At 36.3% G+C, this 128,610-nt stretch overlaps 2 protein-coding genes across 2 annotated transcripts; both read left to right on the top strand.

The window, feature by feature from the left end:
- The first annotated feature begins 44,241 nt into the window (after positions 1 to 44,241).
- On the top strand, positions 44,242 to 71,470 carry LOC137406022 (uncharacterized). Its single transcript, XM_068092533.1, has 11 exons — positions 44,242 to 44,394; positions 45,495 to 45,792; positions 48,467 to 48,550; positions 51,055 to 51,307; positions 52,748 to 53,013; positions 54,230 to 54,388; positions 56,744 to 57,020; positions 58,144 to 58,398; positions 67,055 to 67,150; positions 68,069 to 68,939; positions 70,493 to 71,470. The coding sequence occupies exons 2-11, from the start codon at positions 45,525 to 45,527 to the stop codon at positions 71,435 to 71,437; spliced, it is 3,474 nt and encodes a 1,157-aa protein (XP_067948634.1). The 5' UTR covers positions 44,242 to 44,394; positions 45,495 to 45,524; the 3' UTR covers positions 71,438 to 71,470.
- An 18,666-nt stretch (positions 71,471 to 90,136) lies between these two features.
- Positions 90,137 to 124,169, top strand: LOC137405972 (SH2 domain-containing protein 3C-like). The gene is made up of 15 exons (XM_068092460.1): positions 90,137 to 90,254; positions 94,048 to 94,177; positions 97,326 to 97,478; positions 98,476 to 98,638; positions 103,272 to 103,378; positions 104,409 to 104,486; positions 105,866 to 106,012; positions 106,413 to 106,586; positions 108,533 to 108,628; positions 109,844 to 110,028; positions 112,464 to 112,618; positions 113,741 to 113,912; positions 116,825 to 116,917; positions 121,176 to 121,318; positions 122,191 to 124,169. The coding sequence occupies exons 1-15, from the start codon at positions 90,153 to 90,155 to the stop codon at positions 122,420 to 122,422; spliced, it is 2,130 nt and encodes a 709-aa protein (XP_067948561.1). The 5' UTR covers positions 90,137 to 90,152; the 3' UTR covers positions 122,423 to 124,169.
- The last annotated feature ends 4,441 nt before the right edge of the window (positions 124,170 to 128,610 follow it).

Here is a 128,610-nt window from a genome sequence, read left to right as displayed (position 1 = left end):
CTTCACCTTCCCGATAATCTCACTAATTAATAATACCACTCATATTCTATGAAAACGACATGGCTGTATAACTTGATCTAGATTGTCGACTTTAACTAACTTGACCATCCAAAAACATAGTAGTAATTCTTTTCAACTACTCCTTCATTTGTATAAATCTTAGTGGTTGCGGCTGTGAGAGATTAGTTTTTGCTTCCATTTTTAGAGTTCAAAGCTATATGAGTGACCGTGTATGTGGGTATAACAAATGGAGGGGTTTCAAATGAGTTGGCAAATTTTACTAGCCTGTGAATTCTTTGTTACTAATGTAGGAAAGCCAATGAGCAACAGTAGCTGATATCAGGAGAGTCTATCATTGATGTTTAAATCGCTGAGAACGATTGTAAATGGTATGATTGCCATGGTTACTGGTATTATTGTGACAATATCCCATGAAAATCGTTTTGCTAATCCTGTTGCTGATTTATTTGAAATGTGGTCATTCACTTTTACCAAGTAAATTTAGTGAGGTGACAGAGGTATGAAAGCCAGAGTTCAGTCTGATCGGCTCTATTGCACCAATCAGGAACTCCAACTATATAATCATTTGTGCTGTTCGTCAGACAACAAGTTACAAAACATATTTGAAAAGCTATTTTTTGGTAAAGTTACATAGTTTTAACACTTTTTTACAGCTGTAAATTACTTCAATATCTCAACTTAGCAAATAGTGCAAGAAGTAAACGTTTATGTACTGTGTCATTGTATAATTACATATTGCTCCTCTCACATAACACCTTCTCACAAAAGAGCTCTGAGCTCGCAAAAAGGGTTACTTCTTCACCAGCCATACAGTGCTTGTCTATTCTAAAAGATTTTTGCAGCCGTGTAAACAACATACACAGTTCTAGTGTACGCTAGCCTGACCAGAATTGAATGCAAGCAGCATCAATATACGCAATGAACCAAATTGTAGCTGTTTGTCATTATTCACGATGAGTAAGCGGCAGAGCAGATAAAGGTAATATCCCATAAACCTAAAGTAATACTAGGATTAGTGGCAGTAGTCATAAATCAAGTCAAGTATAAAGTCTATAAGCTAAAAAAATCTAACAGTCTCTACGCTTCCATTGCAGGATGTTCCATTGGTTAGACACTGGGTGAAAGATCAGATCATTTTTCACCTACAAACATGGATTTTGGTTGTTTTTGGTAAGTGATTAAATTGACATCACTGATTGTGTTTTCAGGATATGTTGTTAAAAGCTGCCCATCAGGAACAGATGAAAAGCTAGCAAGCCTTTGCAAACACAAAAGTGCTGATCTAGGAGCAGGTATGTAGTGAAAACAATAACTAAATAAAAGTCATTGAAAGTTATACATATGCTAGTAAACTCACAGCTTTAGCAACAATTAACAATATTGCTTTTTGATCTTTGGTGAATTCAAGAGGAGATAATTTAGCAGCCTGGAGCATAACCTGTCAAAAAAACAAGGCAATACGGAAATATTCAAGTTGCGAAAAAGAGCCAGTTCAGATGGAGTCATCACATCACAAACTTTAGCACTGTGGAACCTCCAGTTACTAAAGTCGCATCATAAACTTTCCCAGTAATGATGCGTATTTTGATGAGAACTTTGCTTAGACTTACAAAAATGTTTTTAGATGTGAAAGGTTTTCTATAATTTAACCTGGTTTTTGTTTGGCATCTAGGGTATTTAACACATTTCACTCAGCATTTGCTATTAGAAGACAGTAAACGAAAAGTGGATTTTGTATATCATATAATTTGGAATTGTCCTAACTTATTTGCATATGGAGTTGGACAGCTTTTGCTTTTGGCAATTCTAATTCTGTACTCTTATTGTAATGGCGGACAGATTTTCAGTTTACCCCAATGTAAATAAACCTTTCTACTTGCATTTTATAACTTATATTCTGACCAGCACAAAACCAGAACCACTGTGCAACACCCAGCTCTTGTGACCCCCGTTCTCCTCTAACCTCAGCTCTTGTGACCCCCGTTCTCCTCTAACCCCTGTTTTTCTCTGACCCCATTTTCCTCTAACCCCAGCTCTTTTGACCCCCGCTCTCCTCTAACCCCTGTTCTTCTCTGACCCCCATTCTCTTCTAACTCCAGCTCTTGCGACACCCGTTCTCCTCTAACCCCTGTTCTTCTCTGACCCCCGTTCTCCTCTAACCCCAGTTCTTGTTAACCCTGTTATCCTCTAACCCATGTTCTTCTCTGACCCTTGTTCTCTCACTTCCCAAAAGTAGACAAAGATATCGCTCATAGTTTTTGTTTCTTATTTCTACTCTTTCTTTGATGTGTACTTTTTCTAGTTATCATGAAATAACATACATTTATTTTTATTATGTATTAGTTACAGCTTTAACCATTTTATATATTTACAATTTATGCCAGCATCACAGCCAAGTTTTCATGAGACTTGAACAGATTAGGACACTTAAATGGTGAAACGGGTTCATACATATGAAATTTCCTGCCTACGAAACAGCTAGTGGGGCAAAATAGTTTGATTAGCAGTTTGATTATGACTGTATGAGGGACTACAGAATAAGGCAGCGTATTAGAATGTCAGCTCAAGCACCTACTAAGGTTAGCAAATAGATGTGAATTAACGCATCACCGTTGAGAACTTGCGAATAGTGTTCAGATTGTCAAGATAAGCCTATCATCAAGTCTGGCTTAAGCAAAACAGGTTATTAATAGAAGTACATCTAGGATAATACCTGTAGACTTAATCATTCGTAAAAAAGTTATTTCTCAGTTTTCATAACACCTTACAAGAACTTAACTACAACTAGTAAGGCCCTAAACCGCATGTGTAACCACAGGTACAACCAGGCCTTAAATGCTATCTCCTTTCTGTTACTTGCAAGCACCTAACTATGTAAATGAACAGATAATGCCACAAATTCTAAAAGAAACTATTACCCATGCTGGTGGTTTAGTTCCATACTTATATATATATTTCTCAAAGTATGTCATCTGTCATCCGTTTGTATTCCGGCTATAGATACTAAAATCTTGATACTAAAAATCTGCAATCTGATGGATTTGAACTCACAACAATGCATTGACAGGTTTTTAATCCAAACACTCTACCACTGAGCTAGAAACCCATATCACAGATACATATGACGTCTGTCATATTTTCATATGACTTTTTGGATTAGCAACAACTAGCCTGTCTCAATAAAAATTAGTAATTTTAGTTTTATTCAAAACCTAATTTAGGGGCATTTAGAAAGTCGTCATCCATATATTTGTAAACTACTAAACTTAATAGTTTGGTAGATGGTAGTTAAAGTACAAAATATTTACAAAATTAGCTAATATAAAATTTATTTAAAAAACTCTTCTTGTTCAAATAACAAACTGTTTAGGTCTAAAAATCACACAAAAAGTAAGCAAGTTAGTACACATATTAAAATAGAAAATAATGATCATACATTTGGTAACTGACCAAGGCTGGGCAGTACAAACAGTTTCTCAACCATTTCTTGACAAACTCGGAAATGCCTTTCATGAAAGAATTTATTTGGTTATTACTATTTGTGAGAAAATTTATAGATTTTGGTGCACACTAAAAAGCGCTACACTAATTATATTTATTCAATGTTGAGCAGATATTTTTTTACTGAGAATTATAACAATAGCAATGTTGTTAAGCATTGTTATCTATACCTTGTCACATAAAAAGCAATAAACAGAAATCAGCATCGTACAAAAGTATGCTTGGTGAAAAGGAATATCTAATGACAGTATTTTTCAAAATTATTCCCTACTTTTTAGTCAATGTGAGAATGTTTATCTATTTAAGTTATTTTTTGGTATCATAGTAGCCATCTTTAAATTAATAATCATGTAGAAAGCTTTGGGTTCAAACACTAGTTAACATTAATAGACATTTGCATCATTTCTCAACTTCTAGCAGATGCTTCTGCTAAATTTAGAGGTTTTGGTCAGCTTGATGGTAGTCTATTGATGCTAGTGCTACAGAACAATGACAGTTATTGGTTATTGGTAAAGTAAGCACTGCTTGTTTATACTTATTTTTATTTGCAGATTTGAGCATACTCAACTGGCCAGTGTCAGGAGCCTACACAGGAATAACATATAAAAATGTGTATTGTGCTATGTGCAATGGAGCACTTACGCTAATCACAGATAATGATCTTTCTGGGATATTTGACCCACAACTGGCCTTAGAGTTTTGGACTATAGAAATTTACTGTACCAACTCAACCATAGAGATGATAGAACAAAATTTGGACTACTTTGTAACTCCAGAAAGACTCGAGAACCTTCTAAAGGATGGGTTAGCTTTACATTTAATTTTTTGTGTTTTATTATCAAGTGTATAAGACATGAGCTTGTTGCTCTATTACATTTCTTTGAAGCCTTTTAAAGAACTATATTAATAGAGGTCATAACATTCTGAGGCGACAGTTAAAATGTTAGTAAATGATGCTTATTGCAAAGTGCCAAAGATAGGATTGTCATTATCAAATGAGCTTGCAATAGCTTATTAGAGATACCGAATTACCTTTTAACAAAAAGTTTTCAAACGAAGTGTTAAAGGTTGACTTGCAACAAATCTCACATTACAGTTATTTGGTATCAAAATATTCACTATGTCTTACTCTGTTGTGTTGTAGGTGCAAATTATGTGGAAATGTGATAAAGAGCTCTTGAAAACTTAAAAACGAACAGTTAATCACCACCATGACGAAACAGCCATAGATTAGAATCCTTTTCCTAAACGGCCCAAATGGGATGTAGCTGAACCAGATCTGGCTTCTGTTTACACTTTCATGCAACCGCATTCGTTGAAATATTTTCACAAATATACTTCATGCATTCAATAAAACCATGTCTATAATTGTCTGCACGCGCCTGTTTCATCATCATTTTAATGCTGTTATTTTGAGCACGGATATCTCAAAATCAACTGTAAAAATTTGTTTAATTTTTTAACCTCAACTCGAAGGAGTGCATATCATCAACTGATAAAAATGACGAGACTGTTGGTGACTTGTGATAGTCGAAACATGCTGCAGAAATCATACGCGCTGTTTGGCAGGAAGTATAGGTCACAGAAACAGATTACGACTAAATGATTAGACGAAGCTACAAAAAAACTGTAAACTAGCGAGCATCTATATTTGGTAAGGGCTCTTCGGTAAAACCCAAAGTGTTTGTCATTAACTAGTGCTACGAGAAGTTTCATATTGAGCCTTTTATTAGCTTTTCAATTCACGGGAGAACATCATATGTCAAAACAATAATCAAATCGTCTGACTACGTAAGAGAAATAAATTGATTCCAGTCTACGGTGGTTTCATGATGGCGATGATTAACTGTTCGTTTTTGAGCTTTTAAGAGCTTTTAATCATATTTCCCATATTTTGTACAAATAGCAGAGTAAAACATAGTGAATCTTTTGATCCCAAATAACTGTAATGTAAATTTTGTTGCAAGTCAACATTTAGGCTTTATTTTATCTCTATGTACATGTAAATATCACTAGTAATTATAATCACCCAGTTACAGAATGTTTAAAAAATATCTTCTTACTGCAAAGTATTTCTAAAAAATAGATGGTCTATTCCTTGTCTATGTCCTATAAGCCTTACATACAACTGTACATACGGATCTGCTTCTTTCCCTGTCACATTTATGTGGCTACACAAAGGCATTGTAAGATCTGAAAGCTGGCCATATTAAACCAGCCTTGATTTTTTTGATTGGCACAAAGCAAACGTGTATCCTAGTTGTACAAAATATATCAGACAAGAGTTTTTTACATCTTACTACACAATGAAGGAAATGCACACTGACAGAATTATCATTAAATATAGGTTCTGCTGGAAAAGAGCTCTTCCAACTAGTTTGGGAATTCACCATGAAGGCTGTGGAAATTATGTGGCTCACTGTCCTGTTGACTATCCTGAAGGAGACCTCAAGGAGTTGTGCGTTAGAGGACCTACCAATGAAGTCTGTCTAAATCAAACATTGTTTGACCGGTACCCTTGTCGATATGGATCATATAAGAATGTCTTCTGCAAAAAGTGCTGGGAAAACCAAAATCCAGCAGTATTGGAAATAGAAGTCTTTGATTCTGAAGGTAGGATAAAGTAAAATATCGGTTTGATTGCCATTTAGAGAACAAACCTGTGAAGAATATTTTACCACTTCAGCCTCTCTCTACTTTACATGTTTAACGAGAATATAAGCAACTTTTAACTGGCCGTTGTTACAGATCTATTCTCATTAAAATAATTCTGTAAACCTTGATCTTTGAGAATCAATAGACAGCTTTAACATAATTTTCTCAACACAGAGTTTTCCTTCTAACTGTGCATAGTTACTTTGCTGTTTATTTTGATAATGAATATGAAGACTGTAATCTTTTATTAATGCAACTGTTTTTTCATTGCGAACAACACACAATGTTTTCTCTTCAGATTTGATGAAGAAGTATTTTAAACCTAATACTTTTTGAAACTGCTGACATTTGTTTTCTAGTTGTTTTGTACTTTTCTGAGTAAAGCACTCAAGAAAATCAAATGTGATTCAAAACCTATACATGAATTAAACCTACAACGAAAATACAAACACAAATTTTAAGAAAAGATGTTTCACAGGGCACCAAAACTGTTAAGAATGCCGTATACACTTATTTGGGCATAAAATTCATCTTTCTCACTGTTGAAAAAATGACGGGCAAGTTCATTCTTTTTGGAGGTTTACTTGATTACCTTACCTGATAGTGCTTTGCATACCATCCAGTTCAAAACAGAAGCAACAGTACAAGTTCTTGTTAACTTCTGAGTAATTTTGTTGAGTGTTTTTCAACTTATCTGATTTTTGTATTATTATATACACAAAATATTAGAACTGCAACAAAATTTCATTAACAAAGTCAGACACTGTTAATAAGATACTTGTATTAGCAATTGGTGGATGCTGTAATATTCATGATGATATACAAAAGAGTAAAAACACAATCAATTAATGCATAAGAATATTACCTCTATGCTTCATTATTTACATTGCCTGCAGCTTATACAATTTCAACAAATTGCAAGATAATATGTTCTGCAGAAATATATTATATCATGTAGTACTGCTGCTGTATAGCAACCCTAAACTCATACAAAATGCATTTAAAAAGTTTTTCTTTAAATGGTAAGGTTGCTTACAAATAAAAATCGACAGAAAAATATAAGCAACTTGCAACATTCATTGAAATAGAAAAAACGATTGTGCATTTGTTAACTGACTAAAGCTGGGCACAAACGGTTGCGTGACTACCAGAAACAACACAGCCAGACGACACTAGAGATTCATAAACTAGAACCTACACCAAACATTATAAGTCTTAAAGACTACATTTAGCAGTAGGATGACTTTATGATCAGAATACAGGATCAATGGCCAAACAATGATTGACTAATGAACTAGTTAAAGCCATCAATTACCATCCTGTATTGACTTGCGTAACCATGTCTTTGCAGTTGTAAGAAATAGTATTTTTAATGTCTTTGCAGGCAAGATAGGGTGGCCTGCGAGACCAGCCCTTGCCTGCCCGTGGTAGTTTGGAGATTCTTGAGCTAGTGGATGCTGATGGAAAAACTTAAAGAGTTTTAAATTTTGTTTATAGTGTTTGCTTTTGTTAAAATGTGAAAGATAGTTGCTAGCATTGATCAGTGTTTTTTACACGGAGACCTTTTTTTGACAGGTTATCTGCTGATGAATGCTCGACCTATAGTACATATCCCTCTAAATGAAACGGAGTTTGATGATTCCAATTTCCGTATTCCACCTGCTTTTGAAAGAAATCTCACAGGAGTAGCCAACGATGAAATTTTGCAGTATTATCCCTTACTTTCAGACCAAAGTGAGAATGTTTGTCTAGTTGAGCACTTTTTGTTTGTGTTACCATAAAAGCCATCTTGGAAATAGTAGTAATAGTATTTTAAAGATGGCTTCGCAAAGCTTTTGATTGTATAATTATAGTCATTTTTTGAACAGGTATGTGTATACTAGCCGAATGGCTGGCATTGCATGGGTATCAAAAACAGCTTATAAACAGTGGCGGGTAATGCAATAGTCGCATGACATTTGCCATTAGCCTGGCACATTGCCAATGACTAAATTGAATAAGCTACTATCCATATTGCTAAACATACTAATAAGAGCCATGGGATCAAGCTTTAGCGATGTTGTGTAACACAGAGTGCTATGCATATTTTAACTTGGATAAAGGCTCTTACTGCCTAATGAAACTACTGCCTCTTGCGTAGCTTAATTGTATAGGTTTTCACCTGGTGAACCGGAAATTTCCAAATCAAATCTTCTGCGATATATCTATCTATAACTGGATAGAACAAACAAAAAACAAAAAAAAACTTTGAGATTTATGTATAGATGGAGTTTCAGATACAGTTATAAAGTGAATATATGTATACAGTAAACACATATACACAATAAATAAATACATATGTATACATATATATGTAAGTTGTACATATATGTATTGATTGTATATATTGTATATACTGTATATGTATCTACTGCATATATGTATGTATATTTATATTTCTCTACATATTTATGTATTCGCTAAAATAAAAATTTATTTTCTTTTTATATATACTTGCTGTTTATATGTATTTAATGTTTATATGTATTTACTATATACATGTATATACATAGATATATATGTGTTTACTTCTATATATATATATATATATATATATATATATATATATATATATATATTAACTAAAAGCAAGTGCAAAAGCATATAAAAAGAGAACTCTACACTAAAAACCTAAAAGATTATTAGTGGAGTATGAAATATTTGAAAAGTTATTGCGAAAAAAGTAAACTTTTAGTAATTGCGTTACAAATTTGTTTCGTACGAAGCACTCCTCAGACGCAATTGTACTAAAATTGCGTCTGTACTACAGACGCATTACTCCACAGACGCAATTGTACTACTTTTAGTACAATTGCGTCTGAGGAGTGCTTCGCACGAAACAAATTTGTAACGCAAATACTAAAAGTTTACTTTTTTCGCAATAATTTTTCAAATATATATATATATATTTCTCAAAGTATGTCGTATGTGCATATGTTGGTACGCATTCCGACTATAGGTCTTAAAATGGTGATATTAAAATCACACACCGCAACGGATTTGAAATCACGACAACTTTATGACAGCAGTCTAATACGGATGCTCTACCACTGAGCTAGAACGCCATAATAGTCAAAAAAGTTTTAATATAATGGATACACAATGCACGTTCTAATTATTTTTGCCTTCAACGTCGACGAGTTATGATGCTTCTGTTCAGAAATATTTTGGGACCTAAGTATATGCAACGCCATGCTTATTGGTCTTTTTTGTTTGAGCTAATTTGTTTGGCCACACGATAATTAATTTCGAACTTAAAATTTGGATAAATATAAACTGATTATACACGTTAATAAAATATATACGTTGCTACACTTGCCATGGCGAGTTATCTGTGTCTGTTATACAGTATATCCGGTATCTGTTAAAATAAAGACATCTCGCAATGATAAAACTAATTTTAAAAGTTTAAGGTTCACTAAAATACATACTAAAACTTTGTTCAAGTATGTCTTTAGTAAAATAAACTTATTCAAGTTAAATTTAGCGTTTATGTTATACATTTTTCTCGAAAGTAAAAACTCTCCATGTAGTACATTGTAATGCTGTATTATCTTGGGCATGCAGACCATAACCACTAAATTTACTGAAATCATTGTAGGTAACTATAGTAACTATAGTTACTATGGTTAAAATAGTATTTTGATACTATTTTTAACGATGATAATTAGTACCTATAGCCTACGATACTAGCCTAAATGTCTATTTTTGCATGTCAACGCTGAAACAAACTGAAATCATATATTTCCATATCAAATAATTTTGGATTGTAATCGTAGCAAAATAGACTATATTTTGCCATTAGTCGCTAATGATTTCACATTTACATTTAAACGCCTTAACATTTTTTATCTCCCTTTGAATCTATTTCAACAAAACACGTCTTAAAGATATGAAATTTTAAATTTAGAGTTGTTTTATTTATTTTCAATTTAGTTGTCCAGCTCAAAACCTTTTCTTTATGGTATGAAGTTTGAAAGTTACAGTGGTTTGACAAAGTTTGAAAGCTTTCACAGTTGTTTTTATTTTCTCTTAGTTTATTTCAACTACACATAACACTTCTCCCATGATATGCAGTTTAAAATTTAGAATGGCAAATGTTGTTATATGTTAAATACAAATCATTTTTCTGTCCGAAGACTTTTTTATTACCAGGCAACACCAGGTAGCACAGGTAGTATATATATATATATATATATATATATATATATATATATATATATATATATAAATTACTCAAAGTTGGTATGGGTGTTTTTCTAGCTATAGCTATTAAAATTTCAGAATTAAGAATCCGTATCACAGAAGATTTAATCTCGGACCTTCCCGTTCGCCACTCAAATCCCTTAATAATGAAGCTTTATGAGCTAAATGAATTCATTAAGTGATATACATTTATGTCATTATATGGGTGCAAATATGCTACCGCTCTCCGTTACAGCGCGATGTGATACCGCAACATTATGGAGAGCGGTAGCATAATTTTATGCATTCTTAATCTTGAGAGCGGGTAGTTAGATCTTATCAGTAAGCTTACTCAAAGTGGTCATTAATAATATGCCAGGATAATAGCAAGTCGCAGGCAACTACATTACCTCTCATTGTTTATAAGCTGATTTTAACTACCTGTGCAACGCCGAGCATTCTGTTAGTATATGTATATATGTATAAACTAGGTGTGCTACCAGGCGTTGCCTGAGAAAAAGAAAAGTCTTTGGATAGAAAATTGATTCGTATCTAACCTATAACAACATTTCCCATTCTAACTTTCAAACTGCATATCATGAGAAAGTGTTTTGTGTAGTTGAAATAAATTAAAAGAAAAGTAAAAACATCTGTAAAGGTTTTAAAACTTTGTCAAACAACCGTCACTTTCAAGCTGTTAGCCAGGCACATTGCCAATGGAAAATTCTAGTAAGCTGCTTAATGAGCTAGGCTTATAATGGTAGTAAGCCATGACTTTTCGTCTGCAATGTTGTCCAGCTACAGCTACTCTAATAATAGTTATAGCCAGAATGACAGACAGATATACGACATACGGACATACTTTGACAAATGTACTTGTATGTATAGAATATAATTGTCTATGTATATGTGTACATATTTATATGTATAGGTACATTGTTTATATGTACATGTACATATATGTACATATACATATATAAAGTGTATGTGCATATGTCCATATATAAGTACATACACCGATAGGGACATCTATATGTACGCTTGTACATGTACATATGGAATACATGTGTGCCCTCAACATTTTGAAAATACAAAATCTGGCCCAATCAAAGAATGTAAGAGTGAGAGATCATCTGGTTGTGTTTCATGTGCAGGTGAAGAAGAGCCTTTCTGGAACCTAGGAAGTATCTTGTGTAAGAGCAATCTCAGCAGAGTTTGTGGAGAGTTTATTGCGTATCCAGAGGAGGGAGAATGCACCCTGCCAGGTTGTGGCACAGGCAGGGTACAAGATCTGTACAACAATTGTACCAGCATAGACAGCTACATTTACGATACTGGTATTACCCTTAACAGAAGTTTCCTCTGGGCTGACTCTTTGTTAGCTAAAGTTTTGAGCACATGTGAAAGTGATGAGCCAATCAAGAACTGCAAGTAAGTTAAAATTATAAATTGATCATCTCATCGCCCATTTTAATCTGGCAACTTATCGTAGTCCTGATAGTTTTTATTTTTTGCTTGAGAGAAAGTGTAAAGAGAAGTTGTGTTGTGTGTTAGTAACCACTTTTGTTTCCGTCCCATAGTTGCATCATGAATAGTTTGTTAGTTATGTGTAAAAATGTGGTTTCAAAAAAAGATATAGCATCACATTCCTTACAAACAGTCATTTTGTATCCCAGAATTTACCTATGATAGATTCCAATATGCAACGTTAATACAGTTTTCAATATGAGGTATAATTAGATTTCCCATTACGCAATATAAATATAGTTTCCGATACGGAATATAAATATATTTTCTAATATGAGATACAAATATAACTTGAAGAGTGTGATATAAAATATCAGAGAATATTTGACTATGCCCAAATTAATTTTCAATACACAACTTTTCAAGTTTTCTCCAAAACGTTACAGCTTTTAAGTGAAACTGAGGGGCTAGTAAAAATAAAAGTTAATTGACAAAATAATAAAAACAATGAAAATATAATTTTAGTTTAAAGCTTTTTGGGTTTATTATAGGGTAAGCGTATTTCTATCCCTTTCAACTCCAAATGTTTGCATTTTGTTGCCTATATTGTTGTTCAAAACTAATCAATTTTGTACATAGTTTTTTATAGTGAATATTTAATTACCTGAAGTATATACCTTTAGTTGTTTTGTGTTGTACTTTGTTTCATACAAATTTTAATAGAATTTTTATGGAAGTTTTTGTTCTGAAATATGGCGTAGCAAAAACTCCCATAAATATGAGCAAATACCCATATTTGCTTATATTTGTATCTCTTCCCGTAAATATGAGCAACAAATACTTACTCATATTTACAAGAGCTGACCTTTAATAACTTAACTTTGTATGTAAAGGTTTGACTGTAGTAGAGCACGGGGTATACAATAGTGTATTTTAAAATTCGTATACATGTGGCCCTGTGTTTCCCAGTAGCAGTGAATTTTTGAAATATAAATTTGCCTACCAACTTATGTTACAATCTGAAATTTATTTAATTGCATTTTAAATTTGCTGACGTTAACCCTCATCAGTCTCGCCTTTTTTTGCGGCAACTTTAAGCATATCCTAAAGTTACCTTTGATGCTTGCTAGTCTACAAATGATTTTATAGAGCCATACAGTAGTATCACAAATGTAATCTTACATTTAGTTTATAAGTTTGGTGTCAAAGAAGCTGAGATTTGGAATACACATTATGGATCAGCTTTGATAATATTGTACATAAACAGAGCAAAACTGTACCTACTAACCGTACAGTGTTCATTTGCAGGTATCTTCTATAAACAAATATATCATTTAACTCCACTGTAGCTGCTCTATTTATTGACAGTTGTGACCAAAGGTGCCATTACTTTGGCGATTGCTGCTTTGACGCTCCACTACTCCCTGGTGGCCTTTCAATTGCTCCTTTTTCCCAATCGGAATGGAGTTGTTATAACATCTTCAATCTAGACTACAATGGTCAAGTCGTGATAGATTCATGTCCAGATAGTTTATCACAATTTAATACTCTTTGTACAAGTGGATCAAACCAAGAATGGGACTTGACAGGTTGGCTCGTGTCAGACCCATCTAATGGACTAACGTAAGTAGTTGTTACTACAAACTTTTCAAGAAAGTATGCAGATTAATTACTGCTGATTATTAACTCATAAAACCTGAAAGTGCTCTGTGTTACTTGATTACCACCTTTAATATGAGACAATTGAACAGGACTGGTTCACAATTTAGAAATATTGGTTCATTGTTCAACTTGTGTATGTTTTACATTGGATTTCAAGCAATTGTCAGTAAACAGATGTGTTGAGATACAAAATCTTGCAATGTAGTGAACAGAGTTTTGTATATTATAAAGGTAATTGAAATGCTAATAGTAAAAGTTGCTCTGCGCTTTATGTATTTTCAACAGACAGATATAAACATCAAACTAGCAAGATGCATACTTGTAGACTTTGTAGCTTGACTATTAATAAAACTAGTGGATTGGCTAGTAGTGCAACTGATAGTTAGGTTAGTAGCTGAGGAAGTAGTTTATATATATTCAGACTTGTACATATACATATTGTCTCAAGAGTTAGACTAGTTGTTGTATTAGTAACTGTACCAGTAGTTATACTAGCAGTCATCCTGTTAATAGATGAGCTACTAGTTCCTCTAGCCGTCACGCTAGTAGCTGCTAGTAGCATAGACCTACTAGCTATACTACTTAATATATTAAACCATAACTTTCCCATACAACGTTAATCGTGTTTTCCAGGTAAATCAGACACACTGATTCCGATTTTGTACTCAAAATAAGGATTGGTCAACTAACTTTCAAAGTCATGAAGGCTTTTTTAAAGCATTTCAATATCCGTCTTGAAAACACCACAATCGGCATAACAAGCTCCGCCTATAAATATGTGATGTAGCCTGGATTTTTAGGAATGGAAGATAGGGATGTTTAGTCCGATTTAGAATAATAGAGATGGGTGTCTTAAAACACATTATTATCTAAATTCAGCCTGTAATATAATCTCCGTCTTTTATGAAAGGTAGGTAATCTATTTAAAATTGCTTGCAACTTGTTCCAGGATGTTTAATAGGATGAACACCAAGAAAAAATGAGCTCGAAAAAGCGCGATTTTATCACAAGCTAGCGTTGTTATCACGCTTTTTAGCTCATTTTTAAATATGCAATGTTAAATAGCTTATCTACCTTTCAGAAAATACTGAGATTACTATGAAGGGTGAATTTAGATAATAATAGGTTTTAAGACACCCATCTCTATCATTCTACATCGGAATAAACATCCTTAACTTTCATTCCTAAAAAGTTACGTTACGTCACATATTTATGATCGGAGCTTGTTGTGCCGATCGTGTTGTTTTCGAGACCAATATTAAAATGTTGTAAAAAAACCTTCATTACTCTGAAAGTTAACAGACCAATCTTTATTTTGAGTACAAAATTTGAATCAGCGTGTCTGATTTACCTAGTAAATGCAATAAAAGTTTTATGTGACAGTTATGGTTTAATATATCAATTAATGTATAGTTAATAGTTATATGGTTAGTAGTCACGCCAGTATGGAGCTAGTAACTGAGTCAGTAATTAAGACATTGAATAAGCAAAGAGTAGGGCTAACACTATATTCAGTTGGGTACATCCTATTAAAATTTTACTGAAACTACATTTTAACATGTATATTTACCCAAAAAGAATTTTCCATAATATCTACATTTCATTCTATCATAAACTGTACAATATAATCGATATCAACGCAAAAATAAAATTAAAATGAATGTTTTATTGGTCGTTGAAATGGTGATGGCAATGCATTCGAGTGTATTATTCAGTTTTTATCATTGTTGTTTTCTGCATAAAAAAAGACTAATTTCAAAATGTTTGCAATTAATAGGTTTTTATGATTAAAATTAAATTGGGGTTTCTTCTATTCTAAATTACCAAAAGGGTTCAATTCGATCAAATTTGACGCCATTTTGTTCGCAAAATCTTTGTGAAAGTATTTGCAGTGAGACTACTATTCCCGTCACAGAAGCGCTTACTGCGGCTAGATTTGAATCAATAATACCCAGTAACACTCTCCCCAGTGAAGGGAAAACAATTCAACGCATTTCATCACACTACCACATTGATCTATTTTAAGTACTATTGCCAGTGACAGATTGTTCTTACGAAAATGATGAGGTAATTACTTTTTTTTTACTTATGGTTTGTGGTTACAAAAGCGTGTAATATATTTTTGTGTGTTTTAACTACATACATTAACTATTTTGACAATATCACATTTCCAACTTGTTTGCAAAAACAGACTGCTTTGCGTCCAGTTTATTATATGATTCAGCAAGATAAAAGAGACTATCGTTTATGCGACTTCTGAAATAATAACTGTATAGCAAGTAGTAAATTATGTCGGTTTTTTGTAATATAGAAGGCAGCCATAAAACAAGAAAATATTCAACATGCAGAGATTGTGGCTGAGTTAGTGCGACAAGTGTATGAAACCTGAATTGAAAAGCGATCGTGACCCAAATTCAAGTCTACTATAACAATTGCGGTTTTGAGTAGTACATCTCTAGTCTCGGAAAAATCGATAAAGTGCAACTTCAACTTTTTGGAAAGGTGGGAATTAATTGGCAGTGCCCAACTTTGAATTCATTCTAAGCAAAAAAATCAGTAAAAATCAAATGAAACAACTCTCGTTACAGCTTAAATATAATTCCCAAGCGCTTCATTCTCCAAACACTAGTTCAACACTTATTAACACCTGCGATACAGTGTCAAGCTTGCCATTGAATTTTATCGCAGTACTAATATAGGATAGGAAAATCGGTAAAATAGGAAATTTTAAAATTCTAACAGTTTTAATTAATTTAATTTAAAAAGTCTTAATTCAACTGTAATTATCATGCCAGCAGCATTAATTTAAAATTATTCAGGACTGCGTCTTTAACAAAAAATATTAACTGTGAAGGAATATATCGTACCACCTAAACTAGCTCCGCACCCAGACTCAGAAAAAAACAACACTTCATGTTTCAAGTTTAAAATAATTTATTTACATCGACTCAAAAATTGTACAAGACAAGCATTCACAAGAAAGTGCAAACTGAATCTGGGTTTCTAGAATCTGGGTTTCTAGACTGGGTTTTATACATGGCAGACTTCGCCTCTCTTGGCGGACTTGTGCCGAGCCAGTCAGAGCTGGGCCAAGTCAGTTTGGTCTGTCTCAGTAAGTGTAGGTCTCTGCCCATCACATTCTCCTTCCAACTGGCACCGAAATATCTTATTCTCAACCCAAGAGAGCCAACTGACGGCTGTCCTCCATTCTGTAAATGAAAGATCTAATCTTGAACTACATGTAGCTGACATTTCTTTGGTGTATCACTCCGTCGTAATTCTTCCTCAACACTGTGACATGTCAAATCTTTATTTCGATCTGGCTTTCTAGTGGTTCAGGCTATCATAGGATTGCGCCGGGGGCCGGTTCAGCCATAGGTGTCTCAAGCTGAGTTCTCTCCTAATTTATCAGCTTTTATGGAAATATCAGGCACTGGTCAATTTTCTTTCGCATTTTTTCTCGGCTGGCTTGTTTAGATGTGGTGGTGGTACTAATGGCTGGGAGATTATCTGTGTCAGTAAAAGTTCTAATGAGCTCTTATTTGGTTGGCTGATTAGAATCACTCATGTTAAGACCTCCTTTAGGCTGCAGGGCTGCCGGGGTCTGCCTTTTTTTCAGGCAAGCATAGTAGGGTTTTAGCCAAGCCTTTCTTTGTATAGAAGACTGTTCCTGCCTCTCTACCGAAGACATATGGTTGACCCGGGTTTTAAAGATTTGGTACGGTTGTAAGTAGTATATAGAGAGCAGATCTACACACAAAAGTGACGGATCCAGCGGGGGGATAGAAAAAGGGGGTTGTGAATTAAATTGGCTAGGGGTGTAGATTGAATCGTGTGGAGTTGAATGAGATGTTGGGGTTTGGGGGGAAATTGTGGTGTAGAGTAAGGGGTTGAATTCGAGGGGTTACGGATCCGCTCCTGGCGTAATTGGCGGATTATCTGTGGATGAGTCATCCGATTAGCGGGGGATGAGTCATCCGATTAAACGCGGATTATCGCGGGATTAGTCGGGGGAATCGTCGCGGATTAGTCGGGCGAATCGTCGCCGATTATCGGTGGAATAGTGGGGGTGAATATCTGGGACATCGAGGGCTGGATGGTTTTCCGGAGTGGATCTTGCGGATTATCGAGGAGAGCGAGAGATTACCTACCGGATGAGTGAGGGGGTTAATATCTGGGACACCGAGGGGTTGATTTTCCGGAGATTGTTATATATTTGAAACATGGAATATATATGAGAAAGTGTTTATGTGCAAAGTGGAGAATGTTATATATTTGAGAACATTGAATATATATGAGAAAGTGTTTATGTACAAAGTTATTTTTTTTGAAGATTTGATGTTTTTGTAATGTTGAAGCTCTTGAATGGTTAAGAATTTTAAGGATTTTTATTTTCGTTTTTTTTTTTATATATGTTGAATGAAAGATCAGTTTTATTACAAAATTATTCACTTTAAAAGATATATTTATATGTATTATTCATTATTTCCATCATCATTTCGTTTCAATAAAAATAAAATAGTTTATGTTTAACTTGAAATATATGAAATGTACAAGTAGATAAGTCACAATAAAGATAATATAGTATAAATGAAACACTGAATATATATAAGAAAATGTTCATGTACATTCTTTAAAACGAAGTGTACAAGTAGATAAGTCAGAATAAAGATAATATAGTATAAATGAAACATTGAATATATATAAGAAAATGTTCATGTACATTCTTTAAAACGAAGTTTGTATCGAGTTGTTCATCAATCACTCATCGTCATCGGAAATAAGTGAGATAGCAGGATCCTTTTTGCATTGTACCGAACTCTCGTAAAATCTGCTTGCTTCTTCATGTCCCATGACTACTACATCGTAGTATTCGCGAGTATTGTGAGATGTTACTAGCCCCTTGTATATAATGATACCCGGATAATTTTCTTTCAACGAAAGGGCACATCTCGAAGGCGTCGTTAAAGTTCCTTGAACTTCCTCTCCATCAACTTTGGTTGAAAATGCTACAGTTGGTACCACATCCACATTGCCTTCACCATCTTTGTATTCACTTGCTCCAACATTGTGATAGTGGAAAATAGATGGTGCTTTGAACTCCTTGAGATGATGAATCTCGAAATGTTGTATAAGTTTTTCAAGTCTCTTCGATCTCAGATTGGCTAGAGTACGTTTCATGTCCGAGGGAGTTGAGGTTCCTTCTGTTACTCTTCTTAAGTCATGGTAACTTCCCTGTCCATTACTCTTAGGTTTTAATCCAAGATATACCATAATACTTGGATAAGACAGCGATCCATCCAGAAATCGTTGTGGAGCAAATACAGCAGTAGATTTACTAATCCCATTTTCCACATAGTTGAAGTGAATGATACAGCACGCTCCATGGATCGAATGAGCTTCTTCCGTTTTTGTCACCTCCATAATCAATCCTATTGAAAGATCTGACATTCTCTGCAGTGATTTTGCTTCCATTAAAGTAGCCTTACTTAATGTTCTTAACTTGTCTGCCACATCTTTTACCCTTTGCTCCAAATTCGTTTCGATTTGGTTGGATTTCTTCTTCTTCGTAGGAGGAGTCGTGTTAGAAAGAGTTACAGGTGACATTTTCTTTTTCGACATCTTCACTGAACTATTCGATCCAGGTTTGATCACTCCAGATTGAGTATTATCCTCCATAGTTGTGTAGTGTGTTAATTCTCCGAGTTTGAATGAACAACTGATATCGTTTTAGTAAAATTCTGCTGGTTATATACAATTCTCCTCATCAAATGATTAATGAGTTTTGATAAATTTAGTTGCATCATCCATAATATCAGAAGACTTTTCGCGAAATTGAAAATCGCGATATTCAATTTCGCGAAAGTTGACTATATAATATATATAATGTGTAATTTCGCGAAATCCAATTTCGCGAAATTCACTTTCGCGAAATTCAATTTCGCGAAAGTTGACTATATAATATATATAATATGTAATTTCGCGAAATTCAATTTCGCGAAATTCAATTTCGCGAAAGTTGACTATATAATATATATAATGTGTAATTTCGCGAAATGGAATTTCGTGAAATTCACTTTCGCGAAATTCAATTTCGCGAAAGTTGATTATATAATATATATAATGTGTAATTTCGCGAAATGGAATTTCGTGAAATTCACTTTCGCGAAATTCAATTTCGCGAAAGTTGACTATATAATATATATAATGTGTAATTTCGCGAAATGGAATTTCGCGAAATTCACTTTCGCGAAATTCAATTTCGCGAAAGTTGACTATATAATATATATAATGTGTAATTTCGCGAAATCCAATTTCGCGAAATTCACTTTCGCGAAATCCAATTTCGCGAAAGTTGAGTGAGACAAGTTGGATTAGAAGTGATTTATAGCTTTTGTGCAGGTTCCACCTCCTTGAACTTGACTAGTATAAATACAGCCAAGTTTGATGGACTCACCATTATCGAGAGTTTTTTTCGAACTATTTCTATACCTAACTGGATTATATATCTCACAAAAGTTTGGATTAATTCTACAATTTGGATATCTACGTATAATCTTCTCTCAGAATTTTGGATTATCTCTGTTTCACTGGATTATATTTCTCCGAACTAACTGGATTATATTTCTCACAAAAGTTTGGATTAATTCTACAATTTGGATATCTACGTATAATCTTCTCTCAGAATTTTGGATTATCTCTGTTTCACTGGATTATATTTCTCCGAACTAACTGGATTATATTTCTCACAAAAGTTTGGATTAATTCTACAATTTGGATATCTATGTATAATCTTCTCTCAGAACTTTGGATTATCTCTGTTTCACTGGATTATATATCTCCGAAATTTGATTACATCGAGGAAATGTATCTGGCAACTCCCCATTCAGAAGGAGAGTGGAGCAAATCTGATGAGGTAAGTTGATTTACAATAATTGGTGGAAAAAATTTTTAATGAATGAATAAATGTAGAGAGAATAGTAAAATGAGTTTTTTAAATCTTGACAGTTGGAATTCTTCCTCAAAGATGTTCAAGCTTTCACGAGAGCATAATTTAATTTCTTCGGAAAATTCTACTCCTTCCACTTCAATTGATAATAGAGAAAGAAGCAGAAGTAGGGAAAGAAGTGCATCATCCGTTTCAGCTAATAAATATATCTGCTTAGAATGTTCGACTTCATTTAACAAAAAATCAATCCTCAAAAGACATGTCAAGCACATTCATCTCCAATCGAATGAAAGTTCAGAATCGTTTACATCATCAACTAATGATTCTTCGGAACAATATCGCAAATATGATGATGATGATAGCTCAATTATTATACAAGTTTCCGATCACCCTTTCATTTTTAAAAAAGTAAAGAATGATTCTCATCATTCTTCATTTCGTTCTGCTTCAACTCAAATTGGAAGAGGAGATCCTACTCGATCTAAGATAACAGTAACTCCTATTACTCGTAATCTTGCTGATGATGAAACCGATGAATCAGATGTATCAGAAGAAGAAAATACAAATGAAGTCGAAGAAAATAGTTATTTATCTGATCAACCTACAAATCAAATCGAAAGAAATGAAAATGAAGTGGACGCTGATGATGACAATTTAGTTGGTATTAATGATAGAGTCGAGCCCATCGTTCCTATCGAAAATGAAAGAGAACAAGATAATCAGGATATCATTCCTGTTAATGATGATGAGGAATGGGATGAGTTAATAAGAAGATATTGGAATGCTATGAAAACAAAAAGACGACGAGGAAGAGTTGTTGAAACGTTAAACGTAAATTTATGGAATGGAAATATTCCTCAAGCAGAACTTCCAACTCCAAACCATTCGGAAAGAATATGGAACGAGATGTTGACAACTTGGAATGGGTTACAAACAAGAGCTAAGTTAAATTGTAGTGTGGGATGCATTCTTGAACATAAAACTTCAGGAGAATTAAGATATTTTCATGCTTCATCGAATAATGCTACAATTTTCAAAAAAGCAAAACTGATTACAACAAGACAGGAACTACAGAATTTCTTTGAAGAATTGACAAGACAAGATCTTGCTGCTATAGCGATTCGAGAACGCCCGAATACAGCTTGGAAATTGAATGTAATTACCAATATTTCATTCTATTTCTATAAATTGATTGGAATGGGGCAAATAGGATTGGCTTCAGATCTTCCGACTCACATTCTTAACAATCGACATGTAATCACTATGCATAACATTCCTGGTAGCTGCACTCCTTACACAGACAATCTCTGTTTCTTCAGATGTTTAGCATTGAAGGTAATGTGTAAGTGTTCAAACCGATGTAGTTGCACCAGACAAAGACCAAAACAGCAACTTGTGAAGGTGCTATTTCAAAAGTACTCGAATCACATTTCTTCTTCCTCATCCTACAAAGTTCTGATGAATAATTTTCCTGGAATTGAGTTAGGAGACTTAATTTCTCTTGAGAAATGTTTTGACCTCCGTATAACCGTATTTTCTCTGAATGCTGATGAAACCTCAACAGTCATCTGGACATCGTCCCAAAAAGAGGGAAAGGAACTCTTCCTCGATTTGCAGAACTCTCATTTCAGTTTCATCAAGGATGTTAATGCTTATACTAAAGGGTTTAGTTGTCCTTCCTGTGAAGTGAGCTTTACAAAAAGAGGAAATTTCAATAGACATAAATGTAGTCAAGAAGTAGTAACAAACTTCATCTTCGAAGGAGGAAAGTTTAAGGCAACACCTACAATTTTCGAACAACTGAAACGAGAGATAGGAATATCCGTGGCTGAGGAAGATACTTATTATCCCTTTTTAATCACCTATGATATCGAGTGTTATCTTCCAAAATCCGACCTTCCACCAAATTCCAATTCGGTTACATTCACATCGAGACACGAATTGATGAGTATATCAGTTTGTTCAAATGTACCCGGATTTAAGGATCCAAAGTGTTTTGTAAGTGAGGGAGATACTGATTCTTGTATATCTTCTTTTGTTCAGTATATTTCCCAAATTGCTGATGAAGCCCGGGATATCCTTGAAAAAAAACTTTACTACATTAGACAGTTGATGAAGGCAAAAGCTGAAAAGCAAGGAAAAGTTGAAGAAAGATTTAAATCCTGCAAATTTTCCAATCCTCGAGTATACCATTCAAGAGAGGAATTTTGTCATTTATTTAATCGTTTCGACAAATTCATCTCATGTATTCCGATTCTAGGATTTAATTCACAAAACTACGACCTGAATGTGATGAAAGGACCTCTACTTCGATGTCTTCAAGACACAGAAGACGAAGATTTTGATTTTGTAGTGAAAAGAACAAACAAGATGAGCTGTATTCAATCAAGAAGATTCAAATTCTTGGATATTTCCAACTTCATTGCTCCAGGATTTTCCTATGCAAAGTATCTCAAAGCTTTCAAATGCTCTCAACAAAAAGGATTCTATCCTTATGAATATATGGATGATCTTGAGAAGTTGAAACAACCGTTTCTACCAGCTAAAGAATGCTTTTACAGTTCTTTGAGAGATGAACATATTTCGGATGCTGATTATGAAATCTGTTTAAACATTTGGAAACAAGAGAAGATGAAAACGTTAAAAGATTTTCTAGTATGGTACAACAATCTCGATGTAGTACCATTTGTTGAAGCTGTAGAAAAACAAAAAGAAGTTTACAGAACCATGGGAATCGATATGTTGAAAGATGCCATTTCACTTCCTGGATTGGCAGTAAAATGGATGTTGAAACTTTCAGATTCGCCTCCTCATCCTATGAGTTCTCATCATCAGACAATCTCATCACATCATTTCAAAGCTTGTCAACCTGTCTGTCTGATCAAGGAAAGTGATAAAGATATTTACTTTACTATCAAGGACAATATCGTAGGTGGACCTAGCATTGTTTTTCACAGACTTCATGAGTCGAAGAAAACACTGATTCGAGAAAGAAAGTTTGGAAAGGAATCCAAACTTTGTGAACTTATTCTAGGAGTTGATGCAAATGCATTATATTTGTGGAGTATGATGCAAGAAATGCCTACTGGAAACCCTAGAATAAGACGATTCGAAAATGGATTTGCATACACTCATTCTCAAAAAAATAGCATGGCTGCTCATGGATGGTTACAATTTTTGACTTGGAAGGACAATATTCAAATCTTACATGAAAACAACGATAAAGAATTTAGAATTGGACAACATAATCTTCCTGTTGATGGATATTGTGAAGAATCGAATACAGTGTTTCAATTTCATGGATGTTTCTGGCATGGACATAACTGTAACAAGACCAAAGGAATAAGTATACATCCATATAAGAATCGACCCATGAGTGAAGTTCTGGAGGAAACGATAAAGAAGGAAGAATATGTTAAAGAACTTGGATATCGTTTAGTAAGAATCTGGGAGTGTGAATGGAACAAGATGATTGAGGATAACACCGAGATTAAGAACTTTATTAGTATCTTCAACGAAGAGTTTTATCCTTCCAATTCCTTTGCCACCGAGGATGAGATTATTCAGCAGATTATAAAAGGGGAGATATATGGATTCATTGAATGCGATATATCTGTTCCTGAAAACTTATACGAAAAGTTTTCAGAAATGAGCCCCATTTTCAAGAATACATCTTTGAATAGAAATCATCTTAGTGAAAGTATGAAAGAATTTGCTGAAAAGGAAGGAATGCTACCTCAAGAACAACGAACTTTGGTGGGGAGTATGTTTGGAGAAAAAATTTTACTACTCACCACTTTAGCAAAATGGTATCTTAATCATGGATTGATTATAACCAAAATATATCAAGTCATAGAATACACCCCTAGAAGAGTTTTCCAGTCATTTGGAGAATCTGTCTCAAATGCTAGAAGAGCTGGTGACAAAGATCCTGACCAAGAGTTGATAGCCACAACCAATAAACTCATTGGAAATTCATCGTACGGGAAAACAATCACTGAGAAATTAAAACATCGAAATGTCAAGTATATTCAAGGAGATTATGAAGCATCCTTGAGAATACGATCACACAGATTTGAATCTTTGGAGGAAATCGTTGATAGCTTCTATGAGTTGACTCAACACAAGCCTTCGGTTAGTAGTATATATTTATTATCTTATTGATATAATTGAATCATAATGAAAAATTTACTTGAGCTAATATATGTAAAGGAATCTAATAGGACTGTATATATATTTATTCAGATGAAAATGGATATACCTGTACATATCGGATTCTCCATATTACAACTGGCTAAACTTCGGATGTTGGAGTTCTACTATGACTTCATGGATAGGTAAGTAATCTCATTTGTATCTTTTAGAAAAAATATGTATAATGGTAAACATTTGAATGATAATTTTTGAAATGGGAGTATTATAATACTAAGATAACAAGAATTAAGGATTGAAATTTTTTATTTTAGATACTTCGACAGAAAGGACTTCCAGTATGTGGCGATGGATACAGATAGTGCCTACATGGCTCTTTCAGCACCTATGGATAATATCGTTAGAAAAGAGATCGCTGATATATACTACAAAGAATATGGAAAATGGTTTCCTAGGATGTATTGCGATCGACACGCGGATGATTTCCAACTCTGTAAATCTGTTCCTACAAAGTTGTGGGAATTACAAAATTGTTGCAAAGAAGTATATCAATATGATATAAGGACTCCTGGTTTATTCAAAGTAGAATTTTCAGGTCATGGAATAGTAGCCTTAAATTCTAAGACTTACTTTTGCTGGAATGATGAAACTCATTCTACAAAGCATAGCAGTAAAGGATTAAGTAAAACTACGAATAGTTTTACAAAAGACACTTTTTTAAAAGTATTACATTCAAGATCTCCTAAGGAAGGGGTAAACAAAGGTTTTGTAAAAAAAGACAATAGAGTGTTCTCATACACTCAACTTAGAACTGGATTAACATATTTTTATTCAAAAAGAAGAGTATGTAACGATGGAGTGAGCACAGAATATATTTTAGCATAATTTTTAGAAGTGAATTTGTTGTTAAGTATATATGATAGTAGAGTTTTGCTCCTCGATGTATTATTACTATAAAATTTTATTTTCTTCATTGGCTCTTCTTTTCGTATATACAATATCAATAATATATAACTAAGCTCATATAAATTCAATATACTATCCAATGTAAAATCATTTCGAATGTAGACTTTCTCATAGTAACATGGCTCAAAACATTCTGATTAAAGATTTTGTTCCATTCGAGGTTGCAGAAATAATCCCAGATAACATCTTGGTTCATCTTGACAAAAATGAACAAATTCGTACACATCTTACCGAGGAATGTTTATACTACATTCTAGGAACAGCTGCTTTTAGAAAAGTTGTGTCATTGAAAAGATTAAAGTCCAACTGTGTCTGCAGTGCGTTGGAATGCAGGGAATGTTTGGAATCAACATTATGTGTAAAAGAAATATCGATAACACCCTCAGATTTGAAGATGACCTTTGAATGGGTTGATCTTGAAGCTACCATTCGAGAAGGTAAAATTGGAAAAGAGGTTGATTTAGAATGGATTAACAGATTTATCGTGACCGATTTTAAAACGATGGAAGAAACGATTTTTGAAACCGTGTTTTGGAATAGAATTCGGCACTACATGACTCATCCTACTCAACGTGATGAAACGAAACAACTGCTCTTCAGAAGACTCATTCATATAGCACAATTTCCATTAATCGGAGAAAGAGTGGAAGAGGAAATCGAGCATGAAATTGATGATGTAATTATAGATGAAAAATCTGTTGGATGAAAATAAAAAAAAAAAAAGATTCGGAATGATATTAAGTCTACTCTTCTAGATTTCTCCACCATTCTTCAATTTAGCTCTGTTGGTGAAGGAACCAAAAAAAAAAAAACGAAGAAAACAGAAACAATGTCGGTTATATTTCTAGAGGAGTTTATTCCAGCTCATCTTAAGGATGGACAATTATCAAGAGTGGTTGTAAAGAAAAACACAAAAAAATTCATCAGAAGAGTTACTGAAGAAACTTTTTACTATGTTATCGGATTCTATATCTATAAACGTTTCGTAACATATTTAGAAAGTCGGTGTGGATGCTTCGAGGGAGCTCGAGGATGTCAATATTGTATTAGAATAATGCAAATACGATATGGAAATGAAGGATTGACTCGACAAGAACTTCATGAGACTTTTGCCGAACTCGATATTGGAACGTGTTTGGAATCTGCTCAAATCGGACCAAGGAGTGACAAAGTCCAACTATCATTATTATCCTCACTTGATTGGAACACACCTTCAAACATAATATTAACCGAAACAAGACTTTATCCATATTTGAGAGGAGAAGCCAATGATCAACATGCTACAAATCGTTACTTCAGTGAACTCCTACATATCAATGGGAAGAATTGATAATCATCACAGTTAGACTTTGCATAATTCTTTATATTTAATCACTTTATATCCAAGAAGGATTGACTCATCAAATAGAATTGAATAACTTTTTTTGTATAGTATTTCAAGATAATTTTGAAGAATGAACTATATATATTATATTGACATACTTTTTTATGCATTTTCTTTGCCTACTTCAGTCAAGAGAGTAGTATTTTAAAAAGACACTATGACTATAATGAATTTGCACATTATAATATTTCTCATTTTACGCTTTACGGGAATAATAAATGGAAATCAAAGAATTCAATATGTTACCGATGCGAATAACTGCTTAAGCAGAACACTCAATGAATTTGAAGTTTCATTACTACTTCCATTCGAAGAAACTACTTTATATCACAAGAATAATGAAACATGCGGAAGAATATTTCCATTGGACTACTTTCATTGTGGTTATCCATTACCAGGCAATCACAGATTTGCGTGTAAAGAACTACTAAATGAAGATGAAACAGATGGAAAAAACCTATACCTTAATCCTATAGTGTCAGCTTCATCGGAGCAAGTTCTAACATATTCTGAATGTGAATATTCAGTTCAAAATTCCACAATCGATATTCTAATTGATTTCAAATTATTCTACAGAGGAGAATTATGTGGATATAACTCTACTCTTTCAATGTTGCAATGTCCTCCAGGATCGAATTTTCAAGATATTGACTTTATCTGTAATCTTCAACCTATTTCAAATTCTACTACACCTAAAGATACCTTCATATATGATAATATTGGAAATAATGAAGGATTAGATTTGTTACTTCCTGTTCAGTTTCTCAATTCTTTGGGAAAATCAACTCTTATTTTAGTTCTTCGATGTGACACAGAAATTGATGAAAGATGTATTCCAAAACTTTCCTTTTTAAAACGAATGACAGAATGATTTTGAATTTTTTGTAACATTTATAGTTTATATTTTATAATAAAAACTTATCTCTCATTCAACCAAATATATAACAATCTCCGGAAAATCAACCCCTCGGTGTCCCAGATATTAACCCCCTCACTCATCCGGTAGGTAATCTCTCGCTCTCCTCGATAATCCGCGAGATCCACTCCGGAAAACCATCCAGCCCTCGATGTCCCAGATATTCACCCCCACTATTCCACCGGTAATCGGCGACGATTCGCCCGACTAATCCGCGACGATTCCCCCGACTAATCCCGCGATAATCCGCGTTTAATCGGATGACTCATCACCGCTAATCGGATGACTCATCCACAGATAATCCGCCGATTACGCCAGGAGCGGATCCGTAACCCCTCGAATTCAACCCCCTACTCTACACCACAATTTCCCCCCAAACCCCAACATCTCATTCAACTCCACACGATTCAATCTACACCCCTAGCCAATTTAATTCACAACCCCCTTTTTCTATCCCCCCACTGGATCCGTCACTTTTGTGTGTAGATCTGCTCTCTATATACTACTGTTGTACAATGTTTGCTTGTAGCTAAGCTTGTCTGCCTTTGTCTGCATTTGTTTGTGAGCTAGACCCAGTAGCCTGGTGGATACAGAGGTAGCTCCGCCATGTATTTTTGTTAGACATTCATTTGGCTTTGTCGGAAGACCTCGTGCACGGTTTTGAGTCTTTTCTGAACACATACCGTATGATGGCTAGCTGGAAAAAACTCGGTCAATGGGGGGTAATTTTTAGCTGGTCCGACAACCTCGGATCTCATTGCAGCTTCAGCAGATTGGATACTTTTTCTTGGTTAAAGAGTGAGGGTACCTCGCTATGCTTTCATCAGCTAGGCAAGCACTTTGTTCCACTCACTCTGTCTCTGGACAAGCAGTCGCAATTGCAGTGAGTCTCCCAGTTTTCAGTTGTATTGCTTCACCATCACATTTATCTATGGGTGGTCAGAAGTGGTGCGTGTTTTTCTCACGTTCCAAAGTTGGCACAGTTCAGCAATCAGCTGGCATCCAAACATCCCCTTGGTTTTGGTAGATCTTTTCTGGTAATCCTAGGTACATTACTAGAACACCCTCTCATTGAGCGCATTTGTCACTACTTGCGGTGTGGTGTCTGTCAGGGCCAAGGCGTTCCGCCATGAGGTGAAATTATCTGTGGGTATCAGTACCCACTTGTTGCCTCTCAAGGTGGTAGAGCACAATCTGACCAAATTAACGGCTAACTTTTGCTAGGGTCCGCTTTGCATATAGCCTTTGCTTTTTGCTAACTGTCCTGGTTCCACCATGTTTGGCAGTCTGTCACACTTTGCAGCTTTTACTAGCTTTTTGACCGTAGCTGTCATATCTAGCTATTAGCAAGTAATCTGGAGGCTGGTTGCGGTCCTTCCCACCCTAGAGTGGGTTAGGGAGTGTGCCAGCCACATGGTAGTTTCTTGTAGAGTTAGCTAGAAACTGGTCTCCTATCTTGAATGGTTATGGGGAACACCCGAGCATCCAGTACTCCATCTGATTGGCTTGGTACATGGTGGCTATGGGCCTCTGACCTGTGGCAAGTAACTTGGCCGCTTTGCCTCTTTGCCTGATATCTCTAGCAATCATTTGTGCTGCAATTAGTGCTAGGTCACCCTTGTTTCACTGGGTTAGTTGTTGGACAGGATATTCCCACAAAACTGCCATCAGTGCTCAAGATTAATTCAGCCATTTTTAAAGGTGGGAGTCTCATACGGGCTACCGACTGACTTTCCCAAATGTGGGACATTGCCCAGGTTTAATCTGACCTTGCTTGAGGCAATAGTCTCTTTTAGGCAATCCGTTGGTATCTGCGTAATTGACTGTTTTCATTCCGCCGTAGCCAAATCCTTTCGGGATGAGCCTTCATCTCTCGGTTCAATGCTTTTGCATTGGAAGCAGTCTTTGCAGATTTGCCTACTCAGACCGCTCGCCTTTCCATGTTTTTTGTCTCTTTTGCAATCCATTGAGTAACGGAGCTTTGCCAGCATTGTTAGACATCGAGGCACTTGAATTGAAGGGTCCTTCTTACACAGCCAGCGCAAGGATGTGTGATTGGTTTATAAGAGGAGCTCTTGACATTACAAGGAAGACCTTAAGTTCTTCACAGCCTTGATGACATCCAAAGAATTTTGCCGCGTGATGCAGTAGCTGCATTCCAGTAATTTCAGAGTATTGTTGTAGAAGGCAATAACCCTCTCTCTACCTACCTGCATTTTGTTCCTTCTCTACTTTCCTGCATGCATTGCTTCCTTGCATTCCAGATATACCGCTGCCATGGTCAAAATAGACCAAAACTGGTATGAAGGTGATGCTGCTCTTTAGGCAGTCAAAGGCTGTCTGTTCCTTGTTTATCCACTAGGGTAAACTACTGTTTTAAATTCTAGAATGCACTACCAGTAGTATCCAACAGTTCTCAAAAATCCTAGTGCTCCTTGATTCTTAAGGAAGTCAGCCATTCTCAGACCGCTTCCACTTTTGCGAGATTGGTGGGTACTCCTTCGTCGCTGACTATGTGTTCCAGATAGAATACGTGAGGCTGGAGCAGCTCACACTTTGAAAGCTTCAGTTTCAATTCAGCCTTCCGAAGTCTCTGGAAGATTTCTTCGAAGCTACATAGGACACTCTCTATGAAATTCTGTAATGTGGCCAGTGCTAAGGTCAGGCCGAAGGGCAACACTTTTCATTTTTACAGGTAAAACTGGGTAAAAAAAAGCTGATTTCTTTTAGGTATCATTGTTTAGGAGTACCTTCCAATACCTGCTGACCAAGTCAAGCATACTGAATTATTGACTGCTAGACAAGGTGTCCAGGTTGTCAGTAATTCAAAGAATAGGGTACGCATTCTGTTCGGTAACAGCATTTAGATGCCAATATTTAATACAGAAAGTCCACTTTCTGTCCTTTTTTACCAGCACTATGCAAAACTCCATGCCATGTCTGCGGCCTCAATGAGACCTTTCTGGAGAAAGTCTCATATCGGCCTCTCTACTTCGGTTTCTTTTGTCGGTCTCAGTCGGTGGAGGGCTGCTGATTGGGCCACGTCCCTTGCTTGAGTGAAATAGAATGCTCAGCTTAAAAGGTCTTTCTTACATCTCTATAACCCATACTAACCATGGTAGCATAACAGGTCTGTAGCGCAGCGAACTTCGGTGCCTGGCTTGGTTTGGGGCAGTGAGGTTGGGTTGCTTTGAGTGGATCCTTTAGGTTGGCCGGCACTGTATTCATTGGAATCTGGTTGGACTCCCACAGCAAGAGGTTCTCTTTAGAAATCTTATATATCTTTAGCCCAGTGTAGATGCCAATGACAGCCCAAACCTAAAAGTCAACGGTTGACCAGTTGAGTTTAGACACCTGGCCCTTTAGCCCAGGCTGGTTTGGGCTGGTTTTTCTGATTTGGAATCTCTTCATCACTCTCACGTGACAGTTGTTTTAGTGGTGATTTGGCAATGGATAACCATCTCTGTCTGTTCTGGTACCACTATGTCTCTTAGCACCTGCACCTTGCTCTGCAGCAATCATCTTTACCAGCACATACATTTCAGTGGCTTGCAATTCGCTCAAACAATGGGTTGCTTGAATTTCAGGGAGCACTGGTTAGCTACCAAAAATGGCGTGCCCAAACAGCGTTTTCCCTCAGTTGACTGACCACAAAAATTCATTCAGTTTTGGCATATCTCAGCTAGATTGAAAGTCTGATGATTTTATAGAATGGCATTCTTTTTCTGTACACCAAAAGCCCTCCGCTGTGGCTTTTCTCGAGCCGATCTCACCCAATTCCTGGCAACTGGTCAAATACTTGTTTGCTCAACAACTTTGTAGTACTTCTGGACAGGCTAGCCTTCCATTCATCTGGCAAGGAAATAAATGGTAGACTGGGGTCTACTCAGAGGCTGTGCCATGCCGGGTCTTCATCGGAACTCTGCAAGGTGTCCCTGGTCCTTCTGCTTTGCGGCAGAGCAAAATTTGTCTGTTGGGTCACTCAAGGTTCAAGACAGACCTGTTGATCTATTGAGTGGGTCTTCTGAGACGGACAAGGGGTCAGGCCTACCACTTCTAAGACAGGCTTCTAAGTGTTCCCCCGACAGTAGGAGCCAACTTGTCCTCATTCAGAGTCTTGGTTCAAAAGGATTTGAGGGCCTCTCCTTTATATTTTTGCCTAAACTCCTCCAACCCTTGTGCGGAGTCATAGACTGGCTGGCCTCGACTTTACCCCCGTCTATGATGCTGTCATATACATAGTCATACACCTTACTCCCGCCTATGACAGAGCCATACGGGGGGTAAGGTCAAGGCAAGCTAGTTTATGACTTTGCACAAGGGTTGGAGGAGTGTAGTCAAAAACATAAGGGAGAGACCACCAAACCCTCCCCCACCAAGACTTCAAATGACAACAAGTCGGCTCCTACCCGAGGGAACAATTAAAAGCCTGTCTTAGAAGCGGCAGGCCTGACCCACACATCGTCTCAAAAGACGGTGTATGGGTCAGGCATCAAACTCAGAGTCATAGACAGAAGTAAGGTCTGTATTCCGGATTTCGAAATACTGAAAGCTCCAAGCACAACAGAGGGCTGCCGTAAAAGTGGCAGCCCCAGCAGACACTGCTGGAGGGATGGTTGTATGCTATGAGCTGCCTTAAAAATGAGAGATCAAGGCCATCGTCCAACTAGTACAGTTGATCCAACAACTCACCTAAAATATAGGCTAAATAGCTAAAATAATATTCCTTCTTACTATGTGTATTATGTTATACTCATTGCTTACTTAGTTTGAATTTACCGTTTACATTTGTTATCTAAAGAATAATCTTGATATTATTTATAAATATGTTATAACAATATAAATAGTAGCTATAATATGATTAAGTAATATAGTACAATCCTACATTAAAATATCAACTCCTAGGCTTGAAGTACAATGGCTATTAGTTAATATTGATCATTTATATTCGATGAAATATTTATTTGTGTCTATTATAGTGTTTCAAATGTTAGTTATCAAGAGTTTGACAAATCACAAGTTTAACTAATTTTAGTTAGTGGAATTTATATGAAAATAAGTTTTCAATATCATTCAATAAATGTGGATGAGTTTGTAGACTGCAGAATTGGTTTATTGATGCAATTTTATTAAATTATCATCTCTTTTAATTTAATAAAAGATATGTTGTTAGTTTTTATGCATAAACTAATGTTTTACTTAGATTGGATTAGCAATAAAGTACCATAATACCTATTCAGACTACCTGGTATAATATTATACTGGTGCAATGAACGTAAGCATTTTTGAATAAGCTTTTGAGAAATATGCCACCTAAATTAAAAGAAGGTAAAAGCTACTGAGCGTTATGAAGAGAGCAGAAAGAAAGAGCTGAAAACAACAGACAGTGGTGTCATAATCATTATTACAATATGAATGAGGCAAGAGAGACAAGAGACAAGAGAGTTGAAGTATACAAAACATTAAAACAGTGTATTATATTCCTGCAAATCAGTAAACATCGTGTCACACCATGCTGTGCTACAAAGTTCATTAGTGTTTCATGACTATCATGTTGTCCTTTTGTCGCATGCATTTGCATTAGTGAAACATCACAACATTTCCAATATTTCATGGACCAACTAGCTGATTTAGAATTTTTTATAATTTTAGATAGCTAAGATTTTATATCAACACACTATAATTTGAGAATGTTTGAAAAACCGAAAGAATTTCTAAATTTTATGCAAGATTTTTGATACCTGCAGGTACAGAAATGTATACTGTCAATAATAGGTGTAATACCTGCAGGTACAAAAATTTTTAATGTCAATAATAGCGGTATAATACCTGCAGGTATAAGAATGTTTGTTGTCAATACCAGAGGTGTAACACCTGCAGGTACAGGAATGTATACTGTCAATAATAGTGATGTAATACCTGTAGGTACAAGAATGTTTACTGTGCTCAATGCCACAATGCATCAGATTTTGTGTTTTGGGATGCTTTGATGAACTGCCCTGAAGAATCAGGAGAGATTAGGTAAGTATAAACTACTTTAAACTGATCATTTTATTGCTTAAATTAGTTTAACTATTTGGAAAAAGCTTAAACTGTCAAATAAGGTAAATATAATTATGTCGAACATTCTTTTTTAAAGTTCGATGTTTAACTTAGCTGTCTGTGTTACTTAAAAATGAGTAAATAGCGAAGATACCTTAGCAAAACATGTATTTTTGACATTAGTTAGCCAATGATAGTGCTTCAGTTTTCATAAAAATCAAAAATTTCAGTTGCGATGAAATAAAAAAATGCATGACAAATCATTTAAAAATGATTTCACTAGTGGAAATCAATTTTGATGTGCTCTAATGAACAAATTGAATGACAGGTAATAACAAAGACCCTTTAAATTAGTGTAAATAGTTGTGAACTGCTTTGCATAAAATTATGTTACCTCCGTCTCCAAATACTGTTGTTACGATTGCAGGATTTCTGATTTTTATTTGTATTATTATTATATTATCATATTATGTTAGTGTTTACGTTTGAAATATTTGTTTCTAATAATTTTCTCAAAAAACTTTCCATTTACCACATTCCATGTTGGAGATTTGTTGAACATGATACAATTTATGTTAAGAATGTAATATAAAATCATGTTATTACATTTCATCTCAGCATTTACTGTCTATCAGCTGAAAATATTGTTTCTCATTGGTGAAATAAGAAAGTTAAGAAAATACTACAATTGTTCAATTTTTATCGAAGAGTAAATTCCTTTTAATAAACAGGTATAGTTATATATAGAGAGCATCTTTTTTCTCAATAAACTATATTATATATATATATATGTATATATACATATATATATACATATATATATAAATATATGTATATATATAAATATATATATATATAGATATATGTAAATATATATAAATATATATATATAAATATATATATATATATATATATATATATATATATATATATATATATATATATATATATATATATATATATATATATATGGACATGTATATATATGGACATGTATATATATGGACATGTATATATATACATACATCTACATAGCTGTTTTCATTTCAGAGGCCTCTGCGAATTCAAGAAGTATATTCCGCCACCTCAGTACAGCATCTTTTACTATCCATGTATTCTCGATGTGGAATTTGTCTCCTCCTGTCCCAAAATTTTCGAAGGTTGGAAGATAGATCAAGACTGCAAAACTAAACCAGCCTCATTTGTATATTCAGATTTGACTACCTACAAAAACTTCTACTGCTATATCTGCCATCTTGGAACTTATGATGACTCAGTAATAATCTTGCCAAATGTCACATCGCCATCTCGTGCGTCTCTATCAACTACTAAATTACAAGAGGCTGGACAAGAGTGGGCTTCAAAAACTTCTGTGCGATTTTCATTTGACTCTGGAATCTGTTGTGGAAAGTGCAAAACTGATGATAATGAGCAGTGCCAGAATTTTGATAGCGAAATAAGCGCAGATTGGGGGAGTCTGTCCCTGTCACTTAATGATACGTGCGTTTCAGTGCCATTTGAAAGCGAGTGTAGTCATAAAAAAGAACTTTCAACTTCAGCAATAAATCCTAGCTTTGAGTCTTTATGCCCAGGAGTGACTATTGCATGTTTTTCAACAACTACTACTTTCTGGTTATATGATCTAATACCAGAAAGTACAGAACCCAGTTTTCCACCAACTTCAGAAAAAGGACAAATATTACCAGATGCTAATTCTTTTCCAGCTATTTTTCCGACAACTTCTGCATCAACCGTACCACCTAAGCTCGCCCAAGGATTTCTCGGAGATGATAACGCTCGTAATCATGCTGTGGTGGTAAAGACCGCAGAATTATGGGTTAGAGTGCACAATGAATCATATTTCTTTTGTCCTAATGAAACGGTGATTGGAAACAACAGTGGCAGCGGATATAAGGGTATCATACTAGCCCCTGGTGAAATCTTTGTAAGTACTTGCAAACCTACTGCTGTAAAATGGCTGTGTTTTGTCTATTTGATGCTGTGCAACTCTATTCGCTTTAATTGGTAGAGCTATTTGCAAATCTTTATTCTTGTTTTTTAAAGTCTTATGTTTCGTATACTTGCATTTAGACAATGTGATTTACCAAAACAGTTTAACGAAACTTCAAAGCTTTATGAAAAACTTTGAAGTGATGTTAAGAAAAGCTCAAAATGTTGAATAACTCATTAATGCACTATATGTCTGTATATTAATATAATATATGAGTGTGTCAGTAATGTACAAAAATTTATCTGACTAAAGCGTATGTACATGGTTTTAACAATCATACATGTAATTCAGAAGTATTTCTATTATTGTCTAACATTTTATGCGCCCGTGGTCTATATCATAACTTAATTTGCAACATTTGTGACAATCCCTTGTGAATATTTGTGATTGTCTCACCTCAGACAATATCACACATAATGTTAATTTATTGTGAACTTATAGTATGGGACGCCACAATAACTGTAATCAAATAGCTATTTATATATAGAAACATTTTACAAAGCAATCTGGTACAAAATTTTATTTCCATTTTTGAAAGTTTGCGAGATGTCAAAACCAAAAAAAATAATTTGAGTTCCCGGAAAAAAGTATTGCAACTATGATGTTTTTAGTTCATTTACTTCAAACAAAGCTATTCTATTTTATGTGTCTGTGTAAAATTCTTAAAATGCTGCTAAACAAAAAAGGCTGCCAAAGTGTGGTTTGTATGTTTCATTTTTGTTGCAAATTTTCACAAATCTTTATACTTTTCAGATATATGTACATAGATTGTGGATAAATTTGGAATATACGTATGTAGGCTGCATGTACATTTGTAGTATACATATGAACATGTATTGAAGAGAATTGGTAAACTCATGCTTCTACATGTACATGTATGTTGCAGGTAAACTCTAAATATACTTATGTATGTTGCAGGTAAAGGACATTATAAATGTTACCAGGACTAGAAAATCACAAAGAGGAGAGTTTGCTGATTATGAGTACGCTTTCATAGGCCTATCCCTGACATCTATCATACTTTACCTCATCTTCTTAGCAGTAACTAAAAGGAATAGATTTACCATCGCTGATAAAATGATGGTTGGCCTTCTCGTCTCAATCTTTGGAGCTTCGATTTCTTTCGCTTTTATAGTCACTCCTTCTCCTGAGGACGTGGTTGGCTGCAGCCTCGTAGGATATCTTATGCAGTTCTTTTTCTTGGCTTCCCTTACTTGGAGTAACTCTTTTACCATAAGTATTCTCAAAACGCTACATACACTCTCAGTGCACCGCGAATCAAAATGGCAAATGTTGTTCTACACTCTTTATTCTTTCGGCTTCCCGCTCCTTTGCGTGATTATAACCTACATTCTCTCTAGAACCGATATTGAGGCTTTTGAAGATGGAGTGTTGGACTCGGAATTTTTATGTTTCATAGGAGAAATTATTGTTCTTTATGCGTTATTTTTAGGTCCAGCATATACATTAATGTTATTTAATATTATAGCTGGAATTATCATTATGGTCAAGGTCACAAAAAGTGGAAATATTGGATCGAGTAAGGATAAAAATCGTTTCTTTAAAAAAGTAATTTCGTGCTTTAAAATATCTTTGCTATTAGGGTTGGGCTGGATTTTATTACCATTGGCAATTGTATTTGACCCTGTGTGGTCAGCAGTGCAAGTATACATTGAACTTCAGGGAGTATTTATTGTTATTGGCAATCTGATTGGATGGAGCTGCTTAAGAAAGTTGAAGGAGCGAATTACACCCCGCATGAAAGTTAGCAGCAACCAGACAGAAGCAACACAAGTAACTTTGACAAACTTACACCAAAAGGACAGTCAAGTGGCTATGCCGCTGACCAATGTCTATTCGTGAACTGTCACAATTTATTCCAATATTTAGCATCCATTTTATACAAATGCTTTTAGTAGCTATAGTGATTAAGCTGTACTTTGTGGCTTTTAAAGACAAGCATTTTGAGAATTTACAATAAAAATAGTTTTTTACTTTATATACAAGACGTATTAATTCAGAAAAAAAGTCGTAATGGCGGATGAAAATGGTTGCTCTGGTTTAAAACAAAATTACCCAGCTATCTGAATACAGTGGAACCTGTACTTACAAAAGAATTTAGATACAAAACTTTCAAGTTATAAAATGTATTTTGATAAAACCTTTGCTTCAAATTACGAATGTTATTTCTAAATACGAAAGGTTAATATGAAAGGCTTTGCAACCTTGCGTAATTTGACCGGTTTGTTATTTTCCTTTTTATACCCATTCCTTTTCTGTGGGTACATTTTAGAACATGTCTCACTCAGTTTCTTTAGCCAGCTCGTCAGTAACAAGTGTTTCGTTTTTTTTCGTTGTAGAATTTGGAGTTATCATATATTACACACGAATATATATGTATAATATATATAAAATATATAAATGTATATGTTTATATATTTTTTTTATTGACAACTAGCTAATTAATTGCTTCACCAGGCCTCCTCTGTACAATTCTTTAAAACTAGTGCCAAAAATGAACATAGAAACAAATCTTCTTAGAGTGAAGACAACTCTGATTTAAATATCATGCAGATAATAGCATTTTTATAGGAACGCTAATTATTTTCAAAATAATACAAACTACTTGACTTGATTGGCTGATACAGCTTACAAACAACATATGATGTTTGGCTTTTCAGACAAATGAGAAAGAATGTATTTATGGTTCTTGAGATGTAATCCATAGCAAGTTGAAAGCCTACATGATGTGATCTCTTTTTACCAATCCCTACCTACTTCTTCAAACAGACGAACGCAGCTCTTACCATAGTAAAAAGTTCCAACTTTATGAAAAGAGATGGTACATCTGGTTGTATAAAGTGAGTGATGAATGGCATGCATGGTGTAATGGCTATGGGCACAGATCAGCATCTAAGGATCAAAGGATGTTAGAGAACCACTTGCAGATAAAGTTTAGAAAAGATAACACACTGTATCCCTAAATATATTTAGCATTTACACAAGTATCATGTGTATAGCTATGATATATAGTTGGAAGGCTGACTTCTTTATTAAGGCAAAGATAATAAAACCAATCTGGACTGAAAACAGCTGGCCACATTTTCATAGCAGAAAGAATAGTGTGCTTAGAACTTGCAAGTAATATAATAATTGCATTTATTTTAGAACAAACTACTTCAAACACTTATCTATGTAAGTTTTGTGGAATTTCAGCCGTATGAAAGTTATGGCGTCACTAAAACTTTGTCGTCATATGTTTTCTTTTTATTCCTTTGCCCTTTATCTGTTTCTATTTAACAATTCTCGCTGGCTATCCTCCATTTCAAGTCTAACACCCCTGAGGGTTGCAGCAGGTGTCTTTATTACTGTGACCTGTGCTGTAACTCCAGTTCATATTTTGGCTGGTCTCTGATGAAGGCGCGTCATGACTGTTTTCTAATACCTGTATTTTGATTAATGTTTACTAAATTTCTATGAATGTTATCATTTCAGCTCTAAATTTTATGCTCAGAAATAAAAATCTCTGTTAAGACGGCCCATCAGATATCCATCCACGCATGAATTGTTCTTTACAAAAGAATGAATTTTTGAGAGTTGTCTTTTCTTAAAACGAAAAACAAAAAAAGTTTGCCGCATCATATACATATATGTACTTACTCCTATCTCGGATTCAGAAGTATCAGCCTTATAAATTTTTAAAAGAACACGGATGTGAAATTTTAGCTGTATATAAAGGCTATTATAAAGGAAACTACCGGTTCCCCCTACTCTCCACACGACAGCCGAGCAATAAACACATCGAGTGTTAGTCACCAACAATTTATATAAATATACATAAACGAGAAGCCATAAACCATGAACATACATGCAGAGAGCATGTGCACAATACTACTCCGCCAAACAATAGCATCTTCTTTTATATGATTATTCTTTAATTAGGCTCCACCCACTTTTCTATTTCTTTACGCTCAAGCTTCGTACACTCTTGAACTTGTTAAGGCCTCATCTAGAATATAAATTCATCTAAATGTATAGTAATGTTCTTTCTTGCGCATAATACAAAACATCCTGCAACCTTCACTAGATCTTTCTATCGGCATAAACTAAGTAAAAATTGTTTGCATTCACATGGCACCAGCAAATATCATTGCCAATAAGTGACTAGGATGACAATATCTTAAATTGCACCAGTAACACAGTGCATTAGCAAACATCATCGCTAATAAGCCACTAGGCCGGCTATTTCCTAAATCGCACCGGAGTCACAGTGCACCAGCAGGACAGTTGTATCTCCCTGGTCATTTCCACTTGTCAGTACCTCGAGGAAATGGTATTTTTCCTTTAAAAGCAGCAGCAATTTTAGAGTTGCAGTCGTTGCTAACACAGAGTCAGGGATCTGACAACCTCTCCTAACCTGCTAACCAAAGTCTACTTCAGCTTCATTAATAGTCTTGTCTGCCGCCTTTTCCATGCAGGAAGTACTGAATGCTTAATTTAAACCAAAAAGACCATTCTTAATCATGCTAACAGTAACAAATTCATTCCCCTAGAAAAGCTGCACAGCTGCTTTTATTTTTCAAAGGTTGTCACGATGAACCACTGTTTGAGCACTAAGCTAATCAATGGGGTTTATCAATGAAACATTCAAGGCGTTATACATTATACATCCAAATTATGTTTCAGTGAGCTAAAAACCAAGTAGCTTTATGACGAAATGAGTCATCGGGCTAAAAAACTTCAGGCTATATGACAACTGCCAATGGCTTTGCTGCGCTATTTTGTAATAATTATTCTTTTGAAGGAATTTACTATTGTTGCATGCAACACGAATTGGTCGATACTTGTTAATTTACCGTTGAGCACATTCATGAGGTCAAACAGCTAAAGGTAGAAGATATAATTTTTTTCAAGCTATTCATGTCTTATTTAGCCTACCCAACCCTTTAAGCTGTACTCAACGGGAGCCTAGAAATCAAAGTTTATAAAACTTTCTGGTTAATGACAAAGCTTCAGAAACTCGACAGCTAACATAGAGATAAAATCTTTTGATTGGTCATACGCAAAAGCGTACATAGCTCAAAAAAGCAACTACTTCTTGTCAACCTGCGCATAGATATCCATCAGTACGCAAAACAAGTGGCTGTTGTGCTGTCAGCTAAACATGATTAGCGCTATTGCTTAACTTTGGGGGGTATGTTGAAATGGAATTTGCCCTTGTTTAGGTGCAGACAATTACACTTTGATAATTCGGGTCCTTTTACCAGTTATTATTTAATCTTATTGTCTTACAAGCTTACGTTAAAAACTCACTTGCAAACACTATATAATAACACTACAGTAATGGCTAAACGCAATTCTATGGTGCGATTAGTCCACAAGTTTGTGTCATCCGCATGATGAAACCTGGAAAAGCTGCAAGTTGAGTGAGTTTTTTTTCACAAAGTTTATTGAATGTTTCATGCTTGAGGAATATGCAAACAGCGCTAGCGAATGGTATGCAAGAAAGTTCCATGCTAGCTACTCCATTTTAAGCAGCTTTCACATTTCCGTTGTTGCGATTTTGAAAGCATGCTGCTAAGCGAAACAAGAATGCGCGGCTGTGACCTCTGACCTGTGACCTTTGGCGTAGAATTCTCTATATTTTTTAATAAAGCATTTACGTTTATTTGAAACGTGCAGAAAGTCTATTGAAGGGCATATCACACAGAAATTTTAAGTGCAAATAATTCCATTTCTACTTCATCCGCACAGTAGAGAACACAGCGAATCTCTACATCTGATTGAGTTTGTGCTGTTTCGTACTTTTTAGGCAGTGGCAGGCACTGGTTCAATGTTGAAAGTACTGTGAGCTTTCCTTTTAATAACGTAGGCTGGTTCCACGGCAATATATTGAGAGAGACTGCAGAAAAGCTCATTCAGCAACTTGGTGAACCTTTAGTGAGGGAGTCTATCTCTCAGCCTGTTCATTACTTACAAAGTTAACTGATAACACGCTTCACAGTGGGTAACTGGCATCTGCTTGGTTTATGCATCTATTAAGTCATAGTTGCTGCTATTACTAGTGGACCTGCTATTATTAATGAACCTGATATTAGTAGTAGACCTACTATTAGTAGTAGACCTGCTATTAGTAGTAGAGCTACTATTACTAGTAGACCTGTTATTAGTAGTGGACCTGTTGTTAAAAGTGGAAGGGCTATTAGTAGTGGACCTGCTATTAGTAATGTACCTGCTGTTAGTAATGTACCTGCTATTAATAGAGGACATGTTATTAGTAGTGGACCTGCCATTACTAGTGGACCTGCTATTATTAATGAACCTGATATTAGTAGTAGACCTACTATTAGTAGTAGACCTGCTATTAGTAGTAGAGCTACTATTACTAGTGGACCTGTTATTAGTAGTGGACTTGTTGTTAAAAGTGGAAGGGCTATTAGTAGTGGACCTGCTATTAGTATTAGAAATGCTTTTAGTAGTAGGCCTGATATTAGTAGTAAACCTGCTATTAGCAGTGAACCTGCTATTAGTAATGTACCTGCTATTAGTAATGTACCTGCTATTAGTAGGGGACATGCTATTAGTAGTGGACCTGCTATTTGTAGTGGACCTGCTATTAGTAGTGGACCTGCTATTAGTAGTAGACCTGCTATTAGCAGGCGACCTGCTATTAGTAGTGGACCTGCTATTAGTAGCGGACGTGCTGTTAGTATTTTTGGACTTGACAGGAAATTTTCTAGAGTGCAGAATAGTGGCTATGTATTGGGACCAAAATTACACAACTATCAGCTTTTTGTGTTTAATATGACACATAAAGAAAACTCACACTCACAAAAGAATGATATTTTTATTATAGTTCTTTGATTAGTTGTTTCAAGGAGTTATGCTGACAGCCAACAACCATTTTCTCTCTTTAAAAATTTGGAGTTGTACCAGTTTGGTAAAATAACGCTGTTGCAGAAAGTTGTATCAATGGAATCCACCTATCAGAGCTATCATAAAGTCTGGTTTTTGACAGAACTGTCAGAGTATAGGCTAATATTTTCAAGCAAAGTGGTGAAATGTTGTTCATTTGTTCTTTGTTCATCTTGGATATCTAAAATGCTAAATCTGAACAAGTAAAACTGATGACTAGATAATATAAAATACATTATACTTTAAGGGCTACACCACAGCAGCTGTAATCTTATCATTAAATTTATGGGCAAGTCCTATCAAAAACGTTCCCCTGACAACAGTCTTTCTTCATGTGAAATTGACTCAGCATAGTACTTGCAAATTAATCAACCATGAATTTACATGAGGTGATAGAAAACGTGTAATTTTATGCCCACCAAGTATGCATTTTACTACTGCTGCTTCTAGCTTACAAGTAACTTTGCACTAAAACTTTGCCTTCACAATGTCACGTTGTTTACAACTGAACTATTAAAAAGCTTACCATTATTCTAAAAATGTGCTGATCACAGAATCAGTTTTTGATTCATACCAATTGCCTCTTACATAAAATGTTTACTCTCTTTCATTTAGTATTTAGCTTAGCTATTGACTAGCTGTTTGGCTAGTTTACTATTGTCTCTCGTTTGTCTTCATGATTAGGAGTCATGAAAAAGTTTTAAAAACATCACATTAAATAATTATTGAATAGGAAAAAGCATCAATGAAGCGTAAACATTTTTAAAAATCATTGCAGCATTTTAAGTAAAGTCACAACCCACCCAATAGACTTGAGTTCGAGGTGAATATTATTAAATGCACTGTAGGGTCGACAATCTGCAATGTCCTCTATATGATCTGTAATTTTTAAACTATAGCCTACTGTCTTTAACCTGCATGTATTACCTAAATGTTTAATTTACCACCTATAACCTATATTCAATAGTCTCCGGTCTATATTTTAGGCAAATATCCTTGGTTTCTAGTAGTTTTTGGCTGGTCATAATTGTACTCGAAACTATGGTTAGTTTTCTCTTCATTTGTTTTAATAGTAAAACATGTATGTCGTTAATAAATACACATACGTAATATACATACATGTTTAATTATTTTATTTGACATGTTAATTGTCTATTTAATTAATTTATGAGAGGAGAAGGTAAGGCAACATACATTTAATATATAAGTTGATTAATGGTCTACTACGCATCCATCAAGCCTTCAACTGCCATCAGTCATACTTGAATGGTTTTCTGGCTGGAGGATTCAGGCTAAAAGCATTTACTACCTAATCTAGCACTTGAGCTGATTCATGGAATCAGGTTAGACAGAGCATCAACCTTGTACTACCTAAAACTCCAATATAATTATTTTATCTTGGCTTATATTTGGTTGTGTTTTAGTAGTTTTCAGTTGTGAGGACAAGATCTTACCGATACCTCTACAGCATCTAGAAGCGTAAAAATCTGATTGGATTAAGCACAGCAATAATTCAAGAAAATATACAGGTAGTATTCAGTTTGCATGTCTATTTAATGCCTGTTACGACTGGAAGACTGATTGTAGAGTTAACGTTCTACATTAGTAATTATGTTAGATCAACTTAATGAAGTTGATATTGTTTAAAATGTGTTGTTCAAAATATGGCACTAAAAACTATGTTAAATGTACTTTGGTTGCATATTCAAGATATAAGTTTTGTTTAGACTTGTACTTGGTAGTTTGTTGATAAGCCGAGATTGGTGAGGCTAGTAGTTCATGATTGAGTAGGAGTCTGTGATCTAATGGATTGTCTGCTCTAATATGCCAGCTTAAATTACCAGCTATTTATTTGGTGCTTCAACTGAGAATCTCTCATGTTTTGGATCAATATCCCCGGTCCTTACCAGGAAATTGTGAAGAGAAATTAGTACATGAATATTTTATGAGTGAGGCTAGTTGAAAGCATTAATGGTATTTGTGGTTTCTAGCATATAGTCTGCATCAAGTAACAAAGGTTGAAAATAAAATGTGTTACAGACCAAAAATTGGAACTATATGAAAGTACTTTGAGAGGTATAAAATGGTAGATGCAGCTGATCAGAATGCAATTAGCTTTGAAATGTATCATACAGTCACACAGACCCTAAAATGGTCTATTTGCATATCATGTTGATTAACAAGAGAGCAAAAGGTATACAATAACTGATATAGCTAAACTCAATAAATACAACACAGTTAGAAACGAAAAGAAGAAAACGAAGCAATACCTCCTACTCAGAGAAGAAATTGAAAAATACTTTGCATATAAAACTAATTATATTTCACGGGGTCATTAACACCTACAATAACTCCTACTGCAGCTACACCTACAACTAAAACTGCAATAACACCTACACATCAAATGTGGTTCGTTCAAACACTGTCACCAATCAACTTGAGTCAGTTGAAAAAATACTTTTGAAGGGAATGCTAAGTTCTTGAGATAAGTGTACAAATTTCCAACTATTTGGTAGAAAACCCAAGATTGAGCAGACACTAGTGCACATATGGATTGACAGGGGTAAAAAAATGATTATACAGTATGTATACACGCATTAGTTTTAATTAGATATTAATTTACTTGCAGATTTGACAATCATGTAGCTCTCTACACAACATGGCTGTGCTGCTTCTGCTACAAGTATCTTTGCTACTCTGTACGGTTCAGGTGAGCTGTACGGAAGAGATATTCCAGATAACAGTTCAGACTATTCATGGCTCTGAAACCATAACATACGACCGGACCCCTCATAATTTAAACTGCCATTCAAACTACTGGGAACATGAGTGCAGGTTCTATGGAGAGTGTTGTAGCGACAGTGTGAGGGTGCGAGAAGTGCTTGAACCAGAAACTTATGAATGCCAGAATATTGGGAATACTCAAGGTAATGTTCAATTTCTTTATAATACCAGAAAAGATGACTTTCATTTAGTAGTAGGATAAGTTCAACATATTTTGTGATTCCCTGAACAAAGTACATACCATTGGGTCATTTGAAGTTTTTTAAATAGTTATGACCTGCAAAAACAGATTTATTCAAATAAAAACAACTATTTCAAATAGCAGAGTAGATTGCATGGTTTATCGCTCACACTTATCTGTTATAACAAATTAATAACTCCTAAATTATTCCAAGTTTAATTTACCTGTTGTACTTAAAATTTTATGAGCAGTATCAAGCGGTTGTTTATTGAGATTTCTCCCTAGCGAGTTTTCATTCTTATGTACCATACTGTTTTATTTTAAACAGTTTAGCTTTTCCTAAACTTTCAAACTTTTTGTTTAGTTTATGTAGATAGTCCAGAGATATAGAAATAATTATGAAGGTATATTAGCTCAGCACATGCGGTGCAAGGCATGCACACTTACATGTATGTACTTTTATGAACCACATATTTTCGTTTAAAAATAGATCAATTGAAGTCTTAGGCTTTCAACAGAATAAGTTAAGATAATCGAAAACTCTGTAATAGATATGTTGCTAAAAGAGCAGTCCAAGCTTGCCAAACTTTAGCCACAGCTTTCTAACAAAAACTTGTTATACAGTATTTCTGAGTGGCACTCACAATACCAAGGTTTTGAGGCTAAGAGGAAAAGAAAAACAACACAGTTATTTATATAAATTGGTTAGTGACAAAAAGGTTTATAAACGGGCATGAACTACGTACAGTGACATATTGATATGTCAACAGAAAAGGAAGTGTTAAAAAACTTGCATACTCATTAGTTGGCCAGTCACAGAAAATTTCTGCAAAAATTGATTTATTTAGAGTATTTTAGACTTTATCACTTTAAATGGTATAAAATACATCTAGATGCTTCAATAATGTCCAATTCAGAAACGAAATATGAAACAAGTTTGAAATTAAAATTAAACTTGTCCTTTTATATTGGCAATATCTGAAAGATTGTCTGCTTTATTCATTGTAAGCAGAGGCTGAGCTTGTTTCAAGAGCGTTGTTGTACACGCAAAAGTTTCATGATCTTGACTAGACATGCTTGAGTCCAGTGGCAAAGAAACTTTGACAACTGAAGACATCATGCCCATGTGGGGAGGCGATTTCCCGCTGGATGTTTTTCCTCTAGCACTGATTGGCTTTTTCTGGCAATTGAACCCTAAGCTGGTGCTATAGTCCACTAAAACTCTGTTACTCCTAGAATATCTAAGAGTTAGAATATTCTCCTAGAATATCTAGGAGAATATTATGTTACTCTAGAATATCAGCATCACCTACTAACTACTAGCATTGTTGTTGAGGTAGTTGAATGCTTTAATACCTTTTCTGTCACTAATCAGCAGGATTTATGTACACTCTATCCTCATAATGCATCATTTGGAGTTGCTCTCATCTTCAAGATAATCTCACCAATTAATAATAGGACTCATATTCTATGAAAACAACATGACTGTATATATTTTTAGGTTGCCTATTTTAACTATTGTGACCATGCAGAAATTAGATGAGCCATTCTTTTCAATTACTCCTCCAGCTTTGTAAGTCTTAGTGGTTGCAGCTGTGAGATAATAGTTTTTATTCTACCTTTAGAGCTCAAAACTATATGAGTGATCATGCAGCTATGACAAATTGAGTGATTTCAAATGAGTTGGCAAATTTTACTAGCCTGTGAATTTGTTGTTACTAATGTAGGAAAGCCAACGAGCAGTACTAATAGATACCAGTGGCGTCTATCATTGATGTTGAAATCGCTGTGAACGGTTGTAAATGGTACAGTTGCTATGGTTACTGCTATTATTGCAACAACATTACGTGAAAATTATTTCCCTAATCGAATCGCTATTGCATCTAAAATTTAGTCATTTATTTTTAACAAGTAAATGTAGAGAGATGAGAAAGGTATGAAAGCTAGATTTTAGCCTGATCGGCTTTGTAGTCCAAACCAGGAACTCAAATTATATAATCAGATGTGCTGTTCGTTGGACTGAAAGTTTCAAAACATATTTGAAAAGTTATTTTTTGGTAAAAGTCACATAGTTTAAAAGAAATTCTCTCTGTAAATTATTTTAAAGCCTTAATGTAGCAATGAGTGTATGAAGTAAGCGTTTTTGTACTGTGTTGTTGTACAATTACATATTGCTCTTTTTGCATAACACCTTTTGACATGGGAGTTCTGAGCTCGCGGAAAGGATTGCCAACCCACCAGCAATGCTTGTCTGTTCCAAAAAATTTTATCATTCATTTACATTACACACAGTTCCAGTGTACGCTAGCCTGACCAGAATTGAATGCAAGCAGCATCAATAAAAGCAATAAACCAAATTGTAACTGTTTGTCATTATTCACAATGAGTAAGCGGCAGGCAGATAAAGATAATAATAGCACATTAAACTTAAACTAATACTAGGATTAGTGGCAGTAGTCATAAATCAAATCAAGTATAAATTCTATAAGCTAAAAGAATCTAACAGTCTCTGCGCTTCCATTGCATGATGTTCCATTGGTTAGACACTGGGTGAAAGATCAGATCATTTTTCACCTACTAACATGGAGTTTGGTTGTTTTTGGTGATTAAATTGACATCATTGATTGTGTTTACAGGATATGTTGTTAAAAGCTGCCCATCAGGAACGAATGAAAAGCTAGCAAGCCTTTGCGAACACAAAAGTGCTGATCTAGGAGCAGGTATGTAGTGAAAACAACTAAATAAAAGTCATTGAAAGTTATACATATACTATAGTAAACTCACGGCTTTAGCAACAATTAACAATATTGCTTTTTTAGTCTTTGGTGAATTCAAGAGGAGATAATTTAGCAGCCTGAAACATAACCTGTCAAAAAAATAACAGGTTAATACAGAAATATTTAAGTTGCGAAAAAGAGCAGGTTTAGATTAAATTATCCCATTCCGAACTTTCAGCACTGTGGAACCTCTACTTACAAAAGTCTCATCATAAACTTTCCAAGTTATGAAGCTTATTTTGATGAGAACTTTGCTTAGACTTACAAAAATGTTTCTAGATGTGAAAGGTTTTTTATAATTTAGCCTGGTTTTTCTTTGGCATCTTGGTTGGTTCACCTCTCATGGGTACAATGTGCTTCCCTTTCCATTTTCTTTGATATTAAAAAACGGTAAATGACAAGTGTTTGTTGTTTATCATATAATTTGGAATTGTCATGTATTGCATACAGAGTGGGACAATTTTAATTGTCAGCACTTCAAGTTCTGTGCTCTTATTCTAATAACACATTGTTATTTTAGTTTACACTAATGTACATGTAAATAAATCTTTCGACTTGCATCCTTATAACATTTATTCTGACCAAAACCAAACCAAAACCACCATGCAACACCCAGCTCTTCTGACCCCTGTTCTTGTCTGACCCCTCTTCTCCTCTGACCCCTATATTTTCATTTCCCAAAGGTAAACAAAAATACTGTTCATAGTTTTTGTTTATTATTTCTATTCTTTCTTCCATGTGTACATTTCCTATTTATTAGGAAATAACATACATGTATTTTTATCATGCAATCGTTACAGCTTTAACCATTTCATATATTTATAATTTATGCCAACATCATGGTTAGGATTGCACAGGACTTGAATGGATTAGGACACTTAAATGGTAAAATGGGTTTCTACGTATAAAATTTCCTACTTACGAAACAGCTTATGAAAGGAAATTATTTGATTAGAAGTTTCATTATGGCTGTATGAGGGACTACAGAAATAGGCAGAGTATGAGAATGTCAGCTCAAGCACCTACTAAGGTTAGCATATAGAAGTGAAGTAACTCATCATCGTTGAGAACTTGTAATGTTCAGATGTCAAGATAAGCCTATCATCAATTCTAGCTTAAGCCAAGCGGTTTAATTATTGAGAGATGTACATCTAGAATGAAACTTTTAGACTTACCTTAGCCTAAAAAGGCTGTTAACTATCAGTTTCCATAACAGCTTAGAAAAACTAAACTACAACTAGTAAGGCCCTAAACTGCATCTGTAAACAGTCTGATCATGATGATATTCATCTTTCACCTCACCATGTATGCAGGTACTCTAAAAGAAAATGCTCTAAACATAAGAAAATATTCTTAACTGTTCTCCACGTCATTGGGCATTCTGTAAGTTGTTCTGTGAGTTGTTCTGTGAGGACTCTTAAAGATCAGGGCTAGAATTGAAAGAAATTTTTTGTTTATTTCGTCAGTATTAGGAAAACAACGCTGCTAGTATGGTAAATGGCATTTCCTAAAAATCAACAACATTTTTTTATTACTATGTGTTACTATAATCCAAATTTTGAGAGTGTAAAGGTCAGTTTTCTATAGTTTGAGAGTGTATAATTCAGTTTTCTATTTTTTCAAGCATGTCGAGTTTATATTAGCCTCAGATCAAGCTCTGCAAGGATCGGCTATGGGATACAAATTTGTTTTGATGTCTGTGAAAGTTTTTGTTATTGTGCAAAAGTAGGGTGAGCTGAGTTCGACCAGTAAGTAACCAAGCTTTATTTAATCACTCCATCTTTAATAGTTTCTCTGGTTAACACTGAAATATACAGTGCTGGAGGAAAGTAGTTCTATTGCAGTTGCCGTTCCACCATATAGAAAGATACTTTTTTGATTAGCTATAATTAGCCTGTCTCAATAAAAATTAGTAATAACAGTTTTATTCAAAACTTAATTTAGAGGCATTTAGAAAGTTTAGTAGTTCGGTAGACAGTAGTTAAATTACAAGGTATTTACAAAGTTGGTTATTATAAAGTTTATTTAAAAAGATCTTGTTCAAATAACAAATTTTTAGGTCTAAAAATCACAAGGAAAAAGAAGCAAATTAGTACACATATTAAAATAGAAAAAATGATTATACATTTAGTAACTGACCAAGGCTGGGCGGTACAAACAGTTTCCCGTCCATTTCCTGAAAACTCAGATAATGTTTATCTAGTCAAGCTGTCTTTGTTTTTGATTTTATATTATCTTTAAATTAATAATCATGTAGAAAGCTTTGGGTTCAAATACTAGTTAACATTAATAGACATTTGCATCATTTCTCAACTTCTAGCTGATGCTTCTGCTAAATTAAGAACCTTTGGTCAGCTTGATGGTAGTCTATTGATGCTAGGGCTAGAGATAACTGACAGTTATTGGTAAAGTACACAGCGCCTGTTTATACTTAATTTTATTTGCAGATTTGAGCATACTTAGCTGGCCAGTGTCTGGAGCCTACACAGGAATAACATATAAAAATGTGTATTGCGCTATGTGCAATGGAGCACTTACGCTTATTACTGATAATGATCTTTCTGGGATATTTGACCCACAACTGGCCCTAGAGTTTTGGACTATAGAAGTTTACTGTACCAACTCAACCATAGAGATGATAGAACAAAATTTGGACTACTTTGTAACTCCAGAAAGACTCGAGAACCTTCTAGAAGATGGGTTAGTTTCACATTCAATTATTTGTGTTTTACTATTGAGTATATAAGACATGAGCTTGTTGCTTTGTTACATTTCTTTAAAGCTTGTTAAAGAACTATATTAATAGAGATCATAACATTCTGATGCGACAGTTAAAGTGTTAGTGAATGATGCTTATTGCAATGTGCACGAAGATAGGATTGTAATGGTAGTGTTCTTTGCAAATGGGTTTGCAATAGCTTATTCGAAATACCAAATTACCTTATACCGTATACCTTAGAAATACAAAAAAATTTTGAAACTAAAATTATTAAACTCTATTATATTTTTCTGTAAATATCAGTAGAAATTGTAATCAAACAGTAACAGAGCGTTTAAAAAACTTTTTTCTGACTGCCAAGTATTTTTCAAAAATACATGGTCCACTCTTTGTCTTTACGTTATAAGCCTAAAGTTGCGAACACACTAGGCAATATTTAGTTCAATATCGTGCTGCGTGCCGCTAATCTGAGCTAGAACTTGCTCAGCGAGCTCATGCAGAGCGATAACGCTAGACTTTCTAATCACAACTTAATCGTGCGAGATGCGTTTCGATTGGTTGGTTTTTTCAAAATGCAATTCTATGTCTGGCAATTTTTTGTATCGATGGTCACCAACATACAACAGCAACATTTTGCTATTTTATTACGATTCAAACATCATCAAAGTTAACACTGAATTGTTCATAGATTTAATAAGAACACACTCAGTCCTGCACGACACAACACACAAAATTTACAAAGAAACCCTTTGAAAACCAACATTTGGGAGTCAATCGTAGCGCAGGTTGACCATTTTGAGAATGATGTATAATTGTTATGTTAAAAATAAACAACTGCTAGAAAATAATTTACACTGTATAGATATAGAAATTGTAAAATATTATTGTTAAAATACAAAAATCGTTTTTTATGTCTTCTTGCAGTGTACAATCCGTAAAAGTGAATGAGGCCTAATAACAAAAGTGGAAGCTGTTTACGTCATTGCCTAAAATTCTATATTGACCTAAATTTATTAACAACTCCGCAGAAACTAATGACACCGAATTTTATTGCCAGTTCATGAGCACGCCCGATTTATTGTTCGATGGTAAATCGCTCAAGTGTGTTTAGGCACACACCAGCAATATCTCCGCGCTCCTCAGGAGACTCGCGATAAAATCGTCTAGTGTGTTTGCACCATTACATACGACGACTGAGTTTTAAATGCACTAAAACACAAAGCTTTTTCCTAGTTGCATTTTCACAAAACTAGATCTGATTCTTTTGCTGTCACATCTATGTGGCTACACAAAGGCATTGTAAGATCTGAAAGCTGGTCATATTAAACCAGCCTTGATTTATTTGTTTGGCACAAAGCAAAAGTGTATCCTATTTGTGCAAAATATATGAGATGTGGTTCTTTCACCATCATTAAATATAGGTTCTGCTGGAAAAGAGCTCTGCCAACTAGTTTGGGAATTCACCATGAAGGCTGTGGAAATTATGTGGCTCACTGTCCTGTTGACTATCCTGAAGGAGACCTCAAGGAGTTGTGCGTTAGAGGACCTACCAATGAAGTCTGTCTAAATCAAACATTGTTTGATCGGTACCCTTGTCGATATGGATCATATAAGAATGTCTTCTGCAAAAAGTGCTGGGAAAACCGAAATCCAACAGTATTGGAAAGAGAGGTCTTTGATTCTGAAGGTAGGATAAAGTAAAATATCAGTTCAATTGCCAGTTAGAGAACAAACCTGTGAAGAATATTTTACCGCTTCAGCATCTTTCTACTTGGCATGTTTAACGAGAATATAATCAACTTTTAACTGGCCTTTGATACAGATTTATTATCATTAAAATAATTCTGTAAACCTTGATCTTTGAGAATCAATAGACAGCTTTAACATAATTTTCTCAACACAGAGTTTTCCTTCTAACTGTGCATAGTTACTTTGCTGTTTATTTTGATAATGAATATGATGACTATAATCTTTTATCAATGCAACTGTTTTCCCATTGCAAACAACACACAACGTTTTCTCTCCAGATTTGATGAAGAATATTTTAAACTTGATTTTTTTTTAAACTGCTGAAATTTGTTTTTTAGTTGTTTTGTACTTCTCTGTGCTAGTGTAAAGCACTCAAGAAAATCACATGTGATTCAAAAGCTATACATGCATTAAACCTACAACGAAAATACAAACACAAAATTTAAGAAAATATGTTTCACAAGGCGCCAACACTGTTAAGAATGCCGTATGCACTTATTTGGGCATATAGCATTATATTATAGCATGTAGTGTTGCTGCTGCATAGCAACCATAAACTGATATAAAATGCATTTAAAAGTTCTTCTACAAATGGTAAGGTTGCTTACCACTAAAAATCGCCAGAAGAAAATAAGCACATTACAACTTCATTAAAATAGAATAAGTGGTCTTGCATTTATTAACTGACCAAAGCTGGACAAATCAAACAATTGCGTGACCACCAGAAATAAAACAGCCAGACAACGTAGTTAGAGGGTCATCAACTAGAATCTACATCAAACATTATAAGTCTTAAAGACTACATTTAGCAGTAGGATGACTTTATGATCAGAATACAGGATTAATGGCCAAACAATGATTGACTAATGAATTAGCTAGAGCCATCAATTACCAACCTGTATTGACTTGCGTAACCATGTCTTTGCAGTTGTAAGAAATAGTATTTTTAATGTCTCCGCAGGCCAGATAGGGTGACTTGTGAGACCAGCCCTTGCCTGCCTGTGGTAGTTTGGAGACTCTTGAGCTAGTGGACGCTGATGGAAAAATGTATAGAGTTTTAAAATTTGTTTTTCCTATGTTTGCTTTTGTTAAAATGTGAAAAATGGTCGCTAGCATTGATTAGGGTTTTTTACACTGAGGCCTTTTTTTGACAGGTTATCTGCTGATGAATGCTCAACCTATAGTACATATCCCTCTAAATGAAACGGAGTTTGATGATTCCAACTTCCGTATTCCACTTACCTTTGAAAGAAATCTTACAGGAGTAGCCAATGATGATATTTTACAGTATTATCCCCTACCTTCAGACCAACGTGAGACTGTTTGTCTAGTTGAGCACTTTTTGTTTGTGTTGTCATAAAAGCCAACTTGGAAATAGTAGTGATATTATTTCAAAGATGGCTTTGCAAACTTTTGGTCGTATAATTATAGTCATTCCTTTGAACAGGTATATGCATACTAGCCGAATAGTTGGCATTGCATAGGTATCAAAAACAGCTTATAAACAGTGGCGGGTAATGCAGTAGTTGCATGCCACTTGCCATTAGCCTGGCACATTGCCAATGGCTAATTTGAGTAAGGTAGTATCCGTATTGCTAAAAATACTAATAAGAGCCGCGAGGGCAAACTGTAGTGATGTTGTTTAACACAGAGTGCTATGCATATTTCAACTCGGATAAAGGCTCATATTGCCCAATGATTCAGTTGCCTCTCATGTAGCCTAATTGGTTAGGTTAAGTCGTGAAAGGGAGGTCTCAAGATCAAATCTTCTGCGATACGGATTTGTCATTGTTAGATACTAATTGCTATAGCTGGACAGACCAAACGACAGACGACAAACTTTGGGATCTGTATGATTATATAGATGGAGTTACAGATACTGGAATAAAGTGAATATTTATGTATACAGTAAACCTATATACACATTAAATATATATACAGTCAAACATGGATAACTCGCCCTCGGATAGCTCAAACACATGGTTAACTCTAGCGGCTTCTTTGGTCCGTTCCCACGTAATGATAAATTGCTTTAGATAACTCGACCGCAACTCTGTTAACTCGAACAGTTTTTTGAACCAACGGCTACCGAGACGGATGTTACCGCTTTAGAAAATCCCTTTATTCCAAGCCATAGAGGTAAACCTCAACTTTTCGTAATTCATAGGCGTCGTTATTACCACCATCGGCAAAAAGATTTTGTCAACGACTTTTCTAAAGTTATGGTGAAATTTGATTTTTACCAAACATCCGCTTAGGGGTAGCCTTCCGAAAGCAAGGAGAAGCGAGGTAACCTTCAGATAAACTCAGAGAAAAATCGGTGAAATTGATCTTGGTTAAAACGCTAAAAAGGAAAAGATGTTTTTTTTTCTGAGCATTTCAGCAACAATCTAGTGTTGACAATTTTAATCTAAAAAATGTCCTGGCAATAACATCACCTCAAACAACAAACCAAACTCAAGTGATAGAAAAATCTCTATTGTTTTTGATGAAAAAAGTTTTAAACTTTACATTAGAAGCATTTAATTTGAAACAAGCCATTTATGCGTTTGATTTATATTATAGTTTGTATATGTACATGTATCTACTAATAAATAAATAAATACATGAACTTGTGACGCTGCTCTAATAACTTGAATGCTCTGATAACTCGAACACTTTCACTCGGGCCCATGAAGTTCGAGTTATCCATGTTTGACTGTATGTATACATATATATGTAAGTTATATATATATATATGTATTTACTGGATATATGTATATACTGTATACATGTATCTACTGCATTTATGTATTCACGAATATAGCTAGTTATTTACTGTTTATATGTATTTATTGTACATATGTATTGACTGTACATATGTATTTACTGAATATATGTATATTTATTTTCTGTATATGTGTATATACATAGATATATTTGTATACGTGTATACAACAACATATATATTTCTCAAAGTTTGTATGGGTATTTGTCCAGCTATAGCTATTAAAATCTCAGAGTTAAGAATCCGTATCACAAAAGATTAGATCTCAAACCTTCCCGTTGGCCACTTCAATCCCTTAATAATGCAGCTATATGGGCTCGATAGATTAATTAGGCGATATACATGTATGTATTATATGAGTGCAAATACGCTACCACTCTCCATTGCGACGCAACATGATGACGCAACATTATGGAGAACGGTAGCACAATTTTATGCATTCTCAATCATGAGAGCGGGTAGTTAGCTCTTACTAGAAAGCTTAGTCCAATTAATCATTAGTAATGAGCCAGCATAATAGCAAGTGGCAGGCAACAACATTATCTTTCTTTGTTTATAAACTGATTTTAAAAACCTGTGCAACGCCGAGTATTCCACTCGTGTATGTATATATGTATACATATATGTGCATGTATATGTGTATATATTTGTCTGTATATGTACATTATTTCTATGTACATGTATATGTATATATATATATATATATATATATATATATATATATATATATATGTACAAACACATATATATATATGTACAATTGCCCATAGAAACATGTACATGTACCCTTGTACATGTACATATGGAATACATGTTTGCGCTCAACATTTTGAAAATATAACATCTGGCCCAATCAAAGAATGTAAGATTGAGAGATCATCTGGTTGTGTGCCATGTGCAGGTGAAGAAGAGCCTTTCTGGAACCTAGGAAGTATCTTGTGTAAGAGCAATCTCAGCAGAGTTTGTGGAGAGTTTATTGCGTATCCAGAGGAGGGAGAATGCACCCTGCCAGGTTGTGGCTCAGGCAGGGTACAAGATCTGTACAACAATTGTACCAGCATAGACAGCTACATTTACGATACTGGTATTACCCTTAACAGAAGTTTCCTCTGGGCTGACTCTTTGTTGGCTAAAATTTTGAGCACATGTGAAAGTGATGAGCCAATCAAGAACTGCAAGTAAGTCAAAATTATAAATTGATCATCTCATCGCTCATAGTTTTTATTTTTTGCTTGAGAGAAAGTGTAAAGAGAAGTTGTGTTGTGTTGGTAACCACTTTTATTTCTGTCCCATAGTTGTATCATGAGTACTTTGTTGGTTAAATGTAAGAATTCAGTTTGAAAAAAAAAAGATATAGCACCACAATGCCTACAAACAGAAATTTTATATTCCAAACTTTACCATGAATTTTCCTATCTGCGATGTAAATATATTTTTCAATATGTGGCATAAATATAGTTTCCATTTGGAGATATAAATATAATTTGCTAGGTGCAGCAATAAATATCAGGAAATATTTGACTTTATGCCCAAATTAATTTTCAATAAACAACTTTCAAGACTTTCCCTAGATTTTACAGCTGTGAAGTGAAATTAAGGCGTTGGTAAAAATAACAGTAAGTTGCCAAAATAATATAAAATAATGGAAATGTAAATGTAGTTTAAAGTTTTCCTGGTCTGATTTAAGGTGGGTGTATCTCTACGGTCTCTTTTAACTCCAAACCTATGCATTAATCAGCCTATATTTTTGTCCAAAACTAATCGATTTTGTACATACATTTTCTATAATGAATATCTAATTACTTGTTGTTTCATACAAAGTTTAATAATTTTTTTATAGAAGTATTTGCTCTGACATATGGCAAAACAAACAATCCCACCATATGAACAAAGACTCATATTTGCTCACATATTTATTAGCTTCCACAAATATGAGCGAACATTTACTCATACTTGCGGGAGCCAACCTTGAATAACTAAGCTTTGTTTGTAAAGGTTTGACTGTAGTAGAACATGGCAGTAGTCTTTTTGGCGCTTTGTTTGTAAAGGTTTGACTGTAGTAGAACATGGCAGTAGTCTTTTTGGCGCTTTGTTTGTAAAGGTTTGACTGTAGTAGAACATGGCAGTAGTCTTTTTGGCACAATAGCGTTTTCTAAAATATGTGTAAATGTGGCCCTGCATTTCACAGTAGCAGTGAATTTTGGAATCGTAAAATTTTATGCCAACTGTCTTCATTTGCAGGAATCTTTTATAAACAAACATATTATTTAACTCTACCGTAGCTGCTCTATCTATTGACAGTTGTGACCAAAGGTGCCATTACTTTGGCGATTGCTGCTTTGACGCTTCACTACTCTCCGGTGGCCTTTCAATTGCTCCTTTTTCCCAATCGCAATGGAGTTGTTATAACATCTTCAATCTAGACTACAGTGGTCAAGTTGTGATAAATTCATGTCCAGATAGTTTATCAGCATTTAATACTCTCTGTACAAGTGGATCAAACCAAGAATGGGACTTGACAGGTTGGCTCGTGTCAGACCCATCTAATGGACTAACGTAAGTAGTTGTTACTACAATCTCTTCAGAAAAGTATGCAGATTAAATACTGCTTATTATTAATTCATAAAACCTGAAAGTGCCTTTGTGTTACTCGATTATCACCTGTAATATGAAACAGTTGAGCAGAACTAAATCCAATTTTACAAATTGATGGTAACTCGTTGTTGAACTTGTGTTTGGTAACTCATTGTTGAACTTGTGTTTGGTAACTCTTTGTTGAACTTGTGTTTGGTAACTCGTTGTTGAACTTGTGTTTGGTAACTCGTTGTTGAACTTGTTGTGAAGGTCTATGGTAGTAGTCACGCCACTACCATAGACCTATTATTAGACCAGTTTGGGGCTAGTAAATGAGTTAGTAATTAAGGTGTTAAACAAGAGAACAGTAGGGCTAATAGTTTTAGTTGGGTAAAGTTTTTTGTTAAGAGAACGGCCATATTTCGGAGCCACCTGTTAAAATTTGACTGAAAATATATTTTAGCACATCATTTTACAAAAAAGCTTTTTTCATTATTTTTACATTTCATTCTATCATAAACTGTACAATATAATAAATGTTATCACAAAAATAAAATTAAAAAGAATGTTTTATTAGGCGTTCAAGTGGTGATGGAAATGCGTCCGAGTGTATTATTCAGTTTTTACCATTGTTAATCTTTGCATAAAGATAAAATACAAATTCTAAAATGTTCTCAATTACTGGGCTTCTATGCTTCAAATAAAATCAGAGTTTTTCCATTCCAAAATCTAGAAACAACAAAATTCAAATGAATTCGATGCCATTTTGGCTCATAAAATTTTTGTGAAAGCATTCGCAGTGAGACTACCATTCGCCATCATAGAAATGCTCACTGTGGCTAGATTCAAATCTTTGTACTTTTTACAATTTTTGTACTCAAAGATTCCAATCTTTGAGTACAAAAATTGGAATCAGCATGTCTGATCATGTCTGATACCTAGTAAATACCATAAAAGTTTTATGTGACAGTTATGGTTTAATATATCAATTAATGTATAGTTAATAGTTCTATGGTTAGTTGTCACGCCAGCATGGATCTAGTAACTGAGTCAGTAATTAAGACATTGAATAAGCAAAGAGTAGGGCTAACACTATATTCAGTTGGGTACATCCTATTATAAATTTGACTGAAACTACATTTTAACACGTAGTTTTACAAAAAAAGTTTTTTTTTCTATAATATCCACATTTTATTATATACAATATAATTAGTATCAACACAAAAATAGAATTAAAAATAATGTTTTATTGGTTGTTGAGGTGTTGATGGCAATGCATCCAAGTGTATTATTCAATTTTTATCGTTGTGGTTTTCTGCATAAAGATAAAAAACAGATTCCAAAATGTTCGCAATTACTGGGTTTCCATGATTCAAATAATATTGGAGTTTCTTCTATTCCAAATTCCCAAAGTGGTTAAATCCGAACAAATTTGACGCCATTTTGCTCGAAAAATCTTTGTGAAGGCAATTGCGGTGAGACTACTATTCGCCGTCATAGAAATGCTTACTACGGCTAGATTCGAATCAATAATACCCAGTAACACTCTCCCCAGTGAAGGGAAAACAAATCAGCGCATTTCATCACACTACCACATTGATATATTTTAAGTACTATTGCCAGTGACAGATTGTTCCCACGAAAATGATGAGGTAATTACTTTTTTTTACTTATGGTTTGTGGTTACAAAATCGTGTAATATATTTTTGTGTGTTTTACCTACATACATTAACTATTTTGTCAATATCACATTTCTATCTTGTTTGCAAAGAGAGACTGTTTTGTATTCAATTCATTATAGAATTCATCATCATAAAAAGACTATCGTTCATGCAACCTCTGAAGTAATAACTATATAGCATGTAGTAAATTCCGTTGCTGTTTGTAGTAAACTCAGAGCAGCTATAAAAAAAACCAAAAAGAAAATACTCAACAGAAATCTTGGCTGAGTTAGTGAAAAAATTGTCTAAAATCTGAACTGAAAAACAATCGTAACTGACAAGCGAGTCTACTTTAACCATTTCTGTTTTGAGTAGTACATCGCTAGTCTGGGAAAAATCAATAAATTGCAACTTCAAAATCATGGAAAGTTAAGTTGCAAATTAATTGGTAGTGCCCATCTTTGAATCCATTCAAAGCATGGAAGCCCAGGGAAAGTTAAGTGAAACAACTTTTGTTCTAGCTTAAATATAACCCACAAGCACTTTATTCTACAAACACTCGTTTTACAGTTATTAACACCTGCAATACAGCATTATGCTTGCCATTGATTTTTGCTGCAGTAGCAATATAGGAAATATCGGGAAAATAGGAAGTTTGACATTTCTAAACATTTTTATGCAATAATAATTAGTCTTGAAACACCAGCTATGCAAAAAATATGCGTCGTGAACACCAAGTTTTTGTCCAACTGTGATTATCATGCCAGCTGCACCAACTTAAAATTATTCGGGTCTGTGTCTTCAACAAAAAAAATTGTAAATACTGTGAAGGAATATACCGTACAACCTTTACTAGCTCCCCACCTAAACTCAGAGAGGAACAACATCGCATGTATCAAGTTTAGGATAATTGATTTGTGTCTACTTAAAAATTGTACAAGACAAGCGTTCACAAAAAAGTGCAAACTGACGCTGGTTTTTTAGATTCCCGACTGCGCCCTTTTATAGGTGGCAGGCTTTGCCTTTCCTTGTAGGTTTGTGCCGAGTCGGGTCAGTCAGAGCTGGGCCAAGTCAGTTTGGCCTGTCTCAGCGTAAGTTGATCTCTGCCTATCCCTTACTCCTCCCCCATTAAAAATCGATGTCTCTAATTTTCATTATGAGAGAGCCAACTATGACAAGGCCTGGTGCTGACAGACTCTGTGCTGTAAGTGATAGATTTCATTTTGGACGTGTTGGCACTTCTTTGGTGTATCACTCTGCCGTGGTTCTTCCTCAAACGCGTGATATGCCCAGTCTCCATTTTGATCCGCCAATCCTAATGGCTCACCTGAAAAGTCACCCTCTGGTCGCCTTTTTTTGCATTTTTTTCGGCTGGCATGTCCAGATCCAGTGATGGTAATAATGGCTAGGAGATTATCTACGTCGATGGAAGTTCTAGGAAGCTCTTTCCTTGTTGACCCCATCTGACACCTTCAATTTTACACCTCTTTTAGGCTCCAGGGTGGCTGGGACCTTTTTCACATTTTCTAGGCAAATGTAGTAGGGTTTCATCCAAGCCTCTCTTTATATGGAAGACTGTTCCTTGCTCTCTAATAAATAGTTGACCCTGGTTTTAGAGATCTGGTATGGTCCTACAAACTTGGCTTGTAGTTTGAGATTGTCTTCCTTTGCCTGCGTTTGTTGGTGATCCAGACCCAGTGGCTTGGCGTCAACAGAGGTGGCTCCACCCTGTCTTTTTGTTACACTTTTCATCTGGCTTTCTCGGAAAACCTCGTGCACAGTTTTGAGTCTTTTCGGGACTCTTACTGCATGCTCGCTGATTGGGAAGAACTCGGTCAATGTGAGTAATTCTCCAGCTTGTTTATTTCTCCAGTTGCAAAATTGGGGTACCTTGGCATGTCCTCATCAGCTATAGAAGCATTGTGTTCTAATCGTCCTGTTCCTGGGCAAGCAGTCACACTTGCAGTGAGCTTCTCAGTTCAGATTTGTTTTGCTTTACTATCACATTTGTCTATTGGTGATATGGGGTGAGGTGTGTTTCTTCCATGCTCTAGGGTTGACACAGTTCTGCCATTAGCTGGCTTTCGAACATCCCTTCTGATCCGAGTCAATATTCTCTGGTAATCCCAAATAGCAGAACACTCTCTTATTGAGCGTGTTTGCCACTACTGGCACTGTGGCATCTGGCAGAGCCAGGGTGTCATGCCACCAGGTAACATTACCACCTTCAGAGATAAGTGAAATGTGAGTACCAGTACTCACTTGTTGCCTCTCAAAGTGGTGGGAAGCAGTTTGACCAAATCAACGCCTACCTTTTATCAGGGTCTGCCTTGCATATCACTTTTGCTTGTTGTGAACTGTCCTGGTTCCACCATGTTTGGCAGCCTGTCACACTTTGCAGTTTTCTATTAGCCTTTTGACTGTAACTGTCATGCCAGCTAGCATCAAGTAATCTGGAGGTGACTTGCGGTCCTTTCTACTCTAAGGTGAGCTAAGGCATGTGTCTGCCACATGGTGGTTTATTGTAGAGTTAGAGGAAAAATGGTTCACCATCTGGAATGTTTATGGGGGACCGCCCGAGCATATAGTACTTCATCTGACTGGTTTGGTGCATAGTGACTATGGGCTCCTGGCCTGTGATCTGTAACTTGGCTACCTTGCCTCTTTGGCTAGCGTATCTAGGGTCATTTGTGCTGTATAAGTGCTGGAACACCCTTGCGTCACTGCGTTGGTTGTTGGACAGGACAGTCCTAAGGAACCGCCATCGGTACTCAGATTCAATCCAGCCACTTTTAAGGCGGGAGTCTCATCCGAGCTACCGATCGGTGTTTTTGCATATGCGACGTAGCCCAGGTTTAATCTCGCCCCACTTGTAGCGAAAGTCTCATTTAGGCAACCAGTCAAAAGAGACTTGGCCAAATATTTCTAGAATGAGCCTCCATTCTTTGTTCAATGCTTTCACACTGGTGGCATTATTTGCAGGTTTTTCCAACTCAGACCGTTTGTGTTTATGTGTTTTTGACACACTCTGGCGGTGTTCCAATGTGTATTGAGCACCGCCAGCTTTTTAGCTACTGAGTCACTTGCTTGGAGGATTCCTTCCTCTTACACAGCCAGCTCAGGAAGGCGCAAGTGGTCCATAAGAGGAACTCCTGACTGTACAAGCAAAGACTGTACAGCCTTGATCACGGCCAACAACTCTTGCCATGTGACGCAGTAGTTGCATTCCGGTGATGTCAGAGTATTGCTGTAGGAGGCAATGGCCCTCTCTCTACCTTCCTGCATTTGAGTGGGCACAACTCCTACCTTGCATCGGTATCTCTGGCATACCGCTGCTGTGGTCAGGATACCCTGAGACTGGTGCAAGCACGATGCTGCTCTTTAATCTTTAAGCAGTCAAAGGTTGTCTGTTCCTTGTCTGTTTACCTCTACATTTTGCCCTTGGACATCAGCTTGTGCATAGAGTAGGCTACTGTTGCGAATTCTGGAATGCACTGTCAGTAGTATTTAAAAGCTTTCAGGACTCCTTGGAGCTCTTTGACCTCCGTGTCAAAGTCAGCCCTAAGAACAACACTTTCCCAGGCAAGGTTGGGTAGAAAGAAAACTGATTTATCTTAAGCATCAGCATCTAGGGGCACCTGCCACTACCTGCTGACTAAGTCAAGCATGATGAAGTGTTGACTGCCAGACAAGGCAATTAGGCTGTCGTTAATTCCAAGGAAGGAGTACGAGTCCTGTTCAAGAACAGCGTTTAGATGGCGATAGTTAATAGAGCTATTCTATCTTTCCTGTTTCTCCTTCGCTAGCCTTACGCAAAACTCTATGCTCTCTCTCTGATCTCAATGAGACCTTTCTGGAGCAAATCTTGTATTTGCCTATCTGCTTTGGGTTGGGTTCTTTTGCCGGTTTTAGTCAGTAGAGGGCTGCCGAATAGGCCACGTCCCTTCCTTGAGTAGTCAATTATAGAGCGCTCGACCTCAGAGGTCCTTCCTACATCCCAACTACCAATACCAAACATGGTGATGTAGCGGGTCTGTAGTGCAGCTAACCTCGGTTCTTGGCCTGGTTCCGGGCAATTAGGTTGGTCTGTTCACAGGAAACAGGTCCTTCAAGTTAACCAGCACTCTATCAATAGTTATTTGGTTGGGCTCCCATGGCCAGATGCTTTCCTCATAAATCTGTTAGGTCTTTGCCTCTTTTGGGTTAAGACACTTGACCCTTTGGCCCTGGCTGGTTCGGGCTACTCGCCACAATAGGTTCACCAAGGAATCAATTTATCAGTCTCATGAGACAGTAGTTTTTAGTGGTGGTGCGGCAATGGTTTTTACTGGGAGCTGTCAGGATCTCTGTTAGGGCCGGTACCACTATGTCTTTTAGCACCTACACCTCGCTTTGCAGTAATCACTTTTACTGGCCCATACAAATCAGTAGCATGCCATCTACTCGAACAATGGGTTGTTTGAATTCTAAAAAGCACTGGTTAGCTCCTAAAAATGGCAAGCTCAAAATAGCGTCTTCACTCATTTGGCTGGCCAGAAAGACTTATTCAGTTTTTGCATCTCTCAGTTAGATAGAAAATCTGATGATTTCATAAAACACCAGCCTTGTCCTGTTACGCCAACAGCCCATTATTGTAGTTTTTCTCGAGCCGATCTAGCAAAATTTCTGGCAACTGATCAAACACTTGTTTGGTTAACAAATTTGTAGTACAACTAAACAGCTCGGCTTTCCAACCTTACCGCAAAAAATAATTACTGGAGTGGGGTTTATTCAGTGGGGTTACCCCTTTGCCATTGTTGGGTTTTCCTCGGATTCCGCAAGGAGTCCCTGGTTTCTTTGCTTTGCAGTAAAGCAAAGTTTTTGTAGGGCCACTCAAGGTCCAAGACAGACTTTTTTATCTATTGAGTGGTTTTCTGAGACAGAGTATGGGTCAGCACTACCGCTTTTAAGACAGGCTTCCAATTGTTCCGCCAAATCGGAGCCAAATTGTGACCAATCGGACTCTTAGTCAGAGGAGATTTGGTGGTCTCCTAGGCATCAGGCTTCCTTACATTTCTGGCTACATTCCTCCCACTTCTGTGCAGTCATAGACTGGCTGGCCCCGACCTTACCCTCTGTAAGGTCAAAGTCAGTTTTGGGTGATAGTAGTTTTGTGTCTCCACAAGGATGTCATGTAACTGTCAAGAAACTTATTTCACCTAGTCTTCACAGGTTGAAACCAACCATTGATCTCCCTTGCGTTCCTGACAACCTTGTCTACGTATATTTTAGAGAGTGAAAGCTTTGGTGCAGTAAACAGCTATCACAACTGCAGTAGCCCTCTGTTGTTTCCCAGAGCCGGCTTTTTGGTGCTGGGACAGTCCTAGCAGAGAGGTCCTTGGCTACCGCACCAACAGCAAAGAGGGGTCTGTGAGCGCTTGCGCTCTATTCTTATAACTTTTCCCCATTTTACGTCAGTTGTTGGACCAACCGTGCTAGTTGGACATACAATACTTCATTTGACTGGTTTAGTAGATGGTTACTATGGTCCCTGGCCTAAGACCTGTAACTTGGCTACCTCCAAGTAACAAGCTGCTTTAAAAATTACTTTGATGTTGCCATTTTTAGGCAGCTCGTAATGTACTGCCATTCCTCCGCCAGTGTTTCTTGGAGCAGCCACTGTTAAGGCAGCCTTCTGTTGTGCTTTGAGTTTTGTCTTTTTTAAATATTTACTATTTGTGTTTCAAATATTAGTTATCAAAAACTTAACAAGTCGCAAGAGTTACTAATTTTAGTGAGTGGAATCGATAAGAAATTATACTTTAAATATCATTAAAAAATATTGATAGATCTATCGGTTGCAGCATGTTTGTTGAAGCAATTTCTTTTGAATGAAACCTTTTTCAATTTAAAAAAGGTATGTTGTTAGTTTCTAAGCATCATCTAAACCATAACGTTTTACTTAGATTGAATTAGGAGTAAAGTATTATAATACATACGCAGGCTACCTGGTATAATACACTACTGGTGCAGTTAACATAATACCATTTCAAATAGGCTTTTGAAAAACCTGCCACCTAAATTAAAAGAAGGGAAAAGTTACTGAGCGCTACACAAAGAGCAGGAATAAAAAGCTGAAAACAGCAGGTCATAATTACTATTACAATATGAATGAGGAGAAGAGACCAGATAAGAGAGATGTGATACGAAGTATACAAAAACACCAAAACAGTGTATTATATTACTGAAAGCCAGTGAACAGGGTGTCACACCATGCTGTGCTATCAAGTTTCTTAGTGTTTTATAACTATCATGTTGTCCTTTTGTCACATACATTTGCATTTGCAAGACATCACAACATTTCCAATATTTCATGGCCGATTTAAACATTTTTTAATGTTTTAGATGGCTAGGATGTTATATTGATACACTATAATTTGAGAAAGTTGGAAAAATTCACTAAATTTTACACAAGATTTTCATAATAAAAGTTCTTACCCAGATTTAAGTCTATTAGTGAAATTAGTTGTTACACTCATAATAGCTCAGTTTGCAGATAGAGCAAAAATTTCAACATGTCTGGAATAGAAAGGCTGGAATCGCCTAAAAAACAAAAAAGCGTATAGTTATTAGGTATATCTTAGCCAAGTTCAATCAATAAGCTGCAAATGAAGTTATTGCCAATGATGCATATATAACGGTGCAGACTGTGGAAGTTAGTTTGAATAAATCACAACTAGAAGCTGTCAGATGGTGGGTTAAAATTTTAACTTTCCATTCTACAGTGGGATTCTGAATGATAGCTGCCGCAAAATTCTTTTAATGCATAAGTGTCACAAAAGCTGGCGGTGTCACATCCTCAGGTACAAGAATGTTTCTTGTTAACAATACAGGTGTAATGCCTGCATGTACAGGAATGTATACTGTCAATAATAGAGGTGTAATGCCTGCATGTACAGGAATGTATACTGTCAATAATAGTGATGTAATGCCTGCAGGTACAAGAATGTTTATTGTGCTCAATGCAACAATGCATCAGATGTTGTGTTTTGGGATGCTTTGATGAACTGCCCTGAAGAATCAGGAGAAATTAGGTAAGTATAAACCACTTTAAACTGATTATTTTATTGCTGAAATTAGTTCAACTATTTGGAGAAAAGCTTAAACTGTCAAATTAAATAAATGGAACATTTTGTTACAATTTTGATAGATGTATATAGCATTCTATCAAACATTCTTTTAAAAAGATGCTTAACTTGGCTGTCTGTGTTACTTAAAAATGAGTAAATAACAAAGATACCATGGCAAAACATGTATTTTTGGCATTAGTTAGCCAATGATAGTGCTTCAGTTTTCATAAAAATGAAAAAGGTTCAGTTGTATACCTATAAAGAAATAAAAAAATAAATGGAAAATCAGGTAGAATTATTTTTACTAAAGAAAATCAATTTTTATGTGCTCTAATGAACACATTGAATAACAGGTCATTAACAGAGACCCTTCACAAATGCTGTAAATCATTGTAATTTGCGTTGCATAAAAATATGTTACCACTATTTCCAAATATTGTCATAACGACTACAGGATTCTTGATTTTTTTACTATGATTGTTATATCATTATATTATATTAATGTTTACATTTGAAAATTTTGCTACTGATGTTTTGCTCAAGAAAATTTTTTATTTACCACATTCCGTGTTGGAGATTTTCACAACATGAAAAACGTTATGTTAAGAATCGAATATAAAATCGTGTTATTACATATCATATCAGCAATTGCTGTCAATCAGCTAAAAATATTGCTTCCTATTTTTAAATGAAAAATTTAAGAAGATATTACAATAGTTCAATTTCTATCTAAAAATAAATTCAATTTAATAAATAGGTATAGTTTTGTTAAAGAGAGCATCTTTTTTTTAATAGAATACATTTTTCCTTTAAGTGATCTGCAGATGTTGGGTTTACCGATAACTTTTGATTGTCGTTGATATATAGCTATTCTTATTTCAGAGGCCTCTGTGAATTCCAGGAGTATACTCCGCCACCTGAGTACAACATTTTTTACTATCCATGTATTCTCAACGTGGAATTTGTCTCCTCCTGTCCCAAAATATTCAAAGGTTGGAAAATCGATGAAGACTGCAAAACGAAACCAGCTTCATTTGTATATTCAGACTTGACTACCTACAGAAACTTCTACTGCTATATCTGCCATCTTGGAACTTATGATGACTCAGCGATAATCTTGCCAAATGCCACATCGCCATCTCGTGCATTTCTATCAATTGCTAATTTACAAGAGGCTGGACAACGATGGGCTTCAAAAACTTCAGTTCGATTTTCATTTAACTCTGGAATCTGTTGTGGAAAGTGCAAAGCAGATAATAGTGAGCAGTGCCAGAATTTCGATAGCGAAATAAACGCAGATTGGGGAAGTCTGTCCCTGCCACATGATGATACCTGCGTTCTAGTGCCATTTGATAGCGACTGTAGTCGTGAAAAAGAACTTCCAACTTCCGCAATAAGTCCTAGTTTTGAGTTTTTATGCCCAGGAGTGACTATTGCATGCTTTATTACAACTACAACTCTCAGGCCATATAATGGACGGTCTGCAAAAGGCGGATTTAATCCAGTTCCACCATTTCGTTATATCACATTGACTGTTTGGACAACCTCTACTTCAACCGCACCTCCTCAGGTTGTTCAAGGATTTCTTGCTGATGATAACGCTCGTAAGAACCGTGCTCGTGTGGTGAAGACTGCAGAAACATGGGTTAGAGCAACCAATGAAACGTATTTATTTTGTCCTGATAAAACTGTGATTGGGAACAACAGTGGCAGCCGATATAATGATATCATACTAGCACCTGGTAAAATCCTTGTAAGTACTGGCAAACCTATTGCCATAAAATAGCTGTATTCCACCTCTTTGGTGCTGCTTGGCTTTATTTGCTTTAACAGGTAGAGCTACAGTGCACCCTCAGGATACAATTATTCTGTTATACGATTATGTCCCCTTACGAAATGGAACGTGATGATTTTTTCATCTCATCATACGAATCTTGTTTCACCATTTGGATTAAACAAAACTTTTGGCTGAGTTCCTATTTGGCAGTAGGTATGCTTATTACGTACATCAAAATAACAAAGACACCGAAATGCTTTTTGCTGTAAACATTTTTACAACGCCTGAATGAGATACAATGACCGATTTCTCTCATTTCAGCAAATCTCATGTGTAAAACGATAATATTTTCCCTTTAAAACCAATATAGGAGTAGAGGTAAGAATTATCTACGATATGCCCTGAACATAACACATTGCAATGTTACATTTTATTGCAGATCATAACCAATAAATACACTAAATATACTAAAGTTACTGTAACTAACAATAATTACAAAAGTTAAAATACTATTTTGTTACTAAATTTTAATAATTTTATGTACAGTACATGTATAAAATTGTTATGATTTTTTGCCAGGGAATGTTTGCATTATGTAATCACTATGGGTTTTTTGCCCTTCCATACAATTTTTTCACCAAGCTATGCCAACTCTGGAACGGATTAAAATTGTATCCTAAGAGTGCACTGTATTTGCAAATATTGAATCATGTTTTATAAAGTTTTATGTCTCGTATAATTGCATTTCAATGTGATTTAACAAAACAATTTAACAAAACTTCAAAGTTTTATGAGAAACTTTGAAGTGATTTTAAAAAAAGCTTAAAATGTCGCATGTCTCAGTAATGTGCAATATTTATAACACAATAGATTATCTGACTACAGCGAACATCTTTTTACCAATCATAAGTTAGAAGTATTTCTATCGTTGTCCAACTTTTTATGCATCATTGTGTTGCAACGTTAACTTGGTTTGCAACATTTATGACAAGCCACTTTAAATATTTGTGATTATCTCTCCTGAGAAAATATCGCTCGCATTATTAAATTACTGTGAACCTGTAGTATGGGACTGTACAATAACCGTAATCAAATAGCCACTTTTATATAGCAATATCTAACAGAACAATCTGCTACAAAATTTATTTTCGACTTTAGCAAGTTTCTCTGGGTGACAGAAACCAAAAAGCTATTTTAAACTTTTCAAAGTAAAATATTGCAAGTATAATATTTCTAGGTTCAAACAAAGCTATTCCAATTTATGTTTTTGTGTAAGATTCTTTAAATGCTGCAAGGCAAAAAAAATTGTGAAAAATGTGGTTTGTATTTTTTTGCAAATTATCAAAATTTCGTATAATTTTCAGATATATGTACATAGATAGCGGATAAATTTGGAATATATGTATATAGGCTACATGTACATGTACATTTGTAAAATGAATATAAGCCTGTATTGCAGGGAATCGCTAAACTCATGCTTCTGCACATATGTTGCAGGTAAACTCTAAATATACATATGTATGTTGTAGGTAAAGGACATTGTTAATGTTACGAGAACTAGAAAATCACAAAGAGGCAAGTTTGCTAATTTTGAGTACGCCTTCATAGGCCTATCCCTGACATCTATCATACTCTACCTCATCTTCTTAGCAGTAACTAAAAGGAATAGATTTACCATCGCTGATAAAATGATGGTTGGCCTTCTCGTCTCAATCTTTGGAGCTTCGATTTCTTTCGCTTTTATAGTTACTCCTTCTCCTGAGGACATGGTTGGCTGCAGTCTCGTAGGATATCTTATGCAGTTCTTTTTCTTAGCTTCCCTTACTTGGAGTAACTCTTTGACCATAAGTATTCTCAAAACGCTACATACACTCTCGGTGCATCGCGAATCAAAATGGCAAATGTTGTTCTACACTCTTTATTCTTTTGGCTTCCCGCTCATTTGCGTGATGATAACCTACATTCTCTCTAGAACCGATATTGAGGCTTTTGAAGATGGAGTGTTGGACTCCGAATTTTTATGTTTCATAGGAGAAATTATTGTTCTTTATGCGTTATTCTTAGGTCCAGCATATACATTAATGTTATTTAATATTATAGCTGGAATTATCATTATGGTCAAGGTCACAAAAAGTGGAAATATTGGATCGAGTAAGGATAAAAATCGTTTCATTAAAAAAGTAATTTCGTGCTTAAAAATATCTTTGCTATTAGGGTTGAGCTGGATTTTATTACCATTGGCAATTGCATTTGACCCTGTGTGGTCAGCAGTGCAAGTATACATTGAACTTCAGGGATTATTTATTGTTATTGGCAATCTGATTGGATGGAGCTGCTTAAGGAAATTGAAGGAGCGAATTACACCAAGCACGAAAGTTGGCAGCAACCAGACAGAAGCAACACAAATAACTTTGACAAACTTACACCAAAAGGACAGCCAAGTGGCTATGCCGCTGAACAGTGTCCATTCATGAATTGTCACAATTTAGACCAATAATTAGTATCCATTTTATACAAATATAAAATATATATAGAAAATTTTATACAAATATAGCTATAATGATTAAGCTGTACCTTATTGTTTCTTAAGACAAGCATTTTAAGAATTTACAATAAAACTAGTTTTTTATTTTATATTCAGTAGTTATTGATTCAGAAAAACAGCACTAATGACAGATGAAAATGTTCGCTCTGATTTAAAACAGTAACTTGAAATCACGCGGCTGTCTGAATACAGTGGAACCTGTACATCCAAAAGTCTCTCCATACAACATTGTCAAGTTATGAAATGTATTTGATATAAATTTTACTTCAACTTACGAAGGATTAATATGAAAGTCATTTTAGCTTTGCATAATTTGACCAGTTTGTTATTTTTCTCTTTAGACCCATTTGCTTTTGTTGGGTACATTTCAGAACATGTCTCAATCTGTTTCTTTAGCCAGCAAGTCAGTAAACAACAAGTGGTTCATTTTTGTTGGTTGTTCAATTTGGAGTTATCATATATCACCCACAGGTATACATACATAAAAAATATATATATATTATATATACATTTATAATTTTATATATATTTTACACACGGATATATATATATAAAATATATATATTGATATGTACTTTTTATTGACAATCTGCTAATTAATTGCTTCATGTGGTCTACTCTGTACAACTCTTTGAAACTAGTGCCAAAAATGAATATAGAAGGCAAGAAGGCTCGGTCCGGTGACCAGGAAGTTGATTTCTACGGCTCTGGTTGCCGCAACACTATCACCAAACCAAATTCAATACACTGTTAATGAAACTGATAATATTTCTGCTATACGGTAGCATTTTACCTGCTGTAGCTGTTGCGTAGTGCTTAATTAGCTGATCAGTCGTAATTAACTACAGGGTATAAAATACAGTAGTTGGTTGGGTTTTGATGTGGACTATTACCAACAATAAACTACCCATATACTCAATTATTCCTTTTTGTATGCATAACCATCAAAAGGATATAATAGAAACAGCCATTATATAATCATGTGTTGAAGGTGGGACCTGTTTTCATTGTAACTCTTATATAACTTGCCAACCTTTTTACCTTTTTGAACTTGTTAAGCCCTCTCTAGGATACAAATATCTTTGCATATATAGTTATGTTCTTTCTTGTGTACAACACAAGACATACTACAACCTTTGCTGGACCTTTCTACAAGCATAAACTAGGTAGAAATCATTTGCATCGCGTCTGCATTCACAGTGCACCAGCATGCATCATCCTCAATAAGCACCTAGGCTGGCAATTTCCTAGATTACACAAGGGTCACAATGCACCAGCAAGTCAGTTGTATCTCCCCGGCCATTTCCACTAGTCAGGACCCAGAGGAAGTGGTATTTCTTCAAAAACCAGTAGAAAGTCTAGAGTTTCATTCCCTACTAGCATAGGGTCGGGGATCAGACAACCTCCTTCAGCCTGCTGACCAACATCCACTTCAGCTTCATTATTAGTCTCGTCCGATGATTTTTGCGGGCAGGAAATAATAAATGCCAATTCAAACCGAAATGACAACTCTTAATTATGCTAGCTGTAACATATTCGTCTCACTGAAAAAGACCAGCATCGCTTAAGCCAAGTTACGCCACTAACGGAGCCTATACAAACGCTATAAAGGTTCCTAGCAAACATCTGCCATGCTTACTTCTATATAGAATTATAATGGACTGGTCTTGCCTACTTTTGTTTATCAGCCAATAAAACTAGTTTGGTAGCTTTGGAGCACTATCAAGTATACCACAAGAAAGCTCAGGTTTTGTTCTAACTCACACTGCAGTTATAAAGGCGACAACTCCATATATTTACAAGTTTTCTGCTACTTCCAAGTAAATAACCCTTATTATATGTGCTAAAATGTCTTAGCTAAATTGTGTTGACACACAATTTCCCATCTTTAGGCCTCCAAACAAACACTTCAATGTATTCACAACGATAATTATATTTATAATACCATCAATTGCCATTTTTTGTTTTTAGAAGTTATAAAAATTATAAACAGGCTGGTTTTATGCAAATTAACAGACAACCACAAACTTAGTACGGAAAATGATTGTAACTGAAAGTGCAAGAAGTATGTAGTACAACATAAACATTGAACAACTTTCCGTAATAAAAACTGAATACTAAAAAGCCATATTATACATAGAAAATTTTTTATAGTTATGTTACAATAAAAATAATTAATTTTAAATGAACAAGTCAAAGGAACTAAGCTGTACTAGCACTATAGCAAGCTAAACCAGCATAGTATTTTGTGTGCAATAGTTGACCTACACATGTAAATAACATATATGCATATCATACTAGCTAACAAGCATGAGTGCAGTAAAAATACAAAAAGCATCGAGTTTCAACAACACTTAATGAATATTCTTAGCTAGTGTTTGCATGGCCATGCTTTTGCTACCTAGCAGCACTGACTGTGAGGTGGAGGTATGTTTTTTTTACATAAAATATGAAGTCTAACATTTACAAAATTTCTCACTAGTTTCTGTAACATAGGATGATAAGTGGACAGTTCACATGGCATATTAACACTTTCCATGTGTTTAGAAGCTATTAAAGTACCTATATAGTTATTCTTAAGATGAGGCTCATAGCTTCTCACGACTGACTCTCACTTTTTGAACAGAGCAAATGTGTCACCAAAAACTTCACATGCAACAAAATGTTAGTGCTATACATGAAAAAAAATCAGAAAATCTTGACAATCATTTTATTATGTAAAAAAGCTAGAAAATAAGTGATAATGCTTGTGTATAAGTCGTATTTCTGATTCAATACCTCAATTTACAACATAACTTTCAGGGCCACTTGAGTTTGTTTGGAAGTCTTGAAAATATTTAAGCTTCCAGTAGTGTAGCATTGCTTAAACGACACTAAAAAGCTTGCTCAGCTGCATTTTTATTTTTCTCAGGTTGTTACAGCCATAGAGTTATATCTTCCCCTAGAGTGATAACAGCACCTTCCAAAACACGAGGTTTCAGGTGACAACAAAGAGCGTTTAGGCCATGCCCCTTTTTTGTGCTAGTCAATTGTAGTGATTGACAGAACAATAACATCAGCCATGAGAATGATCATGAATTTTCACAGTTAAGATAGTAACTATTGCTCATATTAAAGAAATGATGATTATAGTTTATTACTCTAATATATGCTTATTATTTAAAGCAATTCAATACTTACGTGACTTGCAAAGCATTGAACAGATAGTGTTAAGTAAGTGAGTAAATGCAATCAGTTACTCATAGATAAAATAGATAGCCATACTGGGGTTGTATTGCATTGGTGTGATGGGAAGCTAATCGACTGCCATCAACTGAAACTATTGACATTGTATGGTGATAGAGTGTTTCATTGACACCACAGTTCACAAACATTCCTTGCATGTAATATTAGATTTCAATACATATCAATCAAATACATAGGCTAGCCGAAGCAAGGATGTCTACTAGTTAGTGGACATCCTTGCTTGGTGTCAGCATAACTACTCAACCTTGTTACATACACCATTAACTTTCTGTCTCACCCACAGGAAAGAGATATCTACCTCTGTGCTCTCCAAAATTTATGGACAACTGTGTAAATGATATTGATTTTAGCTTCCAGATAATTGACCCCCACCAAACACTGCAAATAATTGATTCTTTCAGTCTTCCTAAAGCAACCGGCTATGATAGGATTTCTCTCCGTGCAATAAAAGAAAATAAACTAGTCCTAATTCCAGTTTTAACACATCTTATAAATCTTGTTATACAACAATCTAATTTCCCAAATTGTTTAAAAATAGCTCGCGTGACTCCATTATTTAAAAAAGGAAATAGAACAGATCCATCTAATTACCGGCCCATTTCCATTCTTCCTGCTTTATCAAAAATTTTAGAGAAATGTTTGTCTTTGCAAATACGGGATTTTTTAGAAACCAATAACATCTTGTCGCCTAAACAATTTGGTTTTAGAAAAGGTAAAAGCACCACTACAGCAATAAACAGTCTAATGGAATTTTTATATACTAATTTAGATCAAAGTAATATAACTCAGGGCGTATTTTTGGATTTTTCAAAGGCATTCGATACGATTAATCACAAAATTTTAATTGACAAACTTTTTTACTACAATTTTAGTGTAAAGTCTTCCTCTCTTATTCAAAGTTATCTCCAAAATAGATTTCAATTTACCAAAACAGATACTGATTGTTCGCAAATGAGGGCAATTACGATTGGTGTCCCACAAGGATCAATTTTAGGACCCCTCTTATTTTTAATTTTTATAAATGACTTAGTAAATGCTGCACCTGCTTTGGATTGTATTTTATTCGCAGATGACACCAATATATTTTCAACAGATAATTCTAAACTCCAAGAGGAATTAAATATTATTAATGAATGGTGCCTATCAAACAGACTCATTTTAAACAACAGTAAAACATTTCAAGTAGTTTTCAAAAATCCGTCTAAAAACACTCAAAATTATAATCTAAGCCTTTCTTTAAACAATTCTCAACTACAAATCAAAGATTCGACTCAATTTTTAGGTATCACGTTAGACAACAACTTGACTTTTAAAAAACACATCCAAAGTCTCATCAAAAAACTTAATTACATATTACTAATATTTCGTTTCATTCGCCCCTACCTAGACAAATCAACCATGATCAATTTGTACTACAGTTTTTTCTATTCTCTTTTAATTTATGGAATCGAGTTTTGGGGCCACGGCAACAAAACTGATTTAAACAAACTTTTAATCATGCAAAAAAAGGCAATCAGAATAATACTCAATTTTAAACCAAATCAAACAGTTTCCAAAAATTTTAAAATTTTAAAAATAATGCCAATTGAAATTTTATTCCAGTATCGCCTGCTAATGTTTTTAACAAATTCTTTCCCCATGGAAGAGTTGCAAGATTTTATGATAGATCATTGTCAAGATACCCGTTTAAAAAGTAAAAATCAATTAAAGTTGAAAAAGTGTTTGTCTTCTAAGGGACAGAGATCGATATTTTTTAGTGCAATGAAATTATATAATAAATTTTTGAGTGATTGTGCGGGCTCTGCTCCGGGTCAGCTGAAGGCGAAGTTGGTAGAGCGCCTGTGGGCGTCCTGGGACTGTCCTTCCTGACTCTGGTGCTCCGGAGTGTGCGCTTATCGCTGATTCTGTTTCTTTTCCTACTGCTTGCTGGGGCTGCCTTGACTCTAGCCTCTGGCTATCTGGCATGTCCTATTGCTACTCTGTGTATTTTTTTACTCATATTGTCATGTTATTATTACGCAATAAAAATCAAATCAAATCAAAAAAATCAAATCAAAAAAAGACAAACCACTCAGTCATGGTGTTACTGAACTTTTTTGTGACAGGAACTAGGTGAAACCTAAAGCTTGGTCAGACCATTCTCTGCCATTCAGCCCGAGTGTTCATAAACTTATATGAGACAGGAACTTGGGGAAACCCAAAGGCCTGGCCAGACCATTTTCTCCGCCATTCAGGCAGGGCATAATAAGGGAATGATTATCATAAGCAGACCACACCAAACAATCTGGGACTTAGGCAGATGAATCATTATTATTATTGACAATGATATTGCGAAGGACTGATTTATAATTCAATAATTACCATTTATATGTTTTATCAATAGTACAGACTCAAGTATAAAAATTGTATAGAATAATAGGACAACTTGCCCTTCTCCCCCCTCCCCCTCTCCAGGCTTGTCAACGTGTCGTTATGTAATCATTGTATATTGTCTATTGCTTATGCCACGTGCTTCTCTCAATAGTGTATTTCTTTATGGGCATATATAGAATAGTAAGCAAAACTAACATTGCTATATAAGCAGGTTCATGAGTTGCACTGGCTCTCTTGGTGTACTTTTATATTACTGTACGCATGTATTAGAGACTAACACAACAAACGTAATAATTAAACTTTAACAAAACTGATCGTATTGACGCCTGCCTGGGTTGCTTTTTAGTTGCAGAAGGCAGGCTTCAATCAGGCACCGGATGGAACTGCCAGGTCAGATCTATAAGGCTAGGGATTGACTGCGCTTCAACTAAACTTCATCAGAGATGCAGTGATCCCTGGAGTGAGCAACTAGTAGACCTAGACTAGTTAAATATAGAACAGCAAAGGGCAGGCTGACTTGGTTTCTGAGTAGCCTGACTGCTAGACACTTGTCTTAGACTGGCCTGACTGTTTGGACGTGTCAGGCAGGCCTCAGATAAAGTGTATCAGGAGTCTGGGCTGTATCTACCTGTTAGTGTAGTAAAACTGACTCAGCTACCAGAGTACGGCCTTTACACTGGTGGCAGCACTAGGATTGATCTAAACCCACAACATTATAACTAACAGCGACTGAAGAGACGCAAGTATGGTCAGACGTGCTCGTAGTGCAGAACAACCTAGAGCTTTCCAAATGGAGGGACTAGGGGGTCTACAGCAACTGACGAGCGTTCTGGAGAGAATATTTGTGAACCAGGAGATACAGAGAAAATAGGAACCATCTGTATCTAGAGAGACTTTCAAGGCTCCAGAATATAACGGGAGCAGTGTTGTAGAGGCTTTCATTAGACAATTTAACGATGTAGCCATTACCAATGACTGGGGAGCAGGATCAGGATTGATACACATCCGAGAAAAACTGCGAGATCAGGGTAAGGAATGTGGGCATGGGCAGACCTTACAGGCTGTATTTGGTAATCTCCGAGCTAGGTTTGGCATGACGATTAAAGAAGCTAGAACTAAACTACAAAGCCTACGGAAGGAACAGCATACTATTCTGTTTGAGCACGCTACTCAAATAGAAAAACTCACCAACATTGCGTTTGTAGAATTATCAGACCACATGAAAGAAGAGATGGCTGTGGACACCTACTGTGGGTCTTTTGGAAACGCCTACTTACAAAGGCACCTGCTAGCGGTGCCAACCCCAATGCTAGAAGCTGCTGTGAATGCTCGAAACGAGTATCTATAGATATGACCCAATATGGCTCCTAATCAGGCTCACCTGCTTAGATCTGGCATAAGAGCAGTTCAGCCTGATGAACTGGATTAGGCTGAAGAAAAGCAGTCTTTCAGAAAGCAGGCCGTGTAGTGGCCAAGACTACACCAAACACTAAAGAGATGCTGTGAAAAACTATGAAAGACTTAGCAAAATAAGTGGCTAACCTAAAGATCTAAGTTATTAAGCCACGTCCTCTTCTAAGTAATGAAGTCAAAGAAATTATTGTGGCTAGATGCTGGGAATGCAACCAGGCAGGCAATTGGAAGAGAAATTGTCCAAGAAGACAGACAATCAGTAACTCACCCCGAATACAGAACCAGGGAAACACCTATCACCTGCAGCAGTAGGTTCACCTACCGGCTGCAATAGGGCACCAGGACTACTAAATAATGGAAGACCTAGAAGAGCAGGCCAGAGGAAGTTGGATGTTGGCCCAGAAGGCTGGCAACATCCTTCTAGATCGGTTGCTTCTGTCCAGATGACTCCAGTAGAAATGACTTCTGTCTACAATCCTTACTAAAGCCTACAGAATCTAGATGAGAAGGGGGAGAAAAATGAGATGGTCCCTCAGGACTCGCCACAGGTGGCCAAACAGGCTTAAAGACAATACTTCCAGCAGATCCAAAACCAGGCCAGACAACAAGAGTTCTTCAGAGATGCCTGGAATCCGGAGGAAATATCTGGAGAAGCTAGGGGACCAACAGTTGATGGAAGGAAAAGGAATAGATGTAGACAAGAAAGAATGGAAACTGGCAGTGGTCTGGGAGAAGGTTTGACTGGGGTCAGGCCCCTGGGCAAATTAAATCATGATGGAGAGTAGGCTTAACCGGAGCAGATCATCGCGAAAGAACTGGGCAGCGCGGGTCTAAACAGAGAGTAGATTCAGCGTTAGCTGAAGCTCTCGAGAAACCCGAGCAGCACAGATCAAGACTGGGCAAGAATTCAGCACTGGTTGAACATCTCACGAGATCTAAGCAACTTAGGTCAGGGAGAGAAGGCTCTGCAAGTGCTGATCCTTTCAAGAAATTTGAGCAGGACAGATCAGAAATGAGAGTCAACTCAGCAAAAACTGAGGCTCTTAAGAGATCTGGACAGCCCGGATCAAGTTTGAAAGAAGATTTAGCAATAGCTGAGCATCTCCAGAGATCAGAATTTTAAAGATCAAGAGGGGAGGAAGGCCTGAACAAAGCTGAACCTCTCAGGAGATCTGTGCCAGAATTGGTAGAGGTTCCAAGCCAAGTCAATTCTTGCCAGAAAAACAGCGTATCAGGACATGCGTCTTGTTGTCTGATACAATAGGCCAGTACAGAAAAAACTCAATAATGATTAATCTTTTGGAAAACCTGAAGGACCATCAAGAGGGGAGCCCACAACCGGGAAGGCCTCGTGGACGTCCAAGGAAAAGACAGGCACGAATGGAGAGCAACATTCTTGGAAGCCACGGCAGGATTGGCCGAACTGGTGTACCACAGGACAGACCTAGGTTAGGCAGGCCTAGTGAAAATCAGGCTAATACTCAGGTAGAAAACCACGAGGACGTCGAAGTCTACCAATATCAGGAAGCAAGAGGAAACAACCCTTTTGGAAATCAGCGCTATGAAAAAGTGCCTGATTTGGCCGATCATCTAGAAGATGGCTGGAAATGGAAGAAACCTGGTTCTAGGTCTCAGGAAGGAGTACCAAACACTCCGGAACAGTCTAGGAAACAGCTGGAGGTATGGAATAGTCTCTACAAGTTTCGACGACCAAGCCTCAAATCATCATGGGAGGTTACAAACGGTGAATCTCAAAGATACCTGACCGGACAGGCATAGCTGGAGCAAGCTGCCTCCGGGAGACCTCCAGAGAACAGAGGGCTTGGAGATATGCATAATTCTGCCACAGATGGTGAAGAATTACTTAGGATTAAAGCTTTAGAGAAACCTCATAGGTTGAGTTATTTTCTTCCGGGAAAAGTGAAGAGGCAGGACTTACTATTTCTCATAGACACTGTCTGTAACACTAACCTATTGTTTAAAAAAGTGTTTGAAAGAATGCCAATGAGGGTGAGAATGCAATTAGAGGAGCATGACCGATACGGACTTGTGGCGGATGGTAGCAAACTCCAATTTTATGGGCTGCTCAGGCTGTCAGGAAGGATCAGAGATGTACCTATAGAAGAGAGTTTTATTTTGAGCCAAATCAACTAGGATGCCATTTTGGGAATGCCTTTTCTGATATCTCACAGCTGCCGCATTGAATTTGGTCAAATAGTCATTTTCCTAGAGGACAGGAAACTCACCTGCACAGACAAAATAAAGTCTAAAGTACATGCTTGAAAAAAGATTACTATTCCGCCATTGTCAGAAGTGAAAGTAGCTGAGAAGATCTCTGCTAAAAATTATGCCCCTGTAGGTATGATAGAAGGCTATGACTAGGATATACCAGTAGCGTATAATCCGAGAACGCAACTGCGCAGAGGAGCCAGGAGTTGGATGTGCTGCCATGCAAACTGGAGAAGCAGATCCGGAACATCTGGTCAAGTTATATGATCAAACCGTTTGAGGTTGCACAAATAACTAGGAAATACAGAGTTTGGCAGGCCTGTTGACCAAATACCAGAATGTATTTAGAAAATACGTTGGTGACGCGGGACAGACAGATCTGGTTACGCATAGTATACTGTTGATAGAGGGAGCTAGGCCTATCAGACAACCTCCTCACTGAATGGGACCCTTCAAAGAAGCAGAGGCAGACAGACAAATACAGGAACTGCTAGAAAAAGGTCTTATTGAGCCTGCCAACGGAGCGTGGAGTTTGCCAGTAGTTATGGTAATTAAGGAAAACGGCGGCTGGAGGATCTGCATTGACTATAGGCAGTTGAATGCTAAAACCCAGCAAGATGCCTGTCCAATTCCAATAATTGACGAAAGTCTAGACGCTTTGGCGGAAGTCGGTTCTTTAGCAGTCTGGATTTGACTAGTGGGTACTGGCAGGTACCATTAGATTAGGAGGCACAGGAAAAATCTTCTTTTGCTACAAGAAGCGAACTATGGAAGTGGAAAGTGCTGCCTTTTGGTTTGGCTTCTGCTCCTCCCACTTTCCAGAGGCTGATAGAATCAGTGTTACAAGAATTTTATTAGAAGGTTCTCCTGCTGTATCTAGGCAATACCATAATAATAGCTCTTGACTTTGAGACTGATCTGACCCGTTTAGAAGAAGTTTTCCAGAGGTTAACGGCTGCTAGATTGAAGCTAAAACCCCACAAGCGTGAGCTCTTCCAGGAGAAGGTGAAATACCTTGGTCACGTAGTAAGCCCAGAGGGAGTGTCTACAGATCCAGACAAAGTGAAAGCAGTTGCAGAATGGCAAGTTCCTGAAAATGTCAAAGAACTGCAAGCTTTCTTGGGGACTACAGGATATTACAGACAATACTTGAAAGACTACGCCACAGACGCTAAATCACTCACTCTCTTGACTGGTAAAAGAAACGTTGGAAGTGAGAAAAGACTGAACAACAAGCTTTTGAGACACTCAGGCAAGGTCTGATCTCTGCACCCGTGTTAGGATACCCAGATCACAAAAGTCAGTACATTCTTAATACAGATGCTAGTAATGTGGGTGTGGGAGCTGTCCTGTCTCATAACCAGAAAGGTAGGAACACAGTGGTGACATACTATAGCAAGACGCTTGGCCTAGCTGAACAGAATTATTGCGCAACACGCAGGGAACTCCTGGCTGTAGCGAAGGTAGTCAAACATTTTCGTCCTTATTTTTACGGGCAACAATTCATACTTCGCACAGACCATGCTTCTTTGAGGTGGTTGTGTAAAAAAAGGGAGCCATCAGCTCAAGTGGCTAGATGGCTGGAAATCTTGTCAGAATTTACATATCAGCTGGAACACCGACCAGAAGCTAAGCATGGGAACGCTGATGAACTGAGTAGTCTGGCCTACTCAGATGACTGCCGACAGTGCACAAGAATAGAAGAGAGAGATGGAGGTTTCAGCAAACAAACTTTGTTGGAGGAAGAATCCGACACAGTGGTAGCCATCAAGTTATCAGGAGATCGGAATTTCCGACAATTAGTGCAGTGTCAAGTAAAAGGTACACAGGCAGTTTCTCGAATGTATTGGGCAATACAAAAGGACCAAGAACTGTCTGAAGAAGAACTGACCATGGAGAGCAATGAACTCAGGATCTTGCGCAGGATACGGGGGGGCCATGAGGTTATCTGTTAACAGCGTGCTGGAAGTCAGGCTGTCGACGAATGGACATCCCAGATGATGTACCGTTTGCCCCAAAGCTGACAGAAACAGAGTGATCTGGGAAACCCATAGACTGCTCATGCTGGAGTGCATAAGACGGTGAGTAGACTTTTGTTGAACTGGTACTGGCCAGGGTTAAATACTGCTGTAAGAAGGCTCATCAAAACATGTAAAATCTGCCAGGCTGCAAAAGCAGGAAGAAACCATGCAGCAAAAAGTAAGCACAGACTGTACGCTGGACAACCTTGGCCAAAACTTGCAGTTGACCTAGTTGAACCAATGCCAGAGACAAAGGAAAAACAAGTGGATATTGGTGATTAGTGATCATCTTTCCAGATTGCGGATGTCTTGGCTATTATGCAGATGCCAGATGCAACTGTCCCAGTAGTGGCGACAGCTTTAGATGAAAGGATCTTTTGTTATTTTGGCCTGCCAGAAGAACTACACTCCGATCAGGGTGCTCAGTTTAGTCTAAGCTCATGAGTGAGCTATGTAGCCTGTGGAACATAGACCAGACTCAGACAACTCCATTCCACCCCAAGGAAATAGTATTGTAGGAAAAATTAACAGGAGTCTTGGAGATTCCTTGAGAGCTCTGCTCTTGCGCAGAGGACCTACAGAGTGGGACCTGCTATTACTAAAGATAATGAGGGCTTACTGAGGCACCCCCCACTCAGCCACAGGAGAGAGGGCTAACTATATAATGATGGGTAGAGAGCTCAGACTACCAGATCAACTTTCAGAACCTGTGCAGATGGATGGTTAGGCTGTGCAACCCTATGTGCTGAAACTAGCAGGAAGGCTGGGGGAGACTTATGAAATTCTCCGGGAGCGGCAAATCAAAGTCAGGCTTGAGGATGAAGAAGAACCACCTTTGTTTTAGGTAGGAAACTTGGTGTTGTTGGTTAACAAGAGACGTAGGCTTAGAGAGAACCCAAAACTACAACCCAAGTATGTAGGACCATATACAGTCACCAGGCGCAATTCTAATAACACATATCAAGTAGAAAGACAGGTCCAGGTGTCAGTACAAAATGAAGATCGTCTAACGCCATGATTTGCATGCCCAGAAACTGATGGAAGGGATTCTTCAACCAAAGAACTTACCAGGAAACCCAACATGAAACGTGTTACTGCAAAAAGAGGAAAGGTCAGGAATAAGTTGGTATAATGGTTACCAACCATGGAGTTTACCATGACACAGTTTCCTCCTTCACCACAAATTCAACAAGGAAGAACAAATTCGTCTACCTAAGAATCAAACACGGCATGTTAAGGAGACAACTCCTGGATGCACCTTCTGACACAGAGAGACCAACTCTATTAGACAACAACTCTACAGAAGAAACTAAAGATGTTGCGGACCAGCAGGGCGGTACAATTACTAGGCCTGATGGACCTGATCTGGAGTTATGCCATAAACTTCCAGCTAATGTCGCTAGGCCAACTTTGGCTGGAGGAGAGGCCGCTGGTTCACCAACAGGAGATGCACAGATACCAGGAGTCGCTGGACTTGTAGATTTATCACGACCTGATAGCTCTAGACCAGCTCAGGCTGGGGGAGAGATACAGATAATTCCATAACCAACAGGTGCAAAAGAACCTATTAGAAAGAGGCAGGACAGAAGATCAAGCAGAAAAGCGATACCACCTGTAAGATATGGACAGGCTGTATGCCATCAGGTCAAACCAGAGGCAGAGCCCCTAACCATACAACAAGGAAATAAGGCAACAAAAGTTGATCCTGAGATGGCAGAGAGATATCAGTCAGCAAAATTACGGCTGGAGAGTTGAAGAAATTGTTTGAGAATGAAGATTTGAACACCATTCAAGGAGTAATACAACAATAACAAGTGATAAAGAAGTTGATTGCAGAATTAGAAGAAGCACTAGTCACCGCTAACAATGAAGTGGGAAAACAACTAGGGTTAACTGAAAGAGACCAAGATCCCTCACAAGAGCAAAGAAGAGCTGAAGAAGTTGTTAAAATTCAAGAAATTGAAGAAAATTCAATTAGCAGACCATTTCTGCAGATAAACCCTGGCAGCGAGGTCACAGAAAGTCAATGCCGATATACAACAGGAAATTGGCAGCCATTTAAATTTGGTGCTATTCCTGGCAAGTCAGTTTATGATATATTGACAAAGAATCAACTAATCTTACCAATAAAGACCTGCATCAACCATATCATCATGAACAAAGAGCAATTAGGTGAGCAAACTACCAAAAATAATGAGTTGCAACTGTTCTTGACTGAACTGGACTCCATATTAGGAAAAACAGAATTTTCGGCATTTCTGGTTGGGCCTGATCTCTACAGAGACTCCAAAGGACACTGCTACTCAGCTGGAAGTAGTGGGGCCTGGCAATTCGGTGTTAGATGTTCACGTCAGTGCTGAAGACACTGCAGGCATCTATCTTGACCCCCGACATAGATACGTGTACTCCTATCTATGTTGATTCTGAATCCAGAAGAGTGACAAATGACAAAGACGATGATTACACGCTACGCAAGCATAGGGAGTATACCCGTAGGGCTGAGCTGGAGGAAGACCGTCACCAAAGGTATAACAGACTAGCCAAGGAATGTCAACAAGAGGCTCAACGCCTGAGAGCCCGTGCTAGAGACTATGAGTGACACTGACTATATATATAAACTTAATTGTTTCACCCCTAGACTAAACAATTGGGGTAGGGAGTGTGAGGGACTGATTTATTTGTGTATTCATTGATTGCCGTTTATTTGTTTTATCAATAGTATAGACTCATGTATAGAATTTGCATAGAATAATAGGCTAATAGGGCTACTTTCTCGGGCTTGTCAACATGTCATTATGTAATCATTGTATATTGTCTATCCTTCGTTTTTTCGTGACGTCATTCTATCGTTGTCTGCCATATTTATGGACAACTTTTTTCGTTAAAAACGCGAAGCTTCTGCAATTAATTATTGCAAACAATGCTTTTGTTTACAAGTTTTTTATTTTAGTATCAAAACAACACCAAAAAATACTATTAGTCAAGAGAATGACGATTGTTTTTTACAACATGGCGGCTTTTTCGTGGACGAGCACATGTGCAAACAGGGTGATGGCGTCAAAAAACGATGGATTGCTTACTTATGCCACGTGCTTATCAATAGTGTATTCTTCTATGGGCATATATAGAATAGTAGGCGGAGCTAACATTGCTATATAAGCCAGTGCATGAGTTGCACTGGCTATCTTGGTAAACTTTTATGTGACTGTACTCATGTATTAGAGACTAAAACAATAAACGGAAAAATTATTCTTTAACAGAACTGATCGTATTGACACCTGCCTGGGTGGCTTATTAATTGCAGAAAGCAGGCTTCATCAAGCACCATGCGGAACTGCTGGGGCTGATCTATAAGGCTAGGGATTGGCCTACGCTTCAAATAGGCCGGATCAGATATGCAATGGCATAAGAGATCAGGCACTAGGGCGAGCAACTAGTAGACCTAGACCAGTTAAATATAGAACACCAGAGGGCAGGCTGACTTGGTTTCTTGACTTGGTAGCTTGACTGCTAGACACTTGACTGACCTGGCTCTTTGGACGTGTCAGACAGGCCTCAAATAAGGTGTATCAGGAGTTTGGGTTACATCTACCTGTTAGTGTGGTAAAGCTGACTCAGCTACCAGAGTCAGGACTTTACAATATTAGCGTAGCTCTTACTTTTCTCACTCGGTATCGTTTAAAAAAGATAACACGTATTAGAACATTTTGCGATTCAAAACCGTTTATACTGCATCCCAATACATATATACATGTATATCTATACATATATATTTTACAAAGTCCGTCTGTGGATTCGTCTGTAGGTTTTCCGGCTATAGCTATTATTAGAACACCTGAGCTGGACAACAATGCAGACTCAAAGTCATGGCTTACCGTCATTGGAAGCCTAACCCTATTAACTAGCTTAGTGGAATTTTTCATTAGCAATATGCCAGGCTACTAGTTTGAAAGGTACAGTTGTTTGACAAAGTTTTAAAACATTTACAGTTGTTTTTATTTTCCTCATGATATGTAGTTTGAAAGTTAGAATGGCAAATGTTGTAATATATTAAATACAAATCAATTTTCTGTCCAAATACTCTTCTATTACACGGGCAACGCTGGGTGGTACAGCTAGTATATATATATATATGTATATATATATATATGTATATATATATACATATATATATATATTACTGGTGTTTATAAATTATCAGGCGTGAGAGAACTGATCATTCTTTTCCCTTCCTTCCCTCTACAATCAGCCTGTTGTGTTTGGTGATGAAATGCTTTATCCTGATGTCAAGATATTTTCTGGCAATCATTCTCACAAGCTGAAACCTATGTTCCAACTCCATCTCAATCAACTAACATTGGTGTGTGAAAAGAATGGCTGGTTGATCCTCCATCCGGCTTTTGAACACCAATGCTTCCAGCTTGGTGGCTACATACTTTTGAGTCAGAAGCATAGGGTTCAAGAATGTGAGAATGACCTGCTCACACCGCTGCAGAATGGTTGTTACTGGCTGTGAAAGAATGATAAGACCCCCTATATTTTGTCTTGATGAGGCGATAATGGCTGTCATTGATGGCAAAAAATCTGTCATCTCGATACGTGGGTAGTTTGAGATAGGTTAGAGCAGAAGCACGGATATCACATATGACTCTACCACTTAGTGATTTTACAATATAGCCCCTATGTTTACAAGAAGTTTTTCCCTGTGAGTGTTTAACTGGGAAACAGAAATGTTGAGTCGGTCAACTAGATCTTCAGAAAGCTGGCAATCTTGGTTTGGTAGGGGAGCAGACTGTTCGCTCCATTCAAGGGAAAAACCCCAAATTTAGACCCGCAATCAATAGCATTGGCTGCCATTGAGGCTTTGATAGATTGATTGCACAACAGCTTGTGCAGTGCAGTATTGAAGTTTTAAGCTGAAGGATTGGAATTATGACCACCTAGTCTTCTAAACTTGCCGAGTAGGATTTCAATAAAATCTTGACTGATCCTAAAGGTAGGAAAATAACCTTCAGAAAACATTTCCTCCACCAACATTAGCACTGCTTTGAATGTACAAATGAAACCAACAACAAAGGTCTTCCTTCTTGATGTGTAGAGTGGCTGCCCTTCAATTGTTTTCAGACCCAGCAAGTAATTCTTGAATCTATCGTAGAACTACTTTTTAGACTCTAGATTAGATGATGTGAGGGGTTCCTTGGTCCACTTTCCATAAAAACTCTTTGAATTGAGACAGTCAAATGCCTGATCAATCTACAAAAGATATATTAGTGTTGAATCAATTGTGAACAAATGTATGATAAAACTTTGTTGAGCATGGATGAGCCGAGCAATTCGTGAAGTGGGTGCAGTTTTTGTTTCAAGGTATGACTAACATGCGTAGTGTGTCTTATGGCAAAAAGCAGCTCCTGTAATAAATCAGAACATGCATCAAAGTTCATGCTATAGAGCGAGAGCAAGTAAAAAAACTTACTTACCAAGGACAGCAGTGAAAACAAGCTTGACAACTAAACTATTTCAGATCTAATTTTATTAAATAAAAGTAGCCTTTGACATAAATAAAATACTAAAACATGAAGATGGTATTAAAGAGAAATCTGTAACAAGTAAACAACAAAGTTGTACATAAACATGTTGACAACAATGATAACAAGACACTAATATATATATATATATATATATATATATATATATATATATATATATATATATATATATATATATATGATAAAATATATGATATATGATAAAATATATGTATATATTATAAATTTGGAAAATTGTTTGGTAGGGTATATTTGTCTAGAAGTGTGCATGTAGATGACCAAATATACAACTTGCCCGTTTGCATGTTAGGTTTGCGGCTAGTTAGGTTTACAGCTGGGTAGGTTAATAGCTTGGTAGGTAAATAGTTGGGTGAGTAAATATCTGGGTAGTTTATAGCTAAAATATTATAGCTGGGTAAGTTATAGCTGAGTAAATTAAAGCTGGGTATGTTATATTGCATATATATTTGTATTGAGTAATTTGTCTAACGCCCAAAAACAAGATGGCCCCTGCACTTTAATGACAACAGCAATATGGCAGCGGGTTATTATTTTACGTAGAGATAACTTCATGGTCGTGACCAGCCACTGTCTGAAGGCTAAGCCATTCACCGGGTTTATGAATGAACTGTTCAAGGCGCTGTGCATTACCTATTCATACGGAATTATGTTTCAACGAGTTCAAAACTGAGCAGCTTTATGACAAAACGAATCATCGGGCTAGAAAACTCGAGGCTGGATTACAACTGCTAACGCCTCAGCTGCGCAATTTGGTAATAATTATTCTTCTCAAGGGAATTACTATTGTTGCATGCAACATGAATTATTAATTGCTAATTTAACTTTGAGTACATTTATGAGGTCAAACAGCTAAAGGTAGTAAGTATAATTCTCTTCAAGCTATTTGTGTCTTGTTCAGCTTACCCAACCCCTTAAGCGGTACCGAACGTGAACACGAAATCAAACTGTTTGGTTAATAACAAAGTTTTTTAAACTTAAAAGCTAACATAAAGAAAAGATCATTTGATTGATCATGCAAAAAACTGTACACATATGCTCGCAAAAGCAGCTACTTGTCGACATACGCATATCTACCAGTACGTAAAACGAGAGGCTGCCTAGCTGACAGCTAAACGTGATCAGCGCTATTGCGTAACTCCGGGAGTTTTATTATGACACACCTTAAACCTTAAAGGCACTTTTACTACACCAACGGAGACAGCGAGTGTTGTACCTCATCAGAGGTAATACTACCAGCTTTGCAAAAGGACACCTTCGCAATCCATGCGCATTTTTTAATTTTATAAACCCGTTATATTTTAAGTCGCGTGTTTTTACATTTTGATATACTTTTACTGCCGACGAAATATATGTCAGGACCTTCTGCATAATTGAAAGCTATGTTGTTTGTAAATTTGTCAGGTCATAGATTTTTTTCCTTTTATGGGCTAACACCGATTTGTTACTGCTAGTGTTGCTCGTTTAATTCCACATTTATTTTACATGCTTTGTGTACTGCGCAGGGATGCTCTCATTTGAGTTTGTGAGCTATGAGCTTTAACCTTTTTAAAGGTATTGCGTTTTTTGCTTTGGTGTAAATTTTAAAACTACATTCTGTTATCACCCAGTGATTTCCTAGCATATTTTTAATTTTCAGGAAACGTATGAGCTCTTGCCTGCACTTCTTGAGACATTTTCGTTGTATCCCAAGACGTAAAAGGGCAAGTGCATGACATATATACATGTTTTATTGTAGTCGTTAGGGTTCGTCATGCAAAACATGGAGTAGTGAAGAGGTGCTATAGAAGCTGTTCGCATGGCTGCTGGTAAAGACATCCATATTCCTATCAGCGCTTGGTTACAGACTCTAAATCTTTCGGAATATGTCCATTCGTTTGCCAAGTTCAAGGGTGTTGAGGTGATTAAGCTCTATTTTAGTAGCTGTGCAAGTGTTTATGTATTTTAGTGCACGCCCAACGTTATATAATGTATGCATGCATATGGCTTTTTACAGCAACTGTGGAAAAACATGTGGCTTTCGAAATTCTATTATCAGGCGGATAAAACGTTAAGCATGACATACTGTATATTTCCGTAAACACGATTTGGTGTGTTGCCATTGTAGATATTATTTATCTGTTGAAGACAGGTTTTGCTTATAAATGTTTTAGTTCCAGCATAAATTATATATATTTTCTCATATTTTATGCGGTTTTCAAAATACCTTACTAGTTTGTTTGTTATCATTTTTTGTGTTAATTATTGAATTATGACGAAAAGTTGTGACAAAAGTTAAATTTGTCAGATGGAGCAAACACTTGGAATCTGATTGTTAAAAGTTCATTACGGTTTTAACATTGCTCAATTAACGAATAGTTAGGATTGTTGTGTATACAAGTTAGTGTCAGCCCATCATTGGCGTGCATGTATATATATATATATATACATATATATATATATATATATATATATATACATGTATATATATCTTTATATTTCTCAAAGTATGTCGTGTGTCTCTGTGCATTCCAGCTATAGCCATTATCAGAATAGCCTAGCTGGGCAACAATGCTGACGCAATGTCATTGCCTACCTACATTTGAAGCTTACTAACTAGGTTAATATAATTTTCCATTGGCAATGTGCCAGGCCACTTGGCAATGGCCTGCCACTTGCTGGAGAGTTGCCTGCCAGCAAGTGGTAAGCACATCTCATCACTTCTCATAGTTTATAAGCTGATTTTTAATACCCGGGCAACGCCGGGAGTCACAGCTAGTATATCTATATATATAGAAAAAATTGTTTCCTCACCCCGGATACCCCGTATGGGTGGTAAATTCTGCTCTAACTCGGGTCTCCTACCAGAGACCTGGGAGTTTGAGCACTCGCCTCAAGATCTTAGCTGTTCCCAATAGCGCACTTTTCTGCAACTCACCCGAGTTGATTGTTGTTGGTATTTGGGCAAGCCACATTTTATGCGCCGGTGTTATTGCGCCCAGTGCCCCAATGACTACTGGGATTACAGTTGTTCTTACATTCCAGCATTTTTCAATTTCTTCTCCAAGAGGGAGATATTTCTCTACCTTTTCTTTTTCTTTGCTGGCTATATTGTAGTCATTGGGTACTGCTATATCTATTATAGTAGCCCTCTTGTTCTCCTTGTCTACCACCACTATATCTGGTTGGTTTGCTAGGACATGCTTGTCAGTTTGGATGTAGAAGTCCCAGAGGATCTTAGCGCGGTCATTTTCATTCACCTTACCAGGAGCTCCCCACCAGTGTTGTGGTTTATTAAGGCCATACTCATCACATAGACTTCTATACACAATACCTGCGACATGATTATGTTGCTCAGTGTATGCGTTCCCTGCTAGCTGCCTGCATCCACTGATGATGTGTTGGATGGTCTCAGGTGCATCTTTGCACAGTCTGCATCTAGGATCGTCTCTAGTGTGATAGATTTTCGTTTGGAGTTGCCTTGTTGGGAGCACTTGCTCCTGGGCTGCCATAATTAGCGACTCTGTATTGGCCGTTAGGTTTCCTTTGTTCAGCCACATATATGTCTGGTGAAGATCGCCAACCTTAGATATTTGTTGGTGGTAAGCACCATGAAGAGGTTTCGTGTGCCAGTCAATTTCCTCATCATCAGGGCGTAGGTCCGTTGTAAGAGCACCCGATTGAAATTCAGCTAGCAACTTATCTGAAATGGCCATGGAGGCTGCATATGCTTTGATGCTTTGCTATATATATATATATATATATATATATATATATATATATATATATATATATATATATATATATATATATACAGTGAAACTCGGCTAACTCGACCTTCACAGGACCGAGAGAAAGTGTTCGAGTTATCAGAGTGTTCAAGTTATGAGAACACTGTCACAAGTGCAGGTATTCATCAGTACATATACAAACTATACATAAATCAAAAGCATTGATTGGTCATTGCAAATTAAGGGGCCTCTCATGTAATGTTTTAACAATTTTTATCAGAAAGTATAAATATTTTCTTATTACTTGAGATTTGTTTGTTTGTTTTAGGTGATGTGACTGCCAGACGTTTTCAGATTAAAATAGGCAAAACTTGATCGCGGTTGAAACGCTCAGTAAAAAAGGACATCTTTTTCTTTTGAGCGTTTTAGCAAAAACCAATTTTGTCGATTTTTATTCAAGTTTATCTGAAGGTTACATCGCTTCTCCTTGCTTTCGGAAGGCTATCCCCAAGCGGATGTTTAGTAAAAGTTGATTTTTTGCAAACCTTTAGAAAAGTCGTTAGCGAAAATATTTTACCGATAGTGGTAATAATGATGCCTAAGAACTACTAAAAGTTGATGTTTATTTCTATGGCTAGGAATAAAGTGATATTCTAAAGCGATATCAACCGTCTCGGTAGCCGTTGGGCAAAAAACTGTTCGAGTTAACGAAGTTAAGGTCGAATTATCAGAATTAAAGCAGTTTATCATTGAGTGGGAACGGACCAAACAAATCCGTTTGAGTTAACCATGTGTTCGAGCTATCCGAGGGCGAGTTATCCGAGTTTCACTATATCTCTCAAAGTTTGTGTCTGTGTGTAGTTTGGTTTGTTCAGCTATAGCTATTAAAATCTAAGAATGTAGAATCCATATTACAGAAGATTTGATCTCGGAGCGTCCTTTACCTTCCTGGCAAATACTTTACCAATTAAGTTACAGAAGATTGATGGATTATTTGGATGCTATATGTCGCTGTCTGGATGAAAATACGCTACTGCTCTCTATTATGGCGCTCACGGCTCTTATTAGTATTCTTACTCAAATTAGCCAGTGGCGATGTGCTAGGCAAGTACATTGCCTTTCACAGTTTATAAGCTTATTTTTAATACATATATATTTTTTATTGGTATATATATATACTAGTGGAATGTTCGGCATTGCATTGGTATTACAAAACACATTATAAAACATTGGTATGTGGTGGCCTGCCACTTGCCATTATCCTTGCACAATGCCCATCGCTAATTTAAGTAAGCTCATTGTTTACGGCTCTTACCAATAGGAGCCGTGAGAGCAAGCAAATAATCATGTTGTGCCGTAACAAAGAGCGGTAATGTATTTTTACCCACGTACCGACATATGTCGTCCAATGAATCCATCAATCACGTGTAGCTTAATTGGTAAGATAATTGCCTGGCGAACGGAGGTTCCAAGATAAAATCTTCTGCGATACGAATTCTTTATTCCAATATTTATAGCAATAGTTGAACAAACCGAAGTGCAGAGTAATCACTTAGAATTTAGGCTTAGAATTCACCGAAGGCTTAGAATTCACCATTTATAGCCTCTGAACAGGTAAATATCGTAAAGGAAGCTGAAAAGACAATGTTACTATGCTGCACACCAAATCTTGGTCAACATAAATATATATGTTGATTATTATGGTCAAGATAAATATATGTATATTTGCATACATAATAGAATATAACTGTACATGTATAAGCAAGACGCACAGGTGCTCGGCTTGTCTTATGCATCAGACTCCTTATTGATGGTCGGTGTCATTAGGCTCCGCTTCTGACCAAATCATCTTCTTTGCCAGAAGTCTAGTCATTTGATCTGAGTCGAGAATCAGCGCGAGTACAACGACGGCTGGCTGGGACCACAACATTGCGCTTCCTCATATTTTATCTTAGTCCCTTAGGCCAATGTTTATTTTTCTAGGAGCTGTTCGGCATTACCGACAACGGTGTTTTGGAGCTTGGTGTAAGAATTCCTGAACATCGTAACAAAATAGTCTCTTCACTAAATGTATTGGCTTCTAAAAGAAAGACCTCTGCAACCTCAGTTCAAAGTAAGTGATGATGTGTTTTTTTTTTCTAGAAGAAACAGGTTTACTGCGCTCTATTTTGATAAAATTCAGCTCGTATGCGGCTATTGTGAATTTGTACATTGAATTTATATCATACTTTCTTATGTTACATCTCTCTGTATGCTTTTTATCATTACTTTTTGTGTGAACTTAAACTTCATTCGACAGTCAGTTAAGTATTGCCAAAATCTGAGCAATTCTACAAAATACATTTAGCTTGTGATGCTTGGTCATTCGTTACTAATCACTGACCGAATCCGGAAGTCGTTTTATTCATAAATTTTGTTGAAACATCTTTTACCCAAGCATACTGTTTATAGACTCGCTATTTGTAATTTTGTTGAACAAATTTGGATTGAGTTACTCGCTATTCATGAAGCCAAGGTATAGTTGTTTGAAGAGATGCAGTCACAGACTGGGTATAAATATTTTATAAAATGCACACCGGGGCTGTCACTGTTTATATTGTACAATTCAAGCTTGTAAAAGTCTCAACTAGGTGCTGGTTTACATTATATCGTCTTATATTGGCATCAGTGGCACAATACTTGATACTTGATCACAATACATGATCGTCCGCGATACAAAAGTTTCACTATCACAAACCCTTCCGCGTTTACATCAACCAATATTCCACAGCATAGCGTGTCATTATACAATGTGGTCGTGGAAACGATCAAATTCTAGTCCCGCAACAACTGTCATGACAGAAATTACATATGATCAAGCAATCAGCGACAGCCAATGACCATTGTCGAGGGGGTGCACATTTCACACGCTGTTGTGGATGCTCCGCAATCTTTCTCGATGTGTCCGTGTGCATCGATGACGTCATCGGTTTATCGTGCACATAGTCGGTGGTATCCACTCGGTATCGTTTGTCGACTCTGTGCACAGTAAATCTTAACAGACATTGATCATCTAGACATGTCTAACACTAGTTGGTAGACCTAGCACCAGTCCACAGAGCAAGACTGGTCTCCACCAGTCTCCACCATTGAGCTAGCTGTTTGCAGTAGCTCTGTTTGTTCAAACTCCTAGAGCTAGTCAGAGAATTAGGTAGCACCAATTTTACCTACGGTTTCTCTTAACTTTGTAAATTGACTCGAGTGTAAATGTGAAAGGTTTCTAAATAACTGAGTTCTTCATCAAAACTCATCTCTTTTTATGACAATGTAATAACTTGTACGGCTGTCACAGTTTACCCACCTCTGTACTACTTCACGTAAAGTAGCTCCTAATGAACCTGCTGATATATTTAGAGTCATTGTGTAAGTATCAGAAAGTACTTACCACTTATAGTAACTTGCAGACATTAAACTTATCAACGTTTAGAATCTGTTTTTTCAGCTACGACATACATTTAAGAAATCTCTACTGTGGAGCTTATTTATAGGGTTTCAAGTAATATATGCACGTACTAAAATTTTTTGTATTTTTTCTGTCTATTGTTAATCTAATCACTGATGACGAGTTAATATGAAGTTTCTGTTCTAAATTCACCAACATGTATAGACATGGCTGTTTAGGTTGGAAGTCACACCGAGTTTTGAATATCTACGCCGCTCGCTTGAAAAGTCTGTGAAAAATTTGTGTAACTCGTGCCTAGTACATGTACTAAGTACCCGCTACAGCTAGATACTCTATCTGGTTTGTTGAGTGTCATACCTATTTATAGCCATGTCTATCTATGACTGTTTTGGATTGGTTGCAGGAAATCGTTAAAGTGAATCTCTGAATTATTTACTACCATTGGCACTTTTTGGTTGTATTGACCAGTATTTAGCATGAATGTACTCCATACTGTAAGCTGCTCGATTAACTAAACTCGATACTTTACTAAGGAGTCTGGATTTTTATCTATTTACTGGCAGCTGTGTTACACATGGCACCACTATTCACATTGGAAAGACAGCCGTGCTGAAACTCACACATAAATTGGAGAACTCCCAAAACTCATTTGAGTTGTTTGAATTGAAATATTTGCAACAGAAAATTTGTACTTTCACTCTAACAATTATTCAAGTATACTGTTTCTCATCTGACTACAGATTAACAGACCTTTACCTATGACAATGCAACAGTTCTAGTTGGAGTTATGCTCTCTTGGGAAATGCAGTTTTATTTGATTGGTTAATAGCTGGAATGCGTATCTCAAGCAAGCTGTCATGTTCAGAACAACATTTCAAAAAAATGAATTCATAGTAGCTGATAACGGTATGAAAGGGACTGTTCATATTTTTATTTCATTCCCTGTTGATGTGTTAGCAGAGAAATGTGACCAGCAAAGCCAGCTGCAGTTCTGAATCACTCCATTAAAATCACCTAGTTTTTAGTTGAAACCTTATTCAACCAAGTACAAAGCCCAATAGTTAGTTTTGATGCGATGCCTTTCGAGATTCGACTTTTGGAGACGGTTTTCACAATTGAACTTCTGTAAAGAATGGGTTTACTAAATGCTTGCTTCAATAGCAAACGTAAGACAGTCAAATGGATTAATATACCTATGAGATGTCTTCATTTAGGGAGCATTGCGCCAAATGTGGTTTTCTTACTAAACAAGTGAAGGTCGCCACATATAGTTTCTTGCAGTATAGTCATAACTGGATGTATCTTTCTTTGTAAAGTATATTATTGAGTTTCCAAAAGCTAGGTGTAGCACATCTCCTTGTCCAAACTCACTGTGTTTCTATGGTGCGATTAGTCCACAAGTTTGTGTCATCCGCAAGATGGAACCTGCAAAAGCCGCAAGTTGAGCGAGTTTTGTTTCACAAAGTTTACTAAATGTTTCATGCTTGAGGAAGATGCAAACAGCGCTAGCAAATGGTATGCAAGAAAATTCCATGCAAGCTACTCCATTTTAACAGCTTTCACATTTCAGTCGATGCGATATTGAAAGCATGCTGCTAAGCAAGACAAGAATGCGCCATCTCTGACCTTTGACCAATGGCGTAAAATTCTTCATATTTTTTGATAAAGCAATTGCTTTTATTTAAAACATACCGAGAGTCTATTGAAGCGCATATGACACGGTAATTCAAAGTGCAAACAATTCCAAATTCACATCATTCGCACAACAGAAACATCGAATCTCTACTGCTTTGAGTTTGTGCTGTTTCATACTTTCTAGGCAGTGGCAAGCGCTTGTCCAATGGGGAAAGTACTGTGAGCTTGACTCTTAAAAATGTAGGCTGGTTCCACGGCAAGATATCGAGGGAGACTGCGGAGAAGCTTGTTCAGCAACCCGGTGACTTTTTGGTGAGGGAGTCTATCTCTCAGCCTGGTCAGTACTTACCAAGTTACCTGATAACGTGTTTTACTGGGGGCAACTGGCATCTGCTTGATTTATCCATTTGTTATCATGATTGCTGCTATTAGCAATGGACCTGCTATTAGTAGTGGACCTGCTATTAGTAGTGAACCTGCTATTAGTAGTGAACCTGCTATCAGTAGTGGACCTACTATTAGTAGTGGACCTACTATTTGTAGTGAACCTGCTATTAATAGTGGACCTGTTATTAGTAGTGAACCTGTTATTCGTAGTGGACCTGTTATTAGTAGTGAACCTGCTATTAGTAGTGAACCTGCTATCAGTAGTAGACCTACTATTAGTAGTGGACCTACTATTTGTAGTGGACCTGCTATTAATAGTGGACCTGTTATTAGTAGTGAACCTGTTATTCGTAGTGGACCTGCTATTAGTAGTGGACCTGCTATTGATAGTGGGCCTGCTATTAGTAGTGGACCTGTTATTAGTAGTGGACCTGTTATTAGTAGTGGACCTGTTATTAGTAGTGGACCTGCTATTAGTAGTGGACCTGCTATTGATAGTGAACCTGCTATTAGTAGTGGATCCGTTATTAGTAGTGGACCTGCTATTAGTAGTGGACCTGCTATTGATAGTGGGCCTGCTATTAGTAGTGAACCTGCTATTGGTAGTGGACCCGTTATTAGTAGGGGACCTGCTATTAGTAGTGGATGGATTACTCGCAATGAGTTTTACTCGTACCAGAATTACTTATACTAACTTGAAAAATACTTGACTTTTTCTGTTGTAACATTACACACCTTTGAAATTTAAAATAAACTTCTTTTTCATGTTGTTCTTAGACACTACCGTAACCTGAAATTTTACAAGTTGACCATTTGTTATATTTGATGTTTACTTGTTACAATTACATTGGTGAACGATTTGGAGAATTCTAAGATCAACAACCATAACCTGTATGCATAAATAGTCTATTCAATGCAGAGTTATTAAGTGTTTGATATGTCAACAGGCTGCTATGTCCTGACGAGCAACCATGATGGACAATCTCTTCATTTTGTCATCAACCAGTTTCCTGTATCAACCAGCAGCCGACCTACGGAGACCGAGTTTGGATTTGAAGCGGCGAGATTTGCCTCCATTCCTGCGCTTATCAATTCTCACCTATCAGGAGGGTAAGTGTGAACCATTGAATATTCACAGCCTTTTTGCCAGCTAGTCGAAAAGTGTTTTTAGCCAGTTGAAATAATGATTCAATGGAGAGCTTGCAAATATAATCTTGTCGACAATGCTTTTACACTAGTCAGGAATGACAATGCTTTTACACTAGTCAGGAATGACAATGCTTTTACACTAGTCAGGAATGACAATGCTTTTACACTAGTCAGGAATGACAATGCTTTTACACTAGTCAGGAATGACAATGCTTTTACACTAGTCAGGAATGACAATGCTTTTACACTAGTCAGGAATGACAATGCTTTTACACTAGTCAGGAATGACAATGCTTTTACACTAGTCAGGAATGACAATGCTTTTACACTAGTCAGGAATGACAATGCTTTTACACTAGTCAGGAATGACAATGCTTTTACACTAGTCAGGAATCAAGAAGTTGAGCACTGACTTATTGTCTGTTTGATCCAGTATTAAGGAAAGGGGAGATAACTTTCCGTAGTACAGAGTCTGATTGATCGTTGTTCTCCAAACATTTAATTACACCTGAGATGCTATGTGAAGTTTGGGATGTTAGCATATCACGATACAATGATTCCTCAATCTGCATACCGTGGTTGAATGATATACGTGTAGTAATGATGTACAGGCATCCCTCATCGGTCACGGTAGATCGGTTACGAGCGCAATCATGACATCTCAGCCTCAACTCTTTCACTACCGCTTTAAATTTTGACGGAATGATTATTCTGCCAAAATTAATTCAAACGGATTTTCGAAAAATCGCTATGCCGCTAGTATTTAAGTAATATCTCGAGAATCAAAACACATATCTTTTTACTGTAAAACGCATCTTATTCCGAACAAAATTCTCTACAAGATAAGTATTAAATGGTTTAGTGAATCGCACTCTCGCAAAATTTTGGACGCTTTCTTTGCCTCGAACGATTGCGGTGTGTTTCTTATTGCCATGACGATAACGATCTGGTTTTCCCGTTTCGACAAACAAATAGAAATGGAATTGTTGAGCCAAAAGATTTTCAATTGGTTGCACGGGATTGGCAACAAGGTTGTTTCATTGGAGAATAAAATTTGATTGGTCTATTTAATGTGTGGGCCATGTAATGAAAAGAAAAGTGAAACCCTATTGATGAGCCGATACATTGGCTTACGGTGGCGAGAGAGTTTAGGAAGCAGAGACAGTGTTTATAGTAATCTTAGTGATCCACTGTGAATAGTAATACAGTAGACGCTCCTATAACGTAAATAATCTGTTCCAGTAACGTTTACACTATAGGGATTTTACATTATTAGAACAGTAAAGTACATGTAACTTGTCTAACCCGTTTCAAGATCTTTCTAAACTCACCCCTTTGAGCATACAAAAAGGAATAACTTGACTTAATTTTTTTAATTTGTCGGCCATACCGTAACTGCAACATTATTGGTTTGCATCGACAACTTTTCTCTTTTTTATGATCAATTTCACTGGTTTTATAGATGGAAATTCTACAATAACTTGATGGAAGCGCACATCTTCTACGTTCATTTACGATTTGCTTATTTTTCTAAACGACAAAGTGTACTCTGCAAAGAAAAACTAATGACAAGTATTATATGTGTCAACAACGACGCAAAACAAAATATTTTACAAAAAAGTGGTTCTACCTGTTCATGGTCTATCTGTATCCAAGGGTCAAGGTTAGAATAAAAGAGAATTTTCAACGATGTTCCAACTCGTGACATTCGGATTGATGGACCAACGACCTGCACTGATCGATCACCTTTGTATTTATTAACGATGCGCAGCTACCCTATTCTCTGTTTTGTCAGCACATCTGACGATTTATCACGACAAACTATATTGTTGCAAAAGTCATGTATATAATAGTATAAAGCTGTATATATAATAGATATATTAACGTTCAAATCAAATTTGAGAACTCGTCTGACTTGGCTCTTTACTCTGCATTGAATTTTTTATGTAGTAGGAAGTAAAAACTTTACATGATTTGTTTACATTAGCTGTAATTTACGTTATAGGAGATATAAGTTATAGGGGTGTTTACTGTAACTAGAAAAAACTGCAGCAATAACTTTTAAGGCTAAGAAAATCGAATTAAATAAAATTTGCCACTAGTTTTATCCCACGACCAAACACGAGCAAAGCGATTGGTTGGGAGATTTATGATAAATGCACATGGGCACACAACTCTCGAAAATTGTTCATCAACCATGAGACGAACCCTTGTCTCAAAATTTCATCAACAAATTTAACCATCGTTTTGTAGAGTCGTTAAAGTATAATAACGATACAAAACACATATAAGCCTATTTAAATGTGTTATCAAGTCTTTGTAAACCGTCGACATTACATTAAAACTTACCCATCTGATCGGATTATACACAAATAGACAGATTTATTTGGACGAAAATCGTTATTAAAACTTGCTAAGCCTCATTTTTATCAAATTTAAGACCGGAAATTGAAATGCCGAGCAACAGAGAATAGAACGATTAAGTCGTGCGCATTTCACCAAAAAATAACGTGCACATTCCACCAGTCTATAGCATTGTCGAATTGCCAAAGGTTTCTGTAATTAATGTGGGAGTACAGAAATCGTTTCATTTTTGCCGATTTCAAAGTAACTGACATTTTAGACACATTTGAGTACTTTGGTATTCTAACTGATGTCCAACGCAGTGTAAGTAAAGGAAATGACGATGATATTTTTTTCTAACGATTATGAGATTATTACGATATTTAATTATAAGTTTGGATATTCTTCTTGATACTTCTTGATATTGTTAGCAATGACATTTTTAAATGTAAACAAAATTGTGCATTGGTTTTCTATTATTACTGTATTGCCATATTAATAATATTGGTTATTCTAATAATATCAGTGCATTTGACTTCTAATATTGCATTTCTCCTATCACAGGGGGAGAGATATAAACATATAATCTTTTCCTTTTCATTATTGCTGTTTGTCATGACCAAACATTTTTTTAAATATATTTTCTAAAAATCTATATAAATATCACTTCTTGATATTGTTAGCTATGACGTTTTGAAATGTAAACAAAATTGTGCATTGGTTTTATATTATTACTATATTAATAATAATGGTTATTCTAATAATATCAGTGCATTTTACTTCTAATATTGGCCAATATTGCATTTCTCCTATTGCAGGGGGAGAGATATAAACATATAATCTTTTCCTTTCATTATTGCTGTTGTATATAATAACACCCACACCCAGTATATTACAGCTACCATTGCAGTTATCCTATTGCACTGCAGTGCCATTTGACTGCTAATATTGCATTTCTCAACCATCAGTACCCTTTCTTTTTTCCCAATATCACTTTGGTCATGGGCTGTATGACAGTGGAATTTCTAGCTAAATATAAGTTGAGGTACAGTTTGAATCAGGATGAAAAATTTGTAGGGCAGTTGAAATAAATAAAATCTGATGACGAGGTTTCCATGTAGTTGGAGGCCATAAATTTTAGTGGGTTCTTGTACTGACACCGTAGTGGGCTACTAGCCTATAAATTGTTCACCTCGTGTCAAGTATGGTCAATAAGCTTTTCTGGCTGCTTCTCACTGCTTATTGTTAAATGCTTCACCAATTTATGTTCTTGTCATTCCTTACTATAATAAGAGTTGGGTCTGTTTGTCTGAAGTCATGGTTGGATGTTGGAAAAAATATCACATCCCACGGGATTTGAACTCGTACATTCGGCTTAACAGCCAGACGCGTTACAATCTGCTCCATTCAACTACCTTCCTGCATTACGGAATTATTGTACAAATACTTATTACACGTGACAACATCACATGGCGCACCTCCAGGGTACCAGTTATTAGTAAGAGTTCAGAAGTCTTCAGTTTTTTGTGTTTATTTATTTTTGAATTACTCATAGCTAACTGGTTTATTATTACACAAACTAATATGACTGGTCACAGTAAAATTGATCACGTGTAGTCCTTATTCTAGCCAGATATCACTTGTGACAGTGGATATCTCTAAAGGTTGTCAGTTCCATTCAGTTTAGATCCTTTAACTAAACCGCTTTTTCAAATATTTAATTAATATTCAAATAATGATTAATATTTATTACAATAAGAGCCTTGTATGTCTGTCTGTCTGAAGCCATGCTCAGGGGTTGTGAAAAAAGGTTGCATTGTACGGGATTTGAACTCGTGACATGTAGCTTTGCCTCCTGGCATACTACCACCTGCACAAATCATTAGATTTATTGTGCACATACTTATTATCTGCACTCTATAGACACAGCTGATGATCTCTCACGGCACGGACTGCTAATAATACCAGGGTACTAGTAATAAAAATAATAAGCATGTTTAGAATCTGAACTTCTTTCACATTGTCGAGTTTTTGCAGTCCGTGTTTCTGTGTATCAAGAAATGCTATGCAGGGCGATTCTTGAAAGCATAACAGAGCATGGCTTATGAAGGAAACCTAGAGCCGATATTTGCATTAGTTCTATTCGCTGACTTCTGCTAGTCTCTCTGTATCAGCCAAAGAAGGATTTACCGTTGATGCAGCAGAAGCTTTGTTTGTGTTGTTCTCTCTGACCACAAAAATGCTGTTTCAGTCTAGAAATAACGGCAGCATCCGGTGCCAAGATAAAGACTCCTGTGGTTAGACGGGTATCACTTACAGAACCCTCCCTGCAGACTCCTTCCAATTCCCCTTCTTTAGGTCAGTAAATTTGCTAATTGTCTTCTCTTGTTTAATAGTACTCGCTTACAAGTCTCTTTCCTTGTATAAAAGTTTTTAAAGTACCGCTCAGAGATCTTTGAAAGATACCGTGACTAGATTCTTTGAATTTGCTTTTCTAGGTTCTTCCTGTGTTGAAAGCTGCTGCTAGATGTTCATAAAAATATGTACGTACTTAATGTGGATGTAAGTGTTTGGTAGAACTGAGTATTTATATATGGAGGCTAACTGCATATCAAATACAGACGACCAAATTTTAATGGTAGCATCACTGTTTAATGTATTTTTATGTATTCAATAATATATTTATTTAATGTTGTTTTGTTGTCATAGCAAAAAGCAAGTTTTTTCCATTAAGTTAGATTAGAAATTTTTGATTTGATGTGGTACCTTGTTCACTTCGATTTGACACACATTTTTAGATTTAAGGCTGATAGTTTTTTATTTGTATTTGAACAATGTCCATATTTTGAGTTTTTGGTTTTTAAGTTCACAGTCCACAATTCACAATTTTTTACTTGACAAAGATTTGTGGAATTATTTCAAAGCCATTCAGCTCCGAATGGTGATGTCAGGGAGCAGTATGCCATGGACATGGATGATATTTGAGTGATGGAGTTAATTAAACCCATTCTTAGAATCAGAGCGTGCAGCTAACCATTGTGTCTCAAATTTGTGTTTATGTTCATGCTTATTTGGTGGATGGCTGCTGAGCTCAGTGTGTGCAGATACTCACAGGTAACTTTGATCACTAGGGTCACACGATTCTACTGCTATTGGATGATTCATGGTGCCGAGATGTCGCTAAAACCTTGTCTCTCTAAGAACTGTGATCCAAAGCGTGCCAATGAAGTTTTGTTGTGGTCGATGTCAAAAGGATGTATATTACGCCCATGCTGTTCATATGATTAACATTACTAGAGTGTTGCATGTCGTTATGAGTAGCTTGCCTCGATTCGGGCTAAAACAATTCGGATTCGTGTCTTTTGTGTATCACAGCGTCTTTCTGTAGATGGAAACATATATCAAACTACTTCATCAAGCCCAGGCTTCTCAGTTTCTCCACTGTCCGTCACCCGAAAGACACAAGGTATGGCATCTTTGATTGATCTATTGGCATCAGATGCGCCAGCAAAATCAAAATCGTTGTCTTCTGTCCTTCATCAGAATACCTAGTCTAAATCTCGATTGTCTTTTAAATCTTATACATTTATATGACTTGAAATAAGCAAGTACAAAAGTATCTTGTGTGATCATATCTGTACAGATTGTTATTTCTTCAACCATTAAATATGAAATGTTCTGAATTTACACTACCGTACTTTTCAGACTATTAGCCATTACTTTTTTCTGATGATTTGAGCCATGCGGCTTATATAAAGGTGCGGCTATTCTGTGGCTTTTTCTTTCATCGCTAGTGCGCATTTACCAGAATCTCCGGTTAGTGCACCTCTAGTGGTGAAAGAAAATACGAAACAATGCCTAACGTACTGTTCCGTTAGACACTAGGTTAAAAAGCGTCAGTTAATATGAAACTGTGCCGTTAGGCACTGTTCTGTTTTAAACAACAAAGTTGCTGCCGCGTTAAAAAACACCGTCTTGCGTTCTACGGCCTATAAAAGATGCGGCCTATGTATTGTTTTATTATCGTTTTTTGGAAAATAAAGCAGGTGTGGCCTATATAGAGGTGCAGTTTATAGTCTGAAAAGTACGGTACATAATCATTGTAAAAGATCATTTTACATCTGTTTGGTTTAACTATTTAAAATCAGGACAGAATGAGGGTTAATTTAATATACAATTTATGGCTATTGACTAAATTCATGTCGAGTAACAATGTTATAAATGAGAATATTAATTTTCCAACAAAGGTCCAGCTGATTCCGCACATCACTGTAGGTTACCTTTTGCTGCCAGCGTGTACGCAGTATTTTTGAATATCATCACATTTTACAAAATCCTGAAACATTGTGAAACAGACAAGCTAGAATAACATATAGCACTATTGTCGGGAAATTTTTTATCTGTTTCTATGTAACGATTGTCGCTGGCTATGTTCAATTATAAGTCTAACATCGCTGATGATTACAGAGGGTGTCCTTCCCACTGTGACCTGTGCTGTAATTGTAGTTCTTCTTTTAACTGGACTTTGATGGAGACGTGTTACAACTTTGTTTTCTAGGACCTACATTTTCAGAAGTCCTTTGTCTATTGCCATTTTAACTGCCTTCTTCTGTACATCATTATTTATTGTATCTTAGCCTCATAGTTACGCACAGATGACATGGTGGAGACAATTTCTTATTAAACTATGGAACTATTAGCATTATCATTGGTGTACAAGTTGCAAATATAACAATTGTTCTCACATTTTTCCTACACACCTTAAAAATTTGTACTGGCTGGTCTAGAAATGTCTGTCCTAGAAATTCGTTCTGTATACAATTTAGTGTGATTGTTTGATTGCAGATCGAACATTAGGGAGGGTTGGCAGCGTTCCGCAGCTTAATACTAATAAACCCCGGTCTACTGCTAGTAATGAAACCGGGAAGTCTAATCACAAGCCTTCCACTGTGTCTTTAACTGTTCCAGCTTCAAGTTTGAACAACCGGGCTCGTAAGTGTAACACAACACTCTCATACACTCTCATACATTTATACAGGTGTGATATACCATAGACCATGTGTGTAGTCCATACACATAGACCATGTGTGTAGTCCATACACATAGACTATGTGTGTAGTACAACACACGAATACATATCTTCAGTTGTGATGTACCATAGACTAGGTTATCGTTATATTAAATTCTTGTTGAAGCTATTAACCCAATATTATTGCTATAGAAATGCCCCTGTAGAAAATATCTGAGGGTAACAAGTTCAACTCTTTGTGCACGCCTCTGTTAGTATACTCTCTTATTGTATGTATGAGAGACATACTACACTGTCTGTGAAGTACCTGAGGTAGTGACCGGGGCATGGGCTGTCAAGTATTTTTGATCAATGATGTTTTAGGTTCAGAAGGAGAGCTCAACCGGCTAGCCTCGGGTCAGCTCCCACACAGGTCAGGGGAGTTAAAAGTCACCCGTAACAATACATCCGCTCACCGTGTAGTCGCAATAAGAAACCAAGCTTTATATGATGACGGAGCGGATTACTCCGACTATGATGAAGTGAAACGAATGCCAGGTATATGCTAGTGGTTTGAGTGGTACTACTTGCTTGTATCACTTCATCCAGTCATTTCTCGGTGCTTGTTACTGGCTCCTACAAGTATCCATATCTCATGCATCCATATCCCTGCTATCCATTGCCTGTTTTACACTTTTTTCACCTGTGTTTAAGGTATGGGAACAGGAAAACCCTCTTCTTATTGGTTGTTTCCTAATTAAAAAATTTGACACATCTGCATCGCTCTTAAAAATTGTGCATACTGCAGTAGCTTGTTTGCTTCATTGCTGTGTAATTACCTGCAGAGTTACCTGCAGAGTTTATTATTAAAGGCTTATCGGTGGATTTTGGGTTTTCCAAATAAATTAAAAGGCATTTTTACTGGAATATTTGATCATAAAAGGACTTTAATATATGAAGCAGGACAATTTAATTCATATGTATGTGGATGTTTGAGCAAATGCATACAGAATAATTTTATTATTTCAAGTCGTATACATGTACATGACTTGAAATAAGCAAATAAAGTTGTATGTGGTGTTATCATACCTGTACAGATTGTTATCTTCAAGCATACCTGTACAGATTGTTGTCTTCAAACATACCTGTACAGGTTGTTGTTTTCAAACATACCTGTACAGATTGTTATCATCAAACATATCTGCACAGATTTTTATCTTCAAACATACCTGTACAGATTGTTATCTTCAAACATACCTGTACAGATTGTTATCTTCAAACATACCTGTACAGATTGTTATCTTCAAACATATCTGTACAGATTGTTATCTTCAAACATACCTGTACAGATTGTTATCTTCAAACATACCTGTACAGATTGTTATCTTCAAACATACCTGTACAGATTGTTATATTCAAACATACCTGTACAGATTGTTATCTTCAAACATACCTGTACAGATTGTTATATTCAAACATACCTGTACAGATTGTTATATTCAAGCATACCTGTACAGATTGTTATATTCAAACATACCTGTACAGATTTTTATCTTCAAACATACTTGTACAGATTGTTATCTTCAAACATACCTGTACAGATTGTTATCTTCAAACATACCTGTACAGATTGTTATCTTCAAACATACCTGTACAGATTGTTATCTTCAAACATACCTGTACAGATTGTTATCTTCAAACATACCTGTACAGATTGTTATCTTCAAACATACCTGTACAGATTGTTATCTTCAAACATACCTGTACAGATTGTTATCTTCAAACATTTAAAAATTAAATATTCAGATTTTAGCTTACATAAACGTTGAATAACATTATTTTACAGCTTTTTGGTTTAACTAATTTAAATCAGGACAAAATGAGGATTAATTTAATATATAATTTATTGTTATTGACTAAATTCACAATAAGTAACAATGTTGTAAATGAGAATTTTAATTTTCCAACAGAGTTTAGTTTATTTCGCATGCCACTGTAAATATTGCAAATGTCTAAGAAAAATGCTAGATTTGCGGTAAGCTAGCACAAATATAATTTTTCATATGCGTATTGCAACTGACTAGTTCAGTGTTTTGGAAAACTCGTAATGTGTTCAGTATTTGGATATCAGATCCGCCTACTCGTGACTAGTGGGTATGCTACTGCAGCTCTTGGTGAACAGCTGGTGCACTCGGAATACAGACACACGTTATTTGTACTTTCTTGGACTTGCAAAAAATAAATAGACTCACTACTGTTTAGACTGCTATTCTGACCGGCTGTCAAGGTAAGCTCCCAGCTCCAACCAGTTAGTGCTACATTTCTGGTGGTTTACGGTAAAGTTGGTAGTTTTTTAACAACCGAGAAAGAGTGAACAGACTCGGTTATGTTAACTGTCTTCCTCACTCATGGGAGATATTATCCTATACATGTATTAATATGTTAAATGACATGTCTTGTATGTTATCGCCAGAAATTTTTAACTTTTCGAACATTTTCAACAGGTGATCCATCAAACTCGGAGAGCAAACTTTCTGTTGGTCAATCAAAGCCTCAGTCAGATCTGGAAAGTTCTAATACGGCAGCACAGAGTGACAGAGGTAGAGGCACAAGTTATTTTTCAATAGGATTTTACATTTGCATTTTGACTTTTCACTTAATGAAATATTTTAACTTTCTGCATCATCTTATTAGCATTAACTATAGATTAGTGTAACGGTAGTGTTAATTCACCGTAGAATTGATTAACTATAGTGTGGATTAGCTGCAGTTAAAACTAAATGTACTATAGATTAATTGTATGATGGATTAACTGTAGATTAGCTGAATAAACTGCAGTTGCCGAGTGGATTACTTGTTTCGTTAATTTACATAGACTGTATCAGCTATAGAGTGGAATCACCGCAGAACTTAATAATAAATAAATTTATTTGTAATATTAATGTTAATTATTAATATGTATGTATATTAATTGATAACGGTAGCACTTTGAGTTTACTTTATTTGGTATATTTATTATAATATTTTATTAACCACAATAATAACTGTAGTTGGATAAATGAGATTATCGAGAGGAGTTATTTGTTGCATGTATGCGCACATCTCTAGCCATAATGCGTTGGCTATGTCGGGTTATGAGATTTCAAATGTTTTGTTGTTTAAAACAATCTAAAACATCCTTACTGAACAAATACAATGTTACCTGCAACTCTGCAGTATGTTACAAATCTCAAACAAATCCTGAAAAAAAAATAGTTTTTCTGTCATGAGCGGACGACTCTGTTTTGGTATATTTATACAGACGCCATGAAGGACAGTTCTAGTTTGTGTGGTGCATGTGTGTTCTGTGATAGAAAATCAGTGAAGTTGTTTTAGTATTATTGCTATACAGTACAATACATTGTTGGGAGAGCTCTTGTTTGTTGTGAATCATTTTAAATGAGGAATTCTGATCTTCAAAAATAAATTAATTATAGATTAAAATGACAAAGCTGGAAGATGGCTCTCTGAAATAAAAGTTACAATGCATTTAGTGACTTCTTTATTATAAGATACATTAATATACCGTAATTACCCAATTATAATGCTCCCTTTTTCATTCTAAATTTCAGCATAAAAGGTTTAAAAGCGATTATACTCGCATATATGATTATATCATATAGCAGCGCTTCAGTATATTCACTGCCTTTGTTTAAGTCACTAGTGTCAGAGAGAATTTTTTTTTTTTCAAAGATCCTTTAAGATTCGATGCTTATAAAAAAATTTTCCACTGATGGTTAGTGAAGACATTTTTTACTATTATTTAACGATTGTAGGGGGTGGCGGTGGAGAGGACTACGACGTTCCTGCACCCGCAGTCAGAGAAATTCACCAGTTTGTGATTCCAATTATTCCTCATAATTACATCGACGCAGGAAATTTTAAATCTGAGCTATTGACCAATCAGAATAAAGCTCTTGACCCAGACTGCATGTACAGGATGAAGGAAGTTTTATTGCAGGTAAAATATAATTTATTTTACATGTAGGGTTATTATATCCTAATGTAGCAAATTTTTGAAGGTATATCTATGGGTGTCTATACTGATCACTGCTTCATAAAGAACTCTCTTTGTTTGAGATCACAATTGACATTGGCTCTAAAAAATAGGCTTTTTGTATAACTTTTTCAAAACTTTCAAAATAAGTTTTTTGGTAGAAATATACCAATTTTCAAAAAATCTTTTAAGCTTTGTATTCTAGCTGTAATCAGGTAGTCAACTCTGACCTCATCTGAATCTGTTAGATTGGTCGGGAGTTGATCGTATGTTAAACTGCCATCTCTATCAGCTCTAAAATTCATCTGTACTTGGTATAGTGCCGTACGTTTACTTTTGTAGATTCCAATCTAAGACTGCGTGTTACAACACAAATTGTCTATTATGGGCAAAGCATAAAAAAAATACAGAAAATTTATAATTTCATAATTACAAAAATATGATTTGTTAGTTACATGTACCAGTTGTACCATAACATAACAGGAATAACATTAAATAACTTAGCAAAGATTCTGTCATCCAACTGTAAGTTCAAGATCCTTCAGTTGAAACTTAATTCAGGCTCGACGTAATTGTTACTGTCAAGTTGAGCCAGGTATGAAAATCTAGCTCAATTCAAGAGTTGAGTACATATGTTTGTGTGTAACCCAGAGGAGTACTGAGAGTTTAGCACATATGTTTGTGTGTAGCCCAGAGGAGTACTGAGAGTTTGTGTGTAGCCCAGAGGAGTACTGAGAGTTTGTGTGTAGCCCAGAGGAGTACTGAGAGTTTGTGTGTAGCCCAGAGGAGTACTGAGAGTTTGTGTGTAGCCCAGAGGAGTACTGAGAGTTTGTGTGTAGCCCAGAGGAGTACTGAGAGTTTGTGTGTAGCCCAGAGGAGTACTGAGAGTTTGTGTGTAGCCCAGAGGAGTACTGAGCTCCGTGCAACCTACTAGTATGATGTTATAACTAGTAGTTTCATTTTAGTCAGGCCTGTATTCCCTGGTTGCAAGTTGGGGCGGCAAATGTTAGGCGACTAGTTATACACATCTGGGGGTTTGGAGGGGGGCGATGTAAGTCCCCCAACAGGTTTCTTTCATGTAGGGCCTCAACTGGGCCTATCATGTAGTTTTAAAAATTTTTATCAGAAAGTGTAAATATTCTATTATTTGAGATTTGTTTGTTTTAGGTGATGGGACTGCCAGGACGTTTTCAGATTAAAATAGGCTACACTTGACCGCAGTTACAACGCTCAGAAAAATAACATCTTTTTCTTTTGAGCGTTTTAACAAAGATCAATTTTGCCGATTTCACTTTAAGTCCATCCGAAAGTTTCTACGCTTTCGATGGGCCATTGCCAAGCAGATGTTTGGTAAAACTTGACCTTTTGCAAACCTTTATAAAAATCGTTAACAAGAATATTGAGCCGATGATGATAATAATGACGCCTAAGAACTACTAAAAGTTGATGTTTATCTCTATGGCTTGGAATAAAGTGATGTTCTAAAGTGATAACAGCCGTCTTGGCAGCCATTGGGCAAATAACTGTTTGAGTAAATGATGTTGAGGTCGAGTTATCTAAAGCAATTAATCATTGCGTGGGAACGGACCAAATAAAACAAATCCGTTCGAATTAACCAATTGTTCGAGATAAAATTAATTTTTACATTTTATTTGAGGGCGAGTTATCCGAGTTTAACTGTTTTTCTAAAAAGTTGGGGCGGCTCAGCCGGCCAGCCGCCCCAGGAATACGGGCCTGGTTTTAGTGAGTAGTAATTGAGACTCGAGCAGTACTTAACATAAACTTCATTCTCAAACTCGGGATGAAATGTTTAAAATGTTAATTGTGTGAGAACTTGCACCATTGCACAACGTGTAACAAACTGATAATAACCGGGCTGCTTGACTTTTAATGCAGGCAAAAGTCTCTCTAGTGCTTTCGCTTTGTGGATAGTTTTATTACTAACACCTTAGCAGTCTAGTGTGCTGTGAAAGATCATCAGGTGTGCCGATAAAGCACAAAGAATAGCTATGTGCACAATTATTCTGGAATGTCGGAGAGCAGTCGATGGGCGCAGGTGCTGGAAGGTTGGGCTACTAGGTTGAATGTCACGACTTTGAATTTCGTATGATGCAATTGGTTTCCCAATCTCCACCTGTGGAGGCTGCTCTTATCAATGTAAAGATTGTATTGGACAGTCCCTGCCCATCACGGGGTATTCCCGTATAAAGTTTCACGAATTCCGAGTCTGGCGGTAATTTGTTCTTTGGCACATTTCTGAGTAGCCCATGTAATAGTGGTAATAAAATCGCATTTATCTGGGTGCTGCTTCTCTGTGTCACGCACCTGTCAGACCCTTTCTGTTTATGTCAAAAGTACTTATACTTGTCAATCTCTGCACTGTTCTTCATGCATTTTAGGTCAATCACCAGCTCATCTCCCAGCACATCACCTATCTCGACCTTCACCTTCTCAAGGTCATAAAAACACATAGCCTTGGTGCTGGTATCTTTAGTGGAATAGAAGCAATGACTTTACCTCAAGGTCAACACTTTCGAGAGGCCGCTATCGAGAGGTAATATTGGTCACGGTACCTCTATTAAGGGGTTATTAGATGTCAATAGTTACTGAAAGGACTGGAGTCCTACATGACACAGTTGAATTTGTTTGGTTATTATTCCTATCTTGTCGACATTTGACCAAACCTTTACAGTCGTTTTTATTTTCTCTCTTAATTAAACTGCACAAAACCCTTTTCTCATGGTATGAAGTTTGAAAATTAGAACTGTAACTGTTGTTATACGTTAAATAAAAATAATTTTTCTGTGCAAAGACTTCTATTACCAGCGCCGGGCATTCACCTAGGTATAGTATAGTTTATGGCAAGATGGCAGCGTAGTGATTAGCGCGCTTGTCCGCAGATCTGGTGTTTCAGTGTTCATTTCCAGTGTGAAGCAGGTTTTTGTTCCTAATGCTAGCAAGCGCTGCAACCATGCATATTTTATCGCTGTAAATGGACATACAAATAAACCAACAAACCAACAAACAGTTTGATTTACATATATCGATAGATAAACGAGTGAACCTACCATAAAAAATAAGGTTTTTGTTGGTTTTCTACTTTACAAGTAGGTGAACTGAAGTTCTGGTTGGGTGATGTATAGATTCAGAGTTATAGTGAATGAGGGAAATGATATATATAGTTTGAATTAATTTATATATTTTTACTATTTTTGTTTAGAGTTTTCACCATTCTCTAGGTGTTTGTTTACAATACTTGCGTTATAAAAAATCTTGCTTGTTGTTCGCTAAAACTTACTTAGCATATATAAAACAAATTTTGCTAAAATTTCATGTCGTATGTCAAAAAAGAGGTGGTAGGTCGAGTTTTCACTGTATTAGGAAAAGAAACTATAGACCCAAGTTGTTTACAGTACACGACAGAAGGAAACTTTAATGCATAGGCTGAGTAGTATTATTTTAAAAAATAATTACAGTTGGCGATGTTCAATAATATACAAGGTTTTATAGATTTTTTGAATATGAAAAAGTGTTGCTACTGTTAAAACGCGCATACACTATAGGCTTCAAATGCTGTTCCCATAAGCAGATGTATTAAACAAGCTCTTCCTATAGTCGCCTTGACAGGTTGCTAGACTTTTGCTGTCGCACCTTGAAGCAAATTGAATTGTTACAGGCACTGCTGTATGTCCTTCATCGTGTCCGTTACTATCCTCGCTTGCACTGACGATTTGATGGAGCGTTCACAGATGGTCAAGCATTGGATATTAATAGCCCGAGAACTTCTCAGGTCACATGGCAACATGTTTAGCTTTGCAGCTATCATGCACGGCCTGCTTGCCTTCCCGGTTGGTCCTATATCCTGATAGAAGTCAGGAATCTTATCTCTGTGGTGCTTGACATATTGTTAACAGTGATGTTGTTTCTATGCATTCTGTTTATTTAATATTAATTTGAAGCTCATTGTATGGAGTAATTTATGAATCGAGTCGCACTATATACATACAGATGTGCCAGAGTAGCATTCTGACCTAGAACATTCCGTAATCCAGAATGCAAAAATGCAAATATTTGAAAAGGGAACTTCTGGAATTAAAAAAAAAACATTGGAGAATGTTCCGGTTGCTTAATACTTTATCTGGCATAGCTCATTATTAGGAAGTTTAAAAAACTCAACAAGTATTATTTTAGGTTCTTTACTCGCTTTAATCTCTGGGAATATTGTCAGCGAATATTCTGCATTCTACGATTGACAAAAAATGCCAATTTAGAAATATTTCGCTAATGTGCTTTACCTTTGTGTTAAATCTCTGTGCATGTTGGGATAGTTTGGGGTTTCGCTTTCAACTCGCGCAAACTCAGTTGGGGAAGGAGAATGTCTTAAAGTTACTCATTATGGTTTTCCATCAACTTGTTTTGCTGTAAAAGGTTTTTGCAAATCTGAGCAAAAGATATTGGAAGCAGTTCCAGCGCTGCTCTTAACTTCAACTTTTCAACTTCGGAAGTCGCTAGGTAATACCAGAATTGACTAAATAAATAAATATTATATTTTAATTATACGTAATTATAATTAAGATCACGATATTAGATGGAAAAATACTAGTCCTTAGGATATCAACTAAAGACAGCTTCACTCTTAGATATGCTTGTACCAACATCCTGTTACATGTTAACACCACTGTTATGGAAGCCAAATATGTAATTGCCGATGCTTATTAAAGCCGTTTCACATTGCAGCTCTGTTATCAGACTTTCAGTTCTGCTAACAGTATAACAGAAATTTATAAGAGTTTGGGTTGAAGGAATATATGATAGACTTTCCTATGAAAATTTATCAGTCTATATACATGGTACAGATACATGCACGATACAGTCTATATACATGTACAGATACATGCATGATACAGTCTATATACATGTACAGATACATGCACGATACAGTCTATATACATGTACAGATACATGCACGATACAGTCTATATACATGTACAGATACATGCACGATACAGTCTATATACATGTACAGATACATGCACGATACAGTCTATATACATGTACAGATACATGCACGATACAGTCTATATACATGTACAGATACATGCACGATACATGTACAGATACATGTACAGATACATGCACGATACAGATTTATAAAAGTTCATGTAAAAACGCAAATTCAATCAACTTTAATTATTACAAACATAATTTGTTGTGTTCTCGACATTATTTTATGTTGTAAATACTATTTATACACTACTATAATAGGCCTACTATATTGTATATACTAAGATATAATAAATAATATTATGTGTTGTTTGTAAAGACAACCTACATTAGCTTTATGACAATGTATTATATTGTTATTAAAAAAAAATTTTTTCTATTTAAACAATATGCTATCAAAGGCTGTTAAAAGAAGACTGTTAATTCCCTATTTGCATTTCTTTTCAGCAATATGATACTTATTATCTATATTTTATATTTAATAGAAGATATGTTTTGCATATGTATCTCTTTAGTAGTTTCTGTTTTTAGCATGATTGCAATCAATGTTGTATTATGCTTCTCAACGATAAGCTTACGCAGTTTCACTAGATTCAGTCATAAGCATCGACATTTTTCTATCTGCAAGATTCTTTCAACTAATAGTCTACACATATAGGCAAAGTTTATCTATAAAATAGATTAATAAAGTAGACTATAATTCAAGATTAAATTCCACAAATTTGATCGCCGTTGAAATGCTCAGAAGGAAAATATGTGCAAAACGATGTCGCTAGTTTTTATCGTTGCAATATTTGATATCGGCTATTGTGTTCAAGGATCAGCACAGCATTACACGTCTCTAGTCTGTCTGTCTCTTTGCAATTATAGACATAAAGGGCACTTTCTTGAATCTGAGCGGTTTAACTGGGATAAAGTTTTGTCGATTTTAATCTTAAAACATTGTGGCACTCTGATTATCTCAAAAATCAAAAGCGATCCCAAATACTTTCAGACAATACTCACAGAGACTTTCTGATAAATGTACTAAAATTTTGTGTGTAAGTTCAGCTTTAAAAATGTGATTGCGTCAAATTTTAGTTGATTTTAACAGAAAGTATTGATTTTTATCTATCGGTTGATACTATGTTTGTTTGTTGTTTTTGGGCGATCTCATTGTCAAGATATTTGAAGATTAAAATAGACAAAAATTGAACGCCGAGAAAATTGAGCTTAAAAATGCGTGATAACAACGCTAGTTTGTGATGAAATCACGATATTTTGAGCTCCTTTTTCTTGGCGTTCAGCCTATTAAACATCCAGTAACAAGCTACGAGCGATGTTAAATAGCTTATCTACCTTTCAAAAAAGATTTAGGTTATTTTGAAGACTGAATTTAGATAATAATGGGTTTTAAGACACACATCTCTGTCATTATAAATCGGACTAAAATCCCCAACTGCCGTTCCTAAAAAGCTAGCAGACGTCATGTATTTATGGGTGGAGCTTGTTGTGTTAGTTGTGTTGTTTTCGAGATGTTTTTGAAACGCTGTAAAAAAACCTTCATGACTTGAAAGTTAGTGGACCGGCTTATTTTCAGTACAAAATCGGAATCGGCATGTCTGATTTGCCTAAAAAAACCATGAAAGCTGTTCGAGTCAGTTATAGTTTAATGTGGTTGTTTTTATCTGTGATATCCTACCTTATATATACATATGGCCACTCTAGATAGCAGCAGTGCAGAGAGAACTAATGCGGTTTTTGTCTTTCCTTTCAGGTCGACCGGTTGAAAATGACTTGGAATATTCTAGAACGCTGTGAGCCTGTTCTTCTCAACCAATGGAAGACCAAGTTGCTTACATCGTACAAGGTAGTGTAGTCAGGGCCGTATCCTCCTATACTGCAGCTACTGCCATGGCAGTACCATTTTTTGAGGCTCAAAATCCCGGAATTCACGTCACTTTTGCTTGATTTTAACAATTTGGCTGGGTAAATGACCATAATGTTGTTTATCAGTTGCGTGGGGAAACGGCATTTATGTCGCTTTCGGTAGACGTTTATAAAGCTACTGTCTCGTAACGTTAAACAAAGGATATGAATGCTAGTAAGTTTTAAATATCATCAACAAGATATTAGTCGATAAATTAAGATATGAAACGATTATCTGATAGGCGTTGCTTTGTGCTAAAGAAATGGCGCCTCCTTGGAAACGAATAAAAGCTGGAAATACCAGTCAACATCGGCTCAACTTTCAAAACGGTAAAATAAAATATTATTTGATCTCCGATTGTAAGTGATTTTAGAATAACAATAATTCAGATGATGGAAGTGATGTAAAATTTTTAGACTTATACTTGGAATATACAGAGAAAAACGATCGTTATGGTAGCTCGCACGGCAACGTTATAGCGTTGGACTCTACCGAAAAGAATGTTTCCTAGGATTTCATACAGAGACAATTGTACATGGTTGTATTTTTTGTACTAGTAGATATGTAAATGAATGCTTATGTACAAAATATTTTGTTCATAGAAATAAATTTAAGTTTGAGCTATGCATGTGACATGCATAGCTCAAACTTAAATCTACTACTACTTGCTCAGTATTATAGACTATAGTATAAGTGCATTATTTTTAACATGGTGCTCTATTAATTTTACTTTTTAACTTTACAATATTATTTAATGAAATTATTTCAAAGGAGACTACTCGTCTCCTACACCATTCAGCGTTGTATCCGGTGATAATTCTACCTCATGCTAGGTATGGCCAACCCATTTAGCAGTTCTCATTCACATATTTTTAATAAGCGTTGTTAAAGACAATCTCAAACAGTTTTATATTTAGAAAACTGGATTATAATGTCAAGTGTGCTACATTTGCACCATTTTGACTAGTTACACTAAAGATTTTCCCGGGGGAGAACCATCGGACCCCCCTTCCCTCCCTCACCAAGAGGGCGCTCGGTACCCCTCTTGGACTCTCCTCGCAGTACCATTTTCAAACAGGTGGATACTGCCCTGAGTGTAGTATCAGCTAGTTGAAATCACTTACTAGGTCTTACTAAATACACTGCATCATCCACCTTGTAAAATATCATTAGCTTACTTCAGGGGTTGATAGGCAAATTTACTACCAGCTTTTTGGTTACTCAATGAATAAGTTCTTAGCAAAAGCGGGTAGTATTTTGATGAACTGGCTGTGAGTATAGAGCCAAATCTCTATATTTATAGGCATCTATGAAATTTGGAAATGTCTTCTCTTTGTAATTATTATAAGAACAAGGACAGACAATTCTATCAAACTAAAGATGCATTTACACCGGGACAATTTATTTCATTTGCTTCCATGCCAACAAAGTCTATTTGGTATAAAGTGAAAAACAGGTGAAAAAATGTCTAGGTCCCAGTCGCTGATGTAAGACCGGTGATAGACTGCATATCATATTTGTCCATATTCGATGGCTGTAATTGATGAAGTACAATATGGAGTTGACCCACATATGCCGCAATGTTAGTAGTGCAGAAAGTACAAGCAAATGGAATGGATATTAATGTTCTATTTCATTGGCTAAAAGAGTTAACCTATTTTGTAGTCGGAGTTTGAGTTGGTTTGGTGGAAAGTCTTTGTAAAAACAGATTTAAAATGTAAACAGGCTAGTAGTCATTCCAGCTCTCTCAGAGGAAACACAACTCTAGCGAGTAGTCATGGTGTGAAAGCTTGTATAATTCAATACTTTTAAAATCATTTGATTGGAATGTTCAGCAAGTAGATAGTACACTATTATAACAAGGTTGACCTTATACATGTCTCTAGTCTCCCTTCAGGAATCATGTGTCTGGTCCACACAAACTTTCAGGAAACTGATGGAACTCGTATGTAAAAATTGGTGTAAAATGTTACCAACCAAAATGTTGAGCTCGGTTAAATTCTTGACTAATGTGGATTGTTTTGTATTGTAGCTTTACCAGGTTATGTCTAAGGGTGTGCGTCTACAGGTGCAATAGGACTAGACACAATTCTTTGAGGTTGAATAGGTTATTTTATTATGCGTGCCAGTTCTCGGTATGCACCGTGAAAGCTAAAATAAAAGTCGTAATGTTAAGAGTAAAATACGTAAAATCAGCAAGAATGTGATAAGAAATACGTTTATAAAAAAATGATTAGTAATTACCTTTTGCCCTTTAATGTTCTGGTACGGCTAGGTTTATGTTAGTTTATAATCATGTATGAGTTGTCTCGCCGTAGTGGTTTCTAACTAATAAAGAAAACAGAGTTTAAGAAATATTAATACACAAATAATTCAAGTTGGTTAAAAGAAAAACGACAAAATCAAAAATTGGATAAATATTAAATGGTAAATACCTTGTACTTAAGAATAGAGTGGTATAGTTGTCCAATACACAGTATTTTAACTCAACCAAACTACAGAGACCGGTGTGACCAACTGATCTGCACTAGATGAAAAGCGTAGGTAATCCTAAGCCGTTCTGCATGACTAACTGAGAAAACGGCACTAAAACTATCGGCCGATACCGCCCCGTGACCGGACACATCGCAACAACGAAAACGCACCCCAGCCAAATAGTTTCACTGCACCACTCACACGCATTGACTCAGCATTGTTAGCTTCGTTAAGGCATAAATTAACTAAGTTAAATATAAGGGTTAGTCCAATATAAAAGGCTGTCCTTTACATGTATTGTGGATGGAGTTACAAATTGTCGAATCAGAAGAGGCTTTAGATTCAATTCACAAATAAGCTATCAACCATTACTATACCGGTAGGCTGAATAAAATCATTCATTTCAAGGGGATGATAGTCACTATATGTTTCCATGACAAACATGAAGCGCATCATTCGAATTTGGAGTTGTGCGCAGGTTGCTTCACTGTGCGAATGAAGTGTTTTTTATGGATATTCACATGATGCGAATCAACTCCGGCGCCTTGTCGAAAAAAGTTAAGGAATTGTACGCTATAAGTTGATAATTAGCGACACACGTGTTAGCAACGCAAATACGTGAAACTCGATCAAGAAAACGTATCATTGACAATGTTTAAAATTGAATAGCTGGCGCAGTATTTTAATTCGTATCATTCGCAAGTGCTGTTTCCATTATTCACAAGCATAATAGATTCAAGAAAGTTTTGCACTCAAAACTCACCTAGCTTGCGGATTTATGCTGTTTCCATGATGCGGTTAACTTATGGATTGGCTCAAATTTGCGCATCGTGCGTGTCATGGAAACATAGTGAGTATGGGAGTCGTAAGGTCATACAGGTCATCATCGACTTACGGTCGCCTTTGGTTCCGGCCAGTCGTAAGATGATTTAGACGCAAATCGATTTTATATAGTGTTACTTAAAACTTTGAATGCAAAACCATATAAATAATTAATAACTGTAGGCCTATCAGGCTAGTAGTAGTTTCTTTTTTAACACAGTCTTGATACTTCGATGTATGTGAAAAGAGTTTTTGCGTTTACGATGGAATCTGTGTTACTACGTATTTGAGGCTTAAATTTTGAACTGTTTTGATTACACATGATTTCTCTTTATTTGCGCAATAAATGCAAGGAGTTAGGGTGAGACGCGAGGAGTTGCGGTCGGAAGACACTGTGGAGGGTATTGAACAGCCAGAAGAATATGAAATGGTTCCAAACAAGAGCAACAGTCAGAACGTAACTGGTCGAGCAAACAGTGTTAATATCATTTTAAAAATGTTAATTTTTGTTTTAAAAAGTTAATTTTTGTTCCTGAATGTAATATAAATATGGTTTGTTTATGTCATTTGTTCTTGAAGGTATATTTGTAGCATTTGATAAGATTATTATTATATAACTTATACATTTGCAGTTTTGTAGCATATTATTTGATAGCGTCATTGCGGTAATCTGAATCAGCTTACGATTGATCGATGCTCATAACCCCTCGTCGATTGCACATAAAAAACCAGTTTCGGCTTGCGCTACGCCTCGCCTTTAGCTGCCTGGCCTTCCCACATTGGTCGTAAAACCGGTTGGATGTATGTCGCATAGGTCGTAAGGGGACGACTTACTGTACTTGTAGTTAATACTCGTGTTTGTTTTGTTCATTGAAGTCAATATGATTTTGTAATTTGGTAGGAGTTGACGGAATCAGCTAGTAGTCTGGCCCTTGACAACGTCAGCATTCCTTACATAACTCCCATCTGTGAGCTGCTTGATGGCAACAATAATGAGGAGATTGATGATCCTGTCATATCATTAGCTCACCTTGACCTCGCCAGGTATTTTGGAACAATTATGCGAAACACAATTTCAAGTTAGCTGTATAATTATACTATACATTGTAGTCTCTTTGGTATTAAGTAACTGTAGCTGGACCTGGACAAATCTGGTTCAGAGTAGCTGAGTAGAGTCCGAGTAGTCCAAAGTAACGATGGCTGACCAGCTGCAACCCTCTTCATTAACTTCTAAGAACTTTAAATATGTATATCTTTGACTGCGATAGTTTATATCACTTTTTTGAATATGAGTATCACCAGCTAGCAAATCATGTATGATTCTACCCTTGCTTAGGAGCCAATGAATGACGTACAAGAAGTGCGCTTCTAGTTTATGCGCAGATGCTAGTAGCAGCAACTGCTGACACTTTTCATATGGACCAGCTTAATCAATCGCCATGCAGCCGTTACCTTTGCAGAGAACGCTACCATCAGTCCTACGCAATGCTCATGAAAACTGGCGGTATGCCCGGCGATGCCCTGGGTTTCTTTTATTGTCGATCAGATAGTCTGCAGGCGGATGTTTAAGAGGCTGGTTCTCACGAATCAGGCTAAGTATTGAAACCGAATGTTTTAGTGGCATGGAGCATATGCGTGTGAAATTTGGATGGAATTGGCCATAAAATGTAGAAACGCGTAGCATTCATGTGGACTAACAGACAGACACACAAGTACAAAGTGGGATTTATTAAAATAGCTGGAAAAAAATTTAGACAAAAAAATGCTAGCTGCATGACTCACAAGTCATGGCGCCTTAAATTCTTTAAATGAACACGTAATTCCTACATGAATACACAACTCCAGTGTTGCATTGGATATTTAGTTGAAGTATTTCCTGTTTGTTTTGCTCTAGACTGAAGCTCTGATTTTTGTAGGTTGATGGCCAGTCAGACCTCGGACTACAGTCGCAAGGGACTAGCAGTGCTCAGGTACTTTACACTTCGCCCCGATCTCAGAGACTTGTTCAAGGTCGAGCTACATCTAAGGCTATTGTTTGGGCACAGCGGGGCTCTGGCTCAGCGCTCTCAACGTAAATCAAAGTTCCAACAAATTCTTAATATCCTTTCAAAACGTGCGGAGAGTAATGACTTGGGGACAGAGTTCTAATTGCTATCAACTTGCAAAGTTGTATGATTATCTTTTGTAAGGGCTTGCTTAGCTTCACCCATTATTTATTATGCCTGTGCTTCCAATTCCTTAGAACATAATCTATAGAATCATAGCCTCTCACGCATTCAAACTCATTCCACATGCTGCCTCTCCTGCGTTTCAAAGTCTTAATCACTTGTGCCCTACATCTGACACGCCCTACATCTGACGCGCCCTACATCTGACACGCCTACATATGACACGCCCTACATCTTACACGCCCTACATCTGACACGCCCTACATCTGACACGCCGTACATCTGACACGTCATACATCTGACGCACAATACATCTGACGCGCCTTACATCTGACACGCCTTACATCTGACACGCCTTACATCTGACACGCCATACATCTGACAGGTCCTACATCTGACGCACCCTACATCGGACGCACCCTACATCTGACGCGCTATATATCTTACACGCCCTACATCTGACATGCCCTACATCTGTCACGCCCTACATCTGATACGCCCCACATCTGACACGCCTTACATCTGACACGCCCTACATCTGACGCGCCCTACATTTGACGCGCCCTACATTTGACGCGTCTTACATCTTACACCCCATACATCTGACACCCCATACATCTGACACGCCCTACATCTGACGCGCCGTACATCTGACGCACCCTACATCTGACGCACCCTACATCTGACACCCCATACATCTGACACCCCATACATCTGACACGCCCTACATCTGACACGCCCTACATCTGACGCACCGTACGTATGACACATGCGGAGTGTCTACGGCTGCACATTCTATACATTCTAGTCAATGCGAACGAAGAAAGTCCTATGGAGTAATTTCTGAGTCATGATTAGCTTTAAGTTTGTATGCTAGACTAACTCCTCACTAGCATGGCGGACCATAATCACTATGCTGACAGCATACAATCTCATGAGTTGGTAGGACTTTAAGAGCTGACAATTTGATGCCGAAATGAGCAACAATGTTGGTAGTTTCTGGTTTGTGACAAGTCATAGATGTTAGCTTCGGCGAGGTGTCAAAATGCACACTGTCAACAGCATCTAATTAAAAATGCTTTCGAAGTAGAAAATGCAAGAGTAGACAACTTTACATGACATTTTCAATTTCATCGGCACAATTTTATTTATGATGATGCGTTTGTACCGTAATTTGTGATCGTTTGATGCAGTATGCTGTGATTGGCTAACTTTACTAACCAATCGTTAAATCAATCAAATTTAGCCAGCAGCTATTGTGCATTTTTTAGCCCTTACCTTTATTCCGGTGATTTTCCGGAGTGTTCTGTGAATATTTGGCTGTGAATTTCTGCTTATCCCTTTCAATGTTCTCTGTCTGATTGATTTTGGCTCATATGGAATACTCGGCATTGCCAATCCTATCATCAGTATTGTTAGCTGATAATCATCTCTGTGTTCTACCCAGCATTTATATTACCCATAGATTCTGTTATGTCTATTAACTATTCTATGACTGAGGGTTTCAGTCAGCCACCTGGACTAAACTAGATTTTGCTTGATGTTTAGGCTGTAGAGAGTAAATCTTTTATTTTCGTATACTCTACGAATCGCATGTTTTCTAGTTCTATGCCGCCGATATGTAAAGTAGCACCTACCTCACCCTTTGTAGCACACCATCGGTAATATGCTTCTGTTCACTTGATGTCTTGCTAGATTTAGCCTAGGTTTAACTTATCCATTAGGTAGAGCTCTATTTTTCTTCTATTTTATACAAAATATGTAATAAATTGTCAAAATTTATTTGAAATACTTCGATTTCTTTCTTATTTCTGTAGTATCGTTACTGGGTTTAGATCAGGGCTCCCTGATTCTGGGTGCACGCACCTTTAGTCAGATCATAGCAAAAAGAGGCATAAAATGTCAATTATCATAAAGTGAGTTGATTTTATATGTTGCTGTGTGAAAAGGTTAGACTCTTCTTAGATTGATTTTTCAATAACATATTGTTTTTTATAAATTACAAATATCTGTGTACAATATGCTTGGAGCTTTTTTGTTTCATTCATTACAAGGAGGTGGCGAGGCTGTCTGCATCAGCCGTAGATGAAAACGATTGTTCATCTACGACTGATGAACTGTCGCTTTTATGGTTCATTAGTCGATGAACCTTGAAAAGGGCGATTCATCAGTCCTTTCTATGTTGAAAAGGAAAAGAAACCATCATCATGAAAAGGACAAAAAAGATGGTTCGAAGATGAAAATTAATAGGGATGCGCTGGTTTAGATGATGAAGCTTGACCGACCTTTCATGGTCTGATAATGTAGTGAAACGCTACAAGCTATAAAGCTTATTTTCACACTGATGAAGATATTCTACTAGAGGAAAACGTTTTTCCTCATACAAAGAAGCTGTGCCCTTACAACCTACAGTTTAATAAGATGTATGTCAAATTAAATTCACACCAATTTTGGCCAGTTTTAAGTGTCAGCTCCAATACTGCCTAAAAAATGATTTGTACATTGGAAACCTTACTGTCCAAATATCCAGTCGGGCTTCTTGGGACGGACATGTGCATGAGTAAACAGTGCCTGCTGGACATGTGCGCGATTAGGATGGTTGCCCAGTTACTTGATGTACTGTTTTAACCCTTTCGATGCCAACCATGTATAAGTTCGGGTATCTGCCAAGTGCCAGCCATTTTACCGAAAATTGTCGATATTGTTTCGTGATATGTAAACAGTATTTTTTTCCAATATCAATCTCTATCCAGAACATTTTTGTTACATATTTTAATTTGCCAACATTTTAACCAATATTGCTATGCAAAAATTCAATGGATCTATAATTTGTGTGATGGTAAAGCTATGTGAAGCTACGATCGATGCGAAGCTAAAATGATCTTCCATGATGTTCCTTACTCTTACAAAATTATTACTTTCATCACTATCAGAGACAGTGTTGCTGATTTAATTATCTGTATAATTACAAAAATGTGAATCTGAATTGACTATGTCATCAACATAACTAATTACCTGTTTTCTGACATGCGCGTGGTAATTAATGAACTCACACAAAAAACATGTTCGTTTTGAAATTAGAAATTCTCAAACAAAAGTTTAAAGTTGCTTCGTTAGCTTAGGCTAATTTTATAGACAAAACTTCGGACAACACTGTAAAGTTCATAAGAGTTTTAAAGATCGTGGGTTATGTTGTCAACGAATAATAAAATTTGGTAACTACGCAATTGTTGGGAAAGTCGCAATAATGCTTCTACAGCAGTGGTCCCACGAAAACACATTTATGCGTCTACGGCAGTGAAAGTGTTAAGGACTTGATATGCACTTCTTTCATTTTTTTGTCCTTGTAAACGTTAACAGAGTATAATTATACAGAAATAAAAACAATTTGATCTTTTTATTTATGATTAAAGCGAGCCTTATTTATTTATTTGTTTATAACAAGAAAGTTATGCATAAAAAAGGTAACAGACCTAGAAGGAAAAATTAAACTAAAAAATGTAATATTCCTTGTACCTTCACCTCATCGCATAAAGATAGAAGATTTCGCTAAATAATATTTGGAGTGCTAGTCTGTCTGTGCATTTGGTTTGTTATATGATCACCATACAAAGTAATTTTAGCTTTGCACTTGATGTGTACGCAGTGTTCACACTTATAAAGCGTGATTCCATATGGCAATTCCTTGTTTTTAACATATGTATGTGACTGTTAGAGCAAAATTCAATCTACCACTGACTTTTAATAAATTTCATAGGCGCTTGAAAGTTTTTTTCAAAAGTTAGTAGATCTTATCATTGAAGTAAGAGATTAGTGGTGTATGTAGGCAGGTAAATACGCAAGTAGTTTAATTTACAATAAATTTCTTTGTAGTCCAGTTATTCTTATAGTCAGGCAAATGCTTTACATGTGCGTTCCTTGGTTACTGTTCATTTGGGAGGATGTCCGATGTCCATCGTGCATTTGGTTGTTAGGTACTTGGCCTAATCATACGCTTGTCCTAATCACGCATTTATCCATTCGTCATTGTTCAATTAGAAAGATCTACGTTGAGAATGTGTCCAGTGGACCCTTCTCACTCGTGTACTTGCCCTGATACCATTCAGCAGAATATCAAATAGAGATCCTAAGCCGTGTGTATTATAGCTCATAATCTGCTATTAGCTTTGGTTTGATTTTTCTAGCTGCTCATTCACATGGCAAATCAGCACACCAACCGGTTTACGCCGTTGATTGACATGCCTGCCAATGTGCTCATTCTTATTGGTTGTTAGCACAAGCTAGCTTGTTTTGCATGAGGAAATGGAACTGATTTCAATCAGAACTGATTGCTTGTCACAACCGAACAGTCATTTGCAAGTTGAAAAAGTTCAAACTGAAGTTCACTTGGCTGAAAATAAAAGTTTTTCGATATGTATTGACCAATCAAGATTTTGTCACAATTTGCCATATCATCAGCTGGTGTACATAGCCCTAAACTCAGCTACTTTCGCACCCAAAGTAGTCCGATTGTTGAGATTACAAATCAGTATCTTTTAGCAGGACACGGTAGCAAAGATTAGAGTTTTAACGGCAGCGCAGAGAATAGCTGTAAATAATAAATAGGTTAACTACATGGAGAACAAGAGCCCGAATAGATAAGTTTGGGGATCAGCAAGGTTTTACTTTCCAAATTTTTGAGCTTTGGTTGCAAGATGTGCAGCATAAGGGCTACAGCCGTTTAATTTTAAATCCACCCCTTTTAAGATTCAGTTTTGTTACTGCACTCTGTTTTATTTAAGTGTTGCATATCTGCTATAGAGCTGTTTTTTAGTTGGAGACTTTCATTGGGCTATTTAAAAATGCTCTATTGTGAAGCTAACCATTTTATCAGAATTTTACTTATAGATGGCTGGTAAATGAAAGATAATTTAATACATCCAAATTCAACTAATCATTGGACATAGGGGCTTGACAAATGAAGGATAAAACAACTCCACCTTAGCTCTTATACATGACTTAGTAAGCCTTATGTTAATGAATTATAGTAGCTGTCATTGTATGTCATTTCATAAGTTATGGGTTGAACAAACTTCTGTCCAACAATGACTTTGAGATTGAAACAGGTGTAAGCTGTTTTCGTAGGGTAACACACCTTGTATAGTCATAATTGAAAAAATTATACACCAATTGTTATCTTAAAGGTTGACTTGCAACAAAATTCACATTACAGCTATTTGGTATCAAAAGATTCACCATGTCTTACTCTGTTGTATTGTAGGTGCAAAATATGTGGGAATGTGATCACAAGCTCTTAAAAGCTAAAAAATGAACAGTTAATCGCAGCCACAAAGGCCGCCGTATTTTGGATTCTTTTTCCAAAACGGCTCAAATGTGACGTAGTTGTGGTAGATGGTTTCTCTTTACACTTTCATGCAAGCTTATTCGTTGAAATATTTTCACAACTATACTTCACGCATTCAATAAAACAATGTCTATTGTTCTTACGCGTCTATTTTATTGTCATTGTAATGCTGTCACTTTTAGCAGTGATATCTTATAACTTACCGTAAAAAATCATTTAATTTTTTAACCTTACCTCGAAGGAGTACATATCATTGTCTGATAATCAAGACGAGCCTGTTGGTCACCTGTGATAATCGAAAAGTGCTGCAAAAATTATTTGCGAAGTATTGGGTCACATGATCAGATTACGACTTGACGATTTGATCAAGCCGCAACAAAACTGTAAAGTAGTGAGCATCTATATTTGATACGGGGTCTTTGGTAAAACCTGAAGTGTTTGTCATAAACTAGTGCTACGAGGAGTTTTATATTGAGCTTTTTAGTGGCTTTTCAATTCACATGAGAACATCATGTGACAAGACAATAACTGAACTGTAATGAATACGTCAGATAAATAAACAGATTCCAATCTACGGCGGCTTTTCGTTTTTGAGCTTTTAGGAGTTTGTAGTCACATTTCCACATATTTGGCACCTACAACACAACAGATTAAGACATGTTAACTCTTTTGATACCAAATAACAGTAATGTGAATTTTGTTGCAAGTCAACCTTTAACTATTGTTACATAAAAAGAAGTTATCGCAAAAAATCTCATTCAATAGAAATGTTTTACAAATCTAGGTCTCAAAGTGAACACATTCACAGACAAAATACCCTGAAA

The sequence above is a fragment of the Watersipora subatra genome, chromosome 10 (assembly GCF_963576615.1).
Source record: "Watersipora subatra chromosome 10, tzWatSuba1.1, whole genome shotgun sequence".
Classification (NCBI taxonomy): domain Eukaryota; kingdom Metazoa; phylum Bryozoa; class Gymnolaemata; order Cheilostomatida; family Watersiporidae; genus Watersipora; species Watersipora subatra.
Note: the sequence above shows the minus strand (reverse complement) of the source record. Positions and strands in the feature narration are given on the sequence as shown.

Bases quoted from the DNA above. Each gene is read 5' to 3' on its own strand.
- LOC137406022 (XM_068092533.1), top strand. From the start codon at position 45,525: ATGGCTGTGCTGCTTCTGCTACAAGTATCTTTGCTACTCTGTACGGTT. The intron at 48,551-51,054 runs GTATGTAGTGAA...TTTTATTTGCAG, and splicing joins AAGTGCTGATCTAGGAGCAG to ATTTGAGCATACTTAGCTGG. The intron at 54,389-56,743 runs GTGAGACTGTTT...TGCCATGTGCAG, and splicing joins TCCCCTACCTTCAGACCAAC to GTGAAGAAGAGCCTTTCTGG.
- LOC137405972 (XM_068092460.1), top strand. From the start codon at position 90,153: ATGGCTGCTGGTAAAGACATCCATATTCCTATCAGCGCTTGGTTACAG. The intron at 106,587-108,532 runs GTATATGCTAGT...CATTTTCAACAG, and splicing joins TGAAGTGAAACGAATGCCAG to GTGATCCATCAAACTCGGAG. The intron at 110,029-112,463 runs GTAAAATATAAT...CATGCATTTTAG, and splicing joins TGAAGGAAGTTTTATTGCAG to GTCAATCACCAGCTCATCTC.